General features: G+C 41.3%; 1 protein-coding gene and 1 pseudogene across 4 annotated transcripts; one reads left to right on the top strand and one right to left on the bottom strand.

Moving 5' to 3' along the window:
• The first annotated feature begins 18,938 nt into the window (after positions 1-18,938).
• Positions 18,939-111,621, top strand: IDE (insulin degrading enzyme). 4 transcript variants are annotated; one of them, XM_053582717.1, is made up of 26 exons: positions 18,975-19,110; positions 32,599-32,721; positions 43,037-43,221; positions 44,583-44,790; positions 51,521-51,690; positions 59,800-59,922; positions 66,978-67,090; positions 68,475-68,637; positions 70,134-70,226; positions 70,676-70,767; positions 71,824-71,904; positions 74,269-74,372; positions 81,164-81,266; positions 83,960-84,082; positions 86,582-86,664; positions 92,713-92,857; positions 95,579-95,689; positions 96,556-96,676; positions 100,336-100,427; positions 101,684-101,795; positions 103,461-103,628; positions 104,904-105,176; positions 107,108-107,169; positions 109,912-109,984; positions 110,523-110,590; positions 111,301-111,621. In XM_053582717.1, exons 2-26 carry the CDS (start codon positions 32,705-32,707, stop codon positions 111,394-111,396), a joined length of 2,979 nt encoding a protein of 992 aa, XP_053438692.1. In that variant the 5' UTR covers positions 18,975-19,110; positions 32,599-32,704; the 3' UTR covers positions 111,397-111,621. The 4 variants fall into 4 exon arrangements, with proteins under 4 accessions (XP_053438694.1, XP_053438691.1, XP_053438692.1 ...); XM_053582719.1 differs by lacking the exons at positions 32,599-32,721; positions 92,713-92,857 and adding an exon at positions 93,319-93,463 and having other exon boundaries at positions 18,939-19,110; XM_053582716.1 differs by lacking the exon at positions 32,599-32,721 and having other exon boundaries at positions 18,939-19,110.
• Positions 111,622-116,658: 5,037 nt separating this feature from the next.
• On the bottom strand, positions 116,659-116,801 carry LOC128582910 (uncharacterized; annotated as a pseudogene).
• Between the last annotated feature and the right edge of the window lie 3,806 nt (positions 116,802-120,607).

The following is a 120,607-nucleotide window of genomic DNA, read 5'->3' as shown; positions in this document are numbered from 1 at the left end:
CTGTGTAGCTAAGGACTACAGACAGGCACCACCATGCCTGAATTGTTGTATTTGCCCTCAAGACAAAGTTAATGAAAAAGCAAGAAATTTATTTCAGTCTCAGCCTCCTGTGTAGCTAGGATTACAGATAGGCACCACCATGCCTGCCTAATTTTTCTATTTTTTTAGTTTTTGTAGAGATAGTTTTCACTATGTTGCCCAAGCTAGTCTTGAACTCCTGAGTCCAAGCAATCCTTCCACATGAGCTTTCAAAGTGCTGGGATGATTCACCATGCCAGCTCATTTTTATTTTTTCTAAAGACATCTTTTATAAAGTTAAATAGTTCTAAAAGTCTTATAACAAAAAAAAAGCAATTCTCTGCCTCATTCCACCCCAATGCCTCCAGACGCAACAGAAGCACCACTTTCAATTATTTTAGCTATTTTTTCCTAGCATTTCATGTTTCCTTTTTTGTAAGGAATTTGTATATACTGTTACCTTTTGATTAATCAATTTTAAATATTATTCATTGACTTCTTATGGTAACTGAGGAATTAGTTCTAAAATTTTATTGTTCTCTTTGCTTTCCCTTCCCCATGTGCCCTAACATTACAATTTTTTTTTTATATAGAGCCTTACTTTGTCATCCTGGGTAGAGTGCTGTGGCATCATAGCTCACAGCAACCTCAAACTCTTGGGCTCAAGGGATTCTCTTGCCTCAGCCTCCCAAATAGCTGGGACTACACAGCCCCCCACAACGCCTGGCTATTTTTAGAGATTGGGTCTCACTCAGGCTGGTCTCTGGTCTGGAACTTGCGAGCTCAAGCAGTCTACGCACCTTGGTGTCCCAGAGTGCTAGAATTATAGGTGTGAACCACCATGCCCAGTCTATATTATAATTTTTTATTAAATCAATACTCTTTATTTAGGTTCTTATGCCTAGTTATAGCTGAACAATTCATTCTAGTGACTAGATTAGAAATTTAGCAATGATGTGATTTGGAGCTCATCTGTTTTTATCCATTGGGCTTATCATTCAGTGAATCCTTTCAGTCTGGCAAGTTATCTCCTTTAATTCCAGGAAATGTTTTTTAATTATATGTTGAACAGCCACTTGTAGCTCAAGTGGCTAGGGCACTAGCCACATAAACTGGAACTGGTGGGTTCGAATCCAGCCTGGGCCTGCCAAACAACAATGAGAACTAGAACCAAAAAATAGCTGATCGTTGTGGCAGGCACCTGTAGTCCCAGTTACTTGGGAGACTGAGGCAAAAGAATCGCTTAAGCCCAAGAGTTGGAGGTTGCAGTGACGCCACAGCACTCTACCCAAGGTGACAGCTTGAGACTCCGTCTCAAAAAAACAAAAATTATTTGGGGCGGCGCCTGTGGTTCAGTGAGTAGGGCATCAGCCCATATCCTGAGGGTGGCAGGTTCTAATCCAGCCCGGCCAAACTGCAACAAAAAAAATAGCCAGGCGTTGTGGCGGGTGCCTGTAGTCACCGGCCCCATATACCAAGGGCGGCGGGTTCAAACCCGGCCCCGGCTGAACTGCAACCAAAAAATAGCTGGGCATTGTGGTGGGCGCCTGTAGTCCCAGCCACTCGGGAGGCTGAGGCAAGAGAATCGCTTAAGCCCAGGAGTTGGAGGTTGCTGTGAGGGCCATAAAGTGAGACTCTGTCTCTACAAAAAAAAAAAAAAAGAATGGCTTAAGCCCAAGAGTTTGAGGTTGCTGGGTTGCTGTGAGCTGTGATGCCACAGCACTCTAGCAAGGGTGACATATTGAGACTCTGTCTAAAAAAAAAGTAGAGATCATAATTGAATATTTAGATTTGCGGGCAGTGCCTGTGGCTCAAAGGAGTAGGGCACTGGCCCCATATACTGGGGGTTCAAACCCCGCCCCGGCCAAAAAAAAAAAAAAAAAAACACCTGAATATTTAGATTTGCATTCTTACGTTTTATTTAGCATATTAATATAATATTTACCACCTTAAACAGTCATTTTTTTTGAGAAAAGAGTCTCACTCTGTTCCAGACTAGAGTACTTTGGTGTCATAGCTCACGGCAACCTCAAACTCTTGAGCTCCAGTGATCTTCTTACCTCAGTCTCCTGAGTAGCTGAGACTACAGGTGCCCACCATAATGCCCACTAGTTTTTTTCTATTTTTAGTAGAGATGGGGTCTCACTCTTGCTCAGGCTGGTCTCAGACTCCTGAGCCTTGGCCTCCCAGAGTGCTAGGATTACAGGCATGAGCCACTGTGCCTGAGCAAAACAGTCTTTTTATTTTTTATTTTTTTTGTAGAGACAGAGTCTCACTTTATGGCCCTTGGTAGAGTGCTGTGGCCTCACACAGCTCACAGCAACCTCCAACTCCTGGGCTTGAGCAATTCTCTTGCCTCAGCCTCCCAAGCAGCTGGGACTACAGGCACCCGCCACAACGCCCAGCTATTTTTTGGTTGCAGTTTGGCCAGGGCCGGGTTTGAACCCGCCACCCTCGGTATATGGGGTCAGTGCCTTACCGACTGAGCCACAGGCGCCGCCCCAAAACAGTCTTTTTAAATATCATTTTTATTTGTGATCTTTCATGCTCTTGAGCAACACTTATGCTATGTTTTAGTAAATAGTTAAGGATGATTTGACTTTAGCCATCTGTTTTCATAGCTGGCAGAATAAATGGGTTATGTTAGTGCATGTCTGTGGGCATAAAGAGAACAGTAGTGAGCATGTCTGCATGTGCTGATAAACTGAGAAAAAAACATAGTTCATGAACTGTTCGTAAACTTGTTAAAAACAGTACAAAAATGCATATGTATAGAATTTCCCCAAATCTTGGCTTTGGTTGTAGTTTTTAGTATCCTAACATAGAATCTCAGTAGCAAAGATTAACTGAGAGAGAAAGGGAAAGAAGAGATTTTCAGCTTCCGGGCTTTGCATCAGTTCCTGGAACATGCCAGAATCTTTCCTATCCCAAACCTTCATGATTGATTTTCCACTGTCTGAAGTTTGCCCTCACCTGTTCTCATGTCTTTCCTTGAGAAGGAGCCACAGCTTATACGTGACTTCCTCAGAGAAACCTTCCCCAATCACTGTATCTGAAGTAGCCCCTCACACTCTTTCACATAACCCCTCTCCCCTTCTCCGCATAGCAAAACAAGACGTTAAAATTTTCTTATCTTTTTTTTTTTTTTTAAGAGACAGAGTCTCACTTTGTTGCCCTCGGTAGAGTGCTGTGGCGTCACAGCTTAAAGCAACCTCCAGCTCTTAGGCTTAGGCGATTCTCTTGCCTCAGCCTCCGGAGGAGCTGGGACTACAGGTGCCCACCACAATGCCCGGCTATTTTTTGTTGTTGTTGTTGCAGTTCGGCCAGGGCCAAGTTTGAACCCACCATCCTTGGTATATGGGGCCGGCAACCTACTCACTGAGCCACAGGCACCGCCCAAGATGTTAAAATTTTACTCTATGCTTTTCTTTCTTTACTAAACCTTTGGACTTTTCCCTACAGACCAAAGTCCTTGTCAAGAATTAGGGTCCTGGGTGGCGCCTGTGGCTCAAGGAGAAGGGCGCCCGTCCCATATGCCGGAGGTGGCGGGTTCAAACCTAGCCCCGGCCAAAAAAAAAAAAAAGAAAAGAATTAGGGTCCTTATATGTTATAGTAGGAATACAAAGAGAAAAACTAATATTTAGTGTTCATAACTTTTTTTTTTTTAATTTTTTTTTTTATTGTTGGGGATTCATTGAGGGTACAATAAGCCAGGTTACATTGATTGCAATTGTTAGGTAAAGTCCCTCTTGCAATCATGTCTTGCCCCATAAAGTGTGACACACACCAAGGCCCCACCCCCCTCCCTCCGTCCCTCTTTCTGCTTCCCCCCCCATAACCTTAATTGTCATTAATTGTCCTCATATCAAAATTGAGTACATAGGATTCATGCTTCTCCATTCTTGTGATGCTTTACTAAGAATAATGTCTTCCACTTCCATCCAGGTTAATACGAAGGATGTAAAGTCTCCATTTTTTAATGGCTGAATAGTATTCCATGGTATACATATACCACAGCTTGTTAATCCATTCCTGGGTTGGTGGGCATTTAGGCTGTTTCCACATTTTGGCGATTGTAAATTGAGCTGCAATAAACAGTCTAGTACAAGTGTCCTTATGATAAAAGGATTTCTTTCCTTCTGGGTAGATGCCCAGTAATGGGATTGCAGGATCAAATGGGAGGTCTAGCTTGCGTGCTTTGAGGTTTCTCCATACTTCCTTCCAGAAAGGTTGTACTAGTTTGCAGTCCCACCAGCAGTGTAAAAGTGTTCCCTTCTCTCCACATCCATGCCAGCATCTGCAGTTTTGAGATTTTGTGATGTGGGCCATTCTCACTGGGGTTAGATGATATCTCAGGGTTGTTTTGATTTGCATTTCTCTAATATATAGAGATGATGAACATTTTTTCATGTGTTTGTTAGCCATTCGTCTGTCATCTTTAGAGAAAGTTCTATTCATGTCTCTTGCCCATTGATATATGGGATTGTTGGCTTTTTTCATGTGGATTAATTTGAGTTCTCTATACATCCTAGTTATCAAGCTTTTGTCTGATTGAAAATATGCAAATATCCTTTCCCATTGTGTAGGTTGTCTCTTTGCTTTGGTTATTGTCTTCTTAGCTGTACAGAAGCTTTTCAGTTTAATGAAGTCCCATTTGTTTATTTTTGTTGTTGTTGCAATTGCCATGGCAGTCTTCTTCATGAAGTCTTTCCCCAGGCCAATATCTTCCAGTGTTTTTCCTATGCTTTCTTGGAGGATTTTTATTGTTTCATGCCTTAAATTTAAGTCCTTTATCCATCTTGAATCAATTTTTGTGAGTGGGGAAAGGTGTGGGTCCAGTTTCAGTCTTTTACATGTAGACATCCAGTTCTCCCAACACCATTTATTGAATAGGGAGTCTTTCCCCCGAGGTATGTTCTTGTTTCGTTTATCAAAGATTAGGTGGTTGTAAGATGTTGGTTTCATTTCTTGGTTTTCAATTCGATTCCAAGTGTCTATGTCTCTGTTTTTGTGCCAGTACCATGCTGTCTTGACCACTGTGGCTTTGTAGTACAGACTAAAATCTGGTATGCTGATGCCCCCACTATGGCTTTTTGTTACAAAGAACTGCCTTAGCTATACGGGGTTTTGTTACAAAGAACTGCCTTAGCTATAGGGGGTTTTTTCCGGTTCCATACAAAACGCAGAATCATTTTTAACAAATCTTGAAAGTATGATGTTGGTATTTTGATAGGAATGGCATTGAATAGGTAGATTGCTTTGGGAAGTATAGACATTTTAACAATGTTGATTCTTCCCATCCATGAGCATGGTATGTTCTTCCATTTATTAATATCCTCTGCTATTTCCTTTCTGAGGATTTCATAGTTTTCTTTATAGAGGTCCTTCACCTCCTTCGTTAGGTATATTCCTAGGTATTTCATTTTCTTTGAAACTATGATGAAGGGAGTTGTGTCCTTAATTAGCTTCTCATCTTGACTGTTATTGGTGTATACAAAGGCTACTGACTTGTGGACATTGATTTTATATCCTGAAACATTACTGTATTTTTTGATGACTTCTAGGAGTCTTGTGGTTGAGTCTTTGGGGTTCTCTAAGTATAAAATCATGTCGTCAGCAAAGAGGGAGAGTTTGACCTCCTCTGCTCCCATTTGGATTCCCTTTCTTTCCTTGTCTTGCCTAATTGTATTGGCTAGAACTTCCAGCACTACGTTGAATAGTAAAGGTGACAGAGGACAACCTTGTCTGGTTCCAGTTCTAAGAGGAAAAGCTTTCAGTTTTACTCCATTCAGTAAAATATTGGCTGTGGGTTTGTCATAGATAGCTTCAATCAGTTTTAGAAATGTGCCACCTATGCCTATACTCTTCAGTGTTCTAATTAGAAAAGGATGCTGGATTTTATCAAATGCTTTTTCTGCATCTATTGAGAGGATCATGTGATCTTTATTTTTGCCTCTGTTAATATGGTGGATAACGTTTATGGACTTGCATATGTTAAACCAGCCTTGCATCCCTCATAACTTTCTAAGTAGCCTTCTTAGGGAAGGTACTGAGAGAAGCCCTGAGCAGGCCAGTAAGAGAAAAGCGGATCACCGCCCTTCCCCAGCTTTCAAAACTTAAGGTGAACGGGCATGGCGGCTCAGGATGCAATCCCAGCACTTTGGGAGGGCGAGGCGGGTGGACTGCCTGAGCTCACAGGTTGGAGACCAGCCTGAGCTAGACCCCATCTCTAAAAAATAGCCGGGCATTGTAGCAGGCACCTATAGTCCCAGGTACTTAATAGGCTGAAGCAAGAGAATTGCTTGAGCCCAAGAGTTTGAGGTTGCTGTGAGCTATGATGCTACAGCACTCTACCCAGTGTGACAAAAAACGAGACTGTATCTCAGAAAAAAAAAAAAAAAGAAAGAAAAAACTTCAGGTGAGAAACTTCTGGCTGGGACATTGGATAGAGAGAAAGGAATGGGGGGGTGAAGCTGATAGAGGTCAGGTGCTATTAAGGAAAAAATTTTTAAAAGGGAGGGAGAGGAAGGGGATCTGGGGAGACGATCTGGTGGAAAGTTAGCCAATGAGATGGGCCTCCCAAGTTGCTTTTCCTATGACAGCTGCCTGTGCCAACCAAATAACGCCCCTATGCTCTGAAATTTTGCTGAACTTGCACCTAAACTGTGACACGTGCATGCTCTGGTTGTCACCAGGGCAGCATAATGGACTTAATACAGGTGGTGAGAGCCCTACTACTGCCCACCACACTGAAGGGCAGTAGTGATGTTAGAGAGAAAGTCCCAGAACTGTAACTTGGGTAAAGCTGGATAACAGGTAAACCCACCCTGACTATGCTAATATTATTTTAATCACATTATGAAATGATTTTATGTATTAATTTGCTTATTTATCTCCTTCACTATTGTGTATATTCTCAAGAATAGAAACATAGCTGGGTAAGGTAGGTAAGGCCTATAATCCCAGAACTTTGAGAGGCTGAGGCAGGTGGATTGCTTGTAGCCAGGAGATAGAGATCAGACTGAGCAAGAGCAAAATCTGTCTCTACTAAAAATAGAAGAAACTAGCCATACCTTGTAGCAGAGGCTTGTAGTCCCAGCTACTCAGGAGGCTGAGGCCAGGGGATCTCTTGAATGCAGGAGTTTGAGGTTGCTGTGAGCTTTGACACCATGGCACTCTGCCCAGGGTGACAATGTGAGACTCTGACTCAAAAAAAAAAAAAAAGAATAGTGCTCAGCTCAGCACCGGCAGCACAGTGGTTACGGTGCCAGCCACATACACCTATGCTGGCGATTTCGAATCTGGCCCAGGCCAGGCAAAACAACTACAACAAAGAATAGCCAGGCGTTGTGGAGGGTGCCTGTGGTCTCAGCTACTTGGGAGGTGGAGGCAAGAGAATTGCTTAAGCCCAAGAGTTTGAGATTGTTATGAGCTGGGACGCCACAACAATCTACCGAGAACGACATAGCAAGACTATCTCAAAAAAAAAGAAGAGAAACCTGATTGCTCTTTTCCCTGGTGTATCCTCAACATTGAAAGCAAGTCATGGCTGGGCGTGGTGGCTCACACCTGTAGTCCCAGCACTGTGGGAAGCCGAGGCGGGTGGATTGTCTGAGCTCTGAGGTTCGAGACCAGTATGAGCAGCAGTGAACCAGAGTAAGACCCCGTCTCTACTAACAACATCAAAAACAGCCAGACGTTGTGGTGGGCATCTGTAATCCCAGCTACTGGGGAGGCAATGGGAAAGAGCACTGCCAGAGGAAGAAGAAAATGAACAAAAAAGAAAGAGTACTTCAAACGAAGAATGAACAAGCAAGCTGAAATTAAAAATTAAAAAAAAAGAAAGCAAGTCCTGAGGGCAGCGCCTGTGGCTCAGTGAGTAGGGCAACAGCCCCATATACCCAGGGTGGCAGGTTCAAACCTGGTACTGGCCAAAGTACAACAAAAAATAGCCAGGCTTTATGGTGGGCTAGTAGTCCCAGCTACTGGGGAGGCTGAGGCAAGAGAATTGCCTAAGCCCAAGGGTTGGAGTTTGCTGTGAGCTGTGACGGCACAGCACTCTACCGAGGGTGACGAAGTGAAACTCTGTCTCTAAAAAAAAAAAAAAAAATACCTGGCGTTGTGGCAGGTGCCTGTAGTATAGACCCAGTTAGTTGGGAGGCTGAGGCAAGAGAATCACTTAAGCCCAAGAGTTGCTGTGAGCTGTGATGCCACAGCACTCTACCGAGGGCAAAATAGTGAGACTGTGTCTCAAAAAAACAAACAAAAAGAAAGCAAGTCCTAGAACCTTGGTATTTGTTGAATGGATAAATCAAGAGTAATCTTAACTGTGGAAAATATGAATTACAGATTTTTATATTAATATTTCATGTACCGTACATAAAGTAACTCAAACGTACCTTTAAGGAGTAGCAAGTATGAGTCATTTATGAAGACTCTTATAAACAAATTTATAATTAATAAGTCATTTATCTGGCAGCGCCTGTGGCTCAGTGAGTAGGGCGCCGGCCCCATATGCCGAGGGTGGCGGGTTCAAACCCTGCCCCAGCCAAACTTCAACAACAAAAAAAAAAATAGGCGGGCATTGTGGCAGGCGCCTGTAGTCCCAGCTGCTCGGGAGGCTGAGGCAAGAGAATCGCGTAAGCCCAAGAGTTAGAGGTTGCTGTGAGCCCTGTGACGCCACGGCACTCTACCCGAGGGTGGTACAGTGAGACACTGTCTCTACAAAAAAAATAAATAAATAAAAATAAGTCATTTATCTATGAACATTTTTAAAAATTCATGTGGCGGGGGCGGCGCCTGTGGCTCAGTCGGTAAGGTGCCGGCCTCATATACCGAGAGTGGCGGGTTCAAACCCAGCCCCGGCTGAACTGCAACCAAAAAATAGCCCGGCGTTGTGGCGGGCGCCTGTAGTCCCAGCTACTCGGGAGGCTGAGGCAAGAGAATCGCTTAAGCCCAGGAGTTGGAGGTTGCTGTGAGCTGTGTGAGGCCACGGCACTCTACCGAGGGCCATAAAGTGAGACTCTGCCTCTACAAAAAAAAAAAAAAATTCATGTGGCTTTTAGGTACTTTATTACCATAGTACTATATTTTTAAAATGATATGTATTTTAAAACTTTTCACTATGGAAAAATTTAAACCTATTCAAAAGCCGAGAAAATAGTATAATAAATACCGTCGGCAAAATATGATTTTATAATTCCACAGCCCAACAATGTCAATAAATATTCTGTGATTTGAGATAAAAACATTTTGGAAAATGTGGTTTTAGAATTCTCTAGCCAAACATGTTTTGTTTTGGTTTTTGAGACAGAGTCTCACTCTGTTGCCCAGGTTAGAGTGCTGTGGCATCAGTCTGGCTCGCTGCAACCTCAAATCCCTGGGTTCAAGGGATACTCCTGCCTCAGCCTCCCAAGTAGCTGGGACTACAGCGTCCACCATGACACCCAACTAATTTTTCTATTTTTTTTTTTTTTTTTTTAAAGTAGAGAGGAGGCTCTCACTCTTGTTTGGCTGGTCTTGAACTCCTGAGCTCAGGGGATCCTCCTGCCTTGACCTTCCAGAGTGCTAGGATTACAGGCGTGAGCCATCGAGCTGGCATCACAGCCAAACAATATAAATAATTACACTAGGTATCCATTATTCAACTACTTGTGTTATCAGTTCATGGCCAATATTGTCCTATATACTTCCTCCTACTCCCTCATGGTCCACTAAATTATTCTGAAACAAAACCCAGCATCATATTATTTCATATCTCTCATTTTTTTTTCTTTTGTTGACACAGGGTCTCACTCTGTCACAAGGGCTAGAGTACAATGGTGTCATCATAGCTCACTACAACATCAAACTACTGGGCTTAAGCGATACTCCTGCCTCAGTCTCCCAAGTAGCTGGAAGTACAAATTCATGCCACAGCACCTGGCTCATTTTTTCTACTTTTTGTAGAGACAGGAAGTTTTCACTGTGTTGCTTAGGCTGATCTCTATCCTCCCACCTGTGCCTCCCAAAGTGCTAGGATACACCTGCCTCCCAATGTGAACCATTGCACCTGGCCTACTTAGTTTCTTAATATTTTGGTATATATCTCAAAAATCTGAAGAAAAAAACACAGCCACTACCATCCTTAATACATTAACGTAATTATTTAATATCATCAACTATCTAGTCAATGTTCCTACTTTCCTGGTTGTCTCATAAATGTTTCTTTTTTACAATGGGTTTGTTCAAATCAGGATCCAAACAAGAATAAGAACCAAACATTTCATTTCATTAATATGTCTCTCTTTTTTCTGTTTTGTGTTTTCTGAAGATTTGGGGGAAGATTTTATTGAAGTATTGCAAACAGAAAAGTAAACAAGTCATCAGTGTACAGCTTAATGAATTTTCAAAAACCGAGCACACCAAGTGGCGCCTGTGGCTCTGTGAGTAGGGCATCGGCCCCATATACCAAGGGTGGTGGGTTCAAACCCGGCCCCCGCCAAACTGTAACAACAACAACAACAAAAATAGCCAGGCATTGTGGCAGGTGCCTGTAGTCCCAGCTACTTGGGAGGCTGAGGCAAGAGAATCGCCCTAGCCCAAGAGCTGGAGGTTGCTGTGAGCTACTGAGGGCGACAAAGTGAGACTCTGTCTCTAAAAAAAAAAAAAACAACCGAGCACACCATGTAAAACACATCCCAGAAGCACCCCCACCTCACCTGACCTTTTTTTTTTTGAAACAGAGTCTCACTTTCTTGCCCCTAGTAGAGTGGTGTGGCATCATAGCTCACAGAAACCTCAAACTCTTGGGCTCAAGTGATACTCTTGCCTCAGCCACCCAAACAGCTGGGAATACAGGCGCCCGCCACAGGGCCCGGTCATTTTTTTTTTTTTTTTTTTTTTTTTTAGAGACGGCGTCTCACTTTTGATCAGGTTGGTCTTGAACTGGTGAGCTCAGGTGATACACCTGCCTTGGCCTCCCAATATGCTAGTAAATTTATTTATTTTTTGTGAGACAGAGTCTCACTATGTGGCCCTTGGTAGAGTGCGATGGCTTCACAGCTCATAGCAACCTCAAACTCTTGGGCTTAAGTGATCCTCTTGCCTCAGCCTCCCAAGTAGCTGGAAATACAGGCATCTACAACAACGCCTGGGTATTTTTTGTTGTTGCAGTTGTTTAGCTTGCCTGGGCTGGGTTTGAACCTGCCACCCTCAGTGTATGTGCTGACGCTGTGACCACTGAGCTACGGGTGCTGAGCCACTAGTTTATTTATGAGAGTCTTGTTTTGATCCCGTTAGTAGAGTGCTGTAACATCATAGCTCACAGCAACCTCAAACTCTTGAGCTCAAGTGATTCTCTTGCCTCAGCCTCCCAAGTAACTGAGAGTACAGGCACCCGCCACAACACCTGGCTATTTTTAGAGATAGAGTCTCGATCTTGCTCAGGCTGGTTTTGAACTCCTGAGCTAAGGCAATAGACCCTCAAATGTCCAGAAGGCTAAGATTACAGACATGAGCCACCTTACCCAGTCATCTGGAAACCCCTCTTATTCACTCGTCTGTAATTGCCAACTAAGGGTTAACTACTATCCTAAACTATAGATTAGTTTTATGTAAATGGAATTGTATAGTATATTCTCCTTGAGGTATGGCTTCTTTTTTCACCCTCTTATGAGATTTATCCATATCGTTGAGTATAATTTTTATTTGTTCATTTACTGTCTTTTTTTTTTTTTTTGAGACAGAGTCTCACTTTGTTGCCCTCGGTAGAGTGCCATGGTGTCACAGCTCACAGCAACCTCAAACTCTTGGGCTTAAGCGATTCTCTTGTCTCAGCCTCCCTAGTAGTATTTGTTCATTTTTATTACTGTACAATATTTCATTGTATGAATACTCCAGTTATTTTCCCTGTGTATTTTACTGTTAATGCTCATTTGGATTGTTTCTGGTTTAGAAATGTTACTAATTGTGCTACTATGACCATTGTAGTATTTGAATTTTTCTGGACATATATTCACATTTCTGTTGGGTATACAACTAGAGGTGGAATACTAATTCATATCTGCAGCTTTAATACATAACCACCAAACTGATTTCTAGGGTCTTGTCTCCCCTGGTGTCAATATTATGTTGTCTTAATTACTATAGCTTAATAATAATTCTTAATATTTTGTAGCATGTTTTCTAGATTCTTCTTCAAGATTGGCTTGGCAGGTATGGTGGCTCATGCCTGTAATCTCAGCACTTTTGGAGTCTGAGGCGGGAGGATCCTTTCAGGTCAGGAGTTTGAGGCAAGCCTGGACAACATAACAAGACCCTCTTTCAAAAAAATTTTTTTGATGTAGTGATATAGTGATGCATGCCTGTAGACCAGGGGTCCTCAAACTACGGCCCACGGGCCACATGCAGCGGTGTGATTATATTTGTTCCCGTTTTGTTTTTTTACTTCAAAATAAGATATGTGCAGTGTGCATAGGAATTTGTTCATAGTTTTTTTTTTTTTTTTTTTTTTTTTTTTGTAGAGACAGAGTCTCACTTTACTGCCCTGGGTAGAGTGCCGTGGCGTCACACGGCTCACAGCAACCTCCAGCTCCTGGGCTTAGGCGATTCTTCTGCCTCAGCCTCCCGAGTAGCTGGGACTACAGGTGCCCGCCACAGCACCCAGCTATTTTTTTGTTGCAGTTTGGCCGGGGCTGGGTTTGAACCCGCCACCCCTGGCATATGGGGCCGGCGCCTTACCGACTGAGCCACAGGCGCCGCCCCCCATAGTTTTTTTTTTTTTTTTAAACTATACTCCAGCCCTCCAATGGTCTGAGGGACAGTGAACTGGCCCCGTTTAAAAAGTTTGAGGACCCCTGCTGTAGACCTATATACTCCCCATAATTGGGGAGGCCAAGGCTTAAGGATGCTTGAGCCCAAGAGTTTGAGGTTACAGTGAGTTATGACCATGCCACTGCACTCTTGCTTGGGTGACAGGTGACAGAGTGAGCAGAATGAGTTGAGACCCTGTCTCGCAAAACACACAAAAAAAAAAAAGAAGAAAATTGGCTTGGATCTTCCTGTGCCTTAGCATTTTCACATAAAATTTTATAAAAAAGATCGCCATAGCTTGTCAATTCTATGGCTTCTTTCATCTACAGACTTCTCTTTTTTTATTTTGTAGTTTGTCAAAGAAATCGAGTCAATTGTGCGTAGTGTTCCAAACATTCTAAATTTTCCTGATTGTCTTCTTATGTGACTTAACATGTTTATCCCTATAGCTGCTATATTTCCTGTAAATCAGCGGTTCTCAACCTGTGGGTCGCAACCCACAGGAACTATATTAAAGGGACGCAGCATTACGAAGGTTGAGAACCGCTGCTATAAATGCTAGTTACAGCTAGAGGCTTGATCAGATTTAGCAAATACACATTTGACAAATATTTACTAAGCACTATACTTGCTGCCATGCAGGATACAAAAATGACTAAGACATCATTCCTAATCTATTGCCTCTTATGAACATGTAAGGTTAAGATTCAAATAAGTGTCTTTGGAGGGCAGTAGACTACTCTGGCAGCTCAGATCAGGGAGTGATTATTTCCAATGCGTATGAGGAATCAAAAAGGAGGGAAAGTTTTGTGAAGGCAATAACATTTAAGCTGGGTTTAGAAATTGCTAGATTACTGGCAAGTCAGTGTTGTAAGCATCAATAGCTGTGACAACTGCATGAGCTGGGATTAGTGGTGTGTAAAAGCAGAGGCTGGAAATGTGGTATAGTAAGTTGAGAGGTGGCCCCCCAAAAGTTACATTTACTCTCAGTAACCTGTGAATATTATGCTATTTGGAAGAATTGCTTTTGCCTATGTAACTAAGGACAAGATGAGATCGTCTTGGATTGCCCACCTGTGTCTTAAATGCAATGACAAATGTGCTTATATGAGACAAAAGAGGAAAAGACATACAGAGAAGAAAGGTGAATATGAAGGCAGAGATTGGATTTATGTGGCCACAAACCAAGGAAGCTAGAAGAACCAAAGAATGGATTCTCCCCTGGATCCTCTGTGTTGGGTGTGGTGTGTGGACTTGTCATCACTTTACATTTGAACTTCAGGCCTCCAGACTGTGAGAGAATAAATTCATTATTTTATTTTATTTATTTTTTGAGACAGAGTCTCATTCTGTCACCCTGGGTAGAGTACCATGGTGTCATAACTCACGGCAACCTCAAACTCTTAGGCTCAAGTGATTCTCTTGCCTCAGCCTCCTAAGTAGCTGGGGCTATAGGCTCTGACCACAATGCCCGGCTATGGAGATGAGGTCTCACTTTTGCTCAGGTGGGTCTCGGACCGGTGCGCTCAGGCAATCCACCCACCTCGGCCTCCCAGAGTGCTGGGATTATAGGTGTGAGTCATCACGCCAGGCCCAGTGAATATTTCTTGATAATTAAAACTGACTTTAAATTTTGGTTCATTATTACTTAGGCATCCTTTCTCTTTAGCTATTACCACAAAATTTTGAGCTTCTAAATTCAGAATTCAGATTTTGATTTTGAATGTATAACAAGACAATAGATTAGATTAGTTCAAAAGACATTACTTTTCTGAATATTATCAATTAGGAAATAAATGCCAATCTGCCAAAAATGGGTTTCCTTTAAAAATATATATATATACACACACACAGGGTGGCCATAAAGTTCATGTGCAATTTAAAACAGTCAATTGCACACAAACATTATGGCCACCCTGTATATATGGCTGGGCGCAGTGGCTCACACTTGTAGTCCTAGCACTCTGTGGAGGCCATGGTGAGTGGAGTGCCTGAGCTCAGGAATTCAAGATCAGCCTGAGCAAGAGCGTCTCTACTAAAAACAGAAAAACTAGCTGGGCAGTGTGGTAGGCGTCTGTAGTCCCAGGTACTCAGAAGACTCAGGCAAGAGTATAGCTTGAGCCTAAGAGTTTGAGATTGCTGTGAACTATGAGGCATCAGCACTCTACCCAGGATGACAGAGTGAGACTGTCTCAAAATAAACACACACACACACTTCTTCCAATTTGTTAGGAACTTCTGACTCACTTTGTGGTATACTCTTTCTGGGCTAATAGGAGGGACTTACAGCACAGATACCAAAATAATTTAAATTTGGCTTCAAGTATGTTAGCATACTCATATTTGAATTTGTATCTAATTTTCCCATCTGGGGCAAGGCATGATTTCAGTGCATTACTGTTTTCTGCTTCTAAACTAGTTGTCTAAGTGATTCACATTTCATACTTGTTTGTGTAAGGGTGGTCAAGGTTATACCCCAGATCTTCACGTTGCCTACTTTTTCTTATTATTCTGGGCTCTGCTCAAATGTCACCTCCTCAGAGAGGCCTTTCCTGAACATCCCATTTAACATAGCCCCTCCACTTGTATTCTTGTTCCCTTACCCTGGTCTTTGTTTTTTTTTTTTCATATCACATATTCACTACTTGTTTGTTGTCTGTTTTCTTCACACAGCTAGAAGGTAAACTCCATGAAGACAGAAACCTTTGTCCTTTTTGACTACTGCTATATAAACTCGCACCTTTAGAACACCTAGTACTTAGAAGGCACTTGATAAATACTTATCAAGTCAACAAATGAGTGTATGAAAGAATCACAGGTTTTAGAATCAGGTGATCCTGGGTTCAAATTATAATTCCAGTCTTTTGGCCAGGGGCAGTGGCTCACGCCTGTAATCCCAGCACTTGGGAGGCTGACGCGGGTGGATTGCCTGAGCTCACAGGTTTGAGACCAGCCTGAGCCAGAGCAAGACCCTGTCCCAGCTATTTGGGAGGCTGAAGCAAGAGGATTGTTGAACCCAAGAGTTTGAGGTTGCTGTGAGCCTCTACCAATGGTGATCAAGAGAGAGTCTGTGTCAAAGAAAAGAAAAAACAAAAAAACATTCCACTCTCCTTGTGCAACTGTTGGCAAATTACTTAACCTCTCTGAGCCACAGCTTCCTTATCTCTGGTAAGTGGGGAATATCCATATCAGGGTGTGACAGTGAAGAGAAATGAAAGATCTATGTACAATGCAAGACACACAGTAGATCCTTAAAATTGTTAGTTTCTTTCTATCCACTTCCTTTGTTGAGACCACATTGTTATTACCCTTTCATATCTAATACATCCACTCTAACCAGAGAGAAATTTATCATGCAGTTATTGAAATTTAAACTTCAGAGACTCAGTTTCACAGTCCCCACACTGAGAGTTGCACAGGGGCAGCCAGTTGCACTCTGGAAGCATTTCTACACAGCATTTCTAATAAATAGTCTAAAGAGATCTCAGAATAAAGAAAGGGTCCAGAATCTGTAAGTCTCAAGTCATTTGTTGTGATTTATTTTCTCTAAATTTGTTGTTACTGTTGCTGTTTTTCTAGATTGTGTCTGGCTGTTGCCTAGGCTAGAATGCAGTGGCATCAACACAGCTCAAAGCAGTGTCAAACTTCTGGGCTCAAGCCATCTTTCTGTTTCAATCTCCTGAGTACTACAGGTATGCACCACCATGCCTAATTTTTCTCTTTTTTTCTAGAAATGGGATCTTGATATATATTGCTCAGGCTAGTCTGGAACTCCTGGCCTCAAGTGATTCTCCCTCCTTGGCACCTCAAAGTGCTTACATTACATACAGGTGTGAACCACTGTGCCAGGCCTCTAAATATTAATTTTGATAGCTAATTTTGTATTCATGATTTGTACTCTATTTCTTAAAGAGGTCTCCAAAATTATGTTTTTGGCCCTAACAAAACAGAATCTACCCTTGACCCAACTCATTTATAGATTCCATAAGTGGAGCATAAAATGTATTCAGAAATTCTGCATTAATACTCTCAGAGGATCTGCTACAATGTAATTGTCTGCATTAGGACTAGTAACTTTAAGGTTTTTAAAATGACGTATTTGCAGACACAGCCAGGAAACTTGCAGTGATTTTCACCTGTTTCCATCCAAAGGTTTACTTTTTTTTTTTTAATTTTTTTTTTTTTGTAGAGACAGAGTCTCAACTGTACCGCCCTCGGGTAGAGGTGCCGTGGCGTCACACAGCTCACAGCAACCTCTAACTCCTGGGCTTAAGCGATTCTCTTGCCTCAGCCTCCTGAACAGCTGGGACCACAGGCGCCCGCCACAACGCCCGGCTATTTTTCTGTTGCAGTTTGGCCGGGCTGGGTCTGAACCCGCCACCCTAGGCATACGGGGCCGGCACCCTTCTCACTGAGCCCCAGGTGCCCGGTGAAAGTGCATTGTATCACACCTGTAATCCCAGCATTCTGGGAGGCTGAGGAGGGTGGATTGCTTGGGCTCAGGAGTTCGAGATCAGCCTGAGGAAGAGTGAGACCCCATCTCTACTAAAAATGAAAAAAACTGAGGCAAGAGGATCACTTGAGCCCAAAAGTTTGAGGTTGCTGTAAGCTAAGACGCCATGGCACTCTACCATGGGAGAAAAAAAAAAAGCGTATTGTAAAAAAGATGCCTAAGTATCTCTTTGATAAAACATCAACTTGATTAAGGAAGTCTCCTATTGAATTCCATTTTCATCAATAATGGGATTCATCAGGGCACTGTTTCTGGCCGCAGTTTTCAAGCTGCTACATCAGAAACCTAAAAGTACTTAAGCTGGGAAGTCATCATTCTTTTTTTTTTTTTTAGTGACAGAGTCTCACTTTATCGCCCCCACTAGAGTGCTGTAGCGTCACAGCTCACAGCAACCTCCAGCTCTTGGACTTAGGCAATTCTCTTGCCTCAGCCTCCCCAAGTAGCTGGGACTACAGGTGCCTGCCACAACACCTGGCTATTTTTTGTTGCAGTTTGGCAGCCCTAGTCACTGAGCCACAGGCGCTGCCGGGAAGACATCATTCCCAATCACACTCTTTCTTAAAGACCTCTGTAAAATGTATGTTATGGCTATAACTTTCCAACAACTATGAGGTTGTTCATAGATGCAAAGCACCATAAAACCTTGTAGTAAAGGCGATGGCTCACGCCTATAGCATTCTGGGAGGCCTAGACAGGAGGATTGCTTGAGTTGAGGAGTTCAAGACCAGCCTGAGCAAGAGACTCCATCTCTACGAAAAGTAGAAAAAATAGCTGGGCGTTGTGGCGGGTTCCTGTAGTCCCAGCTACTTGGGAAGCTGAGGCATGAGAATGGCTTGCATCCAAGAGTTTGAGGTTGCTGTGAGTTATGACGCCCGGCACTCTAACCCAGGGCTACAGAGTGAGATTCTGTATCAAAAAAAAAAAAAAAGTAATGACTGAAGTTGACAACAGCAGTATACTTCTACAGAGTAGTAGTTTCCACTCCGGATTTGAAGATCCACGAAAGGCCAGTCCCATCTCCACCTTCCTCTGAGGAGTTGCTAGCTTCCCCAGTTTGGAAACTCTCCTCTGGGTCCTGGCCTCCTCTGGCCGATCCCCAGGGTGAACTACCCCCACCCGAGCCAGGTGTCTGACGCGTCTGTGCCCTCGCGGCCCACGTCCCCTCCGCGGCGGTCTAGAGGGAGCCCGCGGGCCGCTCGCCCGCCGCAGATTCGTTTGAGAGGCTGCTGACATCACCGACCTTGTTTCAACATCTTCAAGACGGGAGGCCCCGGCTAATTAGGGGTACCTCGGAAAACATGGCTTCGTGTGCTCTCACCGAGTTCAAGAGCGTCGCCCTACACCTCCAGCAGCCAGACAGACCCGCCGCCCTCATAAGTGCGCCCCGGTGTGACCCAACTGAGATCCTCCCGGCCTAGGAAAGCCTGGTTGCCGGGCTCCTGGGACTCCCTAGCCACCCCAGTCCCGCCAGCCGCCAGCTCAGGCCCTGCCAGGTCAGGCCTGGGACGCCCGCCGTCCCCAACTACCCCCCACCCCCACGTCCGGCTCCAGGCAAAACCCGGAGTGGCTCCCTCTCGGCGGCTCCGGGGAGACGGAGCGGCGCGGCAGACTAAGCATGCGCAGTGCGCAGGGCCAGCTCGCAGCACAAGCAGGAAGCGTTCGTGGTGATCCCGGCGGCTGCGCTGGGGTATGCGGTACCGGCTAGTGTGGCTGCTGCACCCCGCACTGCCCCGCACCTTCCGCTGGGTCCTCAGCGCCCGCCTCCTGCCCCTGGAGCGCCTCTGTGGGTAAGCGGAGCGGAGCGTCCGGGCCCTGGGGCCCTCAGGTCACGGTGGTTTGGCGCTCGGGTTGCAAAGTGGTGATTCAGCACTTAAAGCCGCCGCCTCCGCCCCTCACGCCGCGGGTCCCGCCGGCCTGGGCCCCAGACGGCCGGGCAGAGGCTGCCCCAACGCCGGGAAGGAGCGAGGGTCCCGGCCCAGAGTGCGGGCGTCCCTCGGCTGGTGAGGGCAGACGGGAGCCGTGACCTGAGGTCACGGGGAGTGTGCCCTAAGTGCGAGGGGCGCGGGGCGCGGACGGAGTCCCCTTGGCCTGCTCCCGGGAGCCGCGCTGTGACGCGCCCCTGCCGGGGAGTCTGCCCATAAGGGGCCGGGAACCCGCGGCGGGCTCCCTTGTCACCGCGTCCAGGCATCCGGCGAGTCCTGGGAGACCGCTTCTCACCTTGCTCTCAGCCCTGTCCTTTCTTTTGGTCACTGAGTTTCCAGGACTGTGTGGAAATGCCCGCGTTGGGAATTGTAAAAGTTTGCTGCCTCCGTTTAGCTAGTAGCCGAGTGTTGTGTTTTCTTGTCGGAGAGGGATTTGGGAGCCGAAAGATACCTTGGGATTCTCCACAGCAGCTTTCTTGTTTCACACCTGAGTCAACTAAAGTTCAGAGAGATTGTGTGATTTCCCTACAGTTGGAGCGATTGTGGCAAACGCAGGATTGGGAGGCAGGGTTTTCTGCCAACCGGTGGCGTGCTCCCTCGACTTCACAGCTGCTCTGTGTAAACAAGAAATATTTAGTCTTGTACTGAACGCTAAATACCCTTTACTGTGAGTGCAGAAGAATTGGCAACGATAGACTATATTATCTTGCCCTACGTAGATGTGTTATTGGAACCCCTCCTGGGTTTAGCGATAATATTCAGGACCTACTAAGTGCAGGGCACCATGATAAACCCTCTGTGTAAGTATGTGGTCTGTCTCCCAAGGAACTTTGACCATTCCATCCAAAGTTGGAGTGGTCTGAGATGCCCTGAGAAATGAGACAGCTGAAAAAGATGTGTTGAAGAGGGTCAAAAGGTAGCTAATATGGGTGGTGTGTGCCTTAGGAGCACAGTGGGGGTTAGAGATAGAAGAGTGGGATCAGGTTGGCCTTTAAAGGAATGGCAGAAGAAGTGGAGTGTGGCCAGGGCGTGGGTGTAATCTGGCCGACGTGTTCAGGCAGTTTGTGTTGGGGGACCAGTGAGCAGATTAGTATAGTTGGAGCTTTAGAGAATTTCCCTGGGGGAATTATGAGGATACAAGTACTGTGTTACAAGGGTAGGATAGTGGGCCTTGTATTTTAGTTGGGATGTTTTCAGTGAATAGTAGATAAGGGGCCGTTAAGAGTTTTTGAACTAGACAGGGGATTATCTGATGGAACTGGTAGTTCAGGATATTAGTTTGGTGGCTGTCTGCAGGATGTAAGGGAGTGGAGGGACCTGAGGCAGAGAAACCTGTTGTGGCTTAGTTTTTTTTTTTTTTATTTTGTAGAGACAGAGTCTCACTTTGTCACCCTTGGTAGAGGGCCGTGGCGTCACACAGCTCACAGCAACCTCCAACTCCTGGGCTCAGGTGATTCTGTTGCCTCAGCCTCCCGAGTAGCTGGAACTACAGGTGCCCTCCACAATGCCCAGCTATATTTTTGTTGCAGTTTGGCCAGGGCCGGGTTTGAACCCACCACCCTTGGTATATGGGCTGGCGCCCTGCCCACAGAGCCACAGGTGCCACCCTAGTTTTTTTTTTTCAATTTTATTTATTTTTGTAGAGACAGAGTCTCACTTTATCACCCTCTGTAGAGGGCATTGGCGTCACAGCTCACAGCAAGCTCCAACTCCTGGGCCTAGGTGATCCTCCTGCCTCAGGCGCCCACCATAATGCCTGGCTATTTTTTTTTTTTTTTTTTTTTTTTTTTTTGCAGTTTTGGCCAGGGCTGGGTTGGAACAAGCCACCCTCAGTATATGGGGCCGGTGCTCTACCCACTGAGCCCTGGGTGCCGCCCTGGGCTTAGTTTTTACTGCTTGTACTATCTTGGTAGCAAAAGGCTAATGCAAATATAAATGCTAATAATGCAAATGAAGAATCTGTGAAACTTGTTCTCCATCCTTTATTTACCACTGTATCACAAAAGGCAAAGAGATCTCTGAGCTGGGAGAGAAAAGACAGGATGGTGAGGTAGGGTGTCTCCATTTGCCCTCTTTCCACTCAGGCTATTTTTGTTGTTTGTTTATAGGTTAAGTTTAGCTCCTTATTAACCCCAGCATACAGAATTAGTGACTTTTTAAAAAACCCTTAGTTTTAATAGTGTAATATAACTGAGTAATATAGTGTAATATAACTAATATAACTTTGTATATCCTAGTTGTAATTAGATTTTTCTCTTGAGATTTTTTTTCCCTCCTGTTATTCAGTTTTATTGATTAAGTCCAAGGTGTAGGTTGACTAGAATTTCAAGGTAAGGTTCTCAGAGAGGGACATTTCTGGGGGATTCAAAGCATGATAAATAATGAGATAACCTCACCCATCTAGAATGCCATGCCCTAAAAATGTTAAGGAAAGTACAGGTCTAATGCAAGTGATCAGTACATTGTTTTAAAGTACTAACATCTGAAACTACTACATATTCACATCTTAAGGAAGGTAAATCTTACTCCTATTGTGCATAGTAGGAGGGATGTGTTCACAGAGATGGCTACACTTTCCTCATGCTACTGTCTTGCTTAGATACCACCAATGGGTCTATTCTGTTTCAAGGTCAAGTCCAAACTTCTTGATCCAGCATTTAAGCATCCTGTTGGCTGGTTCTAGCATAACTTTTCAACTTGCCTTTCCTCTTCTCCAGTCAGACTTACCAGTGTATTATCTCTTACACATGACCTATTCATTCCCAATTTTGGAATGCCCTTTCCCTTTTTTTTCTTTCTATGACTACATCTTTCCTTCTGTTCAGACTTTGTCATACAGGTCAAACAGTTATTGTTCCCCTTACTGAACCTAATAATTTTGAAGAGATTTTGAAACATCCATTTGACCATTTAAGTCTTATTTTTCTTTTACTCTTCTATAGTTTTTTTTTTTTTTTTTTTTGCAGCTTTTGGTCCAGGCTGGGTTTGAACCCGCCACCTCTGGCATATGGGGCTGGCACCCTATGCGTTGAGCCACAGGTGCTGCCCTACTCTTCTATATTTTTCTTTTCTTTTTTTTCTTTCTTTCACTACAAGGTCTTGTTCTGTCACCCAGGCTGGAGTGTGGTGACATGATCATAGGTCACTGCAACCTCAAACTCCTGGGCTGGAGTGATCCTCCTATCTCAGCCTCCCAAGTAGTTGGGACCACAGGCATAGGCCACCACACTCAGCTAATTTTTCCACTTCTTATAGAGATGGGTTATAATTTTTTGTTAAATTGAAAAAAAAAAACTCTTTCCTGTCTGGGTGAGGTGGCTCATGCCTGTAATCCTAGCACTCTGGGAGGCCGAGGTGGGAGAATCCCTTGAGCGCGGGAGTTCAAGAACAACCTGAGCAAGAACAGATCCTGTCTCTATTAAAAATAGAAAAAAATAGCAGAGGATGGTGGCAGTTGCCAGTAGTTTCAGCTTACTGGGGAGGGCAAGGCAGGAGGATCCCCTGAACACAAGAATTTAAAATTGCTGTGAACTAGTTTGATGCTACGGCACTCTAGCCTGGGCAACAGAGTGAAACTATCTCCACAAAAAAATATTTTCTTTCTTTCTTTTGTTTTTAATCTTTTTTCTCTCATCTTTATTTTTCTCATGATTATACTCTTTTAATTATTTAATACTATACATGCCAGAGTATATAAGATAAAGAACAGCAAAATGTGTACCTGTGTACCCATCATCTAGTTTAGGAAGAAGAACATTTGCAGATAATCTGTTCTTGTCGCCACTGGCAATGGAATCTTTTGAAATCCAAGTCAGGTCATATCTTTACTATGCAATGCTTAAAACCTTGCAGTTCATCCTCATTTTGCTCAAAGACAGAGTCCTTATAAAGGCCAAAAACGCCTGATGAGATCTGGCCTCTCACTGCCAATCTGGTCTTGTTTCCAAAATAATCACTTCATTCCACTGCAGTGACACTGGTCTTGCTTGACTCACTCTTGTCTCAGATCATTTGCACTATTTTCTCCCTGCTTAGGCATACTCTTCTACCCGTGAGATCAGAGAGAGCTTCACAGAGAACATAGGACTTGAGCATAGGATTTTTTTAGACAAGAGTTTTGCTCTGTCTTGCTGGGTAGAGTGTAGCAGTGTCATTATAGCTCACTGCAACGTCAAATTCATGGGCTCAAGTGATCCTCCTACCTCAGCCTCCTAAGTAACTGGGACTACAGGCACGTGCTGCAATACCTAGCTTATTTTTGTATTTTTAGTAGAGACCGGGGTCTTGCTCTTGTTCAGGGTGGTCTCGAATTTCTGAGCTCAAGCAGTCCTCCCTCCTTGGCCTCCCAGAATAGGGAAGCCACACACAGCCTGAGCCAGTGTCTTTGAAGGAAATACAAAATTTGGATGAGCAGAGAAGGGGAATCAAAAGAATATTTTAGATGGAATAGTATTTATTAGGAAAGGCTTAGAAGTAGAAAAGTTCTGGAAAGTATTCTTCTTAGCAAAGTATCTCAAGAATGGAAGAAAAAGTATCCAATATCCAGTATCTCAGCCCTACTATGAAACCAATTTATAGCTTTCACAAGGAAGCTATAACCCAATTATAGCCCAAGAGGAAGGGGAAAGGGGAGAGGGAGGGGAGGAGAGGGGAGAGGCTGGGTGGAGGGAGGGTAATTGGTGGGACCACACCTATGGTGTATCTTACAAGGGTACATGTGGAATTTACTAAGTGTAGAATATAAATGTCTTAACACAATAACTAAGAAAATGTGGTGAAGGCTATGTTAACCAGTGTGATGAAAATATTTCAAATTGTATATAAAACCAGCACATTGTACTCCATGATTGCATTAATGTACACAGCTATGATTTAATAATAAAAAAGTAGAAAAATTCACTTATTAAAAAAAAAATTCACTTATTATCAAAGGACAGTGAGAATTTATCGTATAGGAAGTGCAGGGCCTGAGATACTTTTTGATAGAGTGACACGCAATTTGGCTGTTTCTTAAAGCACAGTTTGAGACGCAGGCAGAGATTTATGAAGGACAAAGTAGTAGTGCAAATGAGAGGGAAAGGGGAGTGCCTGCAGGAGACATGTGACAAAAGATTCAACAGGCTTTAGTTACTGATTGAATATAGGGGGGTTGGAGGAGTCAAAAAAGGCTAAGGTCTTGAGCCTGAGTGACTTTGAGATTACTGCTGAGATGACCCTAAACAAGGAGGAGCCCTGAAAGTAGAGACACTCCTGTGGGGAAATTCAGCTTGCAGGCTGTGGGAAGTTCAGCCAGGTGAGATGTTTGTCCTGTCTGGCAGGTGGCTGATTTTCCAAAGGCATACCAAAATAACAGGTTGGTTGGGTGCAGCAGTGAGGCATAGTGGCACAGTTCTGTAGGCACTTAGGGCTGGCTGTTACCCTCAGGAAGTCTTCTAACTTCCCAAGGGTAGAGGACAAGGACGGAGCAGTCCTTAAGCACCCAGAATAAGAATGAATTGATTCTCAGTTAAAATATGAGAATCAGGATGATGAATACTGAGGTGCTGCTGGGGTTTCTTAAATTTTCTCTGCTTGGGGATGGGAAGTGGATCCAGAGCCTAGAACAAGATTGACCTATGATGGAGTCTTGAGCAGATTCAGCTGTAATGCTCTTGCTGCTCCTTACAAAATTAACTGTAAAAGGTTTGTAGCAAATATTTATTGAATGCCTATTGTATGTTATGATTTGTAATAGGATCTTTCTATAGGTTATCATGCTTTTAAGCCACCAAAAATTCTGTGAGAAAATGTTATCCTTTCCCCCCCCCCCCAAGATAAGGAAATTAAGGCTTAAAGAGGTTAACTTGCTCAAGGATACACAGGTAGTAAGTGGCTTAGCCAGATGTGAAATCAGCTGGGCTCATTCAAGAACCTCAAGTCCATTATATTATCTACCTCCTTAGAGGTAGTTTGGCATCTCCAGTAGAGATGGAGAAGTCAGAACAGGGAGATAGTTTTGGAAAGAAAATACATGGTAGATAGTGGTTGTTGGTACTGCATATTGAGTCTGAAGTGATTGGTGGATAGCTGAAGGAAATTTGCAGCAAGCATTTGAAAAATGACTGGTGGCTGGTGCAGTGGCTCACACCTGTAATCCTGCCATTCTTGGAGGCAGAGGTAGGAGTATGCTTGAGGTTAGGAGTTTGAGACCAGTCTGAGCAAAGTGAGGCTCCATCTCTACTAAAAATAGAAAAAATAGCTGGCATGGTGGTATACATTGGTAGTCCCAGAGGCTGAGGCAGGAGGATTGCTTGAGCCCAGGAGTTTGAGATTGCAGTGGGCTAGGCTTAACCCATGGCATTCTAGCCTGGGAGACGGAGTGACATTCTGTTAAAAAAACAAAAAAGAAAAGAAAAGAAAGAAATGAGGGGAACTTGGTAAAAAGATCTAAACTGATTTCTAGATCTGAGTATAGAATCAAAGACATAGACATGGATGGATATTTGGAAAACATCTACGTACAGTAGTAGGAGCCCCCAACCCTGAGGATTGCTGACATTTAGGGATAAGGGGGAAACAGAGAGATTGGGAGTGAGAGAGGCAGAAGATAATATCAGAAGCAAAATGGCCAGAGATGTTCAGCCAGAGGGGTTTTGAGGAGAATAGAATCTTGAGAAAAGACCAAAGTCTAGTGCAACTCTGCAAATAAAGTGAAGGGGACGAAATCCAAATTTCATGGATCCCTGTAGAGTGATTTTTGAAAAATGAAGTATTGAATTTGGAGAAACCGGCTCGAGCGCCTGTGGCTCAAGCGGCTAAGGCAGCAGCCACATACACCTGAGCTGGTGGGTTGAAATCCAGCCAAACAACAATGATGGCTGCAAACAAAAAAATAGCCAGGCGTTGTGGTGGCTGCCTGTAGTCCCAGCTACTTGGGAGGCAGAGGCAGGAGAATCGCTTGAGCCCAGGAGTTAGAGGTTGCTGTGAGCTGTAATGCCACAGCACTCTACCCAGGGTGACAGCTTGAGGCTCTGTCTCAAAAAAAAAAAAAGAATTTGAAGAAATCAGATTGTAGCTGGGGAAGAGCTGGCTTAAGATCAGCACTTGGGGAGGCCAAGGCAGTTGGATTGCTTGAGCTCAGTAGACTGAGACCAGTCTGAGTAAGAGCGAGACTCCGAGACTCCGGCTCTACTGAAAATAGAAAAAACAGCCGGGCATAGTGGTAGGTGCCCATAGTCTCAGCTACTGGGGAGGCTAAGGCAGGAAAATCCCTTGAACCCAGGAATTTGAGGTTGCTGTGAATTAGGCTTATGCTACAGCACTCTACTCTAGGCAACAGACTCTCAAAAAGTTGTCAAGGAAAAAAAAAAAAATGGGAGGTGCCTGTGGCTCAAAGGAGTAGGGTGCCAGCCCCGTATACTGGAGGTGAAGGGTTCAAACCCAGCCCCAGCCAAAAAAAAAAAAAAAAAGTTGCCAAGGTAGGTTTTGATTTAGAAGAAGTTGCTTGTAAAGATTTAGAAAAGATGAGTGACCCTTCTTACTGTGGGTCTCAGTTTCCTTAATTGGAGAAAGAATCTTTCTAGTTTTTTTTTTTTTTTTTCTTTTTTTGAGACAGAGTCTCCCTATATCGCCCTTGGTAGATTGCCATGGTGTCACAGCTCACAGCAACCTCAAACTCTTGGGCTTAAGTGATTCTCTTGCCTCAGCCTCCCAAGTAGCTGGAAATACAAGTGTCAGCCACAATGCCTGAGTATTTTTTTGTTGCAATTGTTTAGCTGGCCTGGGCTGGGTTTGAACCAGCCAGCCTCTGTGTATGTGGCCAGCTCCCCACTCACTGAGCTATGGGAGCCAAGCCAAGGATCTTTCTAGTTCTAAGTTCTGCTGTTTTCCTCAATGTTTTTGCACCAACAGCATCTTTTACATGTGCTGGATTTTTACAAATGCTATCAAGGTCCAGTGGGGAGTGTGGGTCCCAATTCGATTAACATTATGACCCTTTGCCCAGCTTTACGGTAGGCCACTCATTATCGATTAACTTTATGATCCTTTGCCCAACTTTACAGTAGGCCACTTATCTTAGGATGTATGGAATTATATTGGACCCAGGATTTCTGAAGGAGCAAGGGTCCCTTCTAATGGTATCCCTGGCACATTGCACAGTACTTGGCACATGGGAGGGGTTCAGTAAGTATTTCTTGGATGAATTTGTCCATGGCTATGGGCTTCTGGAGGTAAAGAGCCTTAGTCATAAACATGATTCTATTTTTTTTTTTTTTATTGTTGGGGATTCACTGAGGGTACAATAAGCCAGGTTACACTGATTGCATTTGTTAGGTAAAGTCCCTCTTGCAATCATGTCTTGGCCCCAGAAGGTGTGGCACACACCAAGGCAACATGATTCAATTTTTGTTTATGATTTGCCATTTCTGTATTCTAAATGTCAGTGTGCCAGTATCTGGTATTTGAGTGTGTTTCTTTGTCTTTTAAATTGAGCCCTTCTTGTCTGGAATATCTTTCTTTCTTTTTTTTTTTTTTCAGACAGTCTCCCTCATTCACCCTGGGTTGACACAATACCTTGGCTAGTTTTTCTATTTTTAGTAGAGACAGGATCTTGCTTTTGCTCAGGCTGAGCTCAAACCACTGGTCTTGGCCTCCCAGAGTGCTAGGATTACACAGGCATGAGCCACAGTGGCTAGCCTTAGAATGTATTTCTTTTTCTTTTCTTTGAGACAGAGCCTCCAGCTGTTGCCCCTGGGTAGAGTGCCGCAGCATCACAGCTCACAGCAATCTCCACCTCCTGGGCTCAAGCGATTCTCCTGCCTCCACCTCCCAAGTAGCTGGGACTACAGGCGCCTGCCACAACACCTGGCTATTTTTTGGTTGCAGCCATCGTTGTTGTTTGGCGGGCCCAGGCTGGATTTGAACCCGCCAGCTCAGGTGTATGTGGTTGGCACCTTAGCTGCTTGAGCCACAGGCGCTGAACCAGAATGTATTACTTTTTCTTTCTTTCTTTTTTTTTTTTTTGAGATAGAGCCTCAAGCTATAGCCCTGGGTAGAGTGCCGTGAAGTCACAGATCACAGCAAACTTCAACTCCTGGACTTAAGCAATTTTCTTGCCTCAGCCTCCTGAGTAGCTGGGACTATAGGTTCCCGCCACAACGCCCGGCTATTTTTTGGTTGTAGTTGTCATTGTTTGGCAGGCCTGGGCCAGATTCAAACCAACCAGCTCTGGTGTATGTGGCTGGCACCTTAGCTGCTTAAGCTACAGGCACCACCCATGTATTTCTTATTATAAAGAAATTAGAGACCATATATGGTGGCTCATACCTGTAATCCCAACAGTTTGGGAGAGAAGAAGGATTGCTTGAGGGTAGGAGTTTGAGACTAGCCTGGATCACATAGTGAGACTCCTTCATCTCTACAAAAATTAAAAAAATTGGTCAAGTGTTGTGACATACACTTATAGTCTAGCTACCTTAGAGGCTGAGCCAGGAGACTCACTTGAGCCCCAGAACTTTGAGGTTGCAGTTAGCTGTGATTGTGTCGCTGCACTCTAGGTGACAGAGTGAGGCCCTGTGTCTTAAAAAAAATAGTGATAGAAGTATGTCTTTAAGGGTTTTTACAGTTCTGAGTTGTTTGTGGGAATTAAGTTGGTTTGAAAGGATAAGACAATGTGGTGGAAAAGAGCTTTATATATACAGAGGCTCAATTCAACTGGATTCAAGTTTGGTTTTGCCATTGGCTGGCTGTATGGTTCTGGGTGCTGGACCAGATCATCTTTTAAGTTCCCAGTAGCTCTTTGAATCTGAGACTGAACATTTTTTAAAACTCCAACCTTGGTTTGGACCTAAAAATGAATTTTGCCTTGGTGTCTAGCTATACTGTAGTTCTGAGAATAGGCAGTATTTGGTGTTTTGTTTGTTTGTTTGTTTGTTTGTTTGTTTGAGACAGAGTTGCACTAAGTCGCCCTGGGGTTGCGTGCTATGGCATCACAGCTCATAGAAACCTCAAACCCTTGGGCTCAAGGGGTTCTCTTGCCTCAGCCTGCTGAGTAGCTGAAACTATAGGCACCAGCCACAATGCCCGGCTGTTTTTAGAGTGGGATCTCTCAGGCTGGTCTCGAACTCCTGAACTCTGGCTGTCCCCACCTTGGCCTCCCAGAGTGCTAGGATTACAGGCGTGAGCCACCGGCGCCTGGCTTTACAGTCATGTTGTTAGTACAATTGAATTTTTGGCAACAGAGATTATATAATTGTTTTATGAATTGAAGGGATGTATAATAAAGAATATTTCTTTTTTTTTTGCAGTTTTTGGCCAGGGCTGGGTTTGAACCTGCCACCTCTGGCATATGGGGCCAGTGCCCTACCCCTTTGAGCCACAGGCACTGCCCCCAATAAAGTTGACATCTTATATTGATAGTTACAGTCAGTTGGTGCTCTTAACAATTTTTATTTCCCAAATAGCTCTAATTTCCTTTGTGGTATAATAACAAAGTTTCAGTAAAGATTGGTTTATGAAGAAGGTAATATTGCTTACTATGGAGCTTTTTGTCAAAAAGGATCTAAGTCTTGCAATAATGACTGGATAAAAAATATGTAGGCAGGTGTAACCCACTGCAACTGGCCTTATACTGTTTTTTTAGGTCCTGTTCCCCACAGTCAACCACATTGAAATCTTTTAGCTATTTATTTTGAAATTTATCTTAATTTTCCAAATAATATGTTATACTGTTATTTCTTTTTTTTTTTCTTTTGGACACAGAAATATTGTTCTGTAAGTACTAGCTTATGCTATTAGTAAAGGGGGGAAAAAAGTTAAAAAATCTATTTTTTTTTTTAGACAGTCTCACTTTGTCACCCTTGGTAGAGTGCTATGGCGTCACAGCTCACAGCAACCTCAAACTCTTAGGCTTTTGTTGCAGTTGTCATTGTTGTTTAGCAGGCCGGGCTGGGCTTGAACCAGCCACCCTTGGTGTATGTGGCCGGCCCCCTACTCATTGAGCTACAGGCGCTGAGCCAACATCACAAACCATTTAAAAAATTTTTTTCAGCAATTGCCTTAGTTATGAGCCAACAAACTAGTTTCTTTTCTTTCTTTTTTTTTTTTTGAGACAGAGCCTCAAGCTGTCGTGCTGGGTAGAGTGCTGTGGCATCACAGCTCACAGCAACCTCCAACTCATGGGCTCAAGCAAGTCTCCTGCCTCCGCCTCCCAAGTAGCTGGGACTACAGGCGCCTGCCACAATGCCCAGCTATTTTTTTGGCTGTAGCCATCGTCGTTGTTTGGCGGGCCCGGGCTGGATTTGAGCCTGCCAACTCAGGTGTATGTGGCTGGTGCCTTAGCTGCTTGAGCAGGCACCGACCCACAAACTAGTTTCTTTTTTTGTAGAGACAGAGTCTCACTTTATGGCCCTCAGTAGATTGCCGTGGCCTCACACAGCTCACAGCAACCTCCAACTCCTGGGCTTAAGCAATTCTCTTGCCTCAGCCTCCCAAGTAGCTGGGACTACAGGCACCCACCACAACGCCCGGCTATTTTTGGTTGCAGTTTGGCTGGGGCCGGGTTTGAACCCTCGGTATATGGGGCTGGCGCCTTACCGACTGAGCCACAGGCACCGCCTCACAAACTAGTTTCTTAAGGGAACCAACTTGTCAACAATAGGAAGTGGAAATGGAGTCCAGATTTTTTCTTTGTTAGCCCTGTTATATTGTGATGTACCCAATCCAAGTTTTTTTTTTTTTTTTTTTTTTTTTTTTTTTATGTAGAGACAGAGTCTCACTTTATGGCCCTCAGTAGAGTGCCGTGGCATCACACAGCTCACAGCAACCTCCAACTCCTGGGCTTAAGCCATTCTCTTGCCTCAGCCTCCCGAGTAGCTGGGACTACAGGCGCCCGCCACAACGCCCGGCTATTTTTTGGTTGCAGTTTGGCCGGGGCTGGGTCTGAACCCACCACCCTCGGTATATGGGGCCTGCGCCTTACTGACTGAGCCACAGGCGCCGCCCCCCAATCCAAGTTTTAAAAAGTTTGGTTTGGGCTTGTATATTTAGTAGGCATAGCTTCATGCATTTGAGTCCAGTAAGTTTATCTTTTCAAAGATTCTGTATTATACAGAAAAGTACAAAGAATAAAGTTACCTAATAGACTACTATCCGTAGGTATCCATCCTCAACATTTCTGTGAATATCTTTCCAGAAATTTATTATTTTTTATCTTTTTTAAATTTCAGATTAAATTAGGTTACAATGTTTGCATTTGCTTCTAGAAATTTATTGTCTCTGGACATAAGATAAACTTTTAACTTGGTAAAGTGGTTAAAAGCATGGTGCTTTGGTACCTAAAGACTTAGGTTTGATCCTAGCTCTTCTTTTTAATGCCTTTGTGGTTTTAACCAAATGACTTTTCTGAGGTTTAATTTCCCCATGGAAGAAAATAATGGAAATAATTCTATATAGGAGATCATTGAACATATAATACCTAAAACTGTGTATGTGCTAGGCAAGATCTGAGCATTCGGTAAGGATTTCTCCTACTGCCCTGCCTTTGCACCTCTCTAAGGCTGACCCCTTTACTTGCACTCTAGATTACTCAAGGACAAGTTTCCTGCAAATCTCTCCTTTCTCTTTCTTCTTCAGTATCAGTTTTTCCCCTCACTTCCTTTAAACTTTTTCTGGTTTAGATTCTCTTTATTGATTGATTCATATTATACATAGATAGATACACATAGATGGGAGTTGAACATGGAAAACTTTTTGTATATTAATACAACTGCCTCCTGTTTAAGTGGATAGAATTGGTTGCAATGAATGATTCTCATCCACTATTTTTAGGTGATAAAGTTAGAACTGTAAATTAGGATCTTTCATCCTTAGCACTGTTGACATTTTGGGCTACATAATTCTTTGTTGTGTGGGAGGGTGCTTTCCTGTGTATTGTAGAATGCTTAGCAGCATCCCTGGCTCCTACTCATGCCAGTAGCACACCCTTTAGTTGGGATGATTAAAAATGTCTTTAGAATTTGCCAAATGTCCCCTAAGGGGTGGGGAGGGATAGTCACCTATTGAGAATTACTGACTATAAACACTGGCTCACCTTGAGCAATTATAAAGGGATAATTATTTACCTTTTTAAGTATCATCCTATTACCAGCCTGCCCGGTGAATGATTTTGACCTCTGGAGATGACAGTATAACTGGAGTTCATGCGAGTATGTGAAGAATGCTAGTAATAACATCATTGTTATTGAGGTGGTCAATTTGCATTTTACCCCATAGGACAATAATAATGACGATTATAATAATAAGGTTAACATTTGTGGATGCCTTCTTTTACCAGGCACTGTGCCTTGGTGAGGTTTACTTTAATGTATTTTACAGGAGGAAACCTGTGAAGGCTGCCTGCGTCTGATGTAACCATAGATGCCCCTGTTAATTTAATGGACCCATGTGTACATTGCACCTGATTCTTAATTGGCAAAACTAGATGAGGCACCTTCCATGGTATGTACCTAGTCCCAGGGAGGCTGAGGTGGGAGGATTGCTTGAGTCTAGGAGTTTGAGTCCAGCCTGGGCAACATAATGAGACCCAAAGCAGAGCAAAACAACTGGATGATCCCAAATAGTCTGGTATGACCAGATCAGTCAAACAGTATCCAGAGCTGAGCACAGTGGCTGAAGCCTGTAATCCCAGTGACTTGGGAGTCTGAAATAGGAGGACTGCTTGAACCTAAGAGTTTGAGGCTGCAGTGAGCTATTGGGCCACCACACTCCAGCCTGGGCAATAGAGTGAGACCTTGCCTATTCAAAAGGAAAAAAAAAACAAAAACCCAAAACAAATAGTATCTAGGGTCTGAGCAGCAGAGAGGTCATTTGATAAAAGTGAGGGAAGATAATTACTAAATACGGTCTTGAAGTGGTCAATGGATCAGTGTGTAATGGAAGAATCATACTAAAGCCAGAGTCCATGTCAGGTTGCTGAGCTAGTATCTGAAATGGGCAGATTCTTTTCAGTCAGAACTAGGGTGTACATGAGTGAAACGAAGACCTCATAAGCCCTCAAGTGGAGATATAACCCTCTGTACAAATACAGGTTGAGCATCGCAAATCCAAAATGCTTCATAATTTCACGCTCTTTGATCATCAATTTTATGCTCAAAGGAGAAGCTCAAATGGTAAGTATAATGCAAATATTCCAAAATCTGAAAAAATACAAATCTAAAACCTTTTTTTTTTGTTTTTGTTTGAGTTTTTGTCGCCCTGGGTGGAGTGCTATGGTATCATAGCTTACAGCAACCTCAAATTCTTGGGCTTAAGCGATCTTCTTGCCTCAGGCTCCTGAGTAGCTCAGGACTACAGGTGCCCACCACAACGCCTGGCATTTTTTTCTTTTTTTAGAGACAGAGTTTTACTTTATTGCCCTCAGTAGAGTGCCGTGGGGTCACAGCTCATAGCAACCTCTAGCTCTTGGGCTTAGGCGATTCTCTTACCTCAGCCTCCTGAGTAGCTGGGACTATAGGCACCTATAACAGCGCCTGGCTGCTGTGAGCTGTGACATCACGGCACTCTACCCAGGGCAACAGCTTGAGACCCTGTCTCAAAAAAAAAAAAGGAACTACCAGTGCAGTGTTGAATAGAAATGGTAGTGGCATACTGTTCATGGGGCATTTGGGGTGTTTACATGATTTCACTATTGAATATGGGTAATTCACTGTTGAATATCTACAGTGTTTGTAGATATTCTTTTTTTTTTTTTTTTGAGACAGTATCACTCTGTTGCCCTTGCTGTGGTGTCATAGCCCACAGCAACCTCAGACTCTTGGGTTTAAGTGATTCTCTTGTCTCAGCCTCCCGAGTAGTAGGGACTACAGGCACATACCACAATGCCTGGCATTTTTTTTTTTTTCCTTTAGCAGGCCGGCTCTACGTTCAAACAGCCCTGGTACGTGTGGCTGGCGCCCTACCCACTGAGCTACGGGTGCTGCTGAGTCTCACTTTGTTGCCTTTAGTAAAGTGCTATGGTGTCATAGCTCACAGCAACCTCAAACTTGTGGGCTCAAGCAGTTCTCCTGCCTCAGCCTCCTGAGTAGCTGGGACTACAGGTGTCCACCACAACACCCAGCTATTTTTTTTTTTTTTTTGTAGAGACAGAGTCACTTTATGGCCCTCGGTAGAGTGCCGTGGCCTCACACAGCTCACAGCAACCTCCAACTCCTGGGCTTAAGTGATTCTCTTGCCTCAGCCTCCCAAGTAGCTGGAACTACAGGCGCCTGCCACAACACCCGGCTATTTTTTTGGTTGCAGTTTGGCCGGGGCCGGGTTTGAACCCGTCACCCTCAGTATATGGGGCCGGCGCCTTACCGACTGAGCCACAGGCGCCGCCCAACACCCAGCTATTTTTAGAGATGGGGGTCTCGCTCTTGCTCAGGCTGGTCTCGAACCTATGAGCTCAGGGCAATCCCCCCGCCTTGGCCTTCCAGAGTGCTAGGATTACAGGCCTGAGCCACTGTACCCAACCTCTAGATGTTCTTTTTTTTTTTTCCTACCCTGGGTAGAGTGACATAACAGCTCACAGCAACCTCCAAATCCTGGGCTCAAGTGATTCTCCTGCCTCCACCTCCCTAATAGCTGGGATTATAGACGCCTGCCACAACACCCAGCTATTTTTTGTTTGCAGCCGTCGTTGTTGTTTGGCGGGCCCGGGCTGGATTTGAACCTGCTAGCTCAGGTGTATATGGCTGGTGCCTTAGCTGCTTGAGCCACAGGCACCGAGCCTAGATGTTCTTTTTTTTTTTTTTGTAGAGACACAGTGTCACTGTACCGCCCTCAGTAGAGTGCCGTGGCGTCACACGGCTCGCAGCAACCTCTAACTCTTGGGCTTACGCGATTCTCTTGCCTCAGCCTCCCGAGCAGCTGGGACTACAGGCGCCCGCCACAACGCCCGGCTATTTCTTTGTTGCACTTTGGCCGGGACTGGGTTTGAACCCGCCACCTTCGGCATATGGGGCCAGCGCCTTACTCACTGAGCCACAGGCGCCTCCCTAGATGTTCTTTTTAAAATGAAGAAATTTCTTCCCTTTTGATTGTAGTTTGCTGATTTTTTAAAGGCATGAATGATTATTGAATTTCAATACTTCTCTGCATTTACCAAGATGATTATGATTTTTCTCCTTTTTTCCTTTTTATATGATTCGATATATATTTTTGAAAAATACACCCACAAACCCACCATATCTACTGTGGTTATTATTTTCATTTTCCTTTTCACACATAAGACAGTTCTGTACAATCTCTCTCTTTATTATACCTTTTATACATTTAATCCCACCATATATTTTCCTTTTTATAGACAGTATAAGTGAGATAATATGATTCTCAGCTCAGGGACTCCTTTGGCAGATTAGAAGCATACTTTCAGCCTCCTAAACTCCTACTGTTTTATACGGGGAGGAAGGAGTAAAAAATTGAAAATTTTCCTTGGAGCATTTATTTTGACCTAGTTTAGTTGTGTTTCCTGGTTGTTGTTCTTTGTGATTGTAAGGGAATATAAATGGAGTGAAGAAAGGATTGTCAGGGTGGTAGCCAGGAGCTGGAAGAAAGCCCTGTATTAAATACGATTTCCTTCAGCACCGCCTTCTGCTCCTCCCCTTCCCACGCTTCCTTTTTTATAGTTCCAGCTTTACCACATATCAGCTTTGTGGCTGCCCTTGGGCAAGTCATTGAACCACCAAGCTTTTGTTTCTCATCTGGGGTTGAGGATGACTATGAACAGGTACTGTGACCAGCCACTTAGAATGGAAAGATTAAATGAGCAATTTATAAAGCATATGACACTTTTTTAAAAAGGTAAGGGGAATGATTTTTAGGATTGGTTTTGTACAGTAGCATCTATCCCACATTAACTCACAGTCTGAAAACTTCATGTGGAAGAAGGGTGCTTGTGAGACACCTTTGGTCCTCAAGCTACATCTGTAAGAAACTTTCTATGTTTTTATGATTTTTTAATGTTTTTTTTCCTTTTTCTATAGTTCACTATGTGGCAAGAGGTATAAAATGGAGGTTTTATTTGTTTGTGTAAACCTTAAAAAGTTACTTTTGGAATTAACCATTGATATATGTGTACCAAAACTAAAACAAAATATGCACAAGCATTTATCTCTGAAACAATATTGCTATAGGATTCTTTTACATTACCACCACCTTAATTCATTTTAAAGGTTCATCGCTTGATCATAAACTTCTTTCTAGAGGTCTAGGACAAGGAGTTAGAACTGCTGTCATCATGGGCAGTAGTATTCACCTGACAGGATTTTATTTTATACATAACTTTACAAACTCACTTGCGTATGAAGTAAAGTATACCTGTCCCCATAACTGTAGAGCAGCACGGTTCTCAACTTGTGGGTCGCTGGCTGTGGGTTCATTTAATACAGAAACTCTATTAAAGGGCCACGGCATTAGGAAGGTTGAGAACCACTGCTGTAGAGCCACAGGTAGATGGTTCTCTGAGACGTGTTTTTAAGTTCAATTAACATTAATGAATAGTACTTGGGAATATGTAGTCTTAAGTATAGTTAGTATATTGAGACATCCTAGGTCTCATCCCAACACTACCTTGACATCTCTCTGTTTACCTCTGCCTTCTATGGGGTAACTGCTATGTTTTCTGGTGAGATTCTGATTCCAGGCATTTTCTTTCCAGGCTGCTTCTCCACACGGACCAGTGCCATAGGCCTTGACTTCCACTTATAGTTTTGAGGGTGGACGGGTGGATTCTATAAAGGGAGGCTTTGATTGGTAATTCATTATTAGGATGATCACACAGTTTTTCAGGTTTATAGGTTATTTCTAAATCTGGTCAAATTTTTATTTATTTATTTTTTTGAGACAGTCTCACTATTTCGCCCTGGGTAGAGTGCGTGGCATCACAGCTCACAGCAACCTCAAACTCTTGGGCTTAAGTGATTCTCTTGCCTCAGCCTCCCAAGTAGCTGGGACTACAGGCGCCTACCACAAAGCCCAGTTATTTTTTTGTTGCAGCTGTCATTGCTGTTTAGCTGGCCCGGGCCAGTTTTGAACCCGCCAGCCTGAGTATATGTGGCCAGTGCCCTACCCGCTAAGCTATTGTTGTTTGTTTGTTTTTTTCTTGAGACAGAGTCTCACTTTGTTACCCAGGCTAGAGTGCCACAATGTCAGTCTAGCTCACAGTAAACCTCACACTCCTGGGTTTAAGCGATCCTCGTGCCTCAGCCTCTGTAGTAGCTGGGACAACAGGTACCACCACAACACCTGGCTTATTTTTCTATTTTATTTATTTATTTATTTACTTCAGAGTCTTGTTCAGTTGCCCTGGGATTGAGTGCTGTAGTGTTATTGCTCACAGCAACCTCAAACTCTTTGAGCTCAAGTGATCCTCTTGCCTCAGCCTCCCAAGTACCTGCGAGTATAGGCACCACCACACACCCAAATTTTTCTATTTTTAGTAGAGACACCTGAATTTTTCTATTTTTAGTAGAGACAAAGTCTTGCTGTTACTCAGGCTAGTCTTGAACTCCTGAGCTCAAAAGATCCTCTGGCTTTGACCTCCCAGAGTGCTAGGATACCAGGTGTGAGCCACCTTACGTCTATCTTTAAATTTGTGAGAGGGATCTAGAGAAGGGGAGGGAGAGAAAGACAAAGTAAAACTTCTCAATCTACTGTTACATTAAAGAAACACTTTAGGCTTTGAAACACTTAAAGAGATATGAGGAAAAGGCTGTAAAAGGTCATCTAAATAAAAGATTATTTGCATAATAAAATTTGCTCTTTATATGGAATATGGAAATGACTTTATGTTTGGGGATTTGTTTTTGCAAATTAAAGTCCTGATATTTAGGACTTCACATGTCTTAAGCCATGATCTTTAAGTGGAGGTTCTGATTATAGTTCATTAACATCAGTCTACTTGTTTTTTCATGACAGTCCTCAATCTTTTTCTAATTGCTCAGGTACTCCCCTTGCCTTTTATTTGGCATGCTTCTTGCTTACCCCTCTCCCCTCCTAGACAGGGTCAGGTGCACCTCTTTCATTACTCTTATAGTGCCTACAGGGACACCTTTGTCATCACACTTAAAATACAATGACCTGTTGTCCTTTCTGATTCTGTCACTAGCCTGGATTCCTTCAGAACAAGGGCTGTGGTGTACTTATTTCTGTAGTCAACATGCGTAGTGCAGTGTCTGGACCTTAATAAGTCTCCTTAAATGTTTGTTTGGATATGGAGGCTGATACCAGACACAGGATTGGGAGTTGTGAATTTATATGGTAGGATTAAAGCTACCATATAAATGGGTAACTGATTTAAGCTCCCTGAGCTTCAGTTTCCTTGTAGGTAAGATGACTAGCCCACATACGAATCTTTTTAAAAATGTGGATTATGGCTCAATAGGTCCCTGATGGGTTCTGATATTTTGCATTTTTAACAAGCTCCAAGGGAAACCAATGCTGCCATTCTGTGAACTACAGAGGACTAGGTAATATAAAATGACTTTTGCAGCTTTTACTTCCTGAGATTATAGTCATGTTAAATTCTGAACAAAATTAGAAAGTATGTTGTAGTTATTAATCATCTCTCCCATTTATCAGAAAGCTGAAAACAGACAATTCTTGCTGCCTTATGACATTTCCCTAAAATTCAAAGTAATTTTATTGCTCCTAAAATTCTGACTTTGACAGGTTAAAAATATCAAATAAATGTTTAGAAAGTATTTGAATTAGCACTAGTTTGTCATCTAAAATGTCAGAATGCTTGCTTATTGGAGAACATTTGCAATAAATAAAATTACTGAAGGACTTATGCTAATGAGGGAGTGAGGTAGATAGACAAGTGAGTATAAATACAGAGACAGGCAATCTGTTGATGAATTCATCAGAAGAGGAGTTCCCAGTCATTTCCTTCAGTTCTCTGAAGGTAAGAATCAAACTGTGGGAAGTGTTGGTAGATATTCTATAGGTAAAGCTACTCTGCCTGTAGATTGCTGGGCATAGTTCTTGTTTGAAAATATTGCTATTGTTTCTTTAAGTTTTTACTTCCTCAAGAAAGCATTTTGATTTGGGAGCATTGCCAGCTTGGAAATTAATAGTTGTTCTTGATCCCTTGTACAAATATATAAAAGTAGCTGAATTAAGTTTTATCTGTGACTTATAGAATAAATTCATCTCTAACTCTCAGCCACACCAGGCCCAACTTGAGTGTCCAAGTAAGTTATATCCATGCCTGTGATGAACTCTGGTCGCTTATAAATGGTTCTCGCTGTTTGAGAATTCTCAATCTCTTACTATTCTGTCTATCTACATCCTACTCTCTGTTAATTTTTTTGTCTAAGAAAACTAAAATCTAGACAAGGGAAGTTGAAACCCTGGAAAAAGTCCAGAATGTAGTCTTTAGTTGAGATGGTTACCTGTATGTTAAGAGTTTTTAATCTCCTGCAGAACAAGACAGTTTATACTACTAACATGAGCTATATGTCATCTCTTTACTGCAGTTGCAGTTTGGACCCAAGTTTTGGAGCTTCATCGTCATCATTATACTTTAATCATTTGTAATCTCTGATTTCCCTAAATCAAACTAGCAGGGGCACACACCGCAGAAGGAGTTGGTTATAAACAGTGGCAGTTGAACCAAAATAGCCTTTCGCTTTTGCTCCCACCTAGTGGAATCAGTCTGTCACTGGAAGCCCGACTCCCTCCTCGCAGCAGAGCCTTGCTGAAGGGGGGAGTTCAGGCATTCTCTTTGGTGCCCCGGGAGTTCTTCCTGCAGCCTTTCAATGCTGTCCTGTTTGCTGGGGGTCTTAATGGAAGATGGATGCCTCATGGCTTATTTAGTGTTATATTGTTGCTGAGTTGGGACTCATTTTTTTTTAATGGGAATTTATATTAAACTTAAGGTTTTTGAAACAAACTGTGTACATGCTGAAGGCTGTTGCTGTAGTCCAAATAGACTGTCCCTTGGGAAATACCTTAACCAGGACTGCTATCAGAGGTGCCTGTGGCCTTCTTTGGAGTCTTAAATAGGCCATTTCCTGTCATGCTGAGAATTATTATTTATTTTTAACCACAAAACACCATTTTTTAGACTTTACACTTAGATATTTTCTTTTCTTTGCCATTGAACCTAAGTGGCTTAAGGTTAATGACGTAGAAAAGAATTAATGACTTGTCACCTCAAAATTGCTTTTGAATTTTCCAGTGGAGGCCTGATAGCCCCCAAATGTTAGTATTTTATGCTTTGTTTTTCAAGCAATTATTTTTACTACAAACAGAGCAAGACCAGGAGCACTATCTGTGTAAATCACTGTGATTTTTAAAAATCAGGCCGGATGAGGTGGGTGGCTCATGCCTGTAATGCCAGCACTCTTAGAGGCTGAGGTGGGTGCAGTGCTTGAGCTCAGGAGTTCAAGACAAGCCTGAGCAAGAGCGAGACTCTGGCACTACTGAAAATAGAGAAACTAGCTGAGGTGACACACCCCTGTAGGGTTTGTTCCAACCACTCAGGAGGCTGAGGCAAGAGGATTGCTCAAGCCCAAAAGTAAAACAAACAAAACAAAACCAGAAAAGGAACAATATTATATGTTTAGTACGGGTATGACCTACAATACTGATCTTTAAAATCCTAAATATTCAAAAATAAATAAGTCCTAAGTATTCTATCCTCAGAGGAAGACCTAGGGGATAGTACTAATGGTAGCAAACCTCTTTGGTTTATCAAGTGTTACTCAGATTAGAAGAATAACTGTAGATGTTTTCAGAGAAGAAGGTATTCTGGTAAAAGTGAAGTAGACTTTTTTTTCTTTTCTGAGACAGAGTCTTGCTTTGTAGCCCTTGGTAGAGTGCTGTGGCATCGCAGCTCACAGCAACCTCCAACACTTGAGCTTAAGCAATTCTCTTGCTTCAGCCTCCCAAGTAGTTGTGACACAACACCCGGCTATTTTTAGAGATGAGGTCTCGCTCTGGCTTAGGCTGGTCTTGAACTTGTGAGCTCAGCCTACCCACCTCAGCCTCCCAAGTGCTGGGATTAAAGGCGTGAGCCACTGTGCCCAGCCCTGCAAAGTAGACTTCTCTCTCTCTTAATCTCTGGAGGTTTTTTTCTTTTTTTTTTTTTTTTTTTTTTTTCAGAAGTCTCACTTTGTCGCCCTTGGTAGAGTGTTGTGGCATCACAGCTTACAGCAACCTCGAGCTCTTGAGCTTAGGCAATTCTCTTGCCTCAGCCTCCTGAGTAGCTGGGACCACAGGCACCCGCCACAGCGCCTGGCTATTTTCTTTTAGCAGTTTGGCCAAGGCTGAGTTCACACCCTCCACCCTTGGTATATGGGGCTGGCACCCTACTCACTGAGCCACAGGCACCACCCAATCTCTAGAGGGTTTTTTTTTTTTTTTTGTAGAGACAGAGTCCCACTTTATCGCCTTGGGTAGAGTACCGTGGCATCACACAGCTCACAGCAACCTCCAACTCCTGGGTTTACGCAATTCTCTTGCCTCAGCCTCCGGAGTAGCTGGGACTACAGGCGTGCACCACAACGCCCGGCTATTTTTTTGTTGTAGTTAGGCCGGGGCCAAGTTTGAACCTGCTACCCTCAGTATATGGGGCCAGCGCCTTACCCACTAAGCCACAGGCACCACCCCTTTTCGGAGGTTTTTAACACAAAAAAATACTTAATATAATTGTGTGCCTATTACAGCCCCATGTTACTTGCCTTTAAATCTTAATGTCTATCAGTCTTTAAGGAATAGTCAGATCTACTTTTTTCTTCCAGGTAATAAGCACAGGCTTATTTTTTCTCTTTAGTTTCAAATGTTTGGGGCTTTATCTGAGTGGTGTTTTAACCTGCCAGTAATAGCAGGTTCAGTTTTTGTCTTAAGCAACCCTCAGTATAGACAAAAGTAACGTCTACCTTACTCAAAAAACTTTTCTACCCTAGATTCTTAGAAACTCCTTCGCTACACTGTCAACAGTACCCCTATGGTATTCTGTGTGTTGGAAGTCTTTTTCTATTACTGTAACTCTAGACTTACTAGATAAGAAAGAAGACTGGTGGGGCCACATCTGTGGTGCATCTTAGAATGGGTACAGGCGATTGCACTAATGTACACAGCTATGATTTAACAATAAAAAAAAGAAAAGAAAAAAAAAAGAAAGAAGACTGTCAGAAGCCCTTTTAAGAGAATTTATTTAACATCTCCTGTGCTGGCATTCAACTCTTAAAGCAAATTATAAAAACTACTTGGGGTCCTACCATCATTTTGTTTGTTTGATGTCCTTTTGTTGCCATTGTAGGGCAGCCCTGGTCTCTTATTTTGTGTTAGAATTTCACAGGCTTGTTCTGCAGTAGGTATTGTTTCCTACGTTCTGAGTATGTGCATACCAGACCCATGAGTTCCAGATCTGCTCTATTTTTAAATATCATCAGGTTGAGCAATGTTTTGGCTGACCCAGTAATAATTTTCACCTCACTTACTCTAACAGATACCTCTGAAATATGTGTGTAAGAAAACTCTTTTCTAGGTCAGCACATTCAACAACTCATGGCCCAGCCCACCCCATCTCTCATGCACCTCCATGTGCTCTTCTCGGTACAAATATGGCTCCACAAAAACAATATTGTTAGGATTTTTCTGAAGGAATTAGGGGTAAGAGCCTATAAAAAGGCTGCAGATAAGCAATAAAAAGTTTCCTCCGGGCATTTTATTATCTAATAATAATGTGGTTATAGGTTTACTTGATGTTATTCCTTGTCCTTTAAAAAATACCAGTCACAAACTTAATTTTTTCTTTTCTTTTTAGTTTCCAAAAAAAGACTTACAGCAAAATGAATAATCCAGCTATCAAGAGAATAGGAAATCACATTATTAAATCTCCTGAAGACAAGCGAGAATACCGTGGGCTAGAGCTGGCCAATGGTATCAAAGTTCTTCTCATCAGTGACCCCACCACAGATAAGTCATCAGCAGCACTTGATGTACACATAGGTACAGTTCAAAATTTTGAATTAAGCTTTGTTCATTGGCCTAAGGCTGACATTTACTAAAACTTTCTGTATGAATGCAAATAAAGACCTAATAGTTTAGAATTTGATGTACCTTATCGTTTGTACCACATATAGCTACTGGTAAACTAAATTTGTCCAAGTCAAATAATCACACAAAAGGCATCTTGTTACGTTCCCACCTCAGGTGACCTAGCCAAAAGGAAATTCATTCCCATCTTTTTCTTTTTTAGAGACAGAGTCTCACTTTATCACTCTTGGTAGACAGTGCGATGACATCACAGCTCACAGCAACCTCCAACTCCTGGGTTTAGGCAATTCTCTTGCCTCAGCCTCCCCAGTAGCTGGGACTATAGGCGCCTGCCACAACGCCCAGCTATTTTTTTTGTTGTTGTTGTTGCAGTTTGGCTGGGGCTGGGCTTGAACCCACTACCATCAGTATATGGGGCCAGCGCCCTGCTCACTGAGCCACAGGCACTGCCCTGTTCCCATCTTTTTCAATAAAACAGTTGTGATTTTGGGTGGCACCCGTAGCTCAGTGTATTGGGCATTGGCCACATACACCTAGGCTGGTGGGTTCAAACTCAGTCCTGGCCAGCTAAACAGCAATGACAACTGCAACAAAAAAATAGCCAGGCTTTGTGGCAGGCGCCTGTAGTACACTTACTAGCATATTTCATAGATTCTTACATGCATATTTCTTCTATATTTAATGACACTTAATCAGGTTCCTTCTTATCTATGTGTACAATTAGTGAGGTGTTTCTTTCTCTTAGAAAAGCTTTTATTTAACACAATGACATTTTAGAATTGAAAAAGTAAGGTAATATTGAACAAATAACTATTGCCTACCACAATGCAGAGTGCTTTGCAAGTATCAGCTAATTTGCACTCATACAACCCTCTAAAAGAGGTATCAAAAAGAATTAGTGACTCAGGCAAGATAGATAAAGTACTGTGCTTAGTGTTTCACAGCTAGAAGAGCTGCTAACCCTCAAATCCATGCTCTTAGCACTATGTGATATGGTCTTCTGCAAAAAATAAAACGATGACAAGAACATTCTAGTTCTTATAAAACAGTGATTTTGACTTTTTCCTTCCCGCTAGTGTGTGAGGAAATAAATGGTCAGAGAAGTTGTAGTCTGCCTGAGGTTACCAACTATTAAATATCAAAAGCACAGAGTAGAACCTAGGTCTTCTGCCTACTGGTAGGCCATTTCTTTCTCTGATCGTATGGTTGGAGTTGTCACACTAACAAGAATTATAAATCATCTGTAATTCATCTGTGTTTACTAGCTTTGAACATAAAAAATTGATTTACTATGTATATATTTTCTCTTACAGGTTCATTGTCAGATCCTCCAAATATTGCTGGGTTAAGTCATTTTTGTGAACATATGCTTTTTTTGGGAACAAAGAAATACCCTAAAGAAAATGAATACAGCCAGTTTCTCAGTGAGCACGCAGGAAGTTCAAATGCCTTTACTAGTGGAGAGCATACCAATTACTATTTTGATGTTTCCCATGAACATCTAGAAGGTGCCCTTGACAGGTAATGTTGAATATTCCACAAATTATCCAATTCTGTGTACTTACCACATTAATAATAATAGTATTATTTTTACAAAGACAGCTTCATAGTTTATAGTTTAACAAAGGGTATTTTCACCAGTATTTTTCTGTGCGTTTTATAAAAAAGAAATAATGATGTCATATATTTGCATTTCCTTTTGCAAAGGAAAAATAATGACATAACTTTAAATCTGTCTTTAGGTCTACCAAATATTATTATTATTTTTTTGAGACAGAGTTTCATTTTGTCACCCTTGGTAGAATGCCATGGCATCATAGCTCACAGCAACCTCATACCCCTGGGCTCAAGTGGTTCTCTTGCCTCAACCTCCCAAGTAGCTGGGACTACAGATGCCCAGCACAACACCTGGCTATTTTTAGAGACAGGGTCTCACTCCCTCAGGCTGTGCTCAAATTCCTGAACTCAAGTGATCTACCTGCCTTGGCCTCCCAGAGTGCTAGGATTACAGGCATGAGCCACCTGGCAAAAAAATATTACAAGCCCCGCAAGACATTTAAATTTTTTTCTTTCCTTTTTTTTTTTTTTTTTACAGACTGAGTCTCACTTTATCACCATTGGTAGAGTGCTCTGGCCTCACAGCTCACAGCAACCTCCAACTCCTGGGTTTAGGCCATTCTCTTGCCTCAGCCTCCTGAGTAGCTGGGACTACAGGCACCTGCCACAATGCCCAGCTATTTTTTGTTGCAGTTTGGCTGGAGCCGGGTTCAAACCCGCCACCCTCGTTATATGGGGCCGGTGCCCTATCCACTGAGTCACAGGCACCGCCTTATAAATTCTTTCTTTTTTTGAGACAGAGTCTCACTTTCTCGCCCCGGTAGAAGGCCATGGCATCACACAGTTCACAGCAACCTCAAACTCTTAGGCTTAAGTGATTCTCTTGCCTCAGCCTCCTGAGTAGGTGGGACTACAGTCATCTGCCACAACACTCGGCTATTTTTTGTTGTTATTGTTGTAGTTGTCAGTGTTTAGCAGGCCTGGGCTGGGTTTGAACCCTCCAGCCCTGGTGTATGTGGCTGGTGCCCTAACCACTGAGCTACGGGCACCGCCCAACTTATAAATTCTTACTGGTTTTTCCCGTTCTAACTGGTGTTACCTGTTAAGCATGCTATGAAGAATAAACTTTAATAGTGTCATAGATCTCTTTGCAAACGTACTTCTTCCAGAATGCTAGATCTTAAAAATACTCTGTTCTCCTTCACTTTCTTGCTTCTCAAGGATACTTAGTGGGTACAGAATGTTTTGACTTACTATTTTAACCCTGGGGATATTTCAAAAGCATTTTCTAGAGTAAATTCCATTAGGCCAATTTAATTTCTAATTTTTATTGGATTGGTGATTTGATTCAGTATTCAAAGTGTAATTTATCCTTAGTTAATTTTTATAGTTTTCTCTGTTAACAAGGAGTAGTTCTATAGCTTTTTGATGGGTCTGTAATGAAGTCTGACTTTGTAGTTTTACCCTGTTTCCCCGAAAATAAGACAGTGTCTTATTTTTTAAGGTGTGCCCCCAAAGATGCGCTAGGTCTTATTTCAGGGGACGTCTTATCTTTCCTGTAAGTAGGTCTTATTTCGGAGGATGTCTTATTTTGGGGGAAACAGGGTAGTAATTTTCAGCTTCATTTGCTTACTAATATGAATATTCATTATATTTTAAAAAATTAATAGGGCAAAAGCATGAGTTTAGGAAATGTGGCTGGGTCAGAGTAGGCTCCTTCCTATTTATTCTATCTTATGTTGCTGTCTTTAGGCAGTGGCTTTGAGGTATAATCATCTATTTATATGTATTCCCAGACGACTTTCATTAATGAGTTCCCTGGGATCATATACTGAATTTCATTTCCTGCTCTACGAATGCTGAAACAGATGTTCATATAATAGATATATGATAGAGGATGTCTGTTACTGGGCTCAGAGTAACTCACTTGAATAAACACATCATTTTAAAAACTGTGCTATAAACATGACCCTCAATCTGGGCCCATCAGCTTTGGTATGTTGCTATTAGGTACTTTTCCCAGCCTGGGTATATTGAGATAGGTAACAGGTTACATATCCAGAAATTCTCTGTTTCCATACATCTTTGATTATAGACTCCAGATAGTTGGAATTTCACTTTGGACTGGTATGTGTAAAGTACTTAGCATAGTATCATATTCATTTACTTAAATATCAAATAATGATAATGGATTGACAGCTGGACCATGAGGTGTAATAACTGAGATGTTTATTAACTCAATAGTCTCTTAGACCCACTGAATAGTCCCATTTAGCTATTGGCTTCATCTGAATTCTGAGTCTTATTCCTATAAGGTGAGATATAATGTTTCTTAAGAGGAATTAGTACATGAAATTTGACTTAAATTGCAACCTATGAGTGTTAATGTATTAATGAAAGGTATTTTAGTTAAACCTTGGTATTCCTAAAGAATAGCCTCAAAACAAGCATATTGGTGACTTATGTTAAAGTTACATACTATGTTATTTGTTGAATCACTGCTTATTAAAAATTAAAAGACTGTTTCTCTTAATACTTCATAAAAGCCCATAATCATGGCTTAGTCAAACTAGTATGTCAGACCTTAAATTTCTCACTATGTTATTTTTTTTCCTGCTAATTAGAGTTTGTTTTTCTCTGTAAGAAGAAAATAAATGTTCAAATTCAGCCTCCCCCTTTTTTGAGATAGAGTCTCACCCTGTCACTCTGTGTAGAGTGCAATGGCATCATAGCTCACAGCAACCTTAAACTCCTGGGCTCAAGAGATCTTCTTCCCTCAGCCTCCAAGTAGCTTGGACTACAGGTGCCTACCACAACGCTCAGCTAGTTTTTCTATTTTTATTTTTTATTTCATTATTATTATTATTATTATTTTGACATAGAGTCTCACTTTATCACCCTTGATAGAGTGCTGGGGCATCGTAGCTCACAATGACCTCAAAATCATGGGCTTAAGCGATTCTCTTGCCTCAGCTCCCAAGTGGCTGGGACCACAGGCACCTGCCACAACATTGACCCAGCTATTTTTAGCGATGCAGTCTCACTGTGGGTTAGGCTGGTCTCGAACCTGTGAGCTCAGGCAATCCACCTGTCTTGGCCTCCCAGAGTGCTGGGATTACAGGCGTGAGCCACCGCACCCGGTCCTATTATTATTATTTTTGTGAGACAAAGTCTCATTTTGTCGCCCTTGGTAGAGTGCCGTGGCATCACAGCTCACAGCAACTACAAACATTTGGAGTCAAGCTTTTCTCTTGTCTTAGCCTCCCAAATAGCTGGGACTACAGGTGTCCACCACAATGCCCAGCTATTTTTAGAGACAGGGTTTTGCTCTTTCTCAGTCTGGTTTTGAACCAGTCAGCTCAGGCAATCCACATACCTTGGGCTCCCAGAGTGCTGGCATTACAGGCATGAGCCACCATGCTCAGCCCATCGTTTTTTCTATTTTTAGTATAAACAGGGTCTCTCTCTTGCTCAGGCTGGTCTTGAATTCCTGAGCTCAAGCAATCCACTAGCCTCAGCCTCCCAAAGTGCTAGGATTACAGGCATGAGCCACCATACCTGGCTTCAAATTCGGCCTTTTAAAAGTTGGTTATAGCCAAGGCAATTCTTACTAATAAGAAAAAGCTGGCGGTATCACCCTACCATACTTTACACAAGTCCACAGTGATCAAAACAGCATGGTATTGACACAAAAATAGAGATATAGCTATTTGTAACTGAACAGAAAACCAAGAAATGAAACCAGTCTCTTATAGCCATCTGATGTTTGACAAACCCCACCAAAGCATACCCTGGGGGAAAGAATCCTTATTCAATAAATGGTGCTGGGAAAACTGGATAACTACACGTAAAAGACTGAAACTGGACCTGTACCTTTCACCACTCACAAAAATCGGTTCAAGATGGATAAAAGATTTAAATCTAAGGCAGGAAACAATTAAAATCTTAGAAGAAAGTTCAGAGAAAACTCTTGAATATGTCAGTCTGGGGAAAGATTTTATGAAGAAGACTTCCATGGCAATTGCTGCAGCAACAAAAATTAACAAATGGGACTTAATTAAGCTGAAAAGTTTCTGTACAACTAAGAACACAACAATCAAAGCAAATAGACAACCTTTAGAATGGGAGAAGATATTTGCATATCACGAATCTGACAAAGGCTTTGAACTAGGATCTCTAGAGAACTCAAATTAATCCACCAAAAAAGATAATCCTGTCTATCACTGGGCAAGACATGAACAGAACCTCCTCTGAGGAAGACAGACGAATGGCTAACATACATATGAAAAAATTCTCATCATTCTTGATCATTAGAGAAATGCAAATCAAAACTATCCTGAGATATTACCTACCCCAGTAAGATTAGCCCATATCACAAAATCCCAAAGTTGCAGATGCTGGTGTAGACGGGGAGAGGAGAATACTTTTACCCTTTTGGGGGATTGCAAACTAATATAGCCTCTTTGGAAGGAAGTATGGAGAATACTCAACTCAAATTGCATCTCCCATTGGACCCTGCATTCCCAGTATTAGGCATCTTCTACCCAGAAGAAAAAAAATCATTTTATCATAAGGACATATGCACTAGATGGTTTATTGCAGCTCCATTTACAATCGCCAAGATGTGGAAACAACCTAAATGCCCATCAATTCAAGAATGGATTAACAGTGATATATGCATACCATGGAATACTTTTCAGCCATAAAAAAGATGATGACTTCACATCTTTTGTATTAACTTGGATGGAGTTGAAACACATTCTTATCAGTAAAGTATCACAAGAATGGAAAAGCAAATGTCCAATATATTAAATACTTTTATGAAGCCAGTAGATGATCTGATTGATTCACACCCACATAGGAGAAAAACTCCTCTTTTTTTTTTGGCCGGGGCTGGGTTTGAACCCGCCACCTCTGGCATATGGGACCAGCGCCTTACTCCTTGAGCCACAGAAGCCGCCCTCTTTTTTTTTTTTTTTTTTTGAGTTTTGAGACAGCATTTCACTGTGTCACCCTTGGTAGAGTGCCATGGTGTCACAGCTCACAGCAACCTCTTGGACTTAAGCGATTCTCTTGCCTCAGCCTCCCAAGTAGCTGGGACTACAGGTGCCCACCACAACACCCAGCTCCTTTTTTAAGTACTTTTACTTTTTTAAGAGACAGAGTCTCACTTTATCGCCCTCGGTAGAGTGCTGTGGCATCACAGCAACCTCCTATTCCTGGGCTTAGGCAATTCTCTTGCCTCAGCCTCTCAAGTAGCTAGGAATACAGGCACCCGCCACAACGCCCAGCTAATTTTTATTACAGTTTGGCCGGGCTGGGTTCAAACCCACCACCCTCGGTATATGGGGCCGGCGCCCTACCCACTGAGCCACACGCACTGCCCCCACCTAATTTTTTTTTTTATTGCAGTTGTCACTATTGTTTGGCAGGCTCGGGCTGGGTTCAAATCCGCCAGCCCCAGTGTATGTGGTGGTGTATGTGGCTGGCGCCCTAGCCGCTGAGCTGCAGGCACTGAGCTGAGAAAAACTCTTTTCAATTCAAGGTGGAGAGAGAGGGAAGAGAGAGATGGGATAGGGGTGGGGACTTTGCAGTATTCCCACTGAATGAGCACAATGTAGGAGTGTATGGCACACCTTTTGGGTGTAGGACATAGCTACAAGAAGGACGCTGCCAAACAAATTCAAATATTATGATTTGGTCATTCATAATCTCACATTAACCTAAAACAAAAAAATAAAAATTTAGGGCCAACTTTTTGCAAAGTAAAAAAAAAAGAAAAAGTTGATTACTTGATCTGTTTATTCTAAGGTGCCTGAGTTTTAGTGAAATGCACTTAAGACTGTAAATTTAGGATTTACCTGAGAACTCTTACCTGCCTGCCTCTTCCTTTTTGTGTGTGGGGGTGTGTGTTATATATTTTTTTGTTATATGTGAGTGTGTATATATATATATATTTATTTTTATTTTTAGCATTTTCACTAATTATTTAGCATCTTTGGGATAGATTAACTCCTGAATTGACATGTTCAATAATTTTATTCTGTTACTTAGAACTTATTTTATAATCCTTTTTTTTTTTTTTTTTGTAGAGACAGAGTTTCACTTTATTGCCCTCAGTAGAGTGCCGTGGCGTCACACAGCTCACAGCAACCTCCAACTCCTGGGCTTAGGCAATTCTCCTGCCTCAGCCTCCCAAGTAGCTGGGACTACAGGCGCCCACCACAACGCCCGGCTATTTTTTTCTTGCAGTTTGGCCGGGGCTGGGTTTGAACCCGCCACCCTCGGCATATGGGGCTGGCACCCTGCTCACTGAGCCACAGGCGCCACCCTAATCCTTTTTTTTTTTTTTTTTTTTGCAGTTTTTGGCCGGGGCTGGATTTGAACTGGCCACCTCCAGCATATGGGGTCGGCGCCTTACTCCTATAATCCTTTTTCTTAATAGCTGTGGTAGTTTTTTCTGATACTGTGGAGTGTACTTTTCCTGTCTAATTAAGTTTCAGAAATATATATATTTTTTTTTTGCAGTTTCTGGCTGGGGCTGGGTTTGAACCCACCACCTCCAGCATATGGGGCCAGCGCCCTACCCCTTTGAGCCACAGGCGCTGCCCCGAGTTTCAGAAATATTTTTAAAAGCTGTTTTTGTTTTTTTAAATAATAGTTTTCAGTTGTTAATTCTGTTTTACACCTTTAGGTTTGCACAGTTTTTCCTGTGCCCCTTGTTTGATGCGAGTTGCAAAGACAGAGAGGTGAATGCAGTTGATTCGGAACATGAGAAGAACGTGATGAATGATGCCTGGAGACTCTTTCAGTTGGAAAAGGCTACAGGGAATCCCAAGCACCCCTTCAGTAAATTTGGGACAGGTTTGTCAATAGCTGCTTTCATGAATTAGTTCTCTTTGACCTCATTTAAACCCATGTCCTCTTTGCATAGTATTGTATTTTATAGTTAATCATAGAAGATTTCAGAATTCCCCACTCCTTCTTTTTTTTTTTTTTTTTTTTAATTTTTTTATTAAATCATAACTGTATACAATGATATGATCATGGGGCATCATACACTCACTTCATAAACCATTTGACACATTTTTATCACAGTGGTTAACATAGCCTTTCCGGCGTTATCTCAGTTACTGTGCCAAAACATTTACATTCCACATTTACCAAGTTTCGCAAATACCCCTGTAATATGCACCACAGGTGTCCCACTCCTTCTTAAATCTCATACTAATAGGGGTCTAAATTTTAAAGAGCAGAGCAGTTAGTTGTGAATAGATATTAGCCAGCATTTTAAAGGGAGCCTTTTATTCTGAAGTCTACTTTCTAACTGGAAGTCCTTTTTTTAAGGCTCACAGGCTTGTTGAATCCTCCTACCTTTTTGTCTCCACCACTGTTCTTCCAGATGTATAACTTGTGCCATGGGAATAGCTCTGGGATACAAAACACTGTAGAAGACACAGGTCTTTGCTCTCAAAGTTCTGTGATCCCCTGAAGATGAGAGGTAAAAGTGACAGGGAGTAGAGTAAAATAAAAGTGGAAATTCTTGATTTTATAATTGTATCCTTTTTCTTTATTCAATTTTTCATTAAAAAGTACTTGCTTAGGGCGGCGCCTGTGGCTCAAGGAGTAGGGCGCCAGTCCCGGATGCCGGAGGTGGTGGGTTCAAACCCAGCCCCGGCCAAAAACCACAAAAAAAAAAAAAAAAAGTACTTGCTTAATAAACATTTAAACAATACAGAAGCATTTAAAGTTAAAAATAAAACTAAAAAAAAATTGGGCGGTGCCTGTGGCTCAAGGAGTAGGGCGCCGGTCCCATATGCCAGAGGTGGCTGGTTCAAACCCAGCCCAGGCCAAAATAAAAAATAAATAAATAAATAAAACTAAAAACATGGAGTCTCTGTCTTCCTCATCTACTCCTGCCAGTCCTACTCATCAGAGGTAATCTCTGTTAGTTAGTTACTCTAATTTTAAAATACTGCTTGGGTAATATAGAATTGCATAAGAATAATGATAATAGATTGTTCATTGTGCTTATAAATTTGTGCTTTTTTCATTTTTGAGACAGTCTTACTTTGTCACCTGCAGTAGAGAGCCATGGTGTCATAGGTCACAGCAACTTCAAACTCCTGGGCTCCCACGATTCTCTTGCCTCAGCCTCCCGAGTAGCAAGAACTACAGGTGCCCACCACAGCGCCAAACTATTTTTAGAGATGGGGTCTCGCTTTTGCTCAGGCTGGTCTCGAACCAGTGAGCTCAGTCAATCTATCCACCTCAGCCCCCCAGAGTGCTGGGATTACAGGAAATTTATACTTGTTTTAAAAGTTAATTTTCCGGCTCAGTGCCTGTAGCTTAGTGGTTAGGGCGCTGGCCACATACATTGGAGCTTGCGAGTTCAAACCTGGCCCGCACCTGCTAAACAACAGTGACAACTACAACAACAAAATAGCCAGGCATTGTGGCTGCTGCCTGTAGTCCCAGCTACTTGGGAGGCTGAAGCAAGAGAATTGCTTAAGCCTAAGAGTTTGAGGTTGCTGTGAGCTGTGATGCAACAGCACTCTACTGAGGGTGACATAGTGAGACTCTGTCTCAAAAAAAAAAATAAAATAAAAAAGAAAAATACAAAATAAAAATAAAAGTTAATTTTGGGAACTTTTAAAGACAGCTTTCGTTGTTTGTATACCATTCTAATGTGTGTATCTAACAACAGCTAGAGAAATTAGTGTGGCTTTATGGAACTAGAAGAAATTTTCAAAAATTGCACATAAAAGCAGTGATTTTATATTCTTTTGAAATATAGTACTTGCCATTCGATAATAACATCTTAAGTAAATAGTGGGGGTCCCTAAAATGCATATGTAATGCTGACTTGTTTGCAAGTGTTTTTTGTGGAGAACATTAGCATACGTGGTATATCAAGAAGGGAGTGCGAGCTTTTGTATGTTTTTTTTGTTTATTTGGGTTTTTTTTGTAAATAGTCTCACTTTGTCACCCTCAGTAGAGTGCTATGGTGTCATAACTTACAGCAACATCAAACTCTAGAGCTCAAACAATTCTGTTGCCTAAGCTTCCCAAGTAGCAGGGACTACAGGCACCTGCCACAATGCCCAGCTATTTTTTAGAGATGAGGTCTCACTCTGGCTTAGGCTGGTCTCGAACCTGTGAGCCCAGGCATTCCACCAGCCTCGGCCTCCTAGAGTGCTAGGATTACAGGCATGGTCCACCAAGCCCGGTCTGTTTTTTTATTTTTTTTATTTTAAATAGACTAGGTCTTACTCTGTTGCCCAGGCTGGAGTAGAGTGGCATGATCATAGCTCACTGCAGCCTGGAACTTTTGGGCTTAAAATTGATCCTCTTACCTCAGCCTTTCTAGTAGCTAGGACTATAGGTGTTTGCTACCATGTCCAGCTGATTTATTTTTATTTTTGTGGATATAGGGTTTCACTATGTTGCCCAGGCTGGTCTTGAACTCCTGGGCTCAAATAATTCTCCCACCTCAGCTTCCTAAAGTGCTGGGATCATAGGTTTGGGCACACTATGCCCAGCCTAGTGTGAATTTTAAAAAGCAAATTTCAAAATCATTACATTCAAGTGATTGTTGCTTTTTCGCAATAGTCCTTTTGGTAGGTTGGATATTTACACCAGCAATGGTACTATTGTGTAAAGTATGTTGGAGCTCCTCTTTGGGAATTGCCTTTTTTTAAAATAACCTCACTGGTGACAAATCATAACAGTATAATCAAGAAGTAGACAAAATCTTCCAAGAATAAATTTGATGAATAAAGTGAGTGAATGTTGTCACAAGTAAACTGTGACAACCAAGGAGCAATCTTAAAATGACCTAGAGGAATGTTTCAGGAATGATGGACAAAGAGATACATTTCGTGACATACACATATAGGTGAAATTTGTGGGCATATTTGTTTTTATAAATTTTTTTTTTTTTTTTTTTTGAGACAAGAGTCTCACTCTGTTGCCCCAGCCTACAATACTCTGGTGTCAACCTAGCTCGCAGCAACCTTAGACTCTTGGGGTCAATGATCCTCCTGCCTCAGCCCCCCACATAATTGGGACTACAGGTACAGGTACTACATGACACCCAGCTAATTTTTTCTATTTTTAGTAGAGCCAGGGTCTCACTTTGCTCAGGCTGGTCTTGAACTCCTGAGCTTAAGTGATCCTCCCTCCTTGGCCTCCCAGAGTGCTAGCATTTCATGTGTGAGCCACTGCACTCCAGCCAGTTCACATAATTTTTTAAACCCAGCATAGTTTTCCATAGTAGGGATATACCATAAATTATTAAACCAATATCTTGTTGATAAGCTCTTGGGTCATTTTCGATTTTTTTTACTTATGTAAACATTGTTGCAGTTAATAAAACTTTACATATGAGATTTTGTGCATATGTGAGAGTCTGTGGTAAATTTTTTGTGTGTGTGTGAGTCTCACTATGTCACCCTGGGTAGAGTGATGTGGTGTCACAGCTCACAGCAACCTCAAACTCTTGGGCTTAAGCGATGTGGTGTCACAGCTCACAGCAACCTCAAACTCTTGGGCTTAAGCGATTCTCTTGCCTCAGCCTCCCAAGTAGCTGGGACTAAAAGCACCTGCAACAACTCCCAGCTATTTTTTTTGTTGTTGCAGTTATCATTGTTGTTTAGCTGGCCTGGGCTGGATTCGAACCCACCAGCCTCGGTATATGTGGCCAGCGCTGTAACCACTGTGCTACGGGCACCGAGCCTGTTTCCAATTTTTTTTTTTTGCAGTTTTGGGCTGGGTTTGAACCTGCCACCTCTGGCATATGGGGCCGGCGCCCTACCCCTTTGAGCCACAGGCGCCACCCCCAATTTTTTTTTAATTGTTAATAAGATCAAATTGTTAATAAGGTCAAATTTTTTTTTTTTTTTTTTTTTTTGTAGAGACAGAGTCTCACTTTACTGCCCTCGGTAGAGTGCCGTGGCGTCACACGGCTCACAGCAACCTCCAGCTCTTGGGCTTATGTGATTCTTTGTTTTTTTTTTTTTTTTTTTGTAGAGACAGAGTCTCACTTTATTCCCCTTGGTAGAGTGCTGTGGCATCACAGCTCACAGCAACCTCCAGCTCCTGGGCTTAAGCGATTCTCTTGCCTCAGCCTCCCGAGTAGCTGGGACTACAGGTGCCCGCCACAGCACCCGGCTATTTTTTTTGTTGCAGTTTGGCCGGGGCTGGGTTTGAACCCGCCACCCTCGGCATATGGGGCCGGCGCCCTACTCACTGAGCCACAGGCGCCGCCCGGGCTTATGTGATTGTTTTGCCTCAGCATCCCGAGCAGCTGGGACTACAGGCGCCAGTCACAACACCCAGCTATTTTTTTGTTGCAGTTCGGCCAGGGCTGGGTTTGAACCCACCACCCTCGGTATATGGGGCCGGCACCCTACTCACTGAGCCACAGGTGCCGCCCAATAAGGTCAAATTTTTATTGTTGCAGTTGTCATTGTTGTTTAGCTGGCCTGGGCTGGGTTTGAACCCGCCAGCCTCGCTGCATGTGGTTGTGGCTGTAATCACTGTGCTACAGGTGTCAAGCCTGTAAGCTTTGTTTTAAAGATAATTTAAAATAGTTAATATAATGAAAACATAAAATAGCATTTACCAGATTTTATAGTCTATAAAATCTTCACATTGGTTACCATATTTCTTAAACTTAACAATAACTCAAGTTAATATTGAGTAATTATTGTCTAACAGATGCTGTGCAGAGCTTTAACATGGATTTTTGTTGTTGTTGTTTATTTTTTATTTTTTTTTTTGCAGTTTTTGGCCGGGGCTGGGTTTGAACCCCCCACCTCTGGCATATGGGGCTGGCGCCCTACTCCTTTGAGCCACAGGCGCCACCCTGGATTGTTTGTTTTTAATACAGCAATCCTGTGAGGTTGGTTTTCTTATTATTCCTATTTATGAATAAGTAAACTAATGCTTAGAGAAATTGAGAAACATGCCAGTGTCTTATAGGTAGGAAACAGGATGTTGGGGATTGAGCCCTTACTTGCTCTTAACATCTGGTCATATAGCCTTATAACTCTAATTTATTATACAGAACATATAAACAACCCTTTGGAGACATTTGGAGACTTTTACAAGGTTGCTTAATTCATACATGATGGAGTTAGGACAAGAATCCCTGACTCTCCCAAAAGTCAAGGCAGTGCCTCTCTCAGTACGTCTAAAGTAGAAAGCTCCCAGTCAGCAAGCCTGATATTCACTTTGCTGTTAAGAGCTTGCTCTAGTGGTGACAGAGCCAGAAAGATAGGATTTAAGATTGTAGTACAGGTAGCAGCATGATAATTTGATGATCATTCTATTTTTACTTGTGCTACGATTTGGAGAACCCATTGAATGACTAAATACTACTACTGTTTATGTATGGCTCGTTGAACTTTTGAAAACTGAGCATACTAGGGAACTAATAGTACATAGTAGAGAAATGAAACATTTCCAGCACCTCACTATTCCTCTTTGTGCCCCTGTGCACCCACCCAAGGCTAGCCTCTATTCTGACTTAAAATAACTCAGATTAGTTTTTCTTGTTTTTTATGCTTTATATAAATGACATTGTACAGAGTACACGTTTGTGTCTGGCTTTCATTCAGCTTTGAGGTTGTGAGGCTCATCCATACTCTGGCAAATAAGCAGTTTATTATTCATTTTCTTTGTTATGTAGTATTCCATTGTGGTCTTTTGGCTTGTTTTAATATAGCATTGTCAGTAGTTTGCAAGTGATGTTCAGGGTACATATCTTTTTTATCTCTCTGTTTTAAAATGGACCTAAAGGCCAGGTGTAGTGGCTCTAATTCTAGCCTTTGGGAGGCTGAGGTGAGAGGATTGCTTGAGGCCAAGAGTTTGAGACCAGCCTGGGCAACATAGCAAGACGCTGTCTCTGCAAGAAATAAAAAAATTAACTGTGAGTGATGGTACATACAATAGTCCCAACTACTCCAGAGGCTGAGGTGGGAAGATTGCTTGAGCCTAGGAGTTTGAGGTTGCAGTGAGCTATGATGAGACCCACCACTTTACTCTAGCGTAGGTGACAGAGCAATATTCAGGAACATCACAGTCAAGTCAGGATGAGCTATAGCTGGTCAACTTGAAAGAATTTTAAGTTCTAGGATTTCGATGGAGCTGTGATCTTAGTGTTTGTAAACTTTGAGTGCACGCGCGCTCCCATGTGTATGTATGTGTGTGTGTGTTTTAACCAGGATTTTGACCAGATTGTGTGTGTGTGTGTGTGTTTTAGCCAGGATATTGACCAGATTATGAATAAGCAAATCAAATCACATTAAGGCTAAAAATCTGATTTTGGTCTAAGACTGTCACATTTATAATCTGTTGAAATAAAAAGTTTCTCTAAATATGGGTGTTGCAGTGTCAGTATTCACATATTTTAGGAATCTGAGCTTTGCAGAGTAAAAAACTAAGGTATCTCAAGGAAGAGTACCTCTACAACTGAGACTCTTAGAATCTTCCTTTGTAGAAAAGAAAGCCACCTCAAACTGGATTTAAGGGATCCTCCTGCCTCAGCCTACCAAGCAGCGGGAACTATGGACACCGCCACAATGCCCAGCTAATTTTTCTATTTTTAGTAGAGACAGAGTCTTACTCTTGCTCTGGCTGGTCTTTCTCAAGTGATCCTCCCAAAGTGCTAGTATTACAAACGTGAACAGTCAGGTCTGGTCAAGGGCAGCTGCTTCCTGGTTGTGGCTAAATCTTTAGTGAGAGACTTCATTAGTGAAGACCCTGGAAGCTTAGATAGTGAGTATGAGTGCGTATGATTGCTTCGTGGCTAGAAAAAGATTAATGAGAGGCAAGAGAATTGCTTAGCTCCAGGAGTTGGAGGTTGCTGTGAGCTATGTGATGCCACGGCACTCTACCGAGGACCATAAAGTGAGACTCTGTCTCTACAAAAAAAAAAAAAAAAAAAAGAAAAAGATTAATGAGCATTTGGTAGGTGGTTTCTTGCAAACTCTTTCTTCCCTAGATCTGTTTATTAAACAGTCTAGGGCATGAATCTTAAGAGTACTGTGTAGCATTACTGAGCGAAAGACTGGGTCTGAAAACACCATCTGGTGGCTTTCTGTTGATGTCCAATTTAGTCAAAGATAGACTTTCCTAATGGCATCAGACATTTTAGAAACACAAGGAAAAAAAATAAGCCTCATGTTCTATTATAGTTTCACCTCTGCACAAGAAAGATCTCATGTAGTAGTATAGGCAGGACCAGTAACAGAAACTACCATGCCGGGACCTTAGGATATTATGCCATTTTGGAGAGATACCAATCATTATAAATGTAGCTGCCAGGTCCTACTTTGCAAGATCTTTATTAAAAAGATATAATTTAAAGAATGTAAGTGTTTTTTTATGTGACTATTTTACCCTAACCGAATTAGTTATTATAACTTCATTAGAACTCTTAGTGGTACACTATACTTATCACTTGAGATTTATAAAAATAGCATTATATCCTATTTTTACCAGTCTAGATCACATCCGTGAGAATTTACATCACAAATTTAATGCTTCAGCCCAAAATAGTACGTCTCTTTCCTCAAGTAACTTGGCAAGTTCCGAAAAGATCCCTCAGTGGCTCTTTTCAATTAATTATGGAGTACATAGGGAATTGAAAATTAAAGTAAGTGTGAATGGAGGCCAGGTGGATCACATTTTATCTTATAAGTGTTCATAATAGTTACTATCTCATAGCGATTTTAAGAAGTATAATTTTTATAAAGCATTTCTAGTTCCTTAGGGAAAACTCTGTATTTTAAAATGTTACTATTTGTACTATATTGTCCTGTTTCTCCACATATTTGACTAATTATTATGTGTATTAGGTTTGAACTGTTTTTAAATTTGTCTTATTAGCAATGTCAGTGATAATTAGAAAACTTTAAAGTTCATGTATTTTGCTTTTTCTAAGTATTGCCTTTTCTTCTCTTTCAGGTAACAAATATACTCTAGAGACTAGACCAAACCAAGAAGGCATTGATGTAAGGCAAGAGCTACTGAAATTCCATTCTACTTATTATTCATCCAATTTAATGGCTATTTGTGTTTTAGGTCGAGGTAAGAACCTTTAAAATTTTTTTTTTTTTTTTTTTTTTGTAGAGACAGAGTCTCACTTTATGGCCCTCGGGTAGAGTGCCGTGGCCTCACACAGCTCACAGCAACCTCCAACTCCTGGGCTTAAGGCAATTCTCTTGCCTCAGCCTCCCGAGTAGCTGGGACTACAGGCGAGAACCTTTAAAATTTTTCATAGAATTGGATAACCTAAGTTTTCCATTTGGCTATTTCAAAGCATTGGAAGACAGATGTAAAATATAGCTATTTATCTGCTCAAGGTCATTTGAAAATGATCTACTTGTTGAAGACCATATTGATGGAGATTTTAATTTTAGCCCATTGTGTTCCAAAAAAAAAAGTTTAAGCAGAAACCTGCCATTGATAGTTACAAAGCTTAGAGCTTATGATGATATATATTGTTACTGCTTTTATGCTCACTGAATGAAATACATTAGAATCCTTTTTTTTTTTAAATTTCAGATTAATGTGAGGGTACAAACAATTAGGTTACAATGTTTGCATTTGTTAGGTAGAGTCCCTGTTGTAGTTGTGCCCCACACCTATGAGGTACGCCATATACCCTTACATTATGCCCAGTAAGTGGGAGAACACCAATCTCCCTTCTCCTCTACTCTCTCCCCTCTATTTTCTCTCGTCTTCCTCCTTCCCCCAACTTGAATTGAATTGAGTTTTTCTCTTGTTATTTATTCATTTATTTATTTTTGGGGACAGAGTCTCATTTTATCACCCTCTGTAGAGAGCTGTGAAGTCACAGCTCATGGCAACCTCCAACTCCTAGGCTTATGTGACTCTCTTGCCTCAGCTTCCTGAATAGTTGGGACCACAGGCACCCACCACAACTCCCGGCTATTTTTTTTGTTGCAGTTTGGCCAGGGCCGGGTTCGAACCTGCCACCCTTGGTATATGGGGCACCCACTGAGCCACAGGCGCCACCTTTTCTCTTATTATTTAAATTTGAATTATTTTCAAATATTTAATAACTTAATGGGCCAGTGGGATTTTGGATCAGGTTATAATCTATTTTATATGTCTCTAGGTCTAAAAGGGTTTTTCCTTTGTCTTCTCAAATCTGTGGAATGCCGTGCTATCTACATCATGTTACCTTAGGGAATATTTCACACTATTGTTCTTACACTTATCCATTAAATAAATTCTCCTTCCCTTATAAAACAAAACAAATAAATGGAGACCTCAAGAAAATAGAAATTACTACTCCAGTAGATGCTATAAGCATATAAAGGCAAGAAAAGGAAGTATAAAGGAAAAGACTGGCCTATTTGACCTTATTAACAATTTTTAAAAAATTGGAAACAGGCTCAGTGCCTGTAGCACAGTGGTTACAGTGCTGGCCACATACACTGAGGCTGGTGGGTTCGAATCTAGCCCGGGCCAGCTAAACAACAATGATAACTGCAACAAAAAAAATAGCCGGGCATTGTTGCAGGTGCTTTTAGTCCCAGCTACTTGGGAACCTGAGGCAAGAGAATCTCTTAAGCCCAAGAGTTTGAGGTTGCTGTGAGCTGTGATGCCACAACATCACAGTGTATCCGGTGTATCTAGCACTACACTCTACCAAAGGTGACATAGTAAAACTCTGTCTCAAAAAAAAAAAAAAAAAATGGAAACAAACCTAAAAAGTAGTTGATGATAAACTGGGGAAACTGCCTTTTTTTTTTTGAGACAGAGCTTCAAGCTGTGGCCCTGGGTAGAGTGCTGTGGCATCACAGCTCACATTAACCTCCAACTCCTAGGCTTAAGCAAGTCTCCTGCCTCCACCTCGCAAGTAGCTAGGACTACAGGCACCCGCCACAACGCCCGGCTATTTTTTGGTTGCAGTTTGGCTGGGGCCGGGTTTGAACCCACTACCCTCGGTATATGGGGCCGGCGCCTTACCGACTGAGCCACAGGCACCGCCCTAGGTCCAGCTATTTTTTGTTGCAGTTTGGTGGGGCCAGGTTCGAACCCGCCACTCTCGGTATAGGGGGCTGGCGCCCTACTCACTGAGCCACAGTTGCCGCCATCAAGTGATTCTCTTGTTTCAACCTCTGAAGTAGCAGGGACTACAGGCACCTGCCACATGCCTGGCTATTTTTAGAGATGGGAATCTCCATCTTGCTCAGGCTGGTCTTGAACCTGTGAGCTCAGGCAGTCCACCTGCCTTGGCCTCCCAGAGTGCTAGGATTGCAGTGAGCCACTATATCCGGCCATTAATACTTTTTTTAATTTGTGCAATAAACCCTTCATATTTTCTGTCATAGGAGGTGCACTGTCTATACATACTAAATTTACCAAATTCAGGCCAACTTCACAACATTTATCTCAAAAGTTGTTGAAGATAATCTATTCCCTATGTTCTGTTTGTAAGAGTACCCTTCATCGCAATAACTCTTCATCACAAAGAAAATATTCTTTTATGACTGTAATGAACCATAAAACCTGCATCAAGTCAGTAATACCAGTTGATTCATCCAATGCAATTGAATAATATATATTTTCCTTTTGAAGCATTGCACGAAGTTGTTCTTTTAAATTGAGGGTTAATTCATGCTACCAATCAGTTGTGGTTCTCCTTGAAAGAAGCAATTGTTTGTATGTATGAGTCCAAGCATCCTACAACTTTGACAATGCATTTTTTCACAATTTGTCACTGAATGGCTTCCCTCTTTTCCCAAGAATATAATAAGCTGCTTTATAAGTTACTTTAGTAGCATTATTTCCAGGTCTTATCACTACTTTAAAGATTTGTCTTTGCGGGCGGTGCCTGTGGCTCAGTGAGTAGGGCGCTGGCCCCATATGCCGAGGGTGGTGGGTTCAAACCCAGCCCCGGCCAAACTGCAACAAAAAAATAGCCGGGCATTGTGGCGGGCGCCTGTAGTCCCAGCTGCTCGGGAGGCTGAGGCAAGAGAATCGCGTAAGCCCAAGAGTTAGAGGTTGCTGTGAGCCGTGTGACGCCACGGCACTCTACCTGAGGGCGGTACAGTGAGACTCTGTCTCTACAAAAAAAAAAACAAAAAAGATTTGTCTTTGCTTTTCATCTTTTAATTTCTACGAAACAACCTTTTGCACCTCTCACTCTAACTTAAATATTTAGGTCCTTAATGAGTTGTTACAATGCTGATGATGACTGAATTTCTTTCTTTTTTTTTTGAGACAGTCTTAACTCTGTTGCCCAGACTAGTTGCATCAGCCTAGCTCACAGCAACCTCCAACTCCTGGGCTCAAGCAGACTTGAGCCTCCAAGTAGCTGGGACTACAAGTGCCTGCCACAATGCCCAGCTAGTTTTTCTATTTTTAGTAGAGATGAGGTCTTGCCCTTGCTGAGGCTGGTCTTCAACACCTGAACTCAAGGGATCCTTTCACCCCAGCCTTCAAAAGTGCTCTTTGAATTTCTCTAATGTTGATATTGCAATATCACAAAGCAAGCAAATCATCTTATCTTTAGCAGAAACAAGATAACATTATAATTCCCAATTCTCATTAAAAAATCTGTTCTCTTCCTTCAGCATTCTCTTGGTCATCTTTGACATGATGGGTTTTAAGCAGACAGAATTAAAAATACTGTCAAGCTCTGCAACTATTCACAAATTCCACTTCGAACAGCAACAGTGCACCATTGTCAAAAGCTGATAACAGACCGGTGTACTAAACTTTCATAAACTTGCCAACCAGCCTCATGCAGTAGTGTACCAGTCAGGTGGGAGAAGTTGGAACTAAATAGCAGTCAACTTAGCCCTTATAGCTCACTAATGTTCTAATTATGCTGGTCAATGTGGGAGGATTATTTTGAAACTTACTTTATTCTTTGGTATTTTAAATATGTTCATTTAAATAAAATAAAAATATATTAATAAAAATAAAAGGATCTGGGCTCGGCGACTGTAGCTCAAGCAGCTGAGGTGCCAGCCACATACACCAGAGCTGGCAGGTTCAAATCCAGCCTGGGCCTGCCAAACAACAATGACAATTATAACCAAAAAATACTGGGCGTTGTGGGCGCCTATGCTCCCAGCTACTTGGGAGGCTGAGGCAAGAGAATCGCTTAAGCCCAGGAGTTGGAGGTTGCTGTGAGGTGTGATGCCACTGCACTCTACCCAGGGTGACAGCTTGATGCTCTGTCTTGAAAAAAAGAAAAAAGATCTGTTCTACAAAATTTGGATTCAAAGTTCATACTTAAGGATCTAGAAGGCCACAAGTTCCTAACCCTTTGGTATAAAAGATTTCATATCATGTTAAGGCAATTCTCAAATAGTTATTAAATGTTCTTTAGAGAGTTCATGGAAAAATTCAAAATGGGTCATAGAATATCAAGGGAAATTTCTTATTTGATTCAAATGCTTAGTGACAGTAACAAGTGATGGATGTTTATCTCATTTAAAAATAACCTATTTTTGAGAAGACAGAATCAAGGTGAGTGGATTATTGTGTTTATAAAAAGATAAGTTTTTTTGTACTCTTTTTAGAATGATAAAAAAATTATCCCATATAGGTATTTAAATAAAAAGTTCGTTCTTCTTATTCTGTTCTATGACCTCTATATCCTCTCCTCAAAGACCCCAAGTTATTTCTTGTAATAGTTCCCAAAGTTGATTTTTTTTTTCTTTTTTGAGACAGAATCTCACTTTGTCACCTTTGGTAGAGTGCTGTGGCGTCATAGCTCACAGCCACCTCAAACTCCTGGGCTCAAGTGCTCACCACAACATCCAGCTAATTTTTAGAGATGTGGTCTTGCTCTTGCTCAGGCTGGTCTTGAACCTATAAGTTCAGGCGATCCACCCGCCTTGGCTAGGATTATGGGTGGATCCTTGAGTCACCACGCCCAGCCTAAATTTTGTTAATATGCTTTTATATATGTCTTTTAAAAAACATTAAATTAGGGCGGCGCCTGTGGCTCAGTCGGTAAGGCGCCGGCCCCATATGCCGAGGGTGGCGGGTTCTAACCCAGCCCTGGCTGAACTGCAATCAAAAAAATAGCTGGGCGTTGTGGCAGGCGCCTGTAGTCCCAGCTGCTCGGGAGGCTGAGGCAAGAGAATCGCTTAAGCCCAGGAGTTGGAGGTTGCTGTGAGCCGTGTGACGCCACAGCACTCTACCTAGGGCCATAAAGTGAGACTCTGTCTCTACAAAAACAAAAAACAAACATTAAATTATACAGCATTGTTTTGTAGCCTGAAGTCTTCACTTAGAAGAGCTTTGAGGCATTTAGTATCAGCACATACAGATCTCTCTCTCATTAATGGTTGCATAAAATTCTAATGTATGAATATTCTAAAATATCCACATATTTATAAATTTTTTAGCCATTTCCATTTTTGTTTTTATTATAAACTACATTTATTTATATGTTATATATATAATATACATATGTAGCTTTGCAAACTTTGCAAATAAAATCCTTTATAAAAGTATAAAACATAAAAGAACATCACTATATGGCCATATAGTTTTATCAGTAATTGAAAGTCTTTGAGTGTCTTTGGCACATTATGATATAGAATTATATAATGTTAGACCTTGGAAGAGACTTGTGATCATCTTACCCAATTTCCTTATTTTACAGAGCTTGGAGGAGTTAACCAGTTTGTCTAAATAGTCAGTTGACTCAGTTGGTAGTGAAGCTGTGGTTAGAATCCCAGTTCCCTAGGATTCCCCCTCCCAGTATTCTTTTCATCATTTTATACTACTCCCACAAAATCAATCACTTTATAACATTTGACTTTTTGGTGGGGGTGGGGGAAGACAGTCTCACTCAGTTGCACAGACAAGAGTGCTGTGGCATCAGCCTAGCTTGCAGCAACCTCAAACTGAGTTCAAGCAATCCTCCTGCCTCAGCCTCCTAAGTAGTTGGGACTACAAGTGCCTGCCACAAGGCCTGGGTAATTTTTTCTATTTTTTTCTTTCTTTTTTTTTTTTTTTTTTAGTAGAGACAGGGTCTAGCTTTTGCTCAGGCTGGTCTTGAACTCTTGAGCTCAAGTGATCCTCTCACCTTGGCCTCCCAGAATGCTAGAATTGCAGGCGTGAGCCACTGAGCCCAGATAACATTTTACATTTAACAATGGGTTTTAGACTGTGTCTGTATATAAGGTGAATGTTACGATCTCTGCTAATATTTCAGAAGATGCCTTTTGGGAATCGCATACAGTCATTTTTCCAAATGCAATTAATTCTGTTATTTCTAGTATTTTTTATTTATTTATTTGTGGAAAATCTTACTGTATCACCCAGGCTATAGTGCAATGGCATCATCACAGCTCCCTATAACCTCAAACTCCTAGGTTCAAGTGATTTTTCTGCCTTAGCCTCCTAAGTAGCTATGAGCACCTGCCCTACACTCAGTTAAATTTTTTCTATTTCGGGCGGCACCTGTGGCTCAGTGAGTAGGGCACCGGCTCCATATACTAAGGGTGGCAGGTTCAAAACTGGCCCTGGCCAAACTGCAACAAAAAAATAGCTGGGCGTTGTGGCAGGTGCCTGTAGTCCCAGCTACTCAGGAGGCTGAGGCAAGAGACTCGCCTAAGCCCAAGAGCTGGAGATTGCTGTGATGCTACGGCACTCTACTGAGGGCGACAAAATGAGACTCTGTCTCTAAAAAAAAAAAAAAAAAAAATTCTATTTCTTGTAGAGATAGGTTCTTACTCCTGTGCAAAGTGGTCTTGAACTCCTGGCCTCAAGCAATCCTCTCACCTCAGCCTAAGCAGGATTACAGGCATCAGCTACCATGCCTGGCCTTAAATTTATTACAAGATAATATTTGTGAAATAATACTGTGAATAATATTTATGAATATTTAATTTTAAAGCTATGAAAAGGTAGATAGGTATGAGGCATAAAAATGATCCAGCATTGCCTAGCAGCTGTAGAAGTTATATAGGCATTGGTAGGATTTAACTGAATGATTTATCTGTATCAGGTGCAATTTGTAAAAAGAATTTCAGGTTTTCCTTTTAATAGTCCAGACATTCTCCAGGAGATCCTAGAGTCTTAAATACTGCCCGTTGTATATTATGATCAGTTTAAGTTCTTATTTGTCTGTTTTCTTGTAGAATCTTTAGATGACTTGACTAATCTGGTCGTAAAGTTGTTTTCTGAAGTAGAGAACAAAAATGTCCCATTGCCAGAATTTCCTGAACATCCCTTCCAAGAAGAACATCTTAGAGTAAGTGCATGTATTTCAGGTATTTTTTCTTTTAAATTTATTATTTTAAAATTATGGACATAATGTATACAGAATAGGTGAAATATTTTGGTGGTTTCATTATGTAGTTTTTAATATTTGTGAGCATAATCAAATCAGTTTTACATTTCTAAGGAAAATGAATCATCAAAACAATATCAATATGTTCTGTTCTTTCCATGCTAAAAGTGGTTTTAGTAGTGGTAGCCTTGGCAGATGGTTGAAGCCAAGCATTGTCCAGTGCCAGAAGGGAAGCATCCAAAACTAGCTGCACAGTCCAGGGGACCAAACATGGACTTCATGCCAATGGTAATGAAATTCCAGTAAGAGAGAGCCTGGCCATTTATTTCTTTGTGGTTGATTTATTTATCTATTTTATCTATTTATTTATTTTTTTTTTTTTATTTTTTTATTTTTTTGTGGTTTTTGGCCAGGGCTAGGTTTGAACCCGCCACCTCCGGCATATGGGACCGGCGCCCTACTCCTTGAGCCACAGGCGCCGCCCTATTTATTTATTTATTTATTTATTTTTACATATACATGTGTTTATTAGGTTTCCATACTTTTGCCTTCACAAAATTAAAAAGGCTTAAAATTTAATAACAATAACAATGTTCAAGATAAGGACTAGAAACAAAAACCTCGTAAAGAACGAATGAACAGGGCGGTGCCTGTGGCTCAAAGGGGTAGGGCACTGGCCCCATATGCTTGGAGGTGGTGGGTTCAAACCCAGCCCTGGCCAAAAAAAAAAAAAAAAAAAAAAAGAACAAACAAGCATAAATACATTCAGAAAAGGAATCAGACAATTGCTACATTGAAATATTAAGTAATAATAATAATGCAAAGAAAGTAACATTCACGTCGTTAAATAAGAGTATGTCTATTATAGAATGCTCTATGAGATTCAGTAAGGAATCATCAGTTAACTTATTTTAAGTATCAAAAAATAGACAACTAATATTTATAAATAAAAGTAAAAGATAATTTCGAAAAACAGGTCATGCCAAATCTTATAGACAATAGAAAAAAAAGAAATACTTCAAAATCATACTTCTTGATCTGGGTCCATCTGATATTAAAATTGGAGAAAATATATTATTATAAAGGGAAAATTACAAACATGTCACTTATAAATGAGGATGCAATATCCTAAACAACATATTAACAAGTTGAATTAAAAATTAATGTTTAAATAATGTACTTTGGTCAATGTGGTTGATATGATTTTCTCTGGCAAATGATTTGCTCCTAAACTTGGGATTCTTTCATGAAAATCATTATTCTTAGTTTGTAAATGTTTTATTCAGTAGGAGTTGTATACAATTAATCTTTTGTGATTTGTTTGTTTGTTTTTTTTTTTCTCCAGCAACTTTACAAAATAGTACCCATTAAGGACATTAGGAATCTTTATGTGACATTTCCCATACCTGACCTTCAAAAATACTACAAATCAAATCCTGGTCATTATCTTGGTCATCTCATTGGTCATGAAGGTCCTGGAAGTCTCTTATCAGAACTTAAATCAAAAGGTAAGTTTCCTGGACAGCAGCTTCTGACTCTTTTTTTTTTTTTTTTTTTTTTAATTTATTTATTTGCAGTTTTTGGCCGGGGCTGGGCTTGAACCTGCCACCTCCGGCATATGGGGCCAGCGCCCTACTCCTTTAAACCACAGGTGCCACCCCTGGACAGCAGCTTCTGAATGTAGTGCCCCTCTGCATCTTTTTATAGCTCTCGTTTTTTTTCCTAAATATTTTCCTGTGAATATTTTTTTTTTTTTTTTTGTAGAGACAGAGTCTCACTTTACTGCCCTCGGTAGAGTGCCATGATGTCACAGGACTCACAGCAACCTCTAGCTCTGGGGCTTCCGCGATTCTCCTGCCTCAGCCTACCGAGCAGCTGGGACGACAGGCGCCCGCCACAACGCCTAGCTATTTTTTGGTTGCAGTTCAGCTGGGGCTGGGTTTGAACCCGCTACCCTTGGTATATGGGGCTGGCGCCCTACTCACTGAGCCACAGGTGCCACCCTCCTGTGAATATTTTTAAATGAAAGTGTTTTGTGTTAGTAAGGTGCTGATTTTTAGTGTGCTTTTATTCTTGGGTTTTTTCCATAATTTGTTTTACCCATCAGTATAGAACAGTGAAGATTAGATATTAGATATTTCAAAAGATAGTGTGGGGTGGCGCCTGTGGCTCAAAGGGGTAGGGCGCTGGCCCCATATGCTGGAGGTGGTGGGTTCAAACGCAGCCCCGGCCAAAAAAAAAAACTGCAAAAGATAGTCATACTGCATGTTTTTGTTTTTGTTTTTTTGAAGACAGAGTCTTGCTTTCCTTTGCTAGAGTGCTATGGCATCACAGCTCACAGCAACCTCAAACTCTTGGGCTCAAGTAATTCTCTTGTCTCAGCCCCCTAAGTCACTGGGACTACAGGCACCCACCACAACACCCTGGCTATTTTAGAGGTGGGAGGGGGGGTCTCGCTCTGGTGCAGGTTGGTCTCGAACCTATGAGCTCAGGGAAATCCTCCCGCCTCTGCCTCCCAGAGTGTTGGGGTTCCAGGCGTGAGCCACTGCCCGGCCCATAGTGCATGTTTTAAAGGAGAAAGTTAAAAAAGTAAAAGCCCACATTATATATTCTTTACTCTCTCTGGGAAATGTCAGTACACTGTTTATTTGCTTGCCCTTTTTCATTACATAAGAAAGGTGTGATACAGTATAGTCAATAGATGGTTTCCAAGGCTCCTCCTAACTCATACTCTTTGTTTTTACATAACATTTAAACACAGTAGTCTACTCCTGATTGGGAATTGATTTGAGGAGTCTTCAGGAAAGAACCCAACCCCAGAAATCTCGTTTTCTGCAACATTTGAAACTGCTTTTCTAAAGTTAATTTTTTGGGTTTTTTTTGGTCTTTTATACAAAAGGCCCATTCTGATCGTTTGCGAACATACAGTAGGAATTTTTAAAAATGTTCTTGTCATGAAAGAACCCATACATGCAATCATGTTGATTTCTTTTGAATGTTGCAGGCTGGGTAAATACTCTTGTTGGTGGGCAGAAGGAAGGAGCCCGAGGTTTTATGTTTTTTATCATTAATGTGGACTTGACTGAGGAAGGATTATGTAAGTATTAATTGACCTTTTTGCTTTTAAATGAAAATTGACTTTGTATGGTTTATTTTTTTAACTTTTTTATGCTGTGGATTTGTTGTATGTTGAAAAGCTATAAACACTTTAATTCATACAATTTATTTATTGTCTTTTTCATGTGTAACTTAGTCTTCATTTTATGGTTGATTTCCCCTCCCTTTAACAACTGATCATTATGTTGTACTTGTTAAATGTGTATTTGGCTTTTTATTTGCTCATTTACTACCCCAAGACCCCTTCTGTCACATATCCCTGATCCCAGAGGGCCTTGTATGGGATACCTGAAACCAGTCTCAGGGAGGTGAGGACTCTGTTTCTAAGAGGGACCATCTTCCGCCTACCTGACTTTACCTTAGGAGTGATCTCACTGCTTTGAAGGATTTAAGGACTGAATGGTTTTTAAGTGTGCCCCTTTTTTCCAGTACATGTTGAAGATATAATTTTGCACATGTTTCAATACATTCAGAAGTTACGTGCAGAAGGACCTCAAGAATGGGTTTTCCAAGAGTGCAAGGTACTTTTGTTTCACGAAAGTTTTGCTTAAGGAATCTATTTTTCAAAAATAAATACATGTGAATTAATTTGAATTTAAGGCCCAGTTAAACTTTTAAAGTTCTTTTTTCCTAAATAAACTCTAAAATTTCATAATGCATAGTAGTATTAGGTAAGGTTTAGTTGTACTAGTCTGATTTGGTGCTTGGGGGCACAATTAAGGGTTAAGGCATCATGTAGCCTTTTTTAGGAGGGAAAAGGGAAGAAATCAAATTGCTTTTCCATCCCTCAGAAGAAAATCAGCAGTTTCTTGAGCTAGTATCTATCAGGGCTTATGTTACTCCCTGGCTGAAGCTGCATGAACTATGTCATTTTCAAATATATAAATCTCTATCAGACTCTTAAATAATGAATTGCTTTATGTATGATTGTGTTTTTAAAAGTGATTTTATTGTATGTATTAAAAAAGCCTGGCTTTTTTCTTTCCTTTTTTTTTTTTGGCATAAAACTAAAGGTATTTGTCTTCCAGATTTTTAAAGGCTTCTTTTAATAGGGTTTATAAAAATATATTTAAGACCTAGCAAGAGTCTAAAATGTACTTAGGATGAGAAACACCCTCTTTAACGGACTAGGTAGAAGTTTAAGGGTATACTCTCTGCTTGTGAAGATTATGGGACAATAATTGATAATCCAGTTCTCTGAATAGGTCACCAAAATCATCCTCTATGGAATTGTTGGCACTCACAAGGTTCTTCCACACAGTTTTTCTAATTCTTTCATTAATAGTTTCACCAATGTAGGCTACAGAATCATATTCTGTGTTTGTTATTTTCATTCAAAATTATTTAGCCTATTTTTCTTTTGGTCTTAAGCCTAGGTTGGTGTGCTAAATTTTATACAAATTAAGAAGGTTATTTTTTTATATTTTATACATTGCTAAATCAGGTGTAGACGGTTTTTCAGAAAGTATGGTAAGGTTAAATATGGAATAGAAAGTTTATAGTGCAAACCAAACATTAAAAAAAAGTATTCCAAAATAATAGTTGACATATCTAATTGAGTTAACTTTCCATTTTAGGACTTGAATGCTGTTGCTTTTAGGTTTAAAGATAAAGAGAGGCCACGGGGCTATACATCTAAGATTGCAGGAATATTGCATGTAAGTTTGTTGTTACTTTGCTGTATACAGTGGTGTGTAGAGTATTCCAGTGATCTTTCGTGTACTACGTGAATGCTGAAAATTGAAGCTGAAGTATAAAAGTTTAGACTTTGTAGCAGTAGGGCAAATCTTGATGTCAAGATTATGTTTAAAATATCAATTTTATTAAAAATGATCATCTGTCAGGGCACAATGGCTGATGCCTGTAATGCTAGCACTCTGGGAGGCCAAGGCAGGTGGATTGCTTGAGCTTAGTAGCTGGAGACCAGCCTGAGCAAATCGAGACATAATCACTACTAAAAATAGAAAGAAAAAAAATTAGCTAGGCATTCTGGCAGTCACCTGAGTCCAGTTACTCAGGAGACTAAGACAAGAGGATTGCTTGAGGCTTAGAGTTTGAGGTTGCTGTGAGCTATGAGGTCATGGCACTCTACCCAGGGCAAGACTCTGTCTCAAAAAATTAAAAAAAATTTATCATATTTTCATTATGCAGGCATTTGTTTACTGGCATGAAATATTTTTCATTTCTGCTGGGCAAAGTGATTCAAGCCTATAATTCTAGCACTCTGGGAGGCTGAGGTGGGTGAATTGCCTGAGCTCAGGAGTTCCAGACCAGCCTGAGCAAGAGCAAGACCACTTCTCTAAAAATAGCCAGGTACTTACTGTGGTGGGCACCTATAGTCCCAGCTACTTGGGAGGCTGAGGCAAGAGGATTGCTTAAGCCCAGGAATCTGAAGTTGCTGTGAGCTGTGATACCATGGCACTCTACCAAGTGAAACTCCATCTCAAAAAAAATTTCATTCATATAGTGTGTCAAGTGTTACATATGTGAAAGCTACAGATCATCTACTGGTTTGTTTGTTTGTTTTTTTGAGATAGAGTCTCACTATGTCACCCTTGGTAGAATGCTGTGGTGTCACAGCTCACAGCAACCTCAAACTCCTGGGCTTAAGTGATTCTCTTGCGTCAGTCTCCCAAGTAGCTGGGGACTAAAGGCACCCGCCACAACATCTGGCTCTTTTTTGGTTGTCGTTATCTTTGTTGTTTAGCTGGTCCAGGCTGGGCTCCAACCCTCCAGCTTTGGTGTATGTGGTCGGCGCCCTACTCACTGAGCTACGGGCGCCGAGCTGATCATCTACTTTTTTTTGTTTTCATTGCTACCAGCCTAGTCTGAGCTATCATCATTTCTTGTTTGGATCACCATTATAGTCTTTTACCTGGATCTTTGTTTTCCTTCTTATCGCTCTACTGTAATAAATTTTCCCTGCCTCAGTGATCTTTTGAAAACTAAAATCTATTTGTTTCACTCCTTTGTTTAATGTCCTTCAATGGTTTCCCATTACAGTTGACATAAAAGCCAACATTTTCCTTGGCTTACAGGATGATCCGGTCCCAGCCTTTCTCTCTGGCTGCAATCCATACTACTCTCCAGCCCACCTCTCCCATTCACATTCCAATCTAAGAATACTGGCTTTGAGTAATTTTAAAGCATTATGTTTATTACTCCTTCTTAAAGCCTTACATTTGCTATTTTCTTTGTGTGGAACACTCTTCCACCTAATCTTTGAATGGCTGGGTTCCTCTTAAATCTCAGATGTCTACTCCTGAGCAAGACCTTCCTTTACCTCCCAATCTAAAATAATGTCCCTGCACCTGTTCCTTTTTTAATTTTCTTCATAGTGCCTGTCACTAAAATGACATTTTGTTTGTTCTCTGCCCCCCTCCCAACTAGAATGTGTGTATGTATGCTCTTGGGAGGACAATGACTTCACGTGGCTTACCTACAGTTGTATCCACAGTGCCTGACACAGAATATGTGTTCATTAAATATTTGTTGACTGAATGAATCAGTCAGTCTGTGTCAGAATATTGGAAGTTGTTCTTACTAAAAAAGCATCTTTCTATACCAAGACTATTGTTTTTCCCTACAACAACTTTCTAAATCCTGTCTGATTCCTTTTATAAAACTTTGAGAGGAAATTGTTCATAAAAATGTGTGTACTTAAAAAAAAATCCTATAGGTGTCAGCATTTTGCTACTGAATTTTCTTCACTAACAAGTACTCAGTTATTAACTAGAAATATTACTCAAAAGAAATGTGATTTTGCTCTCTATAATATAATTATGTTTGGGGATTAACAGTATATTGGCAGAATCAACATACAGTATGAAACTACTTAAAGATGTGGTAGGAAAGAGAAAAAGTCTCAGGGCTGCAGAAATTTTTCCAGTAAAGTAAAATATAATCGAAAGGAAGAAGGAGTATAAAATAATGAATATAATGTGCTAGAAATGTTAGCTTTAATAAATTAGACTCTGCAGTAGCCTTATAAATTTAATTTTGTATATTTTTCTTTTTAAAAGTATTATCCCCTGGAAGAAGTACTTGCAGCTGAGTATTTGCTGGAAGAATTTAGACCTGACTTAATAGAGATGGTTCTTGATAAACTCAGACCAGAAAATGTCCGGTGAGTGACCCCGTGGATCTTACATACTAAATTTTCATAATGACTAGAATGTGAAAAATTGAAACTGTGAATAAAATACTTTCAGACATTTTATCAAGCATGATTACAAAGGTAAGAGAACTTAATAGTCAAATCTCATATATACCACATTTTCTTCATCCGCTAGGCCATTGGTCAATTGATTTTTTTTATAAAGGCATTAATGTAATTAATTTGGGAATGCAAAGTCTTTTTTACCAAATTGTTCTTTTCCACCAGCTGCATATCCATATGGAAAAAGAATGAAACTTCACCTTCACCTCATACCATTTTTTTTTTTTTTTTTTTTGTGGTTTTTTGGCCGGGGCTGGGTTTGAACCCGCCACCTCCAGCATATGGGACCAGCGCCCTACTCCTTGAGCCACAGGCACCGCCCCACCTCATACCATTTTTAAAAATTAGAGATAGATCATAGCCTAAATATAAACACTGAAACTGCTTTCTGAAAGTAAACATGGAAAGATATCTTCAAAACATTGAAACAGGCAAATGTATCTTAGAACCCAAAAAGTAATAATCATTAAGAAAAAAATTGATAAATTGGACTTCATCAAGATTAAAAACACCTTACTAAATGACATGTACATTTGCTTACTTTATTAAAACACGAGAGAAAAACACCCAGAACACACATTATCTCATTTTGGACAAATAAAACAGTCTGAATATCTGTATTTTCTTCAATGTAGCTATATATTCTAGGAAAAAAAAAAAATCAACCTAAATCCTTTTTTTTTTTTTTTTTTTTTGAGACAGAGTCTCACTATGTTGCCCTTGATAGAGTGCCGTTGCATCACAACTCACAGCAAACTCAAACTCCTGGGCTTAAGCGATTCTCTTGCCTCAGCCTCCCGAGTAGCTGGGACTACAGGCGCCCGCCACAACGCCTGGCTATTTTTTTGTTGTAGCTATTGTTGTTTAGCAGGTCCTGGCCAGTTTTGAACCCGCTAGCCTCTGTGCACGTGGCTGACGCTGTAACCACTGTGCTACAGGCGAGAGCCTAAATCCTATAGAACTTTATTATACACCTTCTAAAACTGAAGCTACTTATTAACATAGGCAGAAAAAGCCTTGAATTTATTAATAGAACTCATTAGACAATCTTTAAGGCGCCTTTCAAGTTTCTGATTGCCTTGATGTGTCCTTTCCACTGATTCTGTTTGAATTAATCACAATTACCTGTGAAGCTTTTTCTCATTCTTTGGATGTCTTTTCCCATTTTCTCAGAGATTATTTGTAAAATTCTCATGAAAATTCACTACTTGGGAACTATATTGCCTGTTTTTTTTGTTGTTGTTTTTGTTTTTTTAGAGACAGAGTCTCACTTTATCGCCCTCAGTAGAACACTGTGGCGTCACACCTCGTCGTAACCTCTAACTCCTGGGCTTAGGCGATTCTCCTGCCTCAGCCTCCTGAGTAGCTGGGACTACAGGCGCCCGCCTGAACGCGTGGTTATTTTTTCTTGCAGTTTGGCCAGGGACCAGGTTCAAACCGCCACCCTCCGTATATGGGGCCGGCGCCCTACTCACTGAACCACAGGCGCCTCCCTATATTGCTTTTTAATGTCTGTAGTGAGGAAAGTTTTTGTTCTATACAGCTTCTACAGCTATATTCCCTCCGAACTTTTTTTTAAAGTTTAGGTCACATAATTTTTTTTATGTGTATTTTTTATTTAGCCTTTGACTATTTTAAAATATGCTGGCTTAAAGTCAATAGTCAGCATTCATTCTAGCCCACCATCTCCTTTTCTTGCTATTGTAAATTTCAGTAAGTAAAGATCGTTTTCTTTCATGATTCTAAGGATCACATCAGTGCCATGTCTATATTTTTCTTCTTTTCATTTAAGTAAAAGCTATCATTAAAAATATTTTTTTAGGGCTATACTAGAGCTCACAGGTTCGAATCCAGCCCTGGGCTGCCAAACAACAATGACATCTACAGCCAAAAAATAGCCGGGGTGTGGGGGGCTCCTGTAGTCCCAGCTACCTGGGAGTCTGAGGCAAGAGAATCGCTTAAGCCCAAGAGGTTGAGGTTGCTATGAGTTGTGACTCCACGGCAGTCTACCAAGGGTGACAGCTCGAGACTCTGTCTCAAAAAAAAAAAAAAAGAAAGGGCGGCGCCTGTGGCTCAATGAGTAGGGCGCCAGCCCCATATACCAAGGGTGGTGGATTCAAACCCAGCCCCTGCCAAACTGCACAAAAAATAGCTGGGTGTTGTGGCGGGCGCCTGTAGTCCCAGCTACTCGGGCTGCTGAGGCAAGAGAATCACCTAAGCCCAAGAGCTGGAGGTTGCTATGAGCTGTGATGCCACTGTACTCTACTGATGGTGACAAAGTGAGACTGTGTCTCTTAAATAAAAAACTTTTTTAGTATAAAATTAGATTTTTAGCAGGTAGTCTAAAATGCTACATCTGTGCCAGTTTTTTTGAACTGTCTTACAGTTACATATAACGTAGTTATCTATAATTATTTCAGTTATTATGACTTGTCTTTTTCTCCTAATTCAAGTACTCTTCCCTGTACTTTCATGAATCTCTAGTTCATAGATTGCTATATGGGTTTTATGTGTGTATATTCTGTCTCTTCTGTTACTCCCTTCCCTACCATTATTTATTTATTTATTTTTGAGACAGTCTCAAGCTGTCGTCCTGAGTAGAATGCCATGGCATCACAGCAACCTCCAACTCGGGCTCAAGTGAACCTCTGGCCTCTGTTTTTCTATTTTAGTAGAGACGCGGTCTCGCTTTTTTGCTCAGGCTGGTCTCAAACTCATGAGTTCAAGCAATCCACCCGCCTCGACTTCCTAGAGTGCTAGGATTATAGGCGTGAGCCACCGCACCCGGCCATTATTTATTTTTTAATATATACTTCCCCGCGTGCCCTCCCTCATTGTATGTTTAAGTTTTGAATTCCTTAATGATGTACTAACTTCTGGTTTGCTAAAGTATCTCTTTGTTAATCTAGTATGCTTAGTTTGAGGAATTGTGTTTGTCTGCTTTCTTATAAATAATGTCTCTGATGTTATCCATGGGCTAGACTTTGGTATATAACTATCTAAATCCCTAAGAATTGTAGTTGACAAATGTCCTTTGATCCCTTTTTTTAACCTAAGCATTAATGGACAGCCTCAGTGTCTGCTTCTTTCATATAGTCATTCTCCAAAGCATCTGGCTTGGCATCTCTCCTTAAATTGCTTTACTTTTTCTCTCAGAACTGAGTTTAAAGTTTTCTTGTTTTGGAGGATAAGTCTACTGCCAAATGAATGCTTCAGTCTTTGTAAGTTGTAATCAGTTCCTGGCTCATTATTCTGATGCCTGGGGTATTATTGTCCAGAGAAACCAAAACTATCTGTGTAATAAACTCTTCTCAAATCAAGTTATCTTATGGAAGAGGAGATGGGCATATCATCTCCCTACAAGGTCCTTCTACTTAATATATTTTTCAGAAATCTCCTTGAGAATTAATTTACTCGTTCTCTGAAAAGTAAACAAAGTGGAAACAATTCCTAGGGCTGAGTCTTAGTAAGTTCTGGCATGTACTGAATACACTTAAGCAGCGGTTCTCAACCTGTCGTGACCCTGGGGTCGCACAACCCTTTCACGGGGGTCACCTAAATACATCCTGCATATCAGATATTTACATTATGATTCATAACAGTAGCAAACTTACAGTTATGAAGTAGCAACAAAAATAAATTTATGGTTGAGAGTCACCACAACATGAGGAACTGTAGTAAAGGGTCACGGCATTAGGAAGGTTGAGAACCACTGCTATTAAGAAACATCATACGTCCTTCATGTACAAACGGATCACTTCCTTCTGGACACAACCAAATTCTTTCATATGCTAAGCTCTATGATTCCTCTCTATGTTTTTGTGGAATCTATTTCTTTTTTTTTTTTTCTTTTTTCTTGTGCTTTTTTTTTTTTTTTTTTTTTTTTTTTTTGAGACAGTCTCAAGCTGTCACCCTGGGTTGAGTGCCATGGCATCACAGCTCACAGCAATTTCAAACTCTTGTGCTTGCTTACGCGATTCTCTTGCCTCAGCCTCCCACGTAGCTGGGACTACAGGCGCCGGCCACAACGCCTGGCCATTTTTTCATTGCAGTTCTCATTGTTGTTTTAGGTGGCCCGGGCAGGGTTTGAGCCCTGCCAACCTCGGTGTATGTGGCTGGCGTTCTACCCACTGAGCTGTAGGCTCTGTCCAGTGGAACCTATTTCTTATGTAGCATGTTTTCTTTTCTTTCGTTCTTTTGTGTGTGTGTGTGTGAGATAGAGTCTTACTTTGTTGCCCTGGGTAGAGTGCCATGGCATCGTAGCTCACAGCAACCTCAAACTCCTGGGCACAAGTGATTGTCTTGCCTCAGTCTCCCAAGAACCTGGGACTATAGGTGCCCACCACAACGCCCACCTATATTTAGAGACGGGGTCTCACTCTTGCTCAGGCTGGTCTTGAACCAGTGAGCTCAAGCAGCCCACCCACCTCGGCCTTCTAGAGTTTTAGGATTACAGGCGTGAGCCACCGCGCCTGGCCTGTAGCATATTTTCTAGAACTGATAATGGTTAGTGGCAGGTAGGCCAGACTAGGAACACCTGGAGCTGAAATATTAGTCACACTAACTGATATGTCAGATTGTGTCAGCATATCTACCCAAAAGCAGGTGATCAGACCAAGTCCAGTCAGCCAGATAGAGTATTTTGTCTAGAATGAGTAGGAAATAGGTAGTGGTTCAGTCCATAATCGGAGCTGGGTAGGTCCAACAAGGGGCAGACATTTGGAACACAGATTGGGTTATTGAAAATGGATAGGCATTCAGCAGAGGGGAGTTTGGAATACAAGTGGTTTTCAGCTGTGAGGCTGACATTCAGAAGCGAGAACTGAACCCTTGGGAGAATAGGTGAGATCATGCAGGAGTAAACACGGGCCTAGTTATATGAATTGAGACACAAGGGGGTAGTAGAACCAACAGCAGGACTGACACACCAGGTCATCCAGGCTAGTTGACTAGAATTTCTGTATCCACAAGCTTTAAAATAGGATTGGTTCATGCCCGTGGCTGAGTCTGCTGGTGGAGGTGCAATGATTCCAACTTGGATGGTTAAGAGAAAGCAGAAGCAGAAATGCTGACCCTCCGCAGGAACGTCTTCACAAACCTGCTTTTGCTCCTCTGTGCTTATACTCTTCTATTCACTTACATTTTACCTTCCCTCCTTGACTTGTTCCTCCCCCAATAAGACTTCTCTTTTGGGCTGTTTCTCCTGTCCCATCAAAGAAAGTTTTTAATACATCAGAAGATAGGCATTTCTTGGTCTTGTCCCCTTCCCCCTAGCAGCAGGAATGCCTGTGTACATGTAATAGATGTATTTGATGCTAGTCTCTGGCAAGAAAAACCACAATGGTAAAAATAAAAGTTTCTTTGGTTTATTCATGGAGTTTTGGCTTTTATTTATTTATTTTTTTTTTTTTTTGAGATAGATCTCACTTTGTCACCCTTGGTAGAGTGCCGTGGCGTCACAGCTCACAGCAACCTCCAACTCCTGGGCTTAGGTGATTCTCTTGCCTCAGCCTCCCAGGTAGCTGGGACTACAGGTGCCCGCCACAATGCCCAGGTGTTTTTTAGTTGCAGTTTGGCTGGGGCTGGGTTTAAACCCGCCACCCTCGGGATATGTGCCTGGCGCCCTACTCGACTGAGCCACAGGTGCCGCCTGGCTTTTTTTTTTTTTTTTTTTTTTTTTTTGTAGAGACAGAGTCTCACTTTATAGCCCTCGGTAGAGTGCCGTGGCATCACACAGCTCACAGCAACCTCCAACTCCTGGGTCCGGCGATTCTCCTGCCTCAGCCTCCCGAGCAGCTGGGACCACAGGCACCCGCCACAACGCCCAGCTATTTTTTGGTTGCAGTTCAGCCGGGGCCGGGTCCGAACCCGCCACCCTCAGCATATGGGGCCGGGGCCCCCACCGACTGAGCCACAGGCGCCGCCCCTGGCTTTTTTTTTTTTTTTTTTTTTTAAGACAGAGTCTCATTCTGTCAGCCGGTCTACTAGAGTGTAGTGGCATCATCATAGTCATAGTCCACTGCAACCCAAGGTCCTGGGATCAAGCAATCCTGCCTCAGCCTTCCAGGTAACCAGGGCTATAGGTGCACCCTACTGTGCCTGGCTAATTTTTCTATTTTTAGTAAAGATGGGTGATTCAGCCTGATCTTAAACTCAAGACCAAACTCAAGACCTTGAGTGATCCTCCCAGTTTAGCTTCCCAGAGTGCTAAGATCACAGGGTGAGCCACCATGTCTGGCCATGTTTGTGGGGTTTTTTGATCTTTGGATGTGCCAACAGGTTTTCTTAGCACATTGTGAGGTGCTGTATTTTATATATTTTCCTGTTAATTCTGGGCCTGAACTATTCCTAGGAAAGAATATTTCTTTGCTTTTTTTAAGGACTGTTTTTCAACTGACCTTGTTCCATTTTTTCACCAGCTACTCTTCTTTTTAAATTTTAGTCAGCATAGCTAGAAGAATTTCTTCTGTAATGTCTTTTTCACACTAAAAATAATGGACTATAACCACAGGATAGTGGGGACTATGATAAGAAAACTGTTTGTTTGGGCTAAGCCTTACAGGAGATGCTGGATATTAAGAGGCCCAAAATATTCTTGGATATTATTTACATTTTCATGAGTCAGGGTCTATACATCTGTATATATAGCATGAAATTTACAGGTTTTTCTTCTGTTTGTTTTTTCCTTCTATCTCTAGGGTTGCAGTAGTTTCTAAATCTTTTGAAGGAAAAACTGATCGTACAGAAGAGTGGTATGGAACCCAGTACAAACAAGAAGCTATACCAGACGAAGTCATCAAGGTAGGGTTAACGCATCTGTGATTAAGCCTGATGTATAAGGAATCATAAGAACACAAGCTCTCTAGACCCACCAACCCAGGGCCTACAGTGTGGAGAGTGATAATCTCGTTTTGTCCGTATGGTCCTAAGTGGTCCTAAGTGAAAGAGATGTTGAGCTGTAGTTTAGGTTTTTATATGAGGAAATGGCATGTTAGCTACCTTCTTATGTGTCTGTCAAACCAGATGGCCACACTCTAGCCTTGTCTGTATGGTCCTAAGTGAATGAGATGTTGAGCAGGAGTTTTGGTTTCTGCAAGAAGAAATGTCATGCTAACCACCTTCTTATGTGTCTGTGAAACCACCATGGCTATAAAATCACTCCTAGCCTCATGTAGTCAAAGGGAATTAAAGTACAGGGTACACTGAGAGTTAAAGACACCTGAAAGGCAAGGAGAGGTGAAAGCAGGAAACATGAGAGACAGCTGGCAAGGCTCCAGAGAACTCACAGTATTACTGTGAACAGACTGGGAGCAGCCTCTGGGATTCATACTGTCTTCTGGTTCGGAGGTGCTATATTATATGCCTCATAGCCTTGCTCTTTTTGTCAACTTCATGTAATTAAGGATTCGATATAGGCATAAGACAGTACTTTACCCCATTCATTAGTAGTTAAGATTTTGCTTATGAACCGTATCTATTTACCTAGTACTTTTTCTTTCTCTTTTGTTTCTTATTGGCTATTTGCCTTTGAGATTGAATCCTTTATTCATGAAAAGGTATCAGAAAGCCTTACTCTGGCTAGATTCTACTTAAACTTGAGTACTGAACTTTTTTTTGAAATGTACACGTGTAAGCTAAGTAGTGGTTCACATCTATAGTCCCAGCACTTTGGGAGGCTGAGGCAGAAGGACCACTTAAGTGCAAGAGTTCAAGACCAGCCTGGGCAACATAATGAGATGCCATCTCTTCAAAAAAATAAAAAATTTAGCCAGGCACAGTGGTGCATGCATATGTAGTTCTAGGTACTTGGGAGGCTCAGGTGGGAGGATTGCATGAGCCCAGGAGTTCAAGGTTACAATGAGCTATGGTCTATGATCGTGCCATTATACTTTAGCTCTGTCTCAGATAAAGTATTTGTGTAACAATAGTATAGAAGAAAGAAGAAGTAGTTTAACAAAGAAAATCATCTCTGAAATATTCACGGTACAGAAGATCATTGCAGCCTTCCAATGTGTGAAAATCTCCATCTTGCTAAACTGTTAGGAAAGCTTATCTCCTTTGAATTAGTAGTAGGTCTGAAATAATGCTAACACAGGCGAGAAACCGCTCACCAAACTCTGACCATAACAAAGCTGCCTTTAGGGCAGTGCCTGTGGCTCAGCGGGTAGGGCGCCGGTCCCATATGCCGGAGGTGGCAGGTTCAAACCCAGCCCCGGCCAAATTAAAAAAAAAAAAAACAAAGCTGCCTTTAATGAGAATATTTTTTGAAAAAAATGTATCTCACAGTTCAATAGTAAAATTACTTGCTAAGTGTTTCCTAGTCCCTACTATTCAGCCATTCTGGAGATTTAGGTTGCTACTCAAATTTTATAGTCAACATCCCCTTCATTCTAGTGCCAGAAGACACAAATGCAAGAACCAGAATGGAACTGCAAAATTTACAAGGCTATGCCACATCAGCTAGAGACCAAATTACTGAACCCAGAATTATTGGCAGTCAGACTTTTAATAATAAAAAGTCTTATAAATAATAAAAAGTCGGACCAGTAGCCTATGGTCCGACTCACTTAGCTTTTATTTTATTTATTTATTTATTTATTGAGACAGAGTCTCACTATGTCGCCCTTGGTAAAGTCCTGTGGTGTCACAGCTCACAGCAACCTCAAACTCTTGGGCTTAAGTGATTCTCTTGCTTCAGCCTCCCAAGTACCTGGGACTACAGGCACCTGCCACACGCCGAGGTTTTTTTTTTTTTTGTCATTGTTGTTTGGCAGGCCTGGACTGGATTTAAACCCCCCAGCTCCATTGTATGCAACTGGTGTTCTAGCCTCTAACCTACAGGCGCCAAGCCTCACTTAGCTTTTGGAACTAGCCAATGGAACAGATCTAATCTGCAGGTTGTGTCAATCCATACTTACATCTCAACTTTCTTCTTAATTTTGTGCTTAAATTTCACTTGAGTATTCACATGATCATCTAGAAGTGTAAGCCAGGCCTTAAGAAGTACTGAAGTGAGAGAGGCTCCCTTTAGTCTGGTTGGCCATACACGAATATAGCTGAGTACAGCTGAAAGTATGCCTCTTATAAAAACAACCTGTTGTCTAACAGTTGTGAGAATATATTCCTGTATAGATTATTCTTTAAAGAGCGAGAGCAAACACGATCTTCATATGGACTAGTTGGCTTCTGTGTGTTCCACAGTCTCAGAGCTCAGATTTTTCCTTAAATGTCAACTGGTTATTTTGGAGATGTGGTGTTGCGCCAAGGTGTTGGTGATGGAAAGGAAGATGAGTGCAAAATTGTTATTAGTACTAGAAAGACCAACTCAAGTTTTATGGAAATCCATGGATAGATCTTGGTAGTAGTTCCTTTATATCTGTTGGAAAAGAATGCTGTGTGACATTTATCCATTTAATGTTTGCATGGCTATTGAATAAAGACACTGTCTTAAACTCTTGAATCAGATTCTGTTTGCTTTTTCATTATTCAACTAGAAGTGGCAAAATGCTGACCTGAATGGGAAATTTAAACTTCCAACGAAGAATGAATTTATTCCTACAAACTTTGAGATTTTGCCATTAGAAAAAGAGGCGACACCATACCCTGCTCTTATTAAGGTAATGTAATAGAATCACTGATTTTAAATATATGGGACAGACCTGTTACATGGATGGCTAGAGAGATGATTTCTTATATTTGGTGCTATATTGATTTTGGGGGGCTCACATCCTAAGAGGTAACAAGAAATTTACAGAAAGAATACAAGGAAAAAAAAGAATACAGGAAATCTTAGGGAGTTAAAAATATCAAAGCAAGCAAACAAACAAAAATACTAACAACATAGACTCTAGGGAATTGTTTTCTCTGCAGGAGAAAAAAAATAAGTCTGGACCATAACCATGGGTCTATGAAAAGTCTGGACCATAACCATGGGTCTATGGGCGGCGCCTGTGACTCAAAGGAGTAGGACGCCAGCCCCACATGTTGGAGGTGGTGGGTTCAAACCCAGCCAAAAACTGCAAAAAAAAAAAACAAAAAACAATTTTCATGACACAGTGGCAATATGAAGTTAATGGAGTTACAAGCCAGTGAGAAGGATTATTGAGAAGTGGACTTTTTCATCCCCTATTTTTTCAGAATGTTCTTTTTGTACCTTTATTTCAGAGCTTGGCTAAAGTGTATAGAAAAAGAATGGATCAAATTATTATAGTACAGTCTCCTTTCTAAATTTGTAAATTAACTTTTTCTAAACTTACATATCTTTCTTTGTATCTTCTTCAAATGACCTAACATTCAGATTAACCCATTGAGGTAAGAATTAGTATTTAGGAATGTGGAATTTAATTTATCTTGAGCAACTAGATTATTAATGAGAGAGAAACATTTTTCTTTAAAAATGACATTTTAGGCCAGGCACAGTGGCTCATGTCTGTAATCCTAGCACTTTGAAAGGCCGAGGCAGGAGGATGGCTTGAGGCCAGGAGTTCAAAACCAGCCTGGGAAGCATAGGGAGACTCCATCTCTATTAAAAAAAAAAAAAATTAACCCGGCATGATCATGCATATTTAGCTACTTGGGAAGCTGAGGCAGAAGGATCACTTGAGCCCAAGAGTTTGAGGCTACAGTGAGCTATGTTGGGCCACTGAATTCCAGCTTGGGCAACAGAGAGAGACCTTGTCACTTAAAAAAAAAAAATGTTACATATTAGCTTATTCAAACAGAAAGTTTGCTTACCCCTTCTGTTTTTTATTATTTATTTTAAATAGGCCTTCTCAGAGTTAACTAAAGAAAACATTAAACCTTTGTATCGCTCCTTAAGAGTTTCAAGGGTACATCTGAAGCCATTCTAAGTGGGGGCTTATTTGTTTGTGCTTGGCTGTTTTAGCTATCTGTTGCTGTGTATCAAATTACTTCAAATTTTTATTATCTCAGTTTCTGAGGGTCAGAAATCAAAAGTGGCATAGTTGGACAGTTCTTGCTCAGTGTCTCTCAGGAGGTTATAGTCAAGCTATCGACCAGAGCATCAGTCATCTGAAGGTTCAACTAGGGGTGGAGGATTCTCTTCCAAGTCCAGTTATGTGGTTCTTGGCAGGCCTTAAGTTTCTCACCACATGGACCTCTCCCCGCAAACCTGACATGACAGCTGGCTTCCCCCAAAGTGAGTGATACAGGAGGGAAATTGAGTGGTCAAGATATAAGCCACAGTATCTTTTTCTTCTTCTTTTATTTTCTTTCTTTGCAGTTTTTGGCCAGGGCTGGGTCTGAACCCCCCCTCCCCACCTCCGGCATATGGGGCCAGCGCCCTACTCCTTTGAGCCACAGGCGCTGCCCCACAGTATCTTTTATAATCTAATCTTAGAGGTATCATATGGTCACTTCTGTCATATTTTGTCAGGCAGATTGACCCTGGTCTGGTGTGAGGGGGGGATGACACAAAGCTGTGAATTCCAGCAGTCAGGGAATGCTGGAGCCACCTTAGAGGCTGGCTGCCACACACCCCTCCAAAGGACTCCTGCATCTCTCGGTTTCCCAGTGTCCAGAAAGATGAGGACACAACAGACAGTATTGGCTGCCCCGATCTTCCCCCATCTCCCCAGTCCAGGGAACACTGAAGGCTAGTTTCTCTCTGCTGCAGGATCAGCAGTCTTCCTTCTCCTACTTCCTACCTGTGACCCTGCGAGTGTGCTTCAAAGCCATGGAACAGCAGCCTCCACAAGAAAATGCTCAACTAACACCTGTCTTCCTCTTCTTCTTTTTTTTTTTTTTTTTGAAGACAGAGTCTTACTATGTTGCCCTGGGTAGAGGGCCGTGGTATCACAGCTCATAGCAGCCTCAAACTCTAGGGTTTAAGCAATTCTCTTGCCTCAGCCTCCCAAGTAGCGGAGACTACAGGTGCCCGCTACAATGCCCAGCTATTTTTGGTTGTAGTTTTCATTGTTGTTTTGGCAGGCCCGGGCAGTGTTCAAACCCACCAGCTCTGGTGGATGTGGCTGGCACCCTAGCCGCTGAGCTACAGGCGCCCAGCCATCTCTTCCTCTTCTTGAAGAGTGATTTGCTTGGACATTATTTGCCAGATGTGCCTCTATTTCTCTAACCAAATTGTTTCTCCATCACAGGATACAGCTATGAGCAAACTCTGGTTCAAACAAGATGATAAGTTTTTCTTGCCGAAGGCTTGTCTCAACTTTGAATTTTTCAGGTATGTAAGACAAATCTCGCCATTAATGTTTTTATAAAAATCAACAGTTACATTTATAAAACTTTTCTGTCCATCTTAAGTATCTATGTAGAAATAAAAAAAATGAGAGGTATTTCACCTAAATAAGGGAAGGTTGCTGCTAAGAGGTTTTTTTTTAAGAACCAAGGTTGTTAATTCTTTCTTCTTTCCAATGTCAAGTAATTCTGTAACTGAAATGACTTATGTTAGCTTTCCTCAGGAGGCTCATCTTAGCCTTCTGGATTTTGGATTTTGAGGAGGCTATAGATTTATTCAGAAGAAGATTCGTTGAGGAAAGAATAAATAATTAGGGGGTATTTTTGTTTTTTTGGTTTTATATTCCTGGACGTACCCAAAAAAAGTAGTAGTAGTTACTAAATTGTCTTGAGTCCTATCCAGTCCTTTAATTGTCTGAAGCCCGTAGATATTACTTTTTCTTTCTCTATTACTGGCTTTATTACTTAAAAATTATTTAATAAAGAGTAAGAAGATGTTTAGTAAAATTGATGAATAATACAACATTGCACTGATTTCTCAGTGTATCTTCAATTCACTTCTGGCATCTTATGTTTGATAATTTATATCACTCATTATTTCTAAAACTCAGTGATGTCTGTGAAGTAAACCTATCATCATGTAATAATGTTCAATATGATCACCCTTTTCATTAATCTTTATTCAATTAGCTTCACATATATATGTGTATATATATAAATATATATATTTTTTGAGACAGAGTCTCACTTTGTCACCCTTGGTAAATGGAGTGCTGTGGCATCATAGCTCAAACTCCTGGGCTTAACCAATTCTCTTGCCTCAGCCTCCCAAGTAGCTGGGACTACAGGCACCCGCCATAACACCCGGCTATTTTTAGAGACAAGGTCTCGAACCTGTGAGCTCAGGAAATCTACCCAACTCAGCCTCCCAAGTGCTAGGATTACAGGCATGAGCCACTGTACCTGCCCTAGCATCACATATAATTAAAGCTAGGCGTGGTTTAAGTATTTGGGAAAAGGAAAAAAATCTCTAAATATAAAGTTAATATCCCATCAATAAATATGTTGAGATTGTAAGGCTGTAAACATTGTTTTATAGCATGAGAATCACAGATTATGTACAACTGTGCTGAGATTTTGTCATACTCTATACCAAACATGGGCTGTCAGCTTATGGCTTACTGTTGGTCAAGAGCATTACAAAGTACTACAGAGTATATTTTTATTTTTTTGAGACAGAATCTCACTCTGCTACCCAGGCTAGAGAGCTATGGTGTCAGTCTAGTTCACAGCAACCTCAGACTTCTGGGCTCAAGTGATCCTCCTGCCTCTACCTCCTGAGTAGCTGGGACTACAGGCACCCACCTCCATGCCCAGCTAATTTTTCTGTTTTTAGTAGAGACAGGTCTCCCTCTTGCTCAGGCCAGTCTTAAACTTCTGAGTTTAAGGGATCTTCTTCTTTGGCCTCCCAGTGTATTGGGATTACAGGAGTGAGCCACTGCTCCCAGCACAAAGCTTATTGTTTTTTATTGATAGTGGAAAGTGATATTTTTAACATTCTAAGCATCCTGTCACCATTTTCCCATTTGGCCTCTATGATTATTAATTTCTTAAGAATACCTTTAGAGAGTGGGCAGCGCCCATAGCTCAATGGGTAGGGTGCTGGCCACATACACCTAGGCCAGCTGAAACAACAATAACAACAACAACAACAAAAAATAGCTGGGCGTTGTGGTGGGCGGCTGTAGTCCCAGCTACTTGGGAGGCTGAGGCAAGAGAATCACTTAAGCCCAAGAGTTTGAGGTTGCTGTGAGCTGTGATGTCACAGCACTCTACCCAGGATGACATAGTGAGACTGTCTCAAAAAAAAAAAAACTTTAGAGAGACCATTTGACATTTTGTGTATTTACTAAACTGCCTAGCACAGTTCCTTGAATTACATATGTCTGCCTCACACGAACACCTCTCTTCTGTGATGTGGTTTTCCCAGAGGTAAAACCACTGTTCAGTTTCTTTTTTTTTTTTTTTTTTTATTGTTGGGGATTCATTGAGGGTACAATAAGCCAGGTTACACTGATTGCAATTCACTGTTCAGTTTCTTATACATTTTTATGGAAATTTTCATATGGTGTGTATCTTTTTCATCTTTTCAGAAATAGGATTATATGAAGTATATTTACAATTTTTAAAACCTTGTGATTTATATTTAAGGATACGAATTTGATTACAAAATAATATACTTTTAAATTAAGAAATGAGCCAGAATTTAGTTATTCCAGTTGAATTCTGTTTAAAAGTTATTTCAGGGCTTGGTGCCCGTAGCTCAATGGTTAAGGTGCCAGCTATATACATCAGGGCTGACGGGTTCAAACCTGGCCTGGGCCTGCTAAACAACGACAACAACAAAAGAAAAAATAGCCTGGGGGCGGCACCTGTGGTTCAGTCGGTAAGGCGCCGGCCCCATATACCGAGGGTGGCGGGTTCAAACCCGGCCCCGGCCGAACTGCAAGAAAAAAATAGCCGGGCGTTGTGGCGGGCGCCTGTAGTCCCAGCTACTCGGGAGGCTGAGGCAAGAGAATGGCTTAAGCCCAGGAGTTGGAGGTTGCTGTGAGCTGTGTGAGGCCACGGCACTCTACCCAGGGCCATAAAGTGAGACTCTGTCTCTACCAAAAAAAAAAAAAAAAGAAAAAATAGCCTGGTGTTGTGGCAGACACGTATAGTTAGTCCCAGCTACTTGGGAGGCTGAGGCAAGAGAATCACTTAAGCCCAAGACTTTGAGGTTGCTGTGAGCTGTGATACCATAGCACTCTACTGAGGGTAACATAATGAGACTGTCTCAAAAAAAAAAAAAAAACAAGGTTATTTTAGAGTCCTCCCCACTTTTCTAGCACACCTGCTATAGATGCAGCACGTTAGGACACTCTTAAGAATTATATTCTGAGCTTGAGCTTTGTAACTCTGTGCTCCCAGACTTGGCTTTTCTGGCTTTTCACTTTCACCTAACAAAGCTACACAGTTGCACATGAGGCTGTGGTCAGCCATAGCCTCCTTTGGTTTGATAATTTTTTTTTTTTTGTAGAGACAGAGTCTCACTTTATGGCCCTCGGTAGAGTGCTGTGGCCTCACACAGCTCACAGCAACCTCCAACTCCTGGGCTTAAGCGATTCTCTTGCCTCAGCCTCCCGAGTAGCTGGGACTACAGGCGCCCGCCACAACGCCCGGCTATTTTTTAGTTGCAGTTTGTCCGGGGCCGGGTTTAGAACCCGCCACCCTTGGCATATGGGGCCGTTGCCTTACCGACTGAGCCACAGGCGCCGCCCTGGTTTGATGATTTTGTTTTTGTTAATTGTGCCTTAAGTTTCTGAACTGCTGTTTGCCTAAGGGAGAAAATCTGTCATTGTGTAAAATATTTTTACAAATGAGGGGCGGCGCCTGTGGCTCAGTGAGTAGGACGCCGGCCCCATGTGCCAAGGGTGGCGGGTTTGGACCCAGCCCCAGCCAAACTGCAACAGAAAAATAGCCGGGTGTTGTGGCGGGCACCTGTAGTCCCAGCTGCTCCGGAGGCTGAGGCAAGAGAATTGCGTAAGCCCAAGAGTTAGAGGTTGCTGTGAGCCGTGTGACGTACCGTGAGACTGTCTCTACCAAAAAAAAAAAAAAAAAAACCATTAAAAAATATTTTTACAAATGAAATGACAGTATTTATTTACATTTTCCAGTTTGAATAGCTGTAGAATGTTCTCTTTGAATTTAATTCTCCAAGTGGCTAAGCATTTTACTCCTATTTTTGCTTTATTAGCAGCTTTGATAAAATTGTTGGCTTTGTTATCATTACATTAGCTATATTTACTGTGCTACAGATAAAGTGAAATTTTTTTTCTTTTTCTAATTTTTTTAGAGACAGGATCTCACTCTATTGCTCAGGCTGGAATGAACCTGATCATAGCTCTCACTGTAACCTCCAAACTCCTGGGCTCAAGGGAGCCTTCTAGCTCAACCTCTTAAATCAGGGGTCCTCAAACTGTGGCGTGCGGGCCATATGAGGCAGTGTGATTATACTTGTTCCCGTTTTGTTTTTTTACTTCAAAATAAGATATGTGCAGTGTGCATAGGAATTTGTTCATAGTTTTTTTTTTTTAAACTATAGTCCGGCCCTCCAGCAGTCTGAGGGATAGTGAACTGGCCCCCTGTTTATAAAGTTTGAGGACCCCTGTACTAAATAGCTGGGACTACAGGCATGTGCCACTGTGCCTGGCTATTTATTTTATTTATTTATTTCATATGGACAGGGTCTTGTGTTGCCTAGGCTTGTCTTGAATTCCTGGTCTCAAGCAATCCTCCCTGCTTAACCTCCCAAAGTGCTGGGATTACAAGCATACACCACCATGCCTGGCTAATTGTTTTTTGTTTTGTTTTGTGACAGGGTCTCAGTATGTTGCCCAGACTGGTCTCTAACTTCTGGGCTCAAGCAATCCTTTCGCCTCAGCCTCCCAAGTACTGGAATTACAGGCATGAGCCACCATGCCTGGGCCAAATAGAATGAAGTTTTTAATTTGCTTCCATGCAGGCAGCTGCCTCAGGTCTTTAGCACTCTTTTTTCATCCTGGAAAGTTCTTCCCGCCACCCCTTAGACTTCTCCAGGGCTCCCTGCCTTCTTCCTTCTTGTCTGGGTGCGGATGTCCAGCCGACCTAATCATACGTAAAGCAGCAATCTTTCTGCACTGCTGTCGCCACCCTATTATTCCCTATTCTCATTATACTGCTTAATTTTTCTCCATAGCACTATCACCAACTGAGCTATCAGGTTTAAGTGTTTTCCTTGTTTCCTCCAACTAGACTACAAGCTCTGTGAGGTCAGGGACTTTGCTTGATTAGTTCCCTCTTTATTTCTAGTGCCTAAAGAAGAGCCTGGCACTCTAATAAACATATAATGCGAAGAGCCTGGCACTCTAGTAAACGTATAATGCGTGTCTGTTGAAAAAGTAAATCTTGTAGGGCGCTGGCCCCATATACCGAGGATAGTGGGTTCAAACCCAGCCTCGGCCAAACTGCAACCAAAAAATAGCCGGACGTTGTGGCAGGTGCCTATAGTCCCAGCTGCTCGGGAAGCTGAGGCAAGAGAATCGCATAAGCCCCAAAGCTGGAGGTTGCTGTGAGCCGTGTGACGTCATGGCACTCTACCGAGGGCCGTAAAGTGAGACTCTGTCTCTACAGAAAAAAAAAAAGAAAAGAAAAAGTAAATCTTTTACTTGCTTATGAAAAAGGTAAGCAGGATCAAATAGTCAGATGAACAGGTCATTTGACTTGTGTTTGAATCCCAGCTTGCCGCTACCAGTTAAGGTAATGTGAGTAACCGTATGTTTTTTATCTGGGAAATGATTAGTTAATCTCTGGACTTCTGTTTAGTCTTTCACTCTGTAATTTTTTTCATTTGTTCTTTCTTATTTAATTATTTTTCAATTTTAATATTTTTTCCTAGTTCTGGCTACAGATACAGAAATGATCAATTATTTTACTAACTGTGCTCTAGCTTTATTGATTTTAGGGAAAACTCAGAGATCAGCTAACATTTTCACAGGTCTCAGTTTTTGAAGTTCATATCATTACCACAGGCACATTTCTCAGTCTCTTACTGCTGTCCACTAAGGGTGTGACTTTCTTGGAGAAAGAAAGAGGATGTGCTTGTGCTGTAGCCGTTCCATCGGCCATGCCTCCTGTTCGCCTAGACAGAGGCACGTGTTTCAGCCTGTCCCCACTCCTCACCTACCCTGCATTTCTTACTTTTCAGTTCTACCACACCACCTAGGATAAGCAGTTCCTTCTGCCTCTTCACCACCAGTACACATGGACAGCATATTTCAGGCTTCTTTTTCAGACACCTTGTTTTTTCCTAATGAGAAGAAATAGCCTCAAGAATTCAGCCATATCCTCAGGAAATTATAATAATGGATGTTCAGTTATCTTAATCCATCTCGAAAGGCCATATCACATTGGGAAGTAATAAATCAGCTATTTTACTGTCAACATTTTCTTCCAGCCCATTTGCTTATGTGGACCCCTTGCACTGTAACATGGCCTATTTGTACCTTGAGCTCCTCAAAGACTCACTCAACGAGTATGCATATGCAGCAGAGCTAGCAGGCTTGAGCTATGATCTCCAAAATACCATCTATGGGATGTATGTAAGTACCCACGCCTTGGAGCCTTCCACTCATCAACATTTTTTATATTGATTTGATGGAAGCGTTTTTGATCAAGGGTATGAGTTTAATTTCTTTTTTTTTACATCTTTATGGTTAATCATTTTCTCAACATTTAATTTTTACATTAGCTCTTATTCTGTGTATTCAACTACATACCATTCATATTATGCAAATTTTCCTTGATTTCTTTTTTTTTTAAACATCTTTCATCAGACTGTTACATTTTTCTACTCAAAATTGGACCCTGATTTAGGTTTAGATCCCACCCATTCTGTATTTGAAGTCCTCTTCCTTTGGTAAAACCTAAGATTGGCCTGTACTGTTTCCCTAGAAATCCAGATCATGAGGCTGCATATCCATACTCTTCAGTCATGTTTCTTCATTACCATGCCGCTGCTTGAGGTATCAAAGCATTTCCTTTTTTTTTTTTTTTTTGTTAGTCGCTACATTTATGCTGATCCTCTCCATTGCAACATGACATACCTGTTAATCAGGTTATTGAAGGATGATTTAAAAGAGTATACATATGCAGCACGCCTCTCAGGTTTGAGCTATGGCATTGCATCAGGAATGAATGCAATACTTGTAAGTAAAATAAAAACCAAAGAAAAGGCACCACACCATTTAAGCGTTATATTGAGCTTGGGAAAACTATTAACTTCTGCATTTTTATAAACAAGAAGATTGATGGGTTTTTTTCCTTATGCCTATTTAATGATTGAAGAACTGAACTTGGTATTAGTCCCACTAATGAATGATCAGTGGGAAGTTCGGTGCATCATGTGCACATGTATGTGTGCTGCACTTGCATGTTCTTATGCTTGAGATATTTAACATACAAATTTTGAAAGCATGTTTTTTCTACGTATTTGAGTATATTAACATCTATAAGTGAAAGATATCCATAGTTACTCTTGTGGTGCTTGTATTTCATTTATATATAAGTTTCCTTTCTTTCTGCAGACAGTGGTAGAATGTTTCCATGTTCAAATACACCTGACATTTTGACTTATTTTGTAGCATGCATCATTAACTTTTTAAATGTGTTTCAAAATAAGCACTATTAAATGGATCTCAAGAAATAACTAGATCTTTTCTCTTGAAAGTATTTCTGATACTTTCCGAACTTGCTTATATCTCAGTTTCAAATTAACATCCCATTTATGGCATGCATCAATCTTCACTTTTCTTTTCAAGAAATTATTACAATATATTACAGGTTAATAAAAACTCAAATAGCATTTCTGGGTACTCATTTGAATTATTCAAAAGATTTTAAGGTTTAAAATTTTTATTTTGCGATGACTTTATTTCTTCATATAAATTCTCTGGTAACTTTTGTTTAATGAATAAGAATGTATATAATTTAATCATTCTCATAGTCCATAGACATATAAAGCCCAGAGATCAAAATTAACTCCAAATAGAAAAGTAATAATCTAGTTACATTTTTGTTGTTGAATTTTAGTAGCATATTACCATTAAAACAGGTCATTTTTATGATAAAGTGAGTTTTCTAGTTCCTGTGGTACATGATGTGCTTTCCATGGCCAGTGACCACGCTCCAGCTGCGGTTCTTGCCTAGGTTCATGCCTTCACAGGGTAGAGGCATCCGTAGGTATTGTAGTTTCAGTGTATTCTCTACTGTTGTGGATGCCACTATGTGGAATTTAATAGACAGTCCTCATTCTAGAGACAGAGTTAATTGTCCTAAGGCAAAATCCTGATGTTTAGTGTATCCTTTCCACACATTTGTTTTGCCATTGGCTTTTGAGACATCAGTAGAACTCATCAAATAAGCAAATGGTTAAAATTGTGGTTCTTTACTGGGCAACACTGGAATAAAAAACTGGCAAAATGCCATGTAATGCAAAATCGGGGCTAAGTTCCCCAAAGATGATTTTTAAAATATTTAAATATAAATAATTTTGGGATGTATCTTAATAGTTTGCTAGATAACTCTCTCTTGTGATTGTTGTTTAAAGAGACAGAGAAAGTCTCACTGTGTTGCCCAGGCAGGCCTGAAACTCCTGGGCTCAAGTCAGCCTCCCTTTTCAGCCTCACAGGTAGCTGGAACTATAGGTGTACACTACTATACCCAACCTCCCCTGTGATTTTTTTTTTTTTTACCTTCTTACTATACCTTTAAGAACCTTAAGCCTGCCATTCATTAGAAATTATTTATGAATAAGAAACTTAATTCATATTCTGTGATTAATTTTGATTTAATGAGAACTTGAATTTTGATGATGTAGTATATGTCACTGGTTTGGCATCAGGTGAGTATATTTGCTATAGATTTTAGGAAGATAAAACTATGCTTTGGGGTATTATTTAATATAATGATAGTTAATGGCTTCATGGTAGCCTCAGCCTACAGTCCTAGCTACGTAGGGGCTGAGGCAGCAGGATCATTTGAACTCAAGAGTTCAAATCCAGCCTGGACAACATAGCAAGACCTCATCTCTAAAAAAATAAATAAATAATACTGTTTAAAAAGATAGTTCAATTTTATCTTTATCTTCTTAAGTATTGAACTGAATTCATGAAAAGGTAAATTAATTGAATTTCTTGTTGCATTTTTATTTTAATATACCTGGCTTTGGGAATTTCTAAATGCTTAAAAATCAAACTTAAGTTGTTTATTTAAGTGTTTCATGGTATTTTTAGACCTTTAATACCCTGAACTCTTTTCTGTAGCTCTCGGTGAAAGGTTACAATGACAAGCAGCCAATTTTGCTAAAGAAGATTATTGAAAAAATGGCTACCTTTGAGATTGATGAAAAAAGATTTGAAATTATCAAAGAGGCAGTAAGTTTTCCAAACTCATTTTTGTAACTTACTATTTTTTAAGATAATATTGTTATATTATGAAATTTTTTTGAAAAGGGGAGAGGAGGAAAAGAAAGATTTATGATCCTGTCTCATTCATCTCACCGTATCTTTGCTAAATCCCAGAAAGAACACCCAGGAAACTCTGGTGGATACCTGGCTCCTCCTTTGTGAGCTAGTGCAGGGGCGGCACTGATTTTCAAAGAGAAGCACCTAGTGGCTGTCAGGGCTTCCTTGAATGTTTTCTCCTAACTTCCAGTTTGGAAGAACACACAGTTCAGCAAACTGAAGTCTGCCCTACTACTTTGCACATTAGGGCACATTATTTAGATTTGATGTATCTCCCACTTAAATTCAACCCACGTTTGGCTGAATGCAGGATGGATAGCTACTTTTGAAGCTGAGCTGTGACCTTCATCATATACCATAAGAAACTATCATCAATCCTCAAATAAAGCACTAATGTAATATCTATACACACATACACCTATCCATGTTGCTTGCTTATAGAGACATTTTGGATAGCTTTATAGCATAAAATCTAAGGATGCCAAAAGAGGGAGGCCCTGAAAACTGGGGATAATTTCTGAGGGATGAAAGATGTTCCATAACAAAGGCACCTACAGTCCACATGAGATGCTAGAGGAAAAGCATTGGCCTGGACAGAGAAAAGGCCTATCCTTTAAGGACCAGAGAGGAGTAAGCTTCAGAAAGGAGAAGGGAGTAAATATTCCTGTGTCCTGCAGACATAATTTGTACAAAACAAAGTTTGATTATAAGTGAAGTTTTCAAATGACTTCTTAAAAGCTTTATAAAATTAATGAGCCTGTGTTTCCCTTCACTAGTATATGCGATCTCTTAACAATTTCCGGGCTGAACAGCCTCACCAGCATGCCATGTACTACCTCCGCTTGCTGATGACTGAAGTGGCCTGGACCAAAAATGAATTAAAAGAAGCCCTGGATGGTGAGAATCATTTTCTACTTAAAGCCTTATATTTTCTTCATTTTTTTTCTAAAATCATTTTGGTTTATCCTGATACCAAATGTTTATACTTTCAAATAACATTCAGTTCTGTTAAAGCCAAGTGTGTGTATTTTTTATAAAAATGGTGGTAGCCTTTGAAGTGACTTTTACATTTGGGCAGTTTAGCTACATTTGCTGTTTTCAGCCTCAACCTATGACATTTAATTATTACTGTTCTTTGGATTTCTGCAGATAACTAACTGCTCTGACCCAAGCACTTACCTTGTTAATATTGAAGGTTTCCGAAAAGGAAAAATGGTCTGAACTTGAAAGTCTTATCACACTGAAGTGCTTAGACATTTTTCCCCCTGCTCCTGCATCCTTGGATTTGTTCTAAGTAAAGCAGATCTGGTTTTAAAAATTAGAAAACGTGGCCAGGCTTTTTAAGAGTCTGGGGATCAACTTATCAGGGATGGTGGCTCACACCTATAATCCTAGTACTCTGGGAGGCCAAGGCAGAAGGATTGCTTGAGCTTATGAGTTCAAGACCAGCCTAAGCAAGAGCAAGACTCCTCCTCTACTAAAAATAGAAAAACTAGCTGGGCATAGTGGTGCGCGCCTATAGTTTTCATTTTCAGGAGTTTGGCTTGAAAATCTGAAATTCCTTAAGAGCAGTGATTATGCTTTCCTTTTATCCCCTTCATCTAGTATAATATAATATTTTGGTATCTAGTGTAGTGTCGGTGTGGGATATATTATAGTATCCAATATAATATCAATGTGTGTGTGATGAATGCCTATTGAGTAGAAAGACATTACTTTCAGGGTTGCCTTCCTGGAAAAAACGTGTACTGGTATCACCATTTATTATTGTTTTATTTTTTTCACTTCCCAACATTATTTCACCAATTAATCTTCCTTTCTGCATGCTCAGCAGTAAGAATTAAAATATAATTAAAAAAGAATTCTGTTGAATTTTTAAAAATCTTTTCTGGGCAGTCCTTTTTATTCAGTAACACTATGCTTTTGATGTCTTCAGTGACAAATCAAAAGCAAAGTATTGAAAGTCATTTTGTTGCCTTGGGCATTGGGTAGGAGGCTAGAATATAAAATTCGTTAGCTAGAACAGATGCATTTTTATTACTTTTATTTTATTTATTTTTTGAGACAGAGTTTCACTGTGTCACCCTTGGTAGAGTGCCATGGCATCACAGCTCACAGCAACCTCCAACTCTTGGGCTTAAGCAGTTGTCTTGCCTCAGCCTCCTAAGTAGCTGGGACTATAGGCGCCCGCCACAATACCTGGCTATTTTTTTGTTGTAGTTGTCATTGTTTGGCAGGCTTGGGCTGGGTTTGAACCTGCCAGCCCCAGTGTATGTGGCTGGTGCCCTAGCCGCTGAGCTATAGGCACTGGGCCCAGATGCATTTTTATTTATTTATTTATTTATTTTGGTTTTTGGCCGGGGCTGGGTTTGAACCCGCCACCTCTGGCATATGGGACCGGCACCCTACTCCTTGAGCCATAGGCGCCGCCCCCAGATGCATTTTTAATTTAGGGCAGTTAACATACTTTTCTTTGTAAAATGGTTATAGTTATGTGCAATTAATAGTAAGAATTATACCTTTTAAAAAATAACATACAGGTGATTTTGAACCTGTTTTCATAATGATCGAAAAGCAAAGGTTTGGGGATTCGCCCCCTTTGTTAGAATTTGGGTCAGATAGCATGTAAATTTGAAGCAGAGAGTATCTCAGAGGCCTCTGAAGCTTCCCTAAAATGGGTTTATAAAGAGAAAGTCAGTACTTTTTTGGTTGAAATTTTCTGCTATAGTAAATAATCATCCTGTTTCAATATACTCCTGTGATAATACAGAATGCCAATAAAGTTTAATTTGGAGACAACTTAATGTGAGAGGCTGGCTCCCCCATGTCTTAATTATTCAGCTATCCAGGTGCCGGTATAGCAAGAACCCAAGAATTCGTTATGGTCCAGTAACATTTATTGACTGTCTAGCCCTAGACTTCAGGTGCTTGAGATTTAAAAACAATCAATTAGATAGAGTTTCTTGGATCAAGGAGCTCCAGTCTAGGGGTGAAGCATAGACTGTAAATGGATCGTTTTGGTAGGGACGAGGGTAAGTACTGTGATAGAGAGCTGCAGAGAGTGCTGAGGGAATCCAGTGAAGGGGACGCAGTGGAGTGGAATGAGTATCCACCTCAGCATTAAACCAAGGATCAAGTCCCAGCGGTGCAACTTAACTAGTGTGATGATTTTGGACAAGAAACTTAAATTTTCTTAACTTCAGTTTTCTCATCTCTAATATGGGGGTAATAGTACATACTTTATAGTTTGAAAGATAGCATCATAAAGTGCCTGATCCTGTGTTTCTCCTTCCATTTCAGTCACTAATTTTAGCATCTGATGGTGGATCTTGCCTGTCGCAGTAATTATATGGAGAAAGGGCTTTTTCTTATAGAAAAATTAAATCAATACATGTAAAAGGAATGAGGGAAACAGAAAAATTACCATTAGGACACCATAGTAATAATTGCCATAGGCACACAAATGAATGCTAAAATTATTAGACAAAAATTAAGGTTAAACAGGATAAGTATGTCCCCCAAATATTTATTAGTTATAATGGGAAAAATAGGCATCAATAAGCAAGAGGGCTTTTCCAAATTGCACACAGAGCATACATAAGTTATTCACTTAGAACCAAAAGAACAAAATAGTACGTTTATAATGAAGACCTCTGGCAGACACCATCTTTAACAGTGGTCAGTGTTAATTTCACTAGATATCAACCTTATGTGTCCCCTGGTAGGATGCACCAAGGAAAACACATACCTTTGTAGTATTCTTCCTAGTAATACGTAAGTATAACTTAATCATGATAAAACAGTAGACAAAGCCAAATGAGGGACATTTTACAAAATAACTGAACAATACTCTTCAAAAGTCTTAAGGCCATGGGCTCGGTGCCTGTAGCTCAGTGGCTAACGTGCCAGCCACATACACCAGGGCTGGTGAGTTCAAACTCCACCCAGGCCTACTAAACAACAATGACAACTAGAACAACAACAACAACAAAATAGCGTTGTGGCAGGTGCCTGTAGTCCCAGCTACTTGAGATGCTGAGGCAAGAGAATCGCTTAAGCCCAAGAGTTTGAGGTTGTTGTGAGCTGTGAAGCCATGGCACTCTACCCAGGGTAACATAGTGAGACTCTGTCTCACCCCCCCCCCCCCAAAAAAAAAGTCTTAAGGCCATGAAAGACAAGAAAAGACCTAGGTACTGTTATAGATTAGAGGGCAGTAAAGACACATGAATAACAGCTAAATGCAATGGGGAATTGTAGATTAGATCCTGGAACAGAAAAGGATATTGATGGAAAAACTGAAACCCAAATAAAGTCCATACGTTAGTTAATTGTTTTGTACCAGTATTGATTTCTTAGTTTTGAGCCTTGTATTATAATTATGAAAGATGTTAACTTGGGAAAACTGGCTGAAGGTGTGCAGGAACTCTTGTATACTATATTTGTAAGTTTTTTAAAAATCTCAAAGGTAAACCTGGCCCCAGCTAAAAAAAAAAAAAAAAAAAAAAACAAATAAAAAATCTCAAAGGTAAAGCTCAGTATTTCTTTCACCTTTACAGATGTTACCCTTCCTCGTCTTAAGGCCTTTATACCTCAACTCCTATCACGGCTGCATATTGAAGCCCTTCTCCATGGAAACATATCAAAGCAGGTGGGTGGTTGAGTTTGTAGCAATCTTTTAAGTGATTTTTTTCCCCTTCAGTCTGTCTCAAGACTAGAAATAAGCACATTCCAATTCACTGAACCTTGTTGGTCCTATGGAAGATGGTAGGAGAGGATACAGGGGAAGTAAAATGATGGTAGCTGATTGAGGACCTACTTTCTGTTTTTTTTAAGAGACAGAGTCTCACTTCATCACCCTCAGTAGAGTGCCGTGGCGCTACAGCTCACAGCAACCTCCAACTCCTGGGCTTAGGCGATTCTCTTGCCTCAGCCTGCTGAGCAGCTGGGACTATAGGTGCCCGCCAAAACGCTTGGCAATTTTTTTTGTTGAAGTTTGGCTGAGGCCAGGCTCAAACCCACCACCCTCAGTATATGGGGCTGGTGCCCTACCCACTGAGCCACAGGCGCCACCCGAGGACCTACTTTCGTAACTGCTTCCTCCACTGTTGCCTGCCAATCACAGGAGGAAATGGGAATAATTATCCCTAGTCCGTATAGGGTGGCAGGACAGTTAAAATGAATAAGAACACATGACACATAGAATCAGATAGCTCAGATTTAAATCCTGGCTGTGCCACATACTAGATATATCATCCTTTGAAAATGTCTTAACTCTGTACTCAGTTCTCTTATCAGTAAAATTAGTTATGGTAGTGCCTACATCGTGGGTTATAAGGGTTAAATAGTATATGCCAAATGCTTCCCACGTGGGAAAGCACCACAAAACTTCTGCAGCTACCTGTCTCAAGATCCGTCAGTCTCCATCACCCTACTATACTTCCTCCAAAACAATGTGCCCAAGGTGAGATGTTAGTAAGTGACAGAGATTCTTACTAAGGTCATTTTTACCTACAGTAAAGCCTTATGCTCACCTCCTTTGCTATGTTCTCAGGTGTTTGCAGATAGTGCCATTTCACTGGGGACCAACTCTACTACCCTGGTCCCTAACTTTGCCATTGTCATTTTTCGAGCACTGGCATTAGTGCTGATGATTGTCTGGGTCTCTATTTCTCTTCATTGCTGCCATATTGACTATACTGCAGAGTAATGACAAATTTTTATCCATTTGAATAGGATCAAATGTATTTAAGATTAAAAATCCATTTTTATGATAAACTAAGCTAGCTTATTTGCAAACTTACTGTTTCCACGTTGCAGTGGACTGCCATCCATTATACTGTTTTTATCTTCACAGACAAAATGTGTTTGTTTCTGTAATGTGCTGGGACTTATATTTTTCCACAGGCTGCGTTAGGAATTATGCAGATGGTTGAAGACACCCTCATTGAACATGCTCATACCAAACCTCTTCTTCCAAGTCAGCTGGTTCGATACAGAGAGGTTCAGCTCCCTGACAGTAAGTTGAGATGGTAGAACTTAGGTAATAGACTATTTTGACATAGTAATGTGGGTGATTATAGATAGGCTGAATTCAGTTGGAAGATAACATGGTTTAATGGTAAAGATCCACTGGCATCCTCCACAACTTATAGAAGTATTATTAGAGGTAGATAATTAGGCCAGAAGATTATCTTGTAGGTGGATCATAGAGGTAAAATTGGAGGTGGACAATAATTTTGAAGAGAATGATGCTGGAATTGACTGTTTTTGAATATTAGGGGGAATATAGACTTGGTTGTTGGTGTTCCCCATGAATGTGCCATTTGTGCTTTTTTCCCCCCAACTGTTTCATTCCCCTTTCTCTCTTTTTCCTCATGGACCTACACCTTACTTACCTTTACAGGCCTATAAACTTTTACTAAAACTCCCAGCTAAAAATAATCATTTCTACTTCTGAACTGTCAGGACAGTTTGTTTAAGCAATTGAGCACTTCTACTCTGGCCTTAAGATTAAAGTGCATTCCCATGTGGCTTTTTTTTGTGTGTGTGTGACAGAGTCTCACTTGTCACCCTTGTGTAGAGTGCCATGGCGTCATAGCTCACCAGCTCACAGCAACCTCAAACTTTTGGACTTAAGCAATCCTCTTAACTCAGCCTACCAAGTAGTTGGGACTACAGGTATCTGCCATAATGCCCAGCTATTTTTAGAGACAGGGTCTAATCAGGCTGGTCTTGAACCTCAAGCTCGGAGCAATCTACCCTCCTTGGCCTCCCAGAGTGCTCCCAGGCATGAGCCACTGCGCCCGGCCCGGCCATGTTCTTGTTAGACTGTACATTCCTTAAAGCCAGGATCTGCATCTGGCTCATTTGAGTAGCTACTGATGCAACTCAAACATATTAGCACCTCATAGTATCTTTGTTGAATGCTTAGAGATACCTTGAGCACAGTCGTGCTGTTCTGCATCACCAGTCATCACACACCAGTAGTGGTTTATTTCAAACTTCTGCTAGTTTGTTCCTTAGTTTCTACAACCAGGGCTGAGTAGAAAAATCCGGATCTGCTATTTCAGAGACATAGCACTTGACTTCAGGCAAAGTGAGGCCAGTGAAACAAAATGTCAAAGTGAAATTTATCTTGTGTAACTCTTCACTCTACTTACCCCTCTGTCTTCCCTCCCAGGACCCTGTCTCTTTTGCCTCCTGAGTGCCCTTCCAAGTTGCACCATGCTCAAAAGTAACTTAGTTCGCATTGCAGTCTCACAATGCCTCGTGATAGGAAATCATTCTGATTTAGCCAGGTGATCAGATGTGAATGCCTTCCTTCATTTAACTTGCCGTGGGAAGGCATTTACAGTTTACAAAGAAAAGTTGAAGGCATTGTGAAGGAGAGACATTTGGGATATGTATGAAAAGACTGGAAGCATATAAAGTGGTGTGGGAAGACTTAATAGCCTGTGTCTCCATCACTCTTGTGATAAGAGGGAGTTAACTTACTATTGCTAGTTTATGGTCAAAGTTTGGCCACTGGTGAAACAAATCAAATACGAAGTTAGGCTTTCTCTGCCTTCCTTTACTATTGATGTCTAAATTATTGTTTATAAGAGTGAGCAAATACAGCATTGATGTTATTAAATCCTAAATACATTTTTGAACTTGTTACTTTCTTTTTGAAACTTCCTAGGAGGATGGTTTGTTTATCAACAGAGGAATGAAGTTCACAATAACTGTGGCATTGAGATATACTACCAAACAGACATGCAGAGCACCTCAGAGAATATGTTTCTGGAACTCTTCTGTCAGATTATCTCTGAGCCTTGCTTCAACACTCTACGTACCAAGGAGCAGTTGGGTGAGAGGGAAGTGGGGGAGGAGCAGGATACCATAGACCTTGTTGAATGACCATTGTTTTCCACCCTCAGAAGCACCTGGGACTGTGTACCAGGCATGCTCTATTCAGAGAGACGTAGCAATCAATATCTTATGAACATTAATGCAATTCTTAATGAGATAACACTGTATATTACATATGTATCGATAAAGACATTTTAGGTAGTGGGGAAGAGGATGCTAATAGCAGCTTGTGGGTGGCAAGGTGGGAAGCAGGCCATCCAGAGGAGCTTAGATTTACCAAACTCTTGAGTTCCTGGAGTTTGGTTAAGATCTCATATTCACTTTATATCCCAAGCCTGGGATATATAAAAGGTATTGTGTAAGTATTTGCAGAGTTTTGGGCACTGTTAAAAGTCTTGGAGATCCTGACAGGTTTGATCAATGAGGAAAGAAGTTCAAAGAAGCCCTAGTAATGACAGGGAAGAATTCAATGAAAAAGTTGTTGGGTGAGTCTCTCCAAGTACCTATTGTTTTTTAAATAACCACAGTGCTAGGTGCCGGACATTGACAATGAATGTTATACACGGTCCTTCCTTTTAAGGAGCTCACAGTGAAATCAGGATGGAATATTATAGTAGTGTGGTACTACAATAGTGTACAAACTACTGAAGACTGTATCAAAGATAGTGACCTCCTCAGAAGAGAACTCAGAGGTGACACAGCTGTCAGTGGTGGTGGATCAGGGCAGAACAACTGAAGGAGGCAGTCTGAGAGCTTGGTTTAGAAAAGGTGTTGAAAGGAGGTAATGCAGGGGCTCATTAGATGGCAATGGAAGTAGGACCTTTAGAGCTTGATCTCTAGAGAGTGGCGGTCTGAATACATAATCCAGAAATGAGTTACCTAACAAGAAATGCAGTACGAGGTCCTCGGTTCACGGAAGGAGCTTGGATACAAAGGAAATAGAGCCAGGACAATGAATCTAGCGTTTCATGGAAATGTAACTTTAGCCTAGATTGAAAGGGATTAACTGGGAGCAAGTGAGGAGTTATAAGATAGGAGTTTGAATGATGAATAGGGTTGTTTTTCCTAAGAAACTTTCTAACTATTCTTCAGAGGTCTCTTCTACTCCATCCTTAGGTACTGAGACTATCTTAACAGCACATATTTCTTCAGAAGTGAATAATGTAAAGCCTGAAAGTGGATTTTATTTGCTCTGACAGGACAGTTTTTGAAGGATGAAAAGTGACCCGGGTCTCAAAGGCCAAAGTCCTGACTACCGGTGTTTATTTTTCAGGTTATATCGTCTTCAGTGGGCCACGTCGTGCCAATGGCATACAGGGCTTGCGATTCATCATCCAGTCAGAAAAGCCACCTCACTACCTAGAAAGCAGAGTGGAAGCTTTCTTAATTACCATGGAAAAGTCCATAGAGGACATGACAGAAGAGGCCTTCCAAAAACACATTCAGGCATTAGCGATTCGTCGACTAGACAAACCAAAGAAACTCTCTGCTGAGTGTGCTAAATACTGGGGAGAAATCATCTCCCAGCAATACAATTTTGACAGAGGTAAGGTAAAATTTAGGGGCCCAACCTTAAAGGCACTTAAGTTCTTTTAAAGTTTAAACATTTAAAGACACTGAGGCTGTTCTACGAAATGGTATTCATTTTATATACAATGTTCCAATTACTGATTAGGGAAAGGGGTGTCTGGTACTTCTAAAGAACTGTTACCAGCCTGGTACATAGCTCACACCTGTAGTCCTAGCATTTTGGGAGGCTGAGGTGGGAGGATCTCTTGAGGCTAGGAATTCAAGGCCAGCCTGAGCACAGGTGAGACACCCCCATCTCTATTAAAAATAGAAAAAAGAACCAAGCATTGTGATGGGTGCCTATAGTCCTAGCTGCTCGGGAGTCTGAGGTAGGAGGATCGCTTGAGCCCAGGAGTTTGAGGTTGCAGTGAGCTATGATGATGCCACTGCACTCTAACCTGGGTGACAGAGTGAGACACTGTCCCCCCCCCCAAAAAAATTATATAACAAAAATTTCCAATTTTACTTCCATCATTATTACCCTCAAACAGAGGGTAATATGTATGTATTATTACCCTCAAACAGAGAAACATATGTATGTACGTATGTTCCCATAACACTGAAAATGAAAAATTTATAGATTGAACTCCCTGAAGACAAGTGCTGCCCTAGAAACACAGGTATTTGCTTTTAGGGGAATCGTCAAAGATTTGTCACTGCTTTCAGATTAGAGAGCATTGTGCTTCCTAAAGTCTGCTGTCTTATGAGCATCCTTTCACCGATCCCTTTATAATAGGGATTAACAACTAATTGTGCTAATCCATACTAGAAGTCTGAATTGTATTTTTGCTGAAGATCTTGGTCAAGTAACTTTTGGGGGAGGGAATGGAGATAGAGGTCGCCCTGGGCAGAGTGCTGTGGCATCATAGGTCATAGCAGCCTCAAACTTGGGCTAAAGTGAACCACTTGCCTCAGCTTCCCAAGTAGCTGGGACTACACGTGCTTGCCACAACCCTTGGCTAGTTTTTCTATTTTTACTAAAGATAGGGTCTCACTTTTCCTCAGGCTGGTCTTGAACTCCTGAGCTCAAGTGTGGCTTGTACCAGGCATGCTCTTTTCAGAGAGACTTAAGCAATCAATATCTTTTGGACATTAATGCAATTCTTATTTTAATGCATTCCTTGGCCTTCCAAAGTGCTGGGATTATAGGCACGAGCCACCATGCCCAGCCACGCTTTTGGGACCTCAGTTTTCTCATCTATAATTTTTCTAGCAAGTAGAGTCACTATTAATGATAATAGTATCGTTTATTGAGCATTTACAATGTGGCTAGTATATTGTCAGGATCATATATGATTTTATTCTCACATTGCATCTCCATTAAGTAGTTATTGTCTCCAACTTCTGGTGAGGAAACTGAGGTTCAGAAAAGTTGAAATGACTAGCCCAAGATCCAACTTCTCATAACCAGAGAACCAGGCTGGCCTAGCTGCTGAACCAAGACTCTTATCTATTGTGCTAGATCCACTTATTTTTACTTGGAATCTGTTTCCTTAGTACTGTAGGAACAGTCCGTCACTTAAACATATGAATACTTAAGAGTCTTGGAGTGAAGCTCAGTGCCTGTAGCCCAGTGGTTATGGCACCAGCCACATATACCAAGGCTGGCGGGTTCGAACCCAGCTTGGGCCAGGTGAACACAATGACAACTGCAACAAAGAAAGTCAGGCTTTGTGGTGGATGCCTGTAGTCCCAGCTACTTGGGAGGCTGAGGCTAGAGAATCGCTTAAGCCCACGAGTTTGAGGTTGCTGTGAGCTGTGATAGCACAGCACTCTACCAAGGATGACATAATGAGACTCTGTCTCAAAAAACAACAACAAAAAAAGTCTTGGAGTGAAGTACATTGTCATTTAGTGTAGTATTCTAATATAGAAAAGTTAATAAATTATTGTTTGACCACTTTTTAGATAATATAGAAGTTGCATATTTAAAGACACTTACCAAGGAAGATATCATCAAATTCTACAAGGTAGGTTGGATTCATACATTTACATTTTGACTGATAAGGAAATATTTTATGTGCTATATTGTATATTGCTGCTTTGAACCTAATAAGGCTGGATTTATAGAGGTATGTTTGTTGATTTACATATTTTTGACACAAACATCTCTTACTGTTAGAAGAAATACAGATAATTCTTATTGAACCCACTCCTGTTGTCCTCTCCTGTGGGACCACGGACTGTGACAGCCCTTTCTGGCTTCCAGATCCACTACCTCTTTAAGCTCCCCTTTTCTTTATTCTGTTTCCCACCCTGCAAAGAACATTGCCAAGATTTGGTGGGGAGGAAGAGCAAAGAAAACAAAACAACTCAAAAATCAAATTATTTTCCAAGCTCTGACAACTATAAATGGACTTTACCCATTTAGGTGCCACTGTGGCTGCTTTTCAAAATACTCACCTTTGAATAGTGGTCAGAGATATGATTTTTAAATGCTTGTGCTCACTGAGAAAGTTTATCAAGAGAAAAGACTGAGTGTGTGCTCACACCTATAATCCCAGTACAGAGTGTCTTGGTATTTTCAAAGTTGTAAGAAGTCCCACAGTGAAGACTTTAGCCTGCATTTGTTTAATTTTGACTGACAAAACTTTTTCTATACTGATTTCACCACGGTCCCTTTGTTTACACAGAATACCTATAAATATCTCCTGGGACTCTAGTGTTCTTTAGAACATAATTTGCAAGAAGGTACAGTTGTTTTCAGAAAAATGGGGACTGTCAATTGGTCAGGAAATCGAAAACTATCTGAAACCAAAGAGGGCGTTCAACTGACTACTAGGTTTAGGTAAAAAGAGATCAAGAATGGATCTTTGGGAGCAAACTTTTTACTCCAACCAATGAGGTACTGCATGTTACTAGAGGCAGACCTGGGCTGAGCTCCTGGAAGGGGCTGGAGAGGTCAGAACAGGCCTATGGGAGAGCCTGAGCTATCCTGGCAGGGGTGACCAAGGTCAGGTTTGCTGGGTAACATCATTAGGGCTTCTTTTTTTTTTTTTTTTTTGTAGAGACAGAGTCTCACTGTACCGCCCTCGGGTAGAGTGCCATGGCATCACACAGCTCACAGCAACCTCCAACTCCTGGGCTTAAGCGATTCTCTTGCCTCAGCCTCCCGAGTAGCTGGGACTACAGGCACCTGCCACAACGCCCGGCTATTTTTTTTGTTGTTGCAGTTTGGCCGGGGCTGGGTTTGAACCCGCCACCCTCGGTATATGGGGCCGGTGCCTTACCGACTGAGCCACAGGCGCCGCCAGGGCTTCTTTTATAGTCACCCAAGACCAGGCTTATAATACTGGTCTGTAAATACTTGTTAAGTGCATTTGCCTTGGCTGATGATGTCTCTCTTCTGAGGATATGAAACATTACTTTTGGCTAAGACATCAGAGGAAGCATCATCACAGTTTGTATTCCTTTACAAAAACGGGAAAGGTCAAGAGGCACTTCCCCTCAGGATCTGCCTGTCAACATTGCCGGCATTCGTGGCGGTAACTCCGGGGCCTCCCTCAAAGCAGCGTGGTGGAATGGGGACAACAAAGCAATCCTCGCTCCCCACACCATCGCTTACAAGCTGTGCCAGCTCACACAAACCATTGTCTCTAATATAGGTATCATCACGATAACTTAGCTTTCAGAGAATTGATTGTGCCAACATAGGAGAGTGCTGATACAAGGCAGGACTCAATAAATGTTAGTTTCTCTTTTGGTAGATGAGGAAGCACAGTTACAAGCAGTAAGCACTGCAGAACCTGACGAGGTTCTTAGAAGAGCAAGCGTTGTGCTTGTCTCCTGCCTAAGCTCAGGCCGTTGTCTCTGTAGACATTAATTCCTAGGTGCAGCCCTGGCCGGTGAGTAGTAGGTTAGATTTTTAATACCAGCTCAGGCAATTTATTAGCTGTAAGAATTTGATCAGGTTGCTTAATCTCCTTGGGTTTAATTTTCTCTTCTGTAAAATAGAGTTAAGAATAATTTTTTTGCCAGGCTCGATGACTCACCCCTGAAATCCGAGCTCTCAAGGAAGGCTGAAGCAAGAGGATTGCTTGAGCTCAGGAATTCAAGACCAGCCCAAGCAAAGCAAGACTCTATCTCTACTAAAAACTGGGGGGAAAAATTAGCCAGACATGATGGCAGGCACCAGTACACAGGAGGATCTCTTGAGCTCAGGAGTTTAGGAGTTTGATGTTGCTATGAGCTAGGCTGAAGCCATGGCACTCTATGCTAGCTGACAGAGCAAGACTCTGTCTCAAAAAATAATAACAATAACAATAATAATAATTCTGGCTCAGCAGTTAGGGCACCGGCCTCATGCACCGGTGCTGGCATTTGAACCCAGGCCAGGCCTGCTAAACAACAATGACAACTACAATAAAAAAGTAGCCGGGCGTTGTGGAAGGCACCTGTAGTCCCAGCTACTTGGGAGGCTGAGGCAAGAGAATCACATAAACCCAAAAGTTTGAGATTGCTGTGACGCCACAGCACTCTACTGAGGGCAACATAGTGAGACTCTGTCTCAAAAAAAAAAAAAAGAAAAAATTCTTTTCTACTTGGCCAAGTCTTTGTAAATAAAGACATTTAAATAAAATAGTGTAAGTGAAAGGGAAGCATCTTTTCTGTATCTGGAGGTGCAGAGCTGATTCTTCACAGATGTCAGAAAGCATCTCATTTTAAGTTCATTAGTAGAGCAAAAGGGTGACCTTGCTCTTCTTTCTGCCTAGGAAATGTTGGCAGTTGATGCTCCAAGGAGACATAAGGTATCCGTCCATGTTCTTGCCAGAGAAATGGATTCTTGTAAGTATTGAACATGACTTTTTAAGAAGTCTACTTTTAGGCTCATGTTTAGCTACATCCTTATAGAAAGTAAAAGGGCTGGAGAAAGTGGAAGAAGAGAGAGAAAGAAAATAAGGGAGTGAAGGAAAGAGCCAATACCAGGTGATACAACCCCAGGCTAGCCAGGCAAGACAGCCGGTTGCTAGTGGGATGTCTCCAAAGCTGTATGGAACCTCTGCATTGTGGGGGGACGAGTAGGAAGTTATTTTCCCAGTCCTTCTCGTCTCCTGGCCAAAGTTTGTCCTGTGGCAATTAAGTACCCTGGCCACCTTGTTGGTTTTACTGGGTGCTTGTGGTTGGCCAAGTAACCTCACTGGCATCCTGAGCCATCACTGGAAACACTCCCGAGAGGGGGCAGGACAGGCGCTCAAGGCCGTGGGGAGCAGGGACCTTGAGAGGATCTGAATGTGAACTGAGCCTGGTTCCAATTTTTTTGAAAGTTGCTCTTGTGTGCTAGTTTCAGGAATCGCAAAGCATTAAATCTTTTGTTTTCTCATAGGTCCTGTTGTTGGAGCGTTCCCATGTCAAAATGACATAAATTTGTCACAAGCACCAGCCTTGCCACAAGTAAGTACTGTAACTGTTATGTTAGATTGCACTACTTAGAAAGAGCCTGTTCGTCAGGACACATAAAACTGACAGGTTTTTAGGTCACCAGATGTTTAAGCTTCTACTTAGTTTCCCTTTGGACACCTGGTCACTTGGCCTCTGCCTTTGTCTCTTATTTGAACAGCTGTGTTACTCTCCAGTGAGTCATATCTAGCCACTTCTGTTCCCAGTGTTGAATATTAGAGTGAGACCGCGTAGCCCTTCCCACATTGCCTGTCTAGTGAACCAGCTCTTGTTTGTCCACAGGATAGCCAAGAAGCAGGGGTCCTCAAACTACGGCCCACAGGCCACATGCCGCAGTGTGATTGTATTTGTTTCTGTTTTGTTTTTTTACTTCAAAATAAGATATGTGCGTAGGAATTTGTTCATGGTTTTTTTTTTTAAACTATAGTCTGGCCCTCCAACGGTCTGAGGGACAGTGAATTGGCCCCCTGTTTAAAAAGTTTGAGGACCCCTGGAAGAGTCTCCCTTCTGGCCCAGAGTCCCACTGGGAACTCTCACCGTAAGTTTACATAGACCAATCCATGGCCCCCGGCTGTCCTCTACTGAGCCAGAATATCACAATACATGGGATACACAAATGTTTCTACCCCAGCCCCTGAAAAAAAATTGATGTTCTGTTTGATTTTTAGCTTAAATACACTAAAAGGAATCTTTTTTTTTTGTAGCCGGAAGTGATACAGAACATGACTGAATTCAAACGTGGTCTGCCACTGTTTCCCCTTGTTAAACCGCATATCAACTTCATGGCTGCAAAACTCTGAAGACTACTCACGGGTGGGAAAGTGCAAGTGGATGCATTCCTGAGTCTTCCAGGGCCTCAGGAGACAATCTTGGCCACTTTAATAGTTCTAGTTCACTATTAGACAAACAGAAAAAACGTTGTCAAATGTCATTATGTACAAATATTAAAATCCAAAGTAATTAAATTCCAAAATCTTATAGATGTAGAATATTTTTAAAATACATGCCTCTTAAATATTTTAAAAGTTTTCATTCATAAGAGAAATATCCGGGCGGCGCCTGTGGCTCAAGGAGTAGGGCGCTGGTCCCATATGCCGGAGGTGGCGGGTTCAAACCCAGCCCCGGCCAAAAATCACAAAAAAAAAAAAAAAAAAAAAAAAAAAAAAAAAGAGAAATATCCCTTATATAACATAGTGAAGGAATATTGTATAGGAATATCATTCACCATTCTGTAAAATAGTCACTTGTCTGATGAAAATAAAAGTTAGCATTTTTCTAAAAAGCCTTCTAGGTTGACATAGAAGTTTCAAAACATTTAGAAAGATAATATCTTTTTAAAAATTGATCCTCAAATTTGCTTTCTACTCATGTATATCAGTGGAGAACATTACATTTGGCAGACATAACAAAGCAATGTAATTTTATTTGTGAAATTGCTGATTATATAAGGCATGGTTTTAATCTTTTTATAAAATTTGAACATATTTTTTATTCTAACTAGTAAAATGCTAGAAAATCCTAGAACACCCTACTTATTTAGTGCTAGAAATACAGATTTACCTTATATCAATTTGTCCTAAACTGAATTTCTCAGGATTACTATGGTTTTTTTTTTCTTTCTGATTGAATTGCATTGACGGTTTTTTGTTCATAGTTGGTTTGCAGCGTTCCATCAGTTTTACTTTTTCTCATCAACATGTTGCTGAATTTATTTAACAAGTACAAATAGGGTCAACTTCAGATCGTACTGAGTGTGTGACATGCTTTTCCATGGTTTGGAACCACTTATGATTTTTTACTGTGGCGAAATTGCAGTCAATATGTGAAAAATATTTTGCCCCATTACACATTTAAAAGGCACTGACAAAGCCACCTTTTTGGAGATATAAAAAGTAAAGCTTTGCATTCCTGAATAGCAAGTCTGCATAAAACCCTAAAATCTCCTCTTGCTACCAGTCTAATCTTGCCTTAAGAGTTAATTTATTTTTGAATACATAAACATACAAATACACAGATGATGACTGGAGTGGTCTTTTTAAAGTTTTTTTTTTTTTTAATGAGACACCATTTTAGGTGGTATCTGTTTTAAAATATTTAGTATTAAAACTTGTCTCAAGAGAAATTGTGAATATATTTCCACACACAGGCACTAGTGACAATAAGTGGCCCTATTGCCCACTAACTCAGGCAAAGTGAAGAATGGCATTTTCAAATTCCATTTTGCCTCAACACATGAATTGTTTTCCAGGACTTCTTTCTATAGAGTCATGTCTTTTCACATCTCAATTTGGGGCAAGAATGGCATAGTCACAACTATGGGGGCTGCTTTCAAAAGTGGGCTCCATTTCTACTGTCAGATCAACGTGGTGCTGTAACCATCTTTCTATCCCTACCGTCAAAGAGCCTCCTTGTATGAAGACAGTCTTTGTCCAACAGAAGGCGCGTGAAGTCATCACTGCCTTCTGGTTTTATGCTTTTGTAGACTATGCAGCTTTTCATCAAACTGCATATACATACGAGACAGATCTAAAATTAGTCCTGAGTGTTTAAATCTACCACTGTAGGAGCAAACAAAAATCCACCTACCTTTTCTGTGGAAAATTATGTGCTATTGAATAACTTTTAGCTCTTTTCAAAAAAAATGGGTGAAATTTGAGAGTGCCATTTTTAGGAGAAAGGCGTGTGATTGGAAAGCGATCTCCTGTAGTCTTCCACATACCCCTGCGATTGTTGTTCCGTGTGCTCCAGCACGTTCAAGTCTCCAAGGTGGACCTAGAGCTACCATCGGATCACTCAGGCATACTCCTGGATTCATTCAGATGGGTCCAAGCTGCAGCAATAACATACCACCCCAGACACTGCTATTTACTCAGTGCTTAGTAAATGAGATTTGTGAAACGGAAGTTATTATTTACCTGGGACTTTTTTTAAAAACTTTTTTTTTTTTGACTAATTGATGTGAAAGAGGGAGCATGTGACACAGCCAGTATGGTGGAGTGCTAGGGTTGTCCTGTTTACAATAAATCACCTGAATTTAACCTCTGGAGTTTGCATTTGTATTATTTTTACAATTTTATAAAATGATACGGTGGCCAATCCTCAGCCTATCTCTCACCATCCCAGTTTGACAATGTTTCTTATTTTCACTCTTCCTAATGCAGAAAGCAGCAAATTCTAATACATTTTTTAGATTGTACCTGGGTAACAGTGATTTTTGTCAAATGTCTCAATTTCACACTCTTAAGAATAGATCCTTTTTGTAAAACAGTAACCTTAGTATTTGAGACTGAACTACTTACTATAAGTATTGTCACTGACCCTAAACTCAGATAAGGCCGGCAACAAACAGGGAGGAAAATAAAAAGTTAGAAAAAGAAAATATTTCTGTCCTCTACAGTTAGTCTTTACATCTTCTTGCCACATCTCAGCTACAGATTAGGCACGTATCTTGTCTAATCTCTAACCTTGGACCCCTGTCAGTATTCTCTTTCTACTCACATAGTAGCCAGCTGGCTCAAACAGACTTTTTTTTTTTTTTTGAGACAGAGTCTATGTCACCCTCCATAGAGTGCTGTAGCATCACAGCTCACAGCAACCTCCAACTCTTGGGCTTAAGCGATTCTCTTGCCTAAGCCTCCCAAGTAGCTGGGACTACAGAGGCCTGCCACATTGCCCAGCTATTTTTTGGTTGTGGTTGTAGTTGTCGTCGTTTGGCAGGCCTGGCTGGGTTCGAACCTACCAACTCCAGTGTATGTGGCTGGTGCCCTAGCCGCTGAGCTACAGGTGCCAAGCCTCAGATAGACATTTCAAGAGGAAATCTGCTTGTTGCTCAGTTTCCAGCCTAGGACAACATTCCAGCCCACATGGTCAGCACTGTGCTCAGCGATGGTGTTGCAGTCCTGTCCAGAGGCCAGGAGCAACCCCAGCTTTTCTGGCTGGAGGGAGTCTTCCTCTCTCTGAGTGCCTGGGGGGAATCATCTAGTTCATTTATGGTATTCTCTAAGACAGCTTGTAGACGTGCCTATGATGAAGACCTGTGATTCTCACAAACTTACTCCCTTTTGTAAGGGTGATTCCTGTCCTCTCCATCCTTCCCTGGCAGGACCTCTGACCAGCTGACTCCTAATCTCTGGTCTTCTCTGCTATGTGTTGGATGACATTCATTCTCCTTGTCAACTCAAACATCATGTGCTCCATGGTTTGTTTCCTGTGGCAAAGTTTATTAGTAGTACTGAATCGCTAGTTTTTTCAACCAAGTTCAATTCTTCAAAACAAATTACAGCATTTTGGACAACTCATACTCTAACATTAATAACCTTATAAAGCACTCTGTAGATTAGAACACACCCTCATAGACATCATGTCATGACCCTCCGCAACAAGCTTTTGACATAGGAGAGTAATTGAAATTTTCATCACTATCCCAGATTTTTAGAGCCAGAAATAAGGTAAGCAGTTGGCCCAGGATTGTGCAGGAAGCAGATTCGGACTTCCACTCAGATCTTAGACTCTTTTAGATCTCACTGCTTCACAGGGATTTCCAACATAAGAGCATCCAAATCCATTCACGTACTCATGAAGCAAGTAGAAAGGCAGTTGCTTTTCATTTCTGTGTAACTTGGCCTTCACGTGCACCATCTCACTCGGTCTTTGCACCTTTGCCTTCTTTGGAGGGCGTGAGACCAGATCCCAGAACTGTGCTCCTCCAGTCACTGTTCTTTCCACTCTGCTAGGCTACTTGGAGGCCAATTTTTACCACACCTATACGATCTCCTCCCTCCATCGTGGGGTTAATCCAGACCCACACCTGGCCAGCTAAGGCTTTAAGTCAACATGAGCTCTCCTTCCTGTTGCCCTGGAGTGATAGAGAGGGTGGGGATCCTTCAAGCATTTCAGGAGAGGAGTATCAAGGGTCAAGTTCACCTGTGACTGCACCACTCAGCTGCTGTTCGCATGTTTGTTTTCTTGCTGTCTTTTTCCTGTGCATGTAGAAGGGGTCGTGTATTCAGTGTTGCAGCTTTTCTCCCAAACCGTCTATCCTGAGCGATTTCCACATGGATGTCCTTTAAGAAAGCATGTTTTTTGTCATTGTTGGTTCTTTGATATCATATTGTAGTTTGCTCACCAAGTCCTCTTTGTATCAGTTTCACAGTGTGTTCAAGTTTTGGTCTGTGATAAACTTCCTTGTGCAGAGTATCTGTGTGATTTTCTGATTATTTAAATTGCTGAGTTATATAGAATGTGAATATATTTTTAAAAATTTTAAATCCACAGAAAAGTTGTTTAAATAGTATGAGTTCCTTTATATCCTCTGTCTTCACCAATTTTATGTTTGTTTTCACATCTTTCATATACACAATATCTCTCTTTAATATACCACACATTTATATATATGTACATAATCTGGGGAGGAGGGGGGTAAACCATTTGAAAGTAAGTTGTATACATCCTGACTCCTTAACCCTAAAGACTGCATCAAATACTCTCTAGTAACACAATAACAAGGTCACTGTATAGTAAGGAATTGGTCCTCACTCAAAGGGAGGTCTGGCCCTGGTCTCTTTTATCATGGAGAACCAGATACCAGCAAATAGGACAACTTAGATCAAATGGATACATTCCTTGAAAGACACAAATTACCAGAGCAGATATGAAAAGAAATAGAAGATTTAAATATTCCCTTATCTGTTAAAGAAACTGAATTCATAATTAAGCCCCTTCCCACAAAGAAAATTCCAGTGAAGATGGCTTTACTGGTGAATTTTATCAAATATTTAAGGTATATTTAATTTTATCAAATACACCAGTCTTGCATAACATTATAGAAAATGGGCGCAAGGGGCACACAAAACAAAAAAATAATGGAAAGAGTCCTTCCCAACTCACTTTATGAGGCCGACATTACTCTTACACCAAGGTCAAAGTTATTTCGGGAAAAGAAAGCTCCAAAGCAACTGCGCTTTAAAACAGAATCCCAAAAGTCCTTAATAAAATATTGGCAATTTGAATCCAGCAATGTATAAAAAGAAATATTTTTATACAATTAGTTTGTTTTTTTTTTTTCCTATGTCCTAGGCATGAAACAGCTCTGGCCACCAACCCAGGCATCAAGCTAGGATGAACAAAGGGCTGTCAGTCTACTCTGCCCCTGACAAAGAGTAACACCACCAACAATGAGGTGCCTCTTTGCCCAATGCCAGGGATTTATACAATTGGTTTTCAAATATTATACAAATGTTCATTGCATGATGACTAAGTGGGATTTTCCCAAAATGTAAGGTTATGATTGAAAATCAATGGTAACAGAATTAAGGAGAAAATACCATATGATTATTTGAGTAGATACAGTAAGAATATTTTATAGGCCAAACATTGTGGCTCATGCCTATAATCCTAACACTTTGGGAGGCTAAAGCAGTAGGATCACTTGAAGCCAGGAGTTTGAGACCAGCCTGAGCAAGAGTGAGACCCTGTCTCTACAAAAAATAGAAACAGTAGCTGGACATGGTGGTGGGCATGCCTATAGTCACAGATGCTCAGAGGCCAGGGGAGGAGGATCACTTGACCCTGGGAATTTTGAGGATGCTGTATTGCCACTGCACTGTAGCCAGGGCAACAGAGCAAGACCCTGACTCAGAAAAAAAAGCATTTACAAAGTTCATAATAAAAGCTTCAGCAAAGAAGGAATAGAAGTAAACTTTCTTAACAAAGGGAATTTATAAAATACCTACAGGTAGCATTTAATGATATTTGAACACTCACCCCTTAGATCTGCACCAAGAGACCACTTCTGTTTTTATTTGAGGTCCTAGTACAATAAGTCAAAGATTAGAAAGGATGAAGATACTATTCACAGAGGACATCACACAGCAAATCCTGCGAGCTCTTCACAAATGGTACTACTTGAGGGACTACCTAGTACAAAGATTGTAACCTAGTTGTATCCTCACAGTCTGAAATCTTAAAAAAAGAATACTACTACTTATAACAGAATTAACAAGGTTGCAGGAGACAAGTCAACATTAACAAATCAATTATGCATGTATGTATACTAGCAACAATTAAAATACAATTTTCTGGTTCAACATACACAAATCTATAAATATAATACATCACACATCAATAAAATAAAAAACAAAGACCATATGATTCTCTAAATTGACGCAGAAAAAGCCTTTGATAATATCCAGCATCCTCTCATGATCAGAACACTGAAGAAAATAGGCATAAAAGGGACATTTCTTAAACTGACAGAGGCCATCTACAGCAAACCCACAGCCAATCATATTGAATGATGTAAAATTGAAAACATTTCCACTCAGATCAGGAATGAGGCAAGGATGCCCACTGTCTCCGCTGCTATTCAACATAGTAATGGAAGTCTTTTTTTTTTTTTTTTTTTTTTTGCGGTTTTTGGCCAGGGCTGGGTTTGAACCCACCACCTCCAGCATATGGGGCCAGCGCCCCACTCCTTGAGCCACAGGCACCGCCCTGGTAATGGAAGTCTTATCCATTGCAATCAGGTAAGAGAAGTCAATCAAGGATATCCAAAGGAGGATCCAAGGATATCCAGAGGAGATCAAACTCTCACTCTTTGCTGATAATATGATCCTATACCTGGAAAATCCCAGGAACTCAGCTTTAAAACTCTCAGAAGTGATCAAGGAATACAGCAGTGTCTCAGGATACAAAATCAATACTTACAAGTCAGTAGCTTTTATATATGCCGATAGTCAAGCTGAAAATACAGTCAAGGACTCTATTCCTTTTACAATAGTGCCAAAAAAGATGAAATATCTGGGAATTTACCTAACAAAGGACGTGTAAGATCTCTATAAAGAGAACTATGAAACCCTGAGAAAAGAAATAGCTGAAGATGTTAACAAATGGAAAAACATACCATGCTCATGGCTGGGAAGAATCAACATTGTTAAAATGTTCATGCTACCCAAAGCAATCTACAGATTTAATGCAATCCCTATTAAATCACCATTGTCATACTTTAAAGAACTTGGGAAAAGGGCGGCGCCTGTGGCTCAGTGAGTATGGCACCGGCCCTATATGCCGAGGGTGATGGGTTCGAACCCAGCCCCGGCCAAACTGCAACAACAAAAAAAATAGCTGGGCGTTGTGGCGGGCGCCTGTAGTCCCAGCTACTCGGGAGGCTGAGGCAAGAGAATTGCGTAAGCCCAAGAGTTAGAGGTTGCTGTAAGCCGTGTGACGCCACGGCACTCTACCTGAGGGCGGTACAGTGAGACTCTGTCTCTACAAAAAAAAAAAAAAAAAAAGGACTTGGGAAAAATAGTACTTTGTTTTATATAAAATCAGAAAAAACCTTGAATAGCAAATATGTTACTCAGAAATAAGAGCAAATCAGGAGGTATCACATTACCAGACTTCAGGCTATAGGCCACTATAAATCTATAGTGATCAAAACAGCATGGTACTGGCACAAAAACAGAGTAGATTTATGGAACAGAATAGAGAACCAAGAGATGAACCCAGCTACTTATTGTCATTTGATCTTCGACAAGCCTAACAGAAATATTCAATGGGGGAAAGACTTCCTATTTTTTTTTTTTTTTTGGTAGAGACAGAGTCTCACTTTATCTCCCTCGGGAGAGTGCCATGGCATCACACAGCTCACAGCAACCTCCAGCTCCTGGGCTTAGGCGATTCTCTGGCCTCAGCCTCCCGAGTAGCTGGGACTACAGGCGCCCACAAAGCCCGGCTATTTTTTGTTGCAGTTTGGCTGGGGCCAGGTTCAAACCCGCCACCCTTGGTACATGGGGCCCACACCCCACCAACTGAGCCACAGGCGCCTCCCTGAAAGACTCCCTATTTAACAAATGGTGCTGGGTGAACTGGCTGGCGACCTGTAGAAGACTGAAACTGGACCCCCACCTTTCACCATTAACAAAAATTGATTCTCATTGGATAAAAGATTTAAATTTAAGACATGAAACTATAAAAATACTAGAAGAGAGTACAGGGAAAACACTTGGAGAAATGGCCTGGGACAATATTTTATGAGGAGGACCTCCCGGGCAATTGAAGCAACACCAAAAGTACATTACTGGGATCTGATCAAGCTAAAAAGCTTTTGCACAGCCAAGAGCACAGTAAGTAAAGCAAACAGACAACCTTCAGAATGGGAGAACATTTTTGCAGGTTATGCTTCCAACAAAGGTCTAATAACTAGAATCTACAGAGAACTCAAACTAATCAATAAGAAAAGAACAAATAACCCCATTTCTATGTGGGCAAGAGGACTTGAACAGAAACTTCTCTGATGAAGACAGTCGCATGGCCTACAAACACATGAAAAAATGCTCCTTATCTGTAATCATCAGAGAAATGCAAATCAAAACCACTTTGAGATATCATCTAACTCCAGTAAGATTAGCCCACATCACAAAATCCCAAAACTAAAGAGGTTGGCGTGGATGTGGAGAGAAGGGAACGCTTCTACACTGCTGGTGGGAATGCAAGCTAATATGACCTTTTTGGAAAGAAGTTTGGAGAACACTCAAGGAACTAAAAGTAGACCTACCATTCGATCCTGCAATTTCTCTACTAGGTATATACCCAGATGATCAAAAATTATTTTATAACAAAGACATTTGCACTAGAATGTTTATTGCAGCCCAATTCATAATTGCCAAGACACGGAAACAGCCCAAGTGCCCACTGACCCATGAATGGATTAACAAATTGTGGTATATGTACACCATGGAATACTATACAGCCATAAAAAAGATGGAGACTTCACATCTTTTATGTTTACCTGGATGGAGTTGGAACATATCCTTCTTAGTAAAGTATCTCAAAAATGGGTGAGTACTATTGAGTATACTCAATACTACTATGAAATCAATATACAATCACCTACACGTTCATATGAATGGCAAAACATAACCATAGTCCAGAAAGTAGAAGGGAAGAGGAGAGAGAGAGAGGAGGGAGGGGGGATATGGGAGGAGGAAGTGTATTTGGGTGGACCTCACCTAA

This window comes from Nycticebus coucang, chromosome 3 (genome assembly GCF_027406575.1).
Source record: "Nycticebus coucang isolate mNycCou1 chromosome 3, mNycCou1.pri, whole genome shotgun sequence".
In the NCBI taxonomy this organism is placed as follows: domain Eukaryota; kingdom Metazoa; phylum Chordata; class Mammalia; order Primates; family Lorisidae; genus Nycticebus; species Nycticebus coucang.
This window is presented reverse-complemented; position numbering and strand designations above follow the sequence as displayed.

Coding starts and splice junctions, on each gene's coding strand:
- IDE (XM_053582719.1), top strand. CDS start 19,013: ATGCGGTACCGGCTAGTGTGGCTGCTGCACCCCGCACTGCCCCGCACC. Junction 59,923..66,977: donor TATTTGTGTTTTAGGTCGAG/GTAAGAACCTTT, acceptor GTTTTCTTGTAG/AATCTTTAGATGACTTGACT. Junction 70,227..70,675: donor CTTGACTGAGGAAGGATTAT/GTAAGTATTAAT, acceptor CCTTTTTTCCAG/TACATGTTGAAGATATAATT.